General features: G+C 31.2%; 4 protein-coding genes and 7 long non-coding RNA genes across 25 annotated transcripts; 7 read left to right on the plus strand and 4 right to left on the minus strand.

The window, feature by feature from the left end:
* Positions 1-12,478: 12,478 nt before the first annotated feature.
* On the minus strand, positions 12,479-14,349 carry LOC121126589 (uncharacterized). Of its 3 annotated transcripts, XR_005866989.2 has the most exons (5): positions 14,211-14,349; positions 13,864-14,147; positions 13,097-13,746; positions 12,846-13,039; positions 12,479-12,797 (listed from the first exon to the last, which is right to left on the minus strand). It is a non-coding gene; the product is annotated as an uncharacterized lncRNA (long non-coding RNA). The 3 variants fall into 3 exon arrangements; XR_005866986.2 differs by having other exon boundaries at positions 12,479-13,039; XR_005866988.2 differs by having other exon boundaries at positions 12,479-13,039; positions 13,864-14,161.
* On the plus strand, positions 13,987-16,828 carry LOC121126587 (protein gustavus). 3 transcript variants are annotated; one of them, XM_040721877.2, is made up of 5 exons: positions 13,987-14,128; positions 15,033-15,380; positions 15,448-15,622; positions 15,682-16,193; positions 16,245-16,828. In XM_040721877.2, the coding sequence occupies exons 1-5, from the start codon at positions 14,119-14,121 to the stop codon at positions 16,466-16,468; spliced, it is 1,269 nt and encodes a 422-aa protein (XP_040577811.1). In that variant the 5' UTR covers positions 13,987-14,118; the 3' UTR covers positions 16,469-16,828. The 3 variants fall into 3 exon arrangements, with proteins under 3 accessions (XP_040577811.1, XP_040577809.1, XP_040577810.1); XM_040721875.2 differs by having other exon boundaries at positions 15,033-15,376; XM_040721876.2 differs by lacking the exon at positions 13,987-14,128 and adding an exon at positions 14,796-14,973 and having other exon boundaries at positions 15,033-15,376.
* A 485-nt stretch (positions 16,829-17,313) lies between these two features.
* Positions 17,314-36,772, minus strand: LOC121126873 (uncharacterized). Of its 6 annotated transcripts, XR_011782877.1 has the most exons (8): positions 31,758-36,772; positions 23,933-31,573; positions 23,669-23,746; positions 20,310-20,602; positions 19,517-20,215; positions 19,328-19,467; positions 17,574-19,264; positions 17,314-17,514 (listed from the first exon to the last, which is right to left on the minus strand). It is a non-coding gene; the product is annotated as an uncharacterized lncRNA (long non-coding RNA). The 6 variants fall into 6 exon arrangements; XR_011782873.1 differs by having other exon boundaries at positions 19,328-20,215; XR_011782876.1 differs by having other exon boundaries at positions 19,521-20,602.
* LOC121126872 (UPAR/Ly6 domain-containing protein crok) lies at positions 30,379-52,230 on the plus strand. Of its 2 annotated transcripts, XM_040722228.2 has the most exons (4): positions 30,379-30,513; positions 30,571-30,726; positions 31,025-31,069; positions 52,002-52,230. In XM_040722228.2, the coding sequence occupies exons 1-4, from the start codon at positions 30,456-30,458 to the stop codon at positions 52,199-52,201; spliced, it is 459 nt and encodes a 152-aa protein (XP_040578162.1). In that variant the 5' UTR covers positions 30,379-30,455; the 3' UTR covers positions 52,202-52,230. The 2 variants fall into 2 exon arrangements, with proteins under 2 accessions (XP_040578162.1, XP_040578164.1); XM_040722230.2 differs by lacking the exon at positions 31,025-31,069.
* LOC139906845 (uncharacterized) lies at positions 37,483-44,054 on the minus strand. The gene is made up of 3 exons (XR_011782881.1): positions 38,425-44,054; positions 38,233-38,372; positions 37,483-38,170 (listed from the first exon to the last, which is right to left on the minus strand). It is a non-coding gene; the product is annotated as an uncharacterized lncRNA (long non-coding RNA).
* Positions 48,879-51,553, plus strand: LOC139906846 (uncharacterized). Its single transcript, XR_011782882.1, has 2 exons — positions 48,879-49,016; positions 49,088-51,553. It is a non-coding gene; the product is annotated as an uncharacterized lncRNA (long non-coding RNA).
* Positions 52,231-52,616: 386 nt separating the features above from the next.
* Positions 52,617-66,158, plus strand: LOC121126871 (protein spaetzle 3). Its single transcript, XM_040722226.2, has 5 exons — positions 52,617-52,780; positions 53,120-53,256; positions 53,311-53,492; positions 53,590-53,689; positions 65,407-66,158. Exons 1-5 carry the CDS (start codon positions 52,745-52,747, stop codon positions 65,699-65,701), a joined length of 750 nt encoding a protein of 249 aa, XP_040578160.1. The 5' UTR covers positions 52,617-52,744; the 3' UTR covers positions 65,702-66,158.
* Positions 53,696-63,381, plus strand: LOC139906843 (uncharacterized). 2 transcript variants are annotated; one of them, XR_011782879.1, is made up of 3 exons: positions 53,696-60,593; positions 60,647-60,730; positions 60,810-63,381. It is a non-coding gene; the product is annotated as an uncharacterized lncRNA (long non-coding RNA). The 2 variants fall into 2 exon arrangements; XR_011782878.1 differs by having other exon boundaries at positions 60,647-63,381.
* CaMKII (Calcium/calmodulin-dependent protein kinase II) lies at positions 65,406-111,774 on the minus strand. Of its 4 annotated transcripts, none has more exons than XM_040722224.2 (14): positions 111,523-111,771; positions 110,849-111,003; positions 110,737-110,791; positions 98,314-98,761; positions 98,137-98,259; positions 97,949-98,075; positions 97,403-97,492; positions 97,297-97,353; positions 78,684-78,716; positions 78,458-78,538; positions 78,326-78,401; positions 78,063-78,157; positions 76,949-77,069; positions 65,406-66,607 (listed from the first exon to the last, which is right to left on the minus strand). In XM_040722224.2, the coding sequence occupies exons 1-14, from the start codon at positions 111,582-111,584 to the stop codon at positions 66,496-66,498; spliced, it is 1,635 nt and encodes a 544-aa protein (XP_040578158.1). In that variant the 5' UTR covers positions 111,585-111,771; the 3' UTR covers positions 65,406-66,495. The 4 variants fall into 4 exon arrangements, with proteins under 4 accessions (XP_040578158.1, XP_040578159.1, XP_071748405.1 ...); XM_040722225.2 differs by having other exon boundaries at positions 66,050-66,607; positions 98,314-98,734; positions 111,523-111,774; XM_071892304.1 differs by lacking the exon at positions 78,684-78,716 and having other exon boundaries at positions 66,050-66,607; positions 98,314-98,734; positions 111,523-111,774.
* Positions 78,536-86,871, plus strand: LOC139906844 (uncharacterized). Its single transcript, XR_011782880.1, has 2 exons — positions 78,536-86,118; positions 86,181-86,871. It is a non-coding gene; the product is annotated as an uncharacterized lncRNA (long non-coding RNA).
* Positions 111,775-112,145: 371 nt separating the features above from the next.
* Positions 112,146-114,786, plus strand: LOC121127293 (uncharacterized). Its single transcript, XR_005867738.2, has 2 exons — positions 112,146-112,296; positions 113,266-114,786. It is a non-coding gene; the product is annotated as an uncharacterized lncRNA (long non-coding RNA).
* The last annotated feature ends 14,547 nt before the right edge of the window (positions 114,787-129,333 follow it).

Consider the following 129,333-nt stretch of genomic DNA (forward strand, 5'->3'; position numbering starts at 1 on the left):
ATACCATGTATTTTCATAAGCTTGCATATCCAAAGGAGAGTTATTATGCTATTCAGTAAGAGATAGCTGATATGTTGAAAGGCAAGTAAATCTAGATAGTTATCTCTGCTACAACCCCAGAAGTATATTCTAGTATTTTTGATGTTGCTAAGAAGAACGGAGGCTAGGGAATTATAATTAACGTTAAAGTCTTGAATAAGTTTATTGTAATTAGAAAATTTAAAATGTCTACTCCGGCGTCTTAATGACCTTTGTTTTTCGAATAATATTGCATTTTATTTTCTATTTACTAAGAAAAAGCCAAATATTCATCTAGTTTGTCCAAAAAATTTACTTTTTATTTTCAATGATATTTCAAAGAAAATTAACATTTTGTACTTTGGATTCACGTCCAAGGTGGAAGTCTTAAAAAAGTTACTATAATAACTTATCTGAGTGGTGAATTTAAAATCGTTTGCAGTATATATCTGAATGATTTTAATATTCAAGCTCCAGATTCCGAACCTGCCCAGCTAAATATTTGTTCCGTGGTAGTTCTATGTTCATATCTAGGCCTCTGTATCGATTTAAAATTATTTTTTTACCTTCTAAACAAATTAAACATATGGTCTTTATATGGGATACCACTGGAGGTCAGGTCATTCTCACAATAGACTAACAATCTAAAGTCAGGAACAGTAGTAAGACATTAATTAAATCGCGTTTTCTTTCATTACGTGAAGTTTTAATGGTTATGGCCCTTTTTGAGAGTGTTTGCCTAACATTTTATTACTCTTCTCAATTATAGAGCTATTTAACGAAGTCGTTCCAATGATTGGAGGAATTAGTCTATTTTTAACTCTATTTCTCACTCTGTGGTATACTAATGTATATAATTTCCATGCTAATTTCCTACTATTCATATTTAATACTTTTTTTTTGTCCCCCATTGAGTGTATCGGAATATTTAGTGTTCTTTAATATGATTTGTTGCATATTTTTTTATGAGAAAGAAGAGACGCACGGAACATAAAATAAAAAGAGTAATTAGAAAGAGAAACCTCCCTCCACACCCTCAGTATTATTAATAAAAACTAAAAGGGATAACTTTAATATCCGTCCTTCCAACTTCGTCTCAGGAAGGAATATAACCTATCTAGTTCGGCAAGATGATGACATCCATTCAATAAATACCTCCAATATATGATTTATAATTAAATATCTCTTCAGATTTTAAATCTAGTTAAGTATCGAATGACTAGTCCAAACTTTTTTCACTTATCAACTTGGAAATTATTTTAACATTTAGTGGTCATCCACAATTTAAGTTTTTTGGATCACCTAACAGGAAACTAGACTTCCTAATTGAACTCCTACCAATCATTCAAGTATTTTACACCTAAGGATTTCTGTTCAATTCAATGTTTTCTTGAATAACAAATATACTTGTTTCAGGCTTATTTAAAAGACAAAATGTTCCATCTTCGACTTTTAGGACGATGGTTATTGACATACGATACAGTTCTAACTCTTTTCGATTATATCAACTTATTATAAAGCTTTTTCAGAAATGAATGCACAAATCTAGTAAATATTTTTTTGATTTATAAAATGTACTATAGTATATGTAATCCAATTTAGTCTTTATTTAAAAAATTCCGAAAAAAGCTTTATTCATACCTAATAAATACTTACAAATTGTAGAAAATTCTGAGGGATTTAGGTAATCTTTTTGTATTACAACATCAGAGGCTTCTTCAACAGTCAATTAATCAAAGGTAGATTGCTTACATGAAAACTCCTTCCTCACTATCAATATTGAGTGAAATGAAACTTTTTTGGAGTATGAATAAAATAAAGCAAAGTTGGATTTATTTCTTGTAAGCTTTTCTTCTACTTTATTCCTATTTAATTGGGTTTCGATCATTCTCTTTCTTTTTATAATAGAAAAGAATTACTGCTACAATTTCCATAGTTTTTGACACAGGAATCTTCTTCTAAACAGTTATATTGCTTGTTAGTAAATTGGAATATTATTCTGTCAAAACCCTGGTATATTTACATAAAAAAATAAATTACTAAATGAGTACCATACGAGTTTGCTATTATTTTTGTTTTTTCCCTTATTGATTCAATCGGTTTTATTTTATTTTAGTGCTATTTCGATACTGAGACTCTTGTCTGACGAGTAAAGAGCTAAAAAATTATATTGTACTCTATATTTATTATATTCAAGATAAATTACAAATTAATATCTTATTTTCAGTTTATGTTTTTCAAATGAGCATATCATATTTAGTGCATAATATCATCTTATTTTGCAATGTATTATTGATTTCTTCGCTATATTGATAGTTATATTTAATTGAAAATGTATATTCTGAACTATTTTCTATTTATTGAAAACCAATTTTAATCTATTTTTTGATTTTTGATTTTAGTACCGCAATCGTCGGAGGGTAAAAATTTACGTATTAGTGGTAATAATTTTATTTCATTACCTTATAATAATATGGTTCGAGCTTGTGAGTTAATTACACTGATTTGAACATTAAGCCGATGAAACCGTTGCAATTTCATTTTTTTTTATCTAATTTCCCTACTTGTTTCTTTTTTTTTCTTGAAAGAGAAAAAATCATAAGAAAATACATGAAATTATTGAAAAAGGAGAGCTTTTGTCAAAAGGTCCTCAAAAATAGAAGGAGCTATAGTAAAGGTAAACTGAAGCATAATAATAACAAAACAGGAGAAATTATGCTTTCTAAATGAGTGTGTAAACACTTCAGTGAACCTACCTCTAGAGAAATAAGTTTGATATTTAGATGTGCTTTTTAATTTGACAACTGCTAAAATTTTGAAATGCAAAACACAACATCATTTTGCTAATTATATTGTTCATATTGGATTTAAATATATCCAGCAAAAATCTCATAAATGAGGCTAATAGTAGCATAGACTCCGGTAAAAAAAAGGTAAAATTACCTTAATTAATGGTGCAAGATCCTGAAAAATTACTAATTTATCTTCTAAATTTTGATCTTTCATTTTGTTTCGATAAATTGAGGATTTACTCTAAAAAAATTGATTTACTCAGATCTTAAAATATAAATAGTAAGCTTTAAATTTTTAACGTCTGTAGTAATGATGATTATATTAATTATATTAGATTATTATACTATCTGTTGTATTAATGTCATTATGATAGTAATAAGTAATTAAGTTTTTTTTGAAGATGATTAAGACTAACAAAGCTTCAAAATTGCAAGTCTACAGAAGCTAAGAGGTCACTTATAATCTTTTATCACATAATCACTTAGGAATCAACAATTCACAAAATCTATTTATAGAGATAGCAGCAAAATATAATATGTAATGCAGACCAAAGTATCAAGAATAAAGGGTGCATATTCATTGAGAATCTAAGATTGACTTCTATTTTTTCCAAGGGATTTCTGCATTATGTACATCAAGGAAACTGAAGGATTCTTAACAATGAAATATTTTTGAAAGAATAAGAGACGGAAAAAAAGTCGACTTTGGAAGGAACAGGATTCAAGAGTTTCGACAAAGGAGCTGTGGATGAGAAATGAAACTCTTTATTCCTCACTGGGTAATTCATTAGGGAAGTATTTCTTATTGTGGAACTCTCCAGTTCTAGATAACTATTTATATGTAATATCATAATAGAATATGCATTGTAGATCAAAATTTCTAGAAAAGAGAAGCTCATTATCTTTACGAGTCTAGAATTATCTTGCACTTGTTTTACAATGACTAAAAGAGACTCAGTAGTAATAAGGAAATCAGGCGTGAGATTGAAGTGTACATGTTATATAATTATCTGTATATCACAAAGTTCAACTTACAAATGGAATTGATGTAAATATGATTGAGATGAGTAATTTATCTGTTAGATAAATCAAAAACACATTATCAATGAAATAGTTTTCTTAGAGTAAGGGGCGAAACAGAGTTAACCTTAAAGAATTTCAAAAAAAGGAGCTGTGGATGGAGGAAGTTAACTCTCTCTCTGTTCCTAACTGTGTCTTTCTGTCATTTTATGACACTCCTTAGTTCTTATATGTAGAAGTATACCATGATTCCGTAGAGGGTCTGGAGGAATTTATGTACACGGAAAATGATTAACGAGATCAAAAGTCACTATCACAGACCTTGACATGAAGAGGCAATTGCATAATCAACGATCATTCCATTAAAGGGTGTAAGATCCACTGAACGAGTGAAACACCTGTTCAAGGGATCTCGCATTAAGAGTTGAGATCCCTTGAAGAAAGAGAGTATTAGAAGACGTATCAATTGGATATTCCTAGGAACAGGAAGGATGGATGGATGCAGATCCATATATACGATTGTTCCAGAGGAGAGATCCATCCAAATGACTATGAATGAAATGTATTTCCATGCAGATCCAACTCCTCACTTCCCTCCTTCTGCTGTAAGTCCCCCTTTATATATTCTCAGGGCAAACTCATTTCACGGGGAATACGTCACTAGAACCCATAAATTCAGCTAGCATGCTAATGACGATGAGTTCAAACTAGTTGTTCTATTTGAATCTGCTGTCTCCATATGGTTCGAAAACAGACTATATGGAGACAGAAAAAATATAGATATAAAACTGTCTCCATATAGTCCGCTTTCTCCGTAAAGTCCGTAACCGTGTAAAACGAAAAAAAATAGTTTTGGGCCCGTATATATTCCAAAATTCCCTGGCCGCTTTTAAGGAATGTTTTCCTTTCAGGTAGTAAAAATGTAAAATTTGGCAAATTTCTTCCTTTGACACCTCCATACTTGTTGGAATCTACGTTTTTTGCATATGTGATTATGTTTAATTGTGTTTTCTTCCAAAAAGGAAGACGGATTTTTTCTATATTTTTAATTATATTATTCATTCGAAATATAGAACTTTGTACCGAAACACATCTGTAGTTATTGTCTAATATTTTATTATAGAGTAAGTAATCCAGTCCATTAATTTCATTTTCCTTGGTTATTGAGAGAGACCTAAATCCTCACAACACTCAACAGCCTATTATTCACGACTGCACCGTTCAATCGCAATACTGTCCAAAAAGCATTTGTAATATACACTCACATCTTTACAACATTTTATATGATTCGATGTGACCAATAATCAACAAGATATACTTAGTTTAAAAAAAGGGGCGGGAAATACGAAATTTCTCTGTGGCTGCTAGGACCATCAGGAGGGCCGTGAAGGGTGACTTGAGATTGTCTTTATAAACGACATAAATATATAGAGAGCTTATTATTTTATTAAGTCTAATAATACTTTTTAATAAAATTCAGTTTATGAGTTTTTTTGTGTTATTTATCTAAACTCAATTTTTCTAAAGAAACGTCTTTATAACTTTTTTTAATGGGCTTATGTTTTCTAAAATGGTGAACTTATGATATTTAGCAACTAGGTATGTATTTTTGTAATTAAAGCCATAAGGATTCGTTTAATGATTTTCTTACAAAAATAAGTGTCAAAATTTATTCAAAATGAGAGAAAGACATTAAGATCATGAATACGACAACAACAAAAAAGAAGATGAAGAAGATATTGAGATTGAAAGAGAAACTCTCTGTAGTATCCAGGGAGTACTGTAGTCTGCATTATACTTATACGTCCTAATATTCAAGAAGTTGTGTTACAATTCTTACAATTGTTAATTTATTGTTTGTCCATAAAAGTTTGAAATGAAGAGAATATTACATTCAACGAGAATCATTTTGAGCTACATCCTCTATAAGTGTTGGAACGAGTAAAGTGATTGAAGAGAAAACACAGATTAGTTACTAATGCTTCACAGACCCCCTGATAATTAAACAAAGAAATTAAGGATTTGAATACTTGATAATTAAAAGGTAAGAAAAAAAATGTTATTGCTTTACGAAGATTATATATATTTTTATCTCAATAGGTGAAGTATATTGGATGTTTATCGGAAGTGGATCTAAGGATATTATAGGAAAAATCTGCCTGTTATTATGGATACATATTTTAAAAATCTATCTTACTTTACTTATTTTATTTAAATATTATAATATAAAAAAAAACTTTAATATCTGTATCAAAAACTGTTATTTTATTTACATCAGGGAACCTAATTCATTAATTTCCTATATCTATAATTTTGTATGTTACAGCATATTTAATATCTAGTTGAGTCTAGGCAAAAAAAGTTATCGATATAGAAAGAGAGAGAGAGAAAAAACAGGAAGAACAGTTAGAAAGAGAAAGTGGTGATTGTAGATTTTAGTAAACGTGCCCAAAAAACTCAATACATAACATTTTTTGGTAGACTATAATAAGTTGTATTCATTCATAAACAATATTAAAAAATAATATAAATATACATCTGAGGAGTTTGAGCGGAATTTCCAGGCTGAGCTTCTTGACTTAAAGGCTAGGAAAAAATTAAAAAGGTGATGCCATCCCCTCAATCCATATTCCCTTTGCTTCTCCCAGTTCAGATTAACCTAAATCCTTCAGAGATATTCATAAGGAAACTCTCGAACGGAAAGAGCTTATGAAACAACTATTGGAAGACAGTAAGGTCCAGGAAACCAGTATAAACTCGGAAACAGGGACTAATAATGAAGGATTCATGGAAATTTGTGGTAGGATCACTGAGTCCAAGCAAGATCCTTTGAACAAGACGGAAAGCACTCAGATTCACGTTTACAAATTCAAAAAAAGGAGTCCAATGTGAAAAAGCAAACGGGCCCTTGTTTTGGGAGTGCAAATGCAAAAAATAATGTCAGGAAGAACTTTTTTTGACGAAAAGGGAATTGTGTCTGTACAAAACCAAGTGCAAGTTACAAAACTCAAAGAAGTTCAAACAAAATTTAATAAGGACCACCCTATAAAACAGGCACTCCAAAATCCAAGTAAGAAGAATTATAGATCCATTAGAGAATTTCAATCGAGGATAATCAAAGAGGATGTAGCCCCTCCACTCATCATATGAAGCATTAGTTCTCGAGCTTTTGAATATTTAAATTCCAAGAAATTTCTTCCATTACCCAGTCATCAGACTCAAAAAATCGTTCTACTAGATTTTAAGTGTGGAGGAAACCTCATTAGATTAAAAATGATGATATTCTATAAATATAAATACCATGGAATATACAATATTATTTAAACATATAAACATTAATTAATTTCCTTACAATTACACAACGAAGGCATTTCATGTCATCTCGTCTGAATATAAACAATTACAAACAACACTGCATGTCTAGGCGTGTGGTGGTTTGGAGAATCCTCTTCATCCCCACCCTCCATTACATGATCCCTTTAAGTATAGTAGAATGGGATGATCAAACTGATTGCTCCAGGTATAATCCTGAGTCAGGGTCGTAGAACTTTTTTTCCATTCTTACAGGAGTTGACCTCCGTACATTTGCATTTGGAAAACCCTCCTATCTCTTGTTGAACGTTCTGTCTCAGGGATTGATTTGGTCTGGGCATCATGTATCTGAGGGGTAGAAACGTCTTCTGAGACGTTGATATCTTCTATCTGAACATCTGTGGCATTGATACTCCAGAGGACGGGTCGGGGGAGTTCCTTGAAGTAAGGATTGCCTTCAAAAATGCATCTGTGTTTAGAATTTTATCCCTTCCTGTTTTATTTTGAAGAAATATCTTGATCGACTTGACTGCCACTTCAGCTCTGCTGTTTGATTGCGGGAAATATGAAGATGATGTCCTACGATGTATTCCCCATCTTTCAAGGAAGATTTTGATGTCTGAAGCTGCAAATTTAGGACTGTTGTCTGTGGCTATCTGTTCAGGTACGCCAATCGTGGCAAACCATTTTCTTAGGCGTCTAATAAGCCCTCGGCATTCAGTATCACAGTCTTTGCACATCCCATATACCTCCGTCCATCCAGACAACCTGTCTGCTACGAAATAGTATCTATTTCCCTTCACCTTACAATAATCAGCTACAATTGCCTCGAACAGTATAACATATTGAGTAGGGTGCATTCCAGCTTCTGACGGTGCAACCGAATTGAAAGTGACACACGACTCTCAGGTCTTCAATATGTCGACTATGATGTTGGGTAACAGTAACAGCGGCATGAGCCATCATGCTTGACGTGCTCTGATGTGCAGTGTGTAGGTTAGACAGAACTTTACTCCTCATAAGTTACAGGATTACGATTCTGTCATTGTATATTATCACGGTCTGCAATTCGTACAGGTATTGAATATATGCCCTAAATGTTCGTAGGTGCTGTGGGAGTTCACTTCTGACAGTAGGTTTGTTGTCTATGAGCGTCTTTTTATGCGGAAAATTCGCATATTTGGGACCTCTTCCAAGGTTTTGATCACCAAGAAGTTTTAAATGTGGTTTGTGATCCGTAGCTACGACTAAATCGTCGCAGCCAAAATGGGAAGTACCTTGTTTGCTCCTGCTAAACCGAGCATTTCAATCTCCGTGGGTACGAAACGGCTCTTTGCTTGTGATAAAAATATTGAACCAACGAGTGTAACCCTCAATCTTACCTCACAAAAATCCAGTAGTTGGAATGTACATTTACAATGTTTTTGACTGAGGTAGTACCCAATACAAATTTGGACAAATTGATACGCAGGTAAGTTCTTTTTACGCGGTCGAATATTTATTATGATGAGTTCCTTTGAATTTATAAACGCTGATTCTAACTCGTCGTCCCACTGAAATCCTTTTTTCGGACTGAGTATTGGTTTAAAAGTAGCCATTATGTCTCTCCGTTGGCCAAACAATGATCTTATGCCTGTTGCCGATTAGGGGCAGGAAATGTCACTATAGTCTCCAAGTATTTAGGCAAGGGTTACAATTTGCACGTTGATATTTTGACTCCAGCGAAATCTGTGACCCTCTCACAAAACCGACAATTCTCCTGATTCTGTATGAGCCCTGATTTGCCCATAATCTCCAAGAAGTATATGCCCCTCCACCAGTGCTCTTCCATTGATTTGTGGTAAATCAGAGTGTCATCGACGCACTGCATACGCCTTGGGGCAAAAGACATAATCTCGTCCAGTCGCCTTTTATAGCCGTCGCTGCTAGAACAGAATCCTTGAGGTGTCCTTGTGTATATAGGCCTTCCAAAAGGCGTGATAAAGGTTGTAAGTTGTCTGTCGTCTATGGCTATAGGTATCCCATGGTATCCGTTCCATACTTCCATGACTGTTTGTCGGTGTTCTGTGGGATAGATCACACCATTTGAAATGGGGTCCTTAGTGCGTGTGTCTGCCTCTGACAATATTTATTTAGAGGAAATAGGTCCACCATAGGTCTCCTAGATTCACTACTTTGTTTCCGAGTCACGACCATACAGTGACGCCATTCAGTTATTTCACCATTGGGAACAAGCTCAATTATTCCCATTTTCTCGTCATTGGGAAGATATCTCTCAACTTTTTATTTCCAATGGATTAGGACAAGTGATGGCGTCTGGGCTGCCTTCAGAGTAGCGTCTTGTTTGATAAAGATCCTAATCGGCTGTCCAGAGACGTTAGGAAGAATTTGGTATGGACATGTGTTAAAAGTTGATGTAGTAAATTTTTGAAACAGACATTCTTTCATGCTTTTAACATTTTGTTCGTTACAAAGCAAGGGTAATTTTTCCGGTCTAGAGGGAGGTTTGGAACTCCAGAGACAATCCCACTCGTCATTGTCTCTCTTTGTCTTAATTTCACAGTTGATGATGATGGGCTCAGGAAATGTTTGCCCAATAATTCCTATTATCTGAGAGAGTCCCTCATGAGATAAACATGGCTGACATATAATGGTGGCAAAAATGACATCCCGTCTTTTGACTTTGAGGGGCTTCATTCTGAGTAGAATAGTCCCATCTATCTTTATGGCTTCATCATTTGCTGCTTTTATTGTGCCATGCACTTGAAACAACTGCTTTAATTGTAGTTCACTTTTTAAGAATCCCGTCCGTCCACATAAATAGTGGTGTCTGCCACTGCTTGGATGGTTGTCAGTTACATTCTGGGGAACTTCGTATCAATGGATTTGTAATCACACTTTTTCTGTATATTCTATGTATAATTGAATGAGGGGCTATCCTTCCAGCTGAGATTTGTTCCACAATCCGTTTGAGTAACAGATAATTTGTCCTTGACGGAGATCTGACTTGTGAGATTTCATCCATCGATGTCACTTCAAATATTGGACATACCCGCATTGACTTGACCCACAAAACTAGGGGTGTGATGGTTTGGAGAATCCTCTTCAATGTGTGAACCTGGTTCATCATTAAAAAAAAGAGTATGTCAGAAGAATATTAAGAGCGTATGGTGGTTCTTTATTTCGAAGAAATGGAAGTTAGAAGGACGATTGAAATTTCCTCTAACCTTAAGAAAGTATTTGGATCTTGGAAAAAAATGCAGGTTGCAATGGTGAGAGCACTTTTTGATGCGTGGAATTTTAATCAAAGCCATTGCTTTTGATATAAGTAAAATATCATTAATCTCCTAGTTACAACTCTTTCTGTACAACGTTTCATTTGAAAAATATGAGGATATAAAACGCCAAATTTAAAAATTCCCTGATTGTTCTCATTTGCTCAAATTATTTTGAGATCATATATTAGATCATGGATACATTTTCAAAGATTATGATGGTAATTCTGCAAGTTTGACTAAAAATGACTTCCAAGACCTTCTTCAACAAGATTGTGGTGAGTTGAAGATAACCTTCAAAGTAACTAAAGAATCCCATCTTGAATGTATTGGAAATGTAAGACAACGAGCTTTCATCTAACAAAATATCCAAAGCATTTTTATTCATCTATGGGTAAAAGAAAGAATCTCAGTCTAAAATTTAAATAGTTAATGATTGGTTAGATTGTATAAATGCTAGTTGATCATACAGCAAAAAAAAAAAAAAAACTTTCTTTTGGGTTTGGTATACATTTGGAATGACAGATATAAGAACCAATTAAATTGGTCTCTAAAGTCAAAATGACCATCCTGAATTATCTATTAAATAAATATGGAAGTATAGCTTTGAGTCTGCAATCATCGATCAAGATTATTTGACGTAGCCCTTTACTCATTATTATGTGAAGGACTGTGTCAAAGCATCTGATCAGGATATCATAAGAATTGAGAAAAATAATCTATAACAAGGATCGGCTCCGGCATGGAAAATAGAACAGAAATAGAAATTGACTGCCTCTAGATTTGATGATATTTGTAAGTCATGTCATGGCTATAGTTGATAATATTGTGGGGGAGAAAGGCAAATGGTATCATTGTTTAAAATGCTGATGTGATTCTCACTGATAATCACATCAGTATTTATCAGTTGCCTGCTTTATTATTATTTTTGAGGGTATAACAAAAGTATTTATTAGCAAAATGTTTAATAAAGATATACTACGTATAATTGAATTACACGGTTTTTATCCGTTACAGTAGATTTGAAAACGTAACACTCCATCAAATTGTAATTAATTATGAACCATATTCTCACAATAATAACTAATAAAACGACAAAGTAAGAGTATTTCGAAATATATTTGAAGTTCCAAGTTTAAAATAGAAGGCTTAAATTAAATATAATCTACATACTAAAAAATAAAAATATAAATCATCATACATTACATTTAAATATACAAAATTAAACAATTAGAATCATATAACTAATAATAACAATAAATTATAAATACAGAATATTGAAATAAAAGATTGAGCTACTACCCCCGTTGTTGTGACCGTGTAAGCAGTTGTTTTTGCCCTTTTAATGAGTTGTGTATCATAATTTTTGATATGTTTAGCTAAAATAGAATCATATTTTATGGTTAGATTTATAATAACTTGAATACTTACTGTTAGATAGTACAAAATTCAGAGTTACATTTCGAAATTAATATATTTTATACTTTTTACTGATAACTAAGGGTGATAATTTTGGTAAGAATAGAAAAGCGTGCTAGGAGAAGAGAAGAAATACTTATGGTATCATTGATTAAATCAATCAAGAACGTTATCATTCCCACCTTTATTATTCAATATTAATATAATATTAGATGGTGATAGTCGATAGAGAACTGAATAAATTGCATAAAATAACGTCGCCTTCTGTCTGGATTTCTGAAAATGGAGTACCAGGAATTTGGAAAATACTTACCAGATGAGAAACAGATGGTTTGTCGGATTTGTCGATATAAATGTGCCTTTAGTCCCCTGTCTAGAATTACACGCCACTCATTATCCTCACTTCATATCAAGAGCATGGATATTCATCTAAAAAATCAAGTTAATGATGAATATATCAAGTCAGACTTTAACTCTGATCTCACAAAGATGCTTATTACATCTTATGATTTTTTGGTGATAAAAAAAAGCGGGATTTTTTTTTTTGTTAATTCTGAGAAAAACGCTTTATAAGTTTTTCTAATTCAATAAAAAAACCGAAGATGATTTTTTAGAGTCAAAGACAATATTAAACCAAAGAAAAACTGTCTAACAAGTTATTAAATTATTCATATTTGTTTAAATTTTTACATGAACATAATATATACAAATTCAGTCAATTTGATCCAGCAGTATTTGATCTTTAAATCAAATTTTGATATCATCAATATAATCAATTTCAGGTGGTGAGGTTTGTTCTTCACCAGCTAATCCCTTTCTTTTAACCGTTATTATTACGTTAATATTTATACAATCTTCTTTAGAAATAATTTTCACGTCAGGACGTCTCAGTATCTTTTTATGATAGTTTAACAAATAACCAATTTTTATCAGGTTAATTTATGCTTAAAATCCAGGGCTCCTAAGGAATTTATCACTTTTTTGAATTAATATCCATTATAGTACTCACAATAACAGATACGTTTATCATACTGTCGCAATATTGAGAAAAAGTATCCCAGCTTGCTTTTATGTTATCACCACACATACTAGGGTTTTTTTAAACGAACGAAGCACTCATAAATAATCAATTCCGGTAATTAAGTCTTACGGCGGTCGAGTTCTCCTTGAATGATTTTATAGGTCTTGGCCAGTCCATTGATCCTATAAGCATGTATTCTTTTATAAGTAATTTTTGTGGGATTAATTAGTGTAGCCTACGGAAGTTGATTTTTCCCCTCATAGTATTTGGAGTATTCACTTCAACATTTTGATTGGCAAATGAATCCTCCACCATAATCCTTCTATCTGCCCTGATTGCATTCCTGAAGCTGATCGTTTTTTCTTTAATAGTTCTGATAAATTTTGTTTAGGACTTTTGGAGGTACTTCTTATCGAACCGGAAATACAGAACTTTCAACTATTTTTCGATGAAGAGTTTTGATTTACTTATGTTGGTTTCAGAACTCACACTCTATTATACATAGTATATATATTCATTTATATTTCACATAATGTTTTATTTTTATTTATTTAGATACTATTCTTTAATGTATGTAATAACTGTTGAAAATTTGGTGATTATGTGATATACGATCCACTAAAGATATTGGTATATCCGTAATTAACAAGAATTCAGGTGTTGTTAAAGAAAAATAACTGTAATAATATTTACTCTGATAGTATTTGCTCCTTAAATTTTTTAGAACGTTATTTAAAAACTAATGTTATTTTTATCAATACCCCTTTTTTTCGAACTAAAAACCAGAAATATAGATTAAAAATGTCAAGTGCATGTCGTTTTAGCCACATTTTCAAATAATAGTTTTAAGATTATTTCGTGCAATTGATCCTCCTTGAAATAGTGAATGCTGCAACCAAAAATAAAAATTATATTCAAATTATTTGAAGAGTTAATTTTATCCAATTACATACATGTAAATTTATGTATGTCTTAGCATGTCACATTACAAATATTCACCAGTTACTTAATTTACGTCTCTATTTTAATCGATCAATACAGAGAAAGGGACATTTCCCCCCTCTTAAGACGCGCCCTTTCTTCCTTTGTATATGCGTGTAGTTTCAATAAGACTCAGTCTTTAGATGAGACATGATTGATGCAATTTTTTTTGTGTTGACATTTTCTGCTTAAAAAAAATAGATGTTGAGAAATAACGTGATACCGTTTTATCAATGATTTATTTTCCTCTGTAATGTAATGACGAAGGATTGGATTCTTGATGTTGAATGGTTCGTAATGTTATTTTTCCTAGAAGTGTGTTACTTTGATGTTTAAAGATAAAGCTTTTTTGAAATTAATGTCGATACTTACTCAGGATTTATTTTCAGGGATATGCTGACATATATCTGTTATTACTCCCCTTTCATTCAAAAAATAAATTAATGATCCTTTTATAAAGAATTGTTTTATATTGTTATAAGGCCCAGTCTTAAAAAATCACCTTTAGCATATTTTCTCGTCTTAACAGAATTGTCCTTCATTGTGAGACATATTAAAATTAATTTATAGTTGGTAAGATTTGATTTAGACTTTTAAAGAGTCTACGTCTGAACTAAGGTTTTGACGTTAACAACTCACAAGTTATCACGAGATAATGATTTGACAATTCCCAGCTAGGGGTGCCATTTGTTGTTTGTATCGTCTTATAATTTTGACCCCATGTCTAGTAAAATACCCTAAAAGAAATAGACTATTGGAATGAAGTCGTGAAACGCTTGGAAGCTTAGAGGAGGAGGGAATACTAGGTTGGGGCATTTCGAGAAACAAACATTGAATCAATAATCAAAGAAAATTTGTGAAGTAGGCGTTTGAGGAGGTGATATAATATTATATATATTAGCGCGGGTGGTGAGAAGGGCGTACTTATGCTCACCTGAGTAGAGCTTCGCCGTGGAAAGGAGAAGAGGAGGAAGGGAAGGAGGGAAGGAGGGAAGGAAAGGAAGAAAGAAAGAAAGAAAGAAGGAGAAAGAGCGAGATAGAGAGAGAAAAGGAAAGAAGGAGAAGGGAAGAAAAAGTGTGTGATCTTGATCCTTTCAGTAAGGAGTGTGTAAGCTATGGTTCGGATCGACTCCGAGTAGGATCTCCTCCCCTTTTAGGAATGGCTTTCTAATGTCTCCTTGTGAATTCATCTAGGTATAAAGGACGAATCATTTACAATACACGCTTCCAGGATCGTCTTTCATCTGGTGAAGTTGGGAGTGAGTCTTGGAGCCTCTCAACAGGCTCGGATACCTCCTTGGGAAACTGTTCAGGTAGGAGCGTCAGGAGGAGCATCAGGAGGAGGAGGAGGAGTGTTATCGTGGGTGGTGGTGGTGGGTGCCCCTCCTCTTGGCCTCTGCCGGCCCCCTCTCCCTCCTGCTTGGGCCCCCTCAAGGCTGTGCGTGAGGGACCTTACTTGTGTGGGGATCCTGAGGCTGGTGGCGTCAAGGCTTCCCTGTGGAGTGTGGGCGGAAGTAGAATGGGAGGAGCAGTGTCCCGTGAGTATGGCGTCTAGGCGTCGTGTGTAGGGAGGGGCGTAATGCAATCCACTTTGTTTGTTTTGCTCTAGGAGGAGTCAAAGGGGCGAGTAGCAGCAGTGGCAGTGGCAGCAGGAGCAGCAGCAGGAACAGCAACAGCGTGACCAAGATGGAGGTGCGGATCCCTGCAAGACTGGAAATGCTTTTGGACATGCCCTCCGCCCTTGGCGACATTCAACTGAAGCATGCATGGAACCAAGAGGATAGGTTTGTTGTCTTGATGCCCTCTCATCTTTATCCACTCGATTTCTCTTTTCCTCTACAAGGTCCTATAACATCTTCGTCAAGGAAGATGACAAACTTACATTTCATCGCCACCCAGTAGCTCAATCTACTGATTGTATCCGGAGTAAGATTGGTTATGAAAAAGGTCTCCACGTTTTTGAGATAACTTGGTCAACTCGACAAAGAGGTACACATGCTGTAGTTGGCGTAAGCACTGATTCAGCTCCCATTCATAGTGTTGGCTATCAGAGTCTGGTCGGTAATAATGAACATTCATGGGGATGGGATTTAGGAAGGAACAAGCTCTATCATGACTCCAAAAATAATCCTGGTTCGACCTATCCTTCATACCTTAAACATGATGAGACTTTCTTCGTGCCTGACAAATTCCAAGTTGTTCTTGATATGGATGAAGGTACACTAGGATTTGTTGTAGATGGAAATTACTTAGGACCTGCATTTCGTGGTCTTCGTGGCAAAAAACTATACCTCATGGTATCTGCTGTATGGGGCCATTGTGAAATCACGATGAAGTACATCGGTGGAATGGATCGTAAGTATTTAGTTTTTATAAGATAGTCTGCTACATTTGTATAACTTCTAGCGGAGCCCCTACCACTAATGGATCTGTGTCGAAGAATTATTAGACTTAATATTACGAAAGAAAGGATTGAACAAGGTCGCATTGCTGAGCTCAACTTACCGCAAACCATAAAAGACTATCTAACTTACAAACGAGAAGATAATATAGTGGATTCGTATTCATGTAGTGAAGTTAATGTTAATAATAACTCAGATTCGTCGTTAGGACAAATGAACTACTCTTGATATTATTCTAAAGAACAATGTAAATTTTGTTTGAGGCCTCGTGTTACGCCCCATATCAATTCCTTCTGTCTGAATATTGTATATATAAATATATATATATATATTATTTTTATATTTAACGTTTTTTATTTAAAATTGCATTTTTACATTTAAGAAAAATAAATAAACATCAATTTTTCCTTTGCCTTATGTCAATTTTTTTAGCTATAGTTTGAGGTATTTTTAGTAAGGCATATGTTAAGTTCTTGAGTAGTAAACATCAATACTTTGAAAGATAATGTTATCAATGTAATTCATGTACCTATTGTTTTATACATATATTTTATCAACAATAAATCCAAATTTTCATTATTATTTTAATTTATTATTATAGATTTTATTATTAATAATTACTGCAATATTATATGTTTACTATAATTCTTAATTACATTTTGGAGATGAAGTCATGAAAAATGTAATCTAAACCCGGAATTTCTATAATTAAGTGAGTTTACACATAGTTTGAAAGAGTACACAATGCAATGAATAAAATTTATCAACATCATTTTCAAGGAGAAGAACTTATTGTAAATTAAGCTGTATCTTTAGTAGGAGTAAAAGCGCTACGATAAATTAAATTTTACAAGGATTTTTTACATTTTCCCTATTACTAACAAGAAACATTTTAAAAGACAACCAGTTGCAAGATGTAAAATTTAATAATTTTCGATCTGTAAGAATCCCAAAAGCTGACTATAATTGAAAAACCCTCGCAATATGAAGAATGTTTGGGGGATAGCAGCTAAACAGTCAAACGTTTAATTTCAATTACAGCTGTAAAGAAACATGGCTTCAGACGAGTGCGATACTTTTTGTAGTTGCAACCTGAACAGTTTTATTTATTTTACCTAGTCATAATTCAAAATTCTTGAGGAGGGTATGTCTCTTAAGCTTAGGACTTTTTATAAGGGGGACTTACTTCTGAAACTTACTTTTAACAGTCTCGTGCATGTATGTTGGGACTAAATATGATGTTTTGGGTAATTGGGAGTAATGAATCATTGGACCTTTATAATAATTCGAGTAGTTAAAAGAGTATCATTAATACTACAGTATTTTTTATTACCCATCATACTTGTAAATCCGGTTTTTAGCTGGCTTGTTAATTTGTAATTGGTAGTATAAAGAACAAATTTTATTTTCCTTAACAGTTGTCATTATTACTTAATTCCTGAGTAGTGGCCATCCTTATCCATAGATATATTCAATTACATTCAAAACCTGATTGAACGTTCGTGTGTGCTCATTAAAGACGGAGTGTAACCCAGAGGATTTGTTGCAAAGTTATAACTGTAAGTCCTTGTTGGACTTAAAGTAGAATTGGTGATTAAAATCGGAGTAATTCTAGAAAATGTCCTATTTTATATTCTTTTTTCCTTCCTCTCTTGTCAAAGCTGATTGTAGCTGATCTAATGAAATGTCATGAGGATTATTCTTTCTCTCCTCCAAAACATTCTTCAAATTGTTAGGGTTACCATTATGATTTTCGGTTTCTTTTTTTTTAACATGCCAATTCCATACCGGATTAACACCTTTGGTAATCATTGAAAAAGTATTATATCATTCAACATATACTCCTATTATATATTTTGTAGCTATTTAATCATAAAATAAACAATAGCATAAAATATTCATACATTGTTCTTACTTACTAAATAGACATTTCTTACATGAACATAGAGGAAATAAAATTACATATTATAATTCAGACTGACCAAGCATGTTATTATTCAAAATTATTAACATTTAAGCGTTTTTCAACTGTCAATCTATTTCTCCTTTGTGGGATGACTAAAGTTGATAATATTGTAGAGAAACACGCGTGCAAGGAGAAGGGGAAAAAAAAGACATATGGTATCATTGTTTAAAATACTGATGTGATTATCATTTCACTGCTTTATTATGATTTTTGAGGGTATAACGAAAGTATTTATTAGCAAAATGTTTAATGAAGATATACTACGTATAATTGACTTCGACGTTTTTTATCCGTTACAGTAGATTTGAAAACGTCACACTCCATGAAATTGTAATTCATTATGAACCTTATTCTCAGAATAATAGCTAATGAAACAACAAAGTAGAGTATTTTGAAATACATTTGAAGTTCCAAGTTCAAAAAAGAAGGCTTTAATTAAGTATAATCCACATACTAAAAAATATACCATCATACATTTATGTTAAATATACAAAATTAAACAATTGGAATCATATAAGTAGCAACAATAAATTATATATACGGAATATTGAAATAATAGATTAATCCAGTTAAATATTTCATAACTTTAGGTTGCAAGACACAAGCAAGACGTGGAGTTTAATCAAAAAGGATAATCACCCCTCTTCTTCATGTGAAAGTTGCTATATACAATTGTGCACAGGATAGATATATCTCTACCGATGAGATCTAACTAATTATTAATAATAAAGTAAATGTCAAAATCATAAAATTAGACAATAAATATACTAATAAAAAAATGTTGGAAAAAAACCATCTTAAAGATTTAGAGCAAAAGCTAATTGTGTAGTAATGTCAGGCGATATCACTCCTTATTAAGAGCATCAAGAAAGATATTTTCCCCGTTATTTATGCTTATATAACAACATACTATTATCATGAAGGATATACACAATTGCTAATTATAATGCTACACCCAATGTAACTACCCCCGTTGTTGTGACCATTTAAGCAGTTGTTTTTGCCTTTTATGAGTTATCTGAACATCATTTCTTGGAGCCTATCAACCATAGCTAAGCCTTAAGTGATAATAGAAGTAATATTTAATGACTATGTAATATTGGAAAACCTAATTATCATACCCAAGTCTTTAAGTGAAGAAACTTGTCTCAGTCAAACTAGTTGCGAACCATCCAAAGCTACTACCCCCGTTGTTGTGACCATTTAAGCAGTTGGTTTTGCCATTTAATGAGTTGTGTATCATAATTCTTGATATGTTTAGCTAAAATAGAATCATATTTTATGGTTAGATTTAAAAAAAAGAAGAATACTTACTGTGAGATAGTACAACATTCAGAGTTCCATTTCGATATTAGTAAATACTTTTTACTGATAACTTGATCGTCATTTGGTGTGGATGACTCAAAACATTTTTATATGTATTTCTATAAATGACATCAGTACCAAGATCCTCTATTAATTTAATGATGGTTCCTCGGGAAGGGATAGGTTTACCCGTGTATTTCTCCATAAATTTTTTGAACGTAGATAATTAGCAATGGATAAGGTTATATTACATGCAATAAGCATCTTTGTGAGATCAGAGTTAAAGTTTGACTTGATGTATTCATCATTAACTTGATTTTTTAGATGAATATCCATGCTCTTGATATGAGGATAATGAGTGGCTTTTAATTCTAGACAGGGGACTAAAGGCACATTTATATCGACAAATCTGACAAGCCATCTGTTTCTCATGCGGTAAGTATTTTCCAAACTCCCGGGCCTCTATTTTCATAAATCGAGACAGAAGGCGACGTTATTTTAGGCATTGTATTCAGTTCTCTATCGACTATCACCATCTAATATTATATTAATTTTGAATAATAAAGGCGGGAATGATAACGTTCTTGATTGATAGAAGAAGATGTCTATTATTTAATCAATGATGCCATGCGTATTTATTCTTTTCTCCTCGCACGCTTTTCTATTCCTACCAAAATTATCACCCTTAGTGATGACCAAACAAGCTTTGGAAAAAATAATTTTTAGTTGGAACTCAGCTCTCTTGTATATATAAATATTTTTGACTCAATCTATGAAGAAAATTATATTTAAACTTACTCTTCCCCCACCAATGGCAGAGGCATCTGCAAGGATGTAGGCATTCCCTCAAGTGATTGTTTTGAATTACAAAAAAATATCGCTCAGGATTAAATTTTTGAATGAGAAATGAAAATTTAAATTTAAATTTAAAAATTGCTTGAAATTAATTGATTAATAATCAAATTACCCACAAAAAAGAAAATGGAAAAATTTAAAAAAAATCATTGCTATGGGGAAAAAAACTAGCTCCCTCCCCAAAAATCAATTTAAGGATTTGTTTTAAAAAAAAAAACACCATTCGTTGTGCCCCCCTAAAAAATAAAATAATAATACAAAGACGCGTCCGCAGGATTTATAAATCTATAAAATTTGCAAAAGAGGGCAATAGTAATTTAAACTTCATTTACAGGTGAAATGATTATGGGTAATTTGATTATTAAAGAATTCATAGCAAGCTATTTTGATCATTACGGATTTGTTTAAGATGAACAATTTTACTGTAAGCAATTTGATTATCTAGTGCAGGGATGTCCAACCTGTGGATCGCGGCCACTATGCGGTCTGCCAATGTTTAAGTTTGGCTACTTCTTATTCTCAGTCCAAGTAGTATTTTTTAGTAATACTGTTGCAACATCATGAAAACGCTTAGAACTCTCATAATACGTATAAACCTTGAAAAATATTTCCTGGTACCGCATGTTTACTGAGTCTTTAACAGGGTTGCTACATAAGCTTTTTTAAAGCAGTTTGGCCTTAAAAAGTAGATTTGGCTTTTTTTAAATATTTGGTTTAAAATTGAAATAAATTTGTATTTAATAGTTTTGTTTTGTATATGCATTTTTCATGAAATTTAACTTAATAAGTTCTATGGCCCATTCAAATATTTCGAGTGGAAATACGGCCAATTATATTAAAAGGTTAAACATCCCTATTCTAGTGCATTCCCATTGAAATTTATATTCCAAAATATATATTATATTTATAACTATATTAGGACAAGAAATTATTACAAGAGACTCCATTTTATTTTGCGAAATATAAATCGGCCAACAGGTTGTGCAAGTGGATATCTGGTCCCTAAGGTGGATCAAACCCTAATGCCTCCACTATCCTGAGTAGCAACTTCGAATATATTATAATACATTCCGGCTCACCGGTTACGAAAGTGAACCGCTTGTCCACAAGAGGGATCAAAATCTATCGCTGCGGCTATTCTGATTATTACATTTCCCTTATGATATCCTATGATATACCCAGCACACGGGTAGTGCAAATGAACCCCCTGGTCTAAAAGTTGATTATTATCCACCTCTACCGCTTTTCTGAGTTTCAAAGAGCCGTTTTAATATCCTGTAATACACCCTACCCACGGGTTGTATAAAAGAACCGCAGGTTCAAGATGTGGATCGTTACCTACCAGCACAACTTCTCTGAGCATCAATGACCCCTTTCAACCTCCACGGACGGTGCAAGTGAACAGCTAGTCGAAAAGGTGGGTCATCAGCCACTGCCTCCCTGAGCATAAAGGACCCCCTCTAATAGTCTATACTATAACTCGGCCAATGGGTTGTGTAAGTGAACTTGTACATGGAAATCCCCATCATTCATAATCTCAGGAATGATATGAGAGAGCAAATTGAGACTTTCAAGACATTTTTATGATGGGGCAACGTGACAACAAGACAAGTTATCTGACTGAGGGTCAGTGGTTTGTTCAGTATGCCAAGAATACCTGCTTTCACTCAGGTATTGGGCGAACTTTAAACAAAGCAATGTATTTTCATCCGATAAAGGTTGGACTTGAGGTCTTACATTTATCCAAAGAATGTAACCGGGGAAAAGGATCTATTAGAGATGTTCGAAAATATAAGCCAGGAAAGGCATAGATGAAATACCGTTGGATGACATGAAATGGGTATTCTGTAAACAAACAGTATCTGGAGAACATAATTGTTCCATCTCCAGCCTTAAATACCACGCTTCAGAACCTTGCAGCGTTGCCATGGAGGACAATTAAGATTTTTGGAAATATCTTTTGTACTCACACTGACAATCTTTTTAGGGCCGCAAAGTGTAAAAGGGAGGAGCTAATCACAAGCAAAAAGAAGCAACAAACAGGATAATGCAACTCCTCTCCCAGCAGTTTAAGGAGGCCGAGGCAAACAGTGCGCCAAAGTCCCAGTTTTAAGTATCTACCCTGGAAAAACAGATCCGCTTACCTCTTGGCTCTTGCGATCCATGGAGCAGAGAATGGATATTATAGATAAGGGATTAAAAAGATGTCTTAAAACAGTTCAATGTAAAAAATCAGTTGCAGCCTCGAAAGGAGTCATTCCTCAGTGTTGATGAAGTTCCCAGATATAAGGAAGTTACATTGGGACAGACCGCATCAATTCTGTTGGATAGAAATGAACAATGCTCTAAGGGTTACAATTGGACTCTAATCAAATAAGGTCATCTGCAATAAAAGGGACACTTCTGTATTAGCAAATGCCATAATAGGACAATATACTCCAAAAGTAGTTGATTTGGTTAATGTGTGTATGTTAAGGATATATTAAGTAAAAATATTAATATAAAAACTAGGTAATATTGGGTATGTTCAAAAAGATGATTTTTTGAAATTATTACATTTGATATTGAAAAATATATTTGTTTTTGTCTTTTTTGAAGAAAACTAATCCAATTTATATTAAATATATATTGAAACTGCGGCTCTTTTCCACTACCCGTGGGTGGGGTGTATTAGAGCATATGAAAAGGTATCCTTGATACTCAAGGAAGCGGTGGAGGTGGATAATGATCCACCTTTTAGACCATTGTTTCAATATACAACCCGTGGATCGGGATGTATCATAGGATATTAGAAGGGGTTATTGATTCTCAGAATAGTGACGGTGATATATTTTGATCTCTCTTGTGGACAAGCGGCTAAATTTTATAATCTGTGGGCTGGGGTGTATTATAATATATTAAGAGGGGTCCTTGATCCTCAACATAGTGGAGCCGACAGGTTTTGAACCCCTAAAGGAACAAGCTGTGCACCTGCATACCTGTTGGCTGAGGTATATTTTTGCAAAGTAGAATGGAGTCTCTTGTGACAATTTTTTATCATACAATAGTTTGATCACCTTAATATAATATACATTTCAATAAAAATACACTAGATTATTAAATTGCTTGCAATGAAATTATATCATATTCAAATTGCGTGGAATGAAATTGTATCTGAATTAAATCCTTAATCATCAAATTGCTTGCAATTAATTGTTTAATAATCAAATTAATGACTATCATTTTACCTGACAAAGTAAATTAACGTAAAATGATCACTGTATTGGAAATTTTATAGATTATCCGGGAATTTTGTTCCTTACCCGCTCTGATGGGGATTTTGCAGATTGCCCGCGCATTATATCTACATTCTTATTGAAAACTTCATTGGTTGAGCTTGCCTAATAAAAGAAGAAAATATATCAGCATTATATCGTATGATGTTTACTATATTTACATCATATTTTCGTTAAACACATTTGATATTAATTTATTAAAACAGATAATAGCTTGAAATTTTTTAAAACTTCTTTTGTTCATAGAAAATGAGACAGCTTTGAAAAAGCTGTATGTGGCCTCTTACGTACGATTAAAGATGCCTGGTCTGTTCATGTAGCGGTAGTAATAACAGAAGAAGGAAATGAATAAGATATTTCTTCTTTGTTATCCTCTTTATGCAAGTATCATTTAAGCTTTGAACTCCTCAAGACCAATATTTTTTTTTGTTTTCACGAAATTTTGATCTTTTATAACATGGATACAAAACTATCGATTTTGCAAGTAATTGACATTTTTCTTCTAAACAAGATAAATTTTGTCATCAAATTTTTAAAAAAGTTCACTACTCAGAAATTAAATAGTAATGATAAATACTGAAGAAAAGAAAATGGATTATTCAGATAATTAATTTAAAAAAGATCTGCTACAACCTTCAGGTTTTGAAAATATATCTTAAGCATTTTCAAGCTCTACAAATGAATCAATTAGTCACACATCTGTGTTTTTGAGTACCTGGAGTTGTTTTGTATCAGATTTGACCTTGATTTAGTCAATATCAATTAGTTGCTGGTCATTCGATGGTGTAATATCACACGTTCCGAAGTATAGATATTTTACTCAAAAATCGAGTTTCTGTTGGTTCGTAAAAAAACAGAAATTTTAAGTAGTTAGACTCAAATTGGGTATCATTTTCATGAAAAAGTATATCTGGGGCAACAATATAGATCTAGAGTGTACCACTGGCTCGAAATTGAACATACACAAGGCAAGAGATGTGCAAAGTAATAGTAGAGTTTCAAATGTTGACAATCGCGGTTACAAAGAAGATGAAGTAGATAAGAATTCTTTGTGGTAGCAGTGTTGAAGGAGCTCCAAAAATGATCAAATTTGTCTATGATATGCTTTATTGGCCTGCATTTAAACATTAACAATCTTATTATAATATAACATATTTTACAAGAGAAATAATTGTTTTATTTTTAATAATTTCAAGTAGGAATTTTCTACAAATGATGTTTCCCTAGCGATACTGTTATTAAAAGGTGTAACACGGAAGAGGTGCGTTACTTTAGGACTAATATAAATATTCCATACACTGATCCTATCTTATACTTTTAAATTGAAAGAAGAGAAGTAATAATTTGTTTTCCTAATTGTCTTACCAATCTCTTTCCCATTCATTTCGTTACTTCATTTGCCTATCCGAGATCCTAAGAGTTGTGACTTTGATTTTCATTTTAAAATAAGGCCAAGCTTTTCCACCTAACCCATCATAACGACTGATAATTTCTGTTTTCTCTTCATTCAACAATAGACCAGATAATTAAGAGAATGAAAATAAGACTCCAAATCTATTTTTGATTGATTTTATTGTCTTTTACGGACTCCCGCAAAATATAATTGTTACGTCGTCTGCATAACATAGACATTTTTTCCTATGACGTCAATCTATTATTTGTCTTACGTTTTCGACATTTTGTGCAAAAAATATTTTTCTAAGAACATGACCAAAACCCAAAAAGTATCTAAAGCCCATCGATATCCTCTGAGTTTAAATTAAAACCTGATCATACCTATGGCATGAAAGTAGAAGCCAATACATGCTTGAGAGGAGTATGATCAGTTGTTGGATCAAACAAAAGGATGCAGTCTATGATTAGCAACAGATAACAGGAGGAGCCTAACAACAATGCTAGATAAAGACTGCAAGGCCACCATCCCCTCCATAAATACATAACAAATAGAGATTCTGAGGATGCAAGTGGGATGTTACTTGATACCCTACAAACACCTAAGGGCATAAATGATTTCTGAGAGAATAAGCAGAACCAAAGACACAGAAAGGAAATATTGAATCTGAACACTCCCAGGGGCCAAGAAGATACTTTCATGGCCCTTATTAGACATCTATTAGATTGTGATCTCAGAGTCTGAGTGACCTAAAATGGTGGTCAAATTTAAAATACTGGTGCTCTTCGATATTTCGAGAATTCGATCCATATTTAAAAATTCATAGTAATTCTTCAACGTCCGGGTTTGGTATATCTTTTTGGGACGGAAGGTTGGATCAAGGGGATCAAATTACACATCCATATTCCCAAAACCATAAATTTTGCTCAAATTATGCTCGAATTTGGCTGTACTATTTTTGAAGAATACAATTGTATACCTACAGACATTAAAGCAAGATACCTGAAGACAATGCGTCAGCATTGCTATTGCAGGGTGAGTAGTTTCATTGCAGTTGCAATCATCCTTTATGTTATTAAGGCCCAATTCTTTCTATCTCCTCCTTAGATAAGAGAATTTTAACCTCTGTGTTTCTTTGGAGTGAGCACGCGCTCCCATTGTCCTGCTAATGTATTTTGATACAAACTATTCCCATTGAATTTGATTAGTGGTGTACATGAAGTTTCCCTTATAATCTACATATAAAGAATTTTTCCAGGAAAAATTGACCTTAAATGCACTGTTATATCAGGAACTCCCGATACTTAATGTGACCTTATAATGCTTTTATATAAATTCAAAATAGATACACTAAATAATGATGAACGATATATCTAATTTATTAAAAGCTAAAGGAACACAGCATTAACAGCAATCAACTTTAGAAATAAATTAAAATGCCAATTGTCGAGTTCTTGTTTTTATTTTATTTTTATCATTGGATACTGGTAAATTTTACATATTGTACATGGTAGGTGGATTGTTCATGAGACAATCCTCTACGATAGCAAGACATGTTTGAAGTGAGTATCTTCCCGTAAATAACTAAAAACTAAGGAACAAATAAAAGCAATGCTCCAAAGTAGTTGGAAAGAAGAAACACCTATTCAAGCCTAATTTATATCCTTTATTATGGAATATTATTATTTAATTCTGTAGATTCCTCTTGCCTATTGGAGGTCTTATCAATCTGTTTCGACTGTAGTCTGGGCCGCCCTTTGCACTTTTTTCCGTCTGAAAAAATGAGCATTCCCTTTATAGACCAGTATTGAGCTGTCCCAACTTCCGACTTAACCCTATCAATTTATCCACCTCCACGAGGAACCACAAAAAATTCTTGCTTGAAAGATTTAAAGATGAGATTTTAAAGTTTAAAGCCTAAGGAGAGGAGGTTTCTGCATCTATAAAACCCTGGGTCTCTTCTGATAAAGAAATTGTCAGTTCTTTGTCAATAATAGAATAGAAAGAACGCCTATCGCCCCATACTTCATTTTGGCCGTAGAAAAGACGAAAAACGACTCCCAAGGCAAAGGAGACCTCCTTCTTCAACTTCATTGTCTTAACTTCATTCATCCTACTCAAGGAGCTCTTGCTTAATTTCAGAATGAAACTCCTCTAAAACAAACACAAGTTACTGAGCTGTTAAAGCAGACCATTCTAGAAAAACTTTGATTCATTTATCTTATCATTGCACATAATTTTTCGCCCCAGTAACTCCACTCTAGCTATATATTTATTAATACACAAATATATTCTAGTTTCTAGCTACGATTATCATTTTCTTGAAGGTAAAAATAATAACAAAATACTACTTCTAGATGTCTTTAGTGATTTAAATTACACGATTAATACATTGCATCAAAAAAGCTTAAGTTATGTTTAAAGGCTAAGTCGAAAATGAAATAATGGATAAGATATTTTTTAACCTACATGCTGTATTTAGAATCAGATTAAAATCTGTAAAATGTAAATCAACTTTACTAAGCATTTGACACTCTGTCCCACAAGTATCTAATCCACAGTCTGTATAGAAAAGGTTTTGGTGATTATACTATTCGTATTGTGGGCGTTACCTTATTGAAAACTCGTACCTGGATTAATTATAAAAAGAGAAAGAGTTTTTTTTAACAGAACAGGTATTCACCGAGGTGATCCTTTGTCTGCAATACTTATCATACAATTTATTGACAGCTTAATACATGATATTCATAAAAATGAGAACCTTATAGGTTTTGAATCTTCTACTTCTATGTAAAATTAATGCCGATGATTTTACATTAATTGTTACCGTCAAATTGACCGGGGCGTGCAACCCAACACTCTCAAATTTAAATGATTTTTGGGACACAAGCTCAAGCTTATGAGTTGATTAAGTGTGCCAGATTTTAGTACAATATTCTTTGTCGTTCATAAGATATACTCGTCCCTGTCCCTTTTTGTACCAAAATTTTAATTTTCAATGTCTTATTTCTAGACGCTACTTATTATTGTATATTTATATATCCAAAGGAGCTTACCTCTTGAAATTTGGTACTTGAGTATATTGAAGTGTTAGAATTCCAAAAATGAAGTCAAAAGTAGAATACTTAAATGTGATATTACCTCAATTTTGATTTAAAAAAAAATTGAAATCCATTGGCAAGTACTTGATAAAAAATTAAAACAATCGCCCAGCTATAATGAAAATGAAACTTTGTCAAAATGTTTTACATATGTAAGAGTATGACTGTGGCAAAAATGGTGTAATGTAAAAATTGTAATGGTGTTATTACTGGAGTGACGTTGTTGGTCCCTTTTTTGGGATTTCAAGCTCCCCCCCCCAATCCTCATCTTGTATGAATAGTAACGAAGGTTTTTGTGAATGCAGTGCTGGATCAGCTACTCTGACCAGCCAACTTCTCGAGAAATTACCATGTTGGACTTCCCTGCGTGCTCATTGGCAATTTTCTGTATTCTAGCAACGAATTTTGGTGTCCAGACACAGTCCCTTGATCATTTGACCTCAACCGGCATTGCTGTTGCCTCAAAACCACATTTAGAGACATCATATTTCCTCCTAACTGTGCGAACGAAAGTATCACTGAGTCCCAGAGATCGAGCATTTGTTATATTGTCGTTTCCAGTGAATATTCCAAGGAGGGCTCCGTGCCTTTTCCAAATATTTGGGACAACGACATCGTCAATTGATTCCATTTTTTCCAACTGATTCAGGTTTAAACCAGTAATCTAACTAAATAAATAATTTGCCAAAATCTACCCATCTTTTCATAGTTTCATCAATTCCATCACAAGGTTTTTTATCCCGAATTATCGCAAAAATTAACGAGGACCATCCAACACCAAAGTTATCAAAATGGTGGCAATGGTTAAAAAAATGTTTACAGTTCTTATACTGACCTAATCCACCATCAGAAAAGTAATCTACTTACTATATGCGTTTCAAGGACAAAAAACAGGTTCTCTCGTCATTGCATACCTATATCATGTCCGTGGTTATTTGGAATGATGCACATTGAAAGACTTACAAGTTTTCATTCCTTCAGTTAGTACCTCAGTATTGTTTAAGAATTTTTTTCTAGTAAAGTTTCAAGATGAGTTATAAAAAATTTTGAAAATATTTTGTAGTGGTATATGACAGTAACAGAATGTATTTATCCACTGAATGTGAAAACTAAATGCTTGGACATTGCTGCTGATAGTCCAATATCCCAATTGTCCCCTCAATGTCCCAATGAAGATTTCAATAGTATCAGTGTTCTTATTTAGAAAATGCTAACAACGTCCAACTTTGGATACTTTTAAGGACTATCTAAAAGTGCGGAAAATTAAAAGGGATATTAGTGTGTGTATACATACTTTTAAGATTTTTTACAGAAATGTTTCATATATAGAAAAGTTACGGGAACTCTTGAAGTGGGAACCAAATTTTATAGAGATAAGAAAGGGGAATGTTTTTTAAGCGGAATATTAGAGACGGCAGTCAATTTTTTCTTGGAATTGTTCAATACTAAATTATTGTTATATGAAAGTTAAAATTTTACTGGAGAATACCTTTAAATGTAAACTCGATAAGGATGATTTTTAACCTTTTTTAATGACACGAGCATTGGGAGTATCAATCTTATTTAAGCGAACCCCACTATGTTTTGTACACGATGAGAATATAGAAGGAGATTGACACCAATTGATTAGTAAATATTGTAGAACATTATACTCGTGTTTAATTTAGTAATTAGCTGTATTTTATTTGAGATTATTTTATGAAATATTAGTGTACCGAATGTTGTCATGTTGTAACTTAGGAGCTATTGTTTTGTGTATCAATATCCCTGTCTAATGATTTTTTTATATAGTTATAGTTGTATTGTGTCATAATGCATTTATAAACTAAATGAATTCCAACAAATAAAGACAAAAAAAAGAAGTTATAATTCAACGTGCGTAGGTTCGATACTGAGTTGCTCCTAGAGATGAAAATACATATTATGTATATGGATTGGACTTAAAAAAAAAAATTCTAGGTCAGATGTAGTAATTGTATACTATAATAATTAGTTATACTTAATCTGTACAACTCCATCTGACCAATTAAAGGAACATAAATAAATAAAAAGATAATCTTAGATTTTACTTATGTTTTGGCTAATACATATAATTAATATATAAATTATTTCCCCAAAGAAAGGCAAAAAAATGTATTTGGCTTAAGTACAATATATTTATTGTCATGGCGTATACTTACTTTATTTTTGGCAGTGATAAATAGAAAGGCTGTAAAAAAAACACATTAGATACATATGTTCACATGATAAAATAATACAGCTTAAGCTTTTGAAAGTTAAATTTATATGGTTGATTGGTATTCAGGAGGAGTTCTACATAATGGAATATACTTATTTTCATTGTTGTATTTTAATTTTATTTATAAAAATAGAGATAGGTAAGTCTTATACAAATATTTATAACAATAAATTTCTTATTTTCTAATTAAACATAGGATTAGGACTTAAGTGTCATCAATGCTCATCTTACACGCTGAAACATTGTCATGACCCATTTTACCACGAAGATGGAAAGTTTAAAACAAATAATTTTCTTAATGAATGCCCATCTGATAAGAAATACAACTTATGTCGTAAGATTTATCAAATTGGTAAGAATCCCTATAATTGTAAAGAATCATTATCATTAATAGATGAAATATCATTTTTGGTATAAAAAAAGTTTTAAATGAAGATAAAGAGAGACTTTGAAACTTATTTAACATAATAATATTGGATCATACTAATGAGTATAACCAACGGCGGAGTAACACAATTTTAACTGGAGAGTACTTGGCTCAAAAAATTTTCAATTGTGAAAATTGAATTAATGATTATTAAATAAACAAAGTATTTCTGAAAGTTCAAGTTTGTAGAAAAAGTTTTATTCCATACTTATTCTTATATTAGCTCATTTTGGACCAATGACCATCGGCCTTTCTGAATGTAGTCCTGGTAAAATGAAATTATTTTTTTAGCTCTGAATATTATCTACATCCATGTAAATCCGGTGTGTTTTTTAGCTGGCCTGTTAATTTTTAATTGGTATTATAAAGAATGAATTTTATTTTCCTTATCAGTTGTTATTATTATTTAATTCCTGATTAGTGAACATCCTTTCCTAAATATATTAAATTATATTTAAAACCTGATTGAACGTTCGTGTGTGCTCATTAAAGACAGAGCGTAACCCAGAGGATTGGTTGCAGAGTTATAATTGTAAGTCCTTGTTGAGCTTAAAGTAGAATTGGGGACTAAAATCGGAGTAATTCTAGAAAATATCCCATAATATATTCTTTTTTCCTTCCTCTCTTGTCAAAGCTGATTGTAGCTGATCTAATGAAATGTCATGAGGATTATTCTTTCTCTCCTCCAAAACATTCTTCAAATTGTTAAGGTTACCATTATGATTTTCGGTTTCTTTGTTTATAACAAGCCCATTCCATACCGGATTAACACCTTTGGTAATCATTGAAAAAGTATTATATCAATCAACATATACTCCTATTATATATTTTGTAGCTATTTAATCATAAAATAAACAATAGCAGAAAAGATTCATACATTGTGACTTACTAACAAAATAGATATTTCTTACATGAACCAAGAGGAAATAAAATTACATATTATAATTTAGACTTACTGTCAATCTATTTATCCTTTATGTGATGACCAAACTTGTTGTGGAGATATAATTGTAAGTCCTATTTGGACTGAGAGTAGAATTGGGGATCGACGTCGAGTAATACTAGGAAATTTAATTGTTTATATGCTTTTTTCCTTCCTCTTTAGTCACAGCTGATTGTATTAATGGAACGTCATGAGTATTATTTTTTCTCTCCTCCATAACATTCTTCGAATAGTTAGGATTACCATATTCCTTTTCGGTTTTTTTTCTTTTCGCATGCACATTCCACACTGGATTTTTCCCTTTTGGTCATCTATAATATATGTAAGCTTGGGGAGGATATATTAGAATGTTAAATAAAGAACATGACCTATATCTCTTCCAACATAGAGGTGGGTTTAATGATGTACTTGGTCATTGATTTGTTTGAAAAAATCAATTACGGTTGATTTTGGAAAAAAAAACATTTGCATTGCACACTTCTTCCTTTTGTGTTATTATCTTTCTGTAGTAAATTGATCATTTTCTATGAAGTGAAGTGCAGTCATAATAACAAAAAGGGAGAAAATATGCCTGCCCACATAGCAAATCGAAACCTTAAAATGGTTATTTTCTTCATTTTTAAGGTCAATTTACATAGGTAGAGTTATTTCTTTCGATATTTTTCCATTATAATTTTATCATAAGTAATAGTTAAGGATATATCTCCCTTAATCCTTAATTAATTAATAAATGACTTATTTTGGATGAAGTTTTAATAATTACATTGCAATTACAATCGTATCTCTAAATTTCAAGATTACAGTTTACAGCTCCACTGTACAACAACTTCTGTGCTTAAGTTTGGATTATCAGGGTTATCATTTCCATTTTCCGAGTTGTTTTTTTTTCATAAAGAAAGAGTACACACTCACATTCCCTGAAACCAAAACTAAGAGTGATCACGAGCAAAAGAAAAGGAAATATATTCTTCAAGAAGAATATAGATCAAAGGTTGCTGATTTGTGAAGCCCTCTGAGCCACTCCTAAGTTATCTTACGTAAAAGTTGGAGATCCAGTCCAATCGCCTAGAGCCTTAGACTTGCAATTATGTAAGAATTTCCTCACTTTGCAGTCTAAATCCTCAGAACAAAAACAAAAACTCATGAATAAAGAATTACACTTCCACTCTCTATAAATACATAATCTCGTATTTGGCATAACTCCCTTCCTAAGAAATAAAAGTAGATACATAGATGATTTGAGGAATGTGGAATCAAGATGCACATTTCTTTTGACTTTGTTCTTCTACATTTTTATATACAGATTCAAGTAATACGAAAACAAAAATATAACTAAAACTCCATCAACAAACAAAAATAAATCAAGCGGGAAAAATCCAAAAATAAATTCAAAGAAAATGAAAAACATATGAAACAAGAAAATTATCACATTTTATACGCCCCAGCTTCCTAGATTATACTTGGGCTTTATATTGTGATTTTCAATATTAGAAATTTTTCTTATTTTGTGTATCACTTTGTGTAAAAGGAGTAAGGGACAAAATAATTGGAAGGTGTAAAATATATACTTCTTTGATTTGAGAGAATGAGATACGACTTTGACAATTTTTTCTTTATATTGTTATGAGTATTATATTTTTCCCCCACGGGAAAACTGGTCCAGCAGAATGAATTTTATCACTGAAAAATAATTCCGCCTGCAAAAAATTTCCTCTTAATTTCACTATGGTACTTAAATCCAACAGTATTCTAGGAAACACCTCTAGCCAGCCTTGACTTAATTATAAGATTTTGCCACATATTGCTTCTTTCAGAGTACGATGCTCTCTTTCTATTAACCCATTTCCTTGAAGATGATAAAGAGTAATTTTTATTTTTCTATATTTTAAGTTTACATGAATGTATGCCATATAAGAGAAATGAACTGTTCTTGATCCTTCAAACTAATTATTTTCGAAGTTATATTGTCTTATAAAGGGTCTGTATTAGTTTGCCATTCCTATAATCTTATTTATATCTTTGATTATTTTAGATTCCTTGAATTGTTTTAAATCTGATATCTTTTTGTCCTTCGAAATTTTGAAACCTAAGAAATCGTTCTCACTCTAACAAAATTGGCCTCTGTCAACATTATATCTCAGTCAATTTTGTCTCAATGTTGCAGATACTTTAGACATTTGCTCATGATGCTCCTTTTTTGTTTTAGTGTAGATTAAAATATCAAATATAATAGCAAAACAATCATCAATGTTACCGGTTAATGTTATCATTCTTTGGAACGTACTTGTCGAATTTTAAAGCTCAAATGACATTGTGAGATATTGGAAAAATCGTAAGGAGTTGAAAAGGCATTTTTTGTTTGTCACAAGTATTTATTAGAATTTGGTGACATAAAATTTACTCAAATACTGTCACATATTTGTTTTCATTAATTGATACGTGTATGGGTTTGCTGTACCACTACATGTCTTCAGTCTCCTACAAATTCCCATACACCGTTTTATTTCTTAAACTTATGAATGAAAGATAACAAATTGATAAAAGTATTTGATCAAGAAAAAAAAATTCCCCAACTCTTATCAAGATGAATCGTTGGAAACATATTTTACATGTATAGAGGTATCACCTTCTCAAAAATCCGTTTAGCTTTTTATCGTACCCTTCAGGGTGGGATCTCAAAGTCTCTGTAAATTTGGTCAATTTGACGTACATGTTTGTATCATAGACTTACAAAGAAACCTGAACTAAATTAATTCATAATATTTATTAGAAATTGACAAAATTCAAAAAAAAATATGAGTAGGTTTTAATATATTTAATATAAATTATGGACATAATTTTAACATAGTTTGTTTATTCTTTTTTTAGACTTGGAACTGTTGTCTTGTTGGTACTATTTTCACCAGAGTGAAGAATAATGCTATCCACTGATATTCTAAAAAAAGAGTAACCGATAATTAACGTTGTACCCCTGACAATTAATGAAAGTTTTGGAGCTGCCAGGACGTATACTAGATTACCTGTGAACAGCTCTGAGAGGGTAGGAAAGAAAGTAAACACGAACCCAACTCTGTATGTAGTAAGAACATTCCCAAGAATTACTTTGGAGTTAGTCCTAAACTCTAGTCTTAGTCCAACAAGAACTTTTTATCATAACCATAATTATAAATTCCCACCCAACGTTGTATAGTTAAGAATGGTTACAATTTTAATCTATTATATCACTCAGTTTTTATCAAGGTAAATGGCTTACCTTATGTTCAAATTGGAAGGAATTTATATAATCATATATCATTTGTGGCCTAAAATGGTAAAACTCTCAATTAAGGTATGAGAATAGTAGACAATATGGATCCTTGATATTACAATATTAAACTGGCATATCCTCTAAATATTAAAACCATATTAGTTTCTTAATTACATAATTATAATTGATAACAAGCACAAAAAAAAAAAAAATCTGGAAAATTTAGACTATTAGAAGAAAGTATGAATAGATTGTGCTCCAATGAAAAGAAGATATCCTTCTGAAATTCTTGAAATCAATAAATTTTTCTGAGATTGTCTGCCGTTTGGACAATGAAATACGAAAAAATGATGGATAGTATTTTATAAATTCAAAATATACAATTTTCCTCAAACGGTATTTTAAAAGATTCAATGCACCCATAAATGGGTGAAACAATATTGGGCAGAAAATTTTTAAAGATGAAGAAGAAAATATTTTTAGAATCGTTGTAACCCTTTGGGTACAATATACAAGATTTTAGCTTTATATATTCCATCTGGAGAGAAAAAAAATTTAAGACAAATTAAGTAAAGTTTAAGTTTAATCCTAAGAAAGATAGGGTCATAATAGCCGGTGACTTCAATGAGGGAGAAAAATCAAAGCAAGACTTTACATCGGAATCTGGATTCCGAATATTTCAGAATAAAAGATCTGGAAAAAAAAGAAAACAATTTAATGATTCTTGCAGATGTAACAAAAATTATAGATCTACCTTTGTCAGAGACTATCGGAGAAAAACATCAAAAAGTAGGATAGATCTCATCTACGTATCTGATGTCAGATCAATTTATTCTAACCAAAACAATTATTAGAAGAAAAAAAAGACTGTATATTATGTGAAGAATTAGAAACGTTTATCAATAATAAAATGGAAATTAGAACCCGTACTTTAAATGAAAATATAAATTTCAAAAATTTAAATCTATTACGGAACATATAAAAAACTAATTGAGTTGATATAATCAGTGTCATTGAGACTGAAAATACAAAACAAAAACAAAAAAAAATGCACCAGAGATCAGAAATATTATCAACGCCTATATACTACCAGGAAAGAGATTAGGACGGAGAGAAAAATCGTGAAGAAAATGGTCTGTCTAAAAAAGAGCAAAAGAATCTAACTGAATAAAACATCTATGGAGCGTTTTCTTTCCTTTTAGAGGCAAGGACAGGCCTAATTTTCAACAACAATTAATTAGTGGACTGTAATACGGGTTTCATTAAAGGCGTCTACATACAATCTTCACCAGTGATGGGCAAGTTAGCTTATCTTTTTAACTAGTTAAGTTAAAATTAATTATTATTTCATTTTTTTATTACTAGTTGAAATAAAGTTAACTTCGATTTCTATGAAAATTAACTAGTTTAGTGAAAGTTAATTAACTTTACAATAATTTAAATTAAATTAACTCAACCAACCTTGTTTAAGTTAAAATTAATTTCGATATTAAGAAATAACTATTTAAGTTAAATTAATTTCGATATTAAGAAATAACTATTTAAGTTAAATTAATTTCGATATTAAGAAATAACTATTTAAGTTAGTCAATTGAGAGATTTATCAAACCTTTATATTATAGATTATTCTGTCAGTCTCTCTGCCTAAAATTGTATCCTCTTCCAATTGAACGACCAATAAAAAAATACAAATTCAAGTTACTACTAAAATGGAAGTCTAAGACAGCTAAAATTTTATACTTTTGAATTTCTATCTAATTTTAAACTATATCGAAAAAAAATAAAAATAGAAGATAATATAAAAACGACATTTTCTACCACACAGAGAAAATATTCATTTTATCAATTTGATGTGGAATGACCCATTTGAAAAGTTTAATAAAACAAATAGTGTCGATGCAGTGTTTAACTAAATCATTCGAGAACTAATGATTACTTGAAGACAGTTTTTTGGTATTTCAACTTAGAATAACAAAATAAATTTAACTTTAAACTAATTAACTTAATCAAGTTATGTTAAAAATAAGTTAATACAGTTTAAAAAAATTACAAGTTAAGTTCACATTTAATTTTGATAAATTAAAAATGAACTAGTTAAGTTGAAGTTTAAATAACGCTGTTTAAATCATTAACATCACACGACGAGAAATTTACTTATATTTCCGGGACAAGAAAAAGATAATAATAATATTACACATACATAAAGTTGATAATATTGTAGAGAAAAACGCGTGCAAGGAGAAGGGGGAAAAAAAAGACATATGGTATCATTGTTTAAAATACTGATGTGATTATCATCTGCCTGCTTTATTATGATTTTTGAGGGTATAACAAATGTATTTATTAGCAGAATGTTTAATAAAGATATACTACGTATAATTGACTTCGACGTTTTTTATCCGTTACAGTAGATTTGAAAACGTCACACTCCATGAAATTGTAATACATTGTGAACCTTATTCTGAGAATAATAGCTAATGAAACGAAAAAGTAGAGTATTTCGAAATATATTTGAAGTTCAAAGTTTAAAAAAGAAGTCTTAAATTAAATATAATCTACATACTAAAAAATAAACCATCTTACATTTATGTTAAATATACAAAATTAAACAATTGGAATCATATAACCAATAACAATAAATTATATATACAGAATATTGAAATAATAGATTGACCTAAATATTTTCTTGTTCTGACATCGGAATCCAGTTAAATATGGCATAACTTTAGGTTGCAAGACACAAGCGAGACGTGGAGTTTAATCAAAAAGATAATCACCCCTCTTCTTCATGTGGAAGTTGCTATATACAATTGTGCAAAGGATAGATATATCTCTACCGATGAGATCTGCATAATTATTAATAAGAAAGTAAATGTCAAAATCATAAAATTAGACAATAAATATACTAATAAAAAAATGTTAGAAATAAATCCATCTTAAAGATTTAAAGCAAAAGCTAATTATGTTGTAATGTCCTGCGATATTACTCCTTATTAAGAGCATCAAAAAATATATTTTCCCCGTCATTTATGATTGTATAACAACATACTAATTATTGCTAATTATAATGATACACCCAATCTAACTACCCCCGTTGTTGTTACCATTTAAGTAGTTGTTTTTGCCTTTTATGAGTTTTCTGAACACCATTTCTTGGAGCCTATCAACCATAGCTAAGCCTTAAGGGATAAAAAAGTAATATTTATTGACCATGTAATATTGGAAAACATAATGATCATACCCAAGTATTTAAGTGAAGAAATTAGTCTCAGACAAACTAGATGCGAACCATCCAAAGCTACTACCCCCGTTGTTGTGACCATTTAAGTAGATGTTTTTGCCATTTAATGAGTGGTGTATCATAATCCTTGATATGTTTAGCTAAAATAGAATCATATTTTATGGTTAGATTTAAAAAAAATTGAATACTTACTGTGAGATTGTACAAAATTCAGAGTTCCATTTCGATATTAGTAAATACTTTTTACTGATAACTTGATCGTCATTTGGTGTGGATGATAAAAATTTTTTTTATATGTATTTCTATAAATGACATCAGTACCAAGATCCTCCGTTAATTTAATGATGGTTCCTCGGGAAGGGATAGGTTTACCCGTATATTTCTCCATAAATTTTTTGAACGTAGGATGATTAGTAATGGATAAGGTATACTACATGCAATAAGCATATTTGTGAGATCAAAGTGAAAGTCTAACTTGATGTATTCGTTATTAACTTGATTTTTTAGATGAATATCCATGCTCTTGATATGAGATGAGGGTAATGAGGGGCGTGTAATTCTAGATAGGGGACTAAAGGCACATTTATATCGACAAATCCGACAAACTATCTGTTTCTGATCCGGTAAGTATTTCCCAAATTCCTGGGCCTCCATTTTCATTAATCCAGACAGAAGGCGACGTTGTTTTAGGCATTCTATTCAGTTCTCTATCGACTATCACTATCTAATATTATATTAATATTGAATAATAAAGGCGGGAATGATAACGTTCTTCATTGATAGAAGAAGATGTATATTATTTAATCAATGATGCCATAAGTATTTCTTCTCTTCTCCTCGCACGCTTTTCTATTCATACCAAAATTACACCCTTGCACATACATTACGATAAATATAACTAACTAACAGAACATAAACAACAATAATAACACGCAACATATTTAGAATGAAACAAGATAATAAGATCAAATTCGCAATTCCGAACACTGCCCACCATGACAAACCATTATGTTTTCAGACGATTTTTGCAACTTTCATAACCTTAGGCATGCGTACTTTCACACTCTTTTACAAGGTTATCTTTTCCTGGAAAAAATTCAACAATTCCCCCAATAGTCCATTCTTGATCTTGACCTTCATCTAAAACCACTACAATATCATCAACGGTGAGATTTTCCTTTTCTGTCCTGTATTTGCTTCTCTTCTGTAGATCTAAAAAATATTCTTTCTTCCAACGTTCTCTTACTTGTTTTAATAAAGTGATTGAATTTCTCCATAGAGATTCATGACTCAGACTACCTTCGACTATCTTATTCGGAATATCTATCACATTGAATTCGGTTAAAAGCATTGAAGGAGTCAAAACAATATCTTCTACTTCAGTAGACAATCTAGTTAGCGGTCTACTGTTTATAACAGTTTTAATTCAAATTAAAGCTGTATTGAGTTGCTCGGGGCTCAAGCGTACTAATCGAAACTGTCGATTAAATAACTTTTTTGTCAACTTAACCATATACTCCCAAGCTCTACCCTAGTTAAGTACTCCAGGGGGAATAAATTTCCATTCAAAATCCTGTTGCATTGCCCATTTAGAAAAAAAAAAATACTTCTATTTGTGTAAAAACTTCGATATAACTCTCGAAGCACCAACAAAATTCTTCCCATTGTCACTCCATATAACTCTAAGAACTCCTCTTCTTCACATAAATCTCCTTAACGCAATGAGAAATTCAACAGTTTGTAAAGACTGTGTCATCTCAAGGTGTACTTGTCTAGTTGATAAATCAGAAAATATAGTTATATCAGCTTTAGTGGGAACTTTTGATCTTCTTGAATTATAAACTATAATTATACCAGTTTAGGGAACTGAAGTTTGTAAAAACAGTGCAACAAGATTTGCTCTCGCAATCTCAAATTTGCAGGATCTATAATTAGTATAGCTACCACTGATTGGGATTGTATACCTATAGGATGCTTGGTACCTTTAAATAGATAATTAATATTTCCAAGTTTTCCTCCCACACGTAATAGGGTATCAACACCATCCCAGTATAGGCTTAAAGATATTAAAGGATCTTTTGATGAAAACATATTTTTCTTACTGAGATCTATACATATACTGTCTTTGTTGATGTCGTAAAATAAACTTTTCGGGGTTTTTAACGTCCATTGGAGTCAATTCTCGATTTATTGAATTGGGTTTCCCCTATTCTACACCACTGAACAAATTTCAGCATCCAACCTATGACTTTCTTCAATTCAGACCATGATGAACATCTTTATACTAACAGATCAATATGGCCATCCAAAACTTCAACACATGTTGTCAAAGTAACCTTTATTACTTAAACAGAAATATACTTATAATCTTCTCTAAACGAACAAGAATTATTTGGTCATAATTCAAGCTTTTCACTCAACCGATTAGGCCCATGAAGCCATAACTTGGAGGAACCTAATTCTTTCGCATTAATGCCCCTACTTGCAGGGTCTACTGGATTATCTGCACTACGAACATATCTCTAAGATGATGGTCTTAATATTCCTTGTATAAATTCAACACGATTTACAAAAAAAAGCTTCCATTTACTTGAGTTAGAGCTAATCCAATGGCACAGGATTATCGAGTCTGTCCAAGCGTACAAATTGTTAATGTGAATAGGCGTGAAATCCAAAAAGTGGTCAATCATTCTAGCAGCTAATAAAGCACCTTCTAACTCCATTCTTGGGATACTAATTTCCTTTAGAGGTTTTACTCGAGTACGAGAAGCCAAAAACTCAACTTAATTTTATATTTAGTTTGAACTCTTCAATGTATTACGGGTGCCCATCCCTTGCACGATGTATCACAAAATATAAAGATATCTGAAACAGTGCCATTTCCTAATCCATTCACGACACATCTTTGACTAGGTATTTCTCTCAAAATGTTTATTATTCTCTCCAAATTTTCCATCTTCTAAACAATTGATTAGATAAATAATCCTCCCAAACTATCTTCAACTTTCATGTATCTTGAAGAATTATTTTAACAACAAAAAAATCTTTGGCGAGGAAGAAACATCACTTTGACAAATAGTGAATTTGACCAGGACAATTTACACACGAGATGTTTTTTACATAAACTTGATGTTCATCATTCCTTTTTTAAAAAAAATCATGTAACACTTTTATTTCCGTTACCCTCGATTAAGCTATTCTGGTGGACAACAAACTATGTTTCAAAAATCCCTCTAAAGTAATATCTTCTACTTATGAATTGTTCGTATACCTCTCACAATTATCTCTTAAAGATACAGAAACTTCATCCTCCAAAATCAATAAAACAAATCTTCTTACAATAGGTTGTCCCAAATATATATAATTCGCTTTTAGAGCACGTTGAGTCGTAATTATTTCATTGTGGAAATAATCAAGATAATTTGCAATATTTTTTTGCTTGAGTTAGACCCACGAATCTATGGATCAGCTTGGATATCATACTCCGACTACAGCCAAAATTCTATTTCAAGATTTTGATAGCTTCGTCATAACTTTCCTTGGTCACATGAAGAAATGAAATTTTCCTAAGAGCTGCACCCTGGAGTGCAGATCTAAAAAAAACAACAACTTTGTTATAGTATTGATATTATAATTATCCACATTGGCTATAAAATTCTCCATCCATGACGCATAAATCGTCAATTCTCCATTGAAATTCGATAATTCCAATTGGGGGAAACGTAACATTACGATTTTAGACTCATTAACAGGTGAAGAACAACCCTTTTTAATAACCAGAAGCTTTTTCTCATATCTTATTTCCGGTTTCAAGTGATTGATATTCAATTCTCTTGCAAAATTTCAGGAAGCCTTCATTGTCTTTCCGTGCTTTTTTTTGCAACTCCCGAATTTGTCAGAGTTGTTTACTATAAGATCTAGATCACCATTGGTCTCAAACTCGGCGTAGAATTTAATTAATTGTTCCATTTCCAAACAAACACGTTCATCAACTCTTGGAGTCTCTATAAGTAAGGTGATACATCTTTCACTTCATCAGTCAGCTCTTGAAAATACTCTTCGAAACATCCCCTATCCTCACAAAGCAGTGCAATACCTAGTATAAATGGTGCCATCTTATATTTAAACAACTTATATTGAATATTAATATATTTAACAACACTTTTTATTACACTAACGACTTCAGATGATATTACCCTATGCTATTGGCAACCACAAATTCATCCAATTCCTTAGGATCCGGGTCGACGGACTATGTTACAACCTCCCTCGAACGTTTTCTTTCCTTTTAGAGGCAAAGATGGGCCTAATTCTTAATAACAATTAATTAGTGGACTGTACTACTGAATTTATAAAAGGCGACCACATGCCTACTTCATCAAACACAATGATAAATTGACTTATATATCCGGAACAAGAAAAAGATAAAAATAATATAAACCCAGGTGACCTGCATTCCATATGTATTAGACGCCCTTATAGACACCTATTTATTTCGGTCAGAAGGATATTGTGTAGCGAACAACTCCCAAAAATCGAACTCTCATACTCCATTAAATTAAAAGATAAACAAGGAGAAACATTTGTAGCACTGGTCGAATCAAGCAAGTTGACGAAAGCCAAAAAATTTCCCATAACGAAGGTGCCTATTCAGAAGGATCAATAGAGTAGATAATAGTGGCCATAGTTTTCCTGTATCTTTTAATCCCGAGCAAGATCCAGTAATGGAGCATGAAAAAACGGGTATGGGTGAGGGAAGTAACGAGGTAATAAAACCAGAAGATAAAGACACAACTGTGAGCAAACAAAATAATGTAATGGCATCTCTGGAAAATACAAAAGAAATAAGTACACCAAATCAGGCAATCATACAAGGAGAAAACTATACTGGAACTAACTTTGATGTTAACACACCTTCCGAGTAGGGAGAGAGAAAACCAAACGAAAAATTTATTATAGAATCAGTGTATGAGCGCCAAAATAACGAATCAGAATTAAACTCCAACGAAGAGGACCCTCAGGATAGATCAGGAAAAAAAAAGGGAACTAAATATCTCCCTGGAACAAATTATGAAACTTCCACCAGTGTCCAAGAAAAACAAGAATTGCCCCTCGTCTCCACATTCAGTTTAATGAACGATTAGTAGTGCCTTTTTTCAACATAAACATCAACTAAATAATGGAAAAAATTCAAATCAATAATATTTTTTCACAAAGAAAAATAGCTGTAATAGCTCAGATGAACATCTAACCCAAGATCTACTCAAACGCATAATATCAAATGGAGTTATGCAAAAATCATAGCGGACTGAGGATACTACAGGCAAATATAAACGGGCTTTCGTCAAATAAAAATTTAATAAAACTATTTAAATACTTGAATGCCATCGACCTACCAGAGGTAGTGTGTTTTAAATGACACGAGAATACGCAACATATGTGAGTGGTCTTTCAGGCAATCAAAATATAATAATTACTCTTCAATTACAATAATTACTCTTCCAGTGCAATAACAACTGGATCCAACTACCCTACAAGAAGGGGCATAATCCTTGTCAGAAATGATGTGCCATCAAAGTCAGTGATCGTGGATGAAAATAGGAACTATATATCAGCTGTGGTGTGGTTTCAGAAATCGCATTATAAAATATTAGTATTATATATACCTTTTGGAGATAATATTTATGCAGAACTAAACTAGCACAATTTGGATATGACCCCATGAGTGAAAAAGTAATTATAGCTGTAGATTTAATACTGCAGAAAAACCAGTTAGAGACTTCACATCTCCCTTTGGGTTTTCAAATTCCAAGGAGTTTGTTTCGTGGAGAGACACTAATGACGTATATGACTTGGTAGATATAAATGGAAACTAAAAGCCCACATTTATCAAACAAAATGCAAACGGAAAATCAAAGAGCAGAATTGATCACATTCTTCTTTCCAATTAAATATTGCATAACAATTTTAAGCTTAATAGATTGACTCAAATGGGCTGTCCCATCACTTCTTCCTAAAAACAGTAATAGTGGGGCATATAATCCATTGGATACCTACTCGGTGGAAACTGAATGCCAAACTTTGAATCGGCATAATAACTTTAAAAATTTGAATCGGCATAATAACTTTAAAAATTTGAATCGGCATAATAACTCTAAAAATTTAAACCTCCTAAGGCATATTGAGAAAACGAATGTTAATATTATTACAAATGAGATACAAATAGAGAATATGGACAGTGTAACAACAAAACAGAAAACGGAATACATGCGGAAATTTTATCAAAACCTTTTAACATCCAGAGTAAAACCAAAAAAAGATACTTTATCCAACAAAAAAAATTCTAACGAAGAATTTTTGAGTCTCCAACGTGATTTTACACCATCTGAAATTTGGCGATACATTGACAAAAAACTTAAGTCGGACAAATCACCAGGTCTTTCTGGATTTACTGCTGAATTTTAATTCCCGGAACTAGTTAAATATCTAGCTATACTTTTTAATAGGGCATTATTTGGGGAAGGTCATACAAGAGAGCAAAAACGTGGACTCATAATATTATTTTCTAAGGTTGGAAAGAATAAAACAAAAGTAAATAATTGGAGGCCAATAACGTTGTTAGAAACGGAATATGAAATTTATTCTGGATGTTTAAAAGAAAGAATAAAATCCGAATTAGGAAAATAAGTCTCCCCGAGACTCAGTTTGGGTATCAGGCCGGACGTCAAATGGAGGATGTGAGCATATCCTTTCAATCTATAGTTGGTCAGGTGAAAAGAAATAAGAAATAAGGATTCGATCTAGCATAAGTTCATCATTGAAGAATTTGCTATGAGGAACTTTCCTGCTGTGTGCTGATCCACTGCAAACTATTAAAATATACTGATTCAATTATTGATATCGAAAACACACGTAGAATAAAATTAGAAAGTGGAGTAAGACAAGGAAATCCACTATGTTCTCTCTTGTTTCTTACTTATGTTGCACAGCTCCAGAATATAATGGATACGTGTCTTGAAGAGATGGAAATTGGAAGAAAAAAGGTGACTAATATTTTTTTTGCAGATGATTGCCCTGTCATCCTAAGTGAGAAAAAAAACATAACTGAGAAAGCTTCAAAGCTTTACAATATACTTGGCAAGTTTCAAAAGAAGTTCGGCCTGAAAATAAATATATCTAAATCTCAATTGATTACAAATGTGTCCACACTACCTCATACCTTAAAATTGTTCAAACTAGTAGAGCCAGACATCGTGGTGGGAAATCCAATCTCTTTTAGAGACACGGTTGCAGAAAATATTGAAAGAGTTAATAAAAATATATATGGCTCAATTCAAGAAATAGGAAAATATAGACTCACCATTTTAGACCGAATTAAATGTTGGAACATGGTAGTTATTCCAAGAGTGAACCATATTCTAAGATACACTGCCTATAACTAACCACAGAGTTAAATATTGAGGCAGAAAGGGAGGGAACTTATTCATTTACCAAAAACGGTAGGATCAGGTCCCGTGTAGACTTAAATCTTTCATCACTGATGCCACCTCGTATTGTCTCAAAGCAAGATAAGATCTTCGAAAAAAATTCCCACAATTAATTCACATAGCATGCATTCCTCATAGATTACATAGTATTGCAGATATGGTTCAACAAAAGTTTCCTTGAACGAACGTACTTATTTTCAATGTATAGAAGATGTTTAAGATTTTGTGCCAAAATGGTCACAAAGAAGTCATGGATACACTCCCTCTAATGATGGGTTTGATATTTTCTTAATTAACTGAAAATATATTTTGTCTTGCATTAATTTACAGAATATAATGTACATTTATATATATACCGAAGTTATTTAATAATAATATACAACAATCTCTCTTCCTTAAAGTATAAATAAATAAATAATTTAAGTTAAAGTTACATTCTAAACAGTACTCTTTTAATTGTGTTGGAATCAATATTTACTTAGAACTCTTGATCCAGCGACAGATACCGTTGTAATACTATCACATGTAGCTATTATATTTTGAAGTAATTGACAATGACATTCAATACATCGATGGGTAATATATTCAGTTCAAATTTTTGAATAGAGTGGATGATCGAAATAGTATTCTTTCAGACACCAGCACACTCTTGCATAGTGGCCTCTCTTACCACATCTTGTGCATTCGATGCTTTTTGCAGGGCAAACTTTCCCATTCTTTATGAGGAAACTGTCTACACAATCTTTCTTGGCTCTTGTTCCACGATCTCATACGTCTTTGATTTCTTCTTTTTCTATATATATAGACTCCACTTGACTTTGAAGTTGTGTTTACATCATTTGATTCGAAATCATTTAGTCTATTTTGATTATTATTTGCCATTTTTAATGTTCTCCATTAATAAATCCTTCACTTATTTTATTTGTGGCATCAAATAATCTTAATTGTGTTTCTCTAGACTTCAATCAATTTCATCTCCTTATTAGACGTCATCCTTGAATGTTCTTTCAAATAGAAGCTATACTTGTATCTTAGATCTAAAACAATGATTATATATGATTTTATAGCACTATCGACCGCCTCATATAATGATGGGTTTGATGTTCTCTAATTAAATGACAATATATTTTGTCTTACATAATTTAACAGAATATAATATACATCTATATATATTGTCATTTATACGAAAATTATATTAATAGTATACAACACTTTCTTCAGGATGATCTTTATTTTAGGGGCTCACACATTGCCTCATTGCATTATATGAAATTCAACTTCTTCCTCGCGAAGCATAAGTATTTCGAATATTAAGGGAATACCAAATTTAATAACTATTTCTCCTTGACACTTAGATTGTCGTAACAGATTCGTCTTTATCTAAAGGGGTTTGTGTCCCCATGCAAGGAATGAACATCTACAGCCTCATGGATAAATTATTATAGTTTGCATATAATTTACTAACATGCTATTTACGATTTCTTTTATCCTTTTGTATTTTGATATTCGTAACTTAGTTTTTATGTTATGGCAATTAATACTATTTGTATCATACAGTAAATTTTACCTAACATTAATACATTTTCTTGAAAATATTATTTTGATTGAATAGTACTAAATTCATTGAGATATCTTATAAGTATGTTTGAAATTACTCATCGGCCATGAATTATGAATAAAGGTTTGTTTATGTCCGAAAGAAAACAGAGGAACCAGATAGTTGAAGTTGTATTTGCGGGGGCACTTTTGCAAAACATAATTCCCAAAACCTTACTTATATCTTAGATGATTTAAAAAAAAATGGTTTTACAACTTTAAATGTTGATTAGTTTTTAATAAACAGAAAATTGCATATCAATGTAACTCCATTCGTGTTAGAGGTAAGGTCGAACTGACCAAATCTGAATTAACACAGTTGCGAAAAGTCCTACACCTTGATGTGGATCAACCAACATTTGCCGCTCTGTAAGCTATTAACTTCACCCTAAAAGTAGCTTCCGCAGGAAAAGTGCGCTTTCAGGACCCTCGGAATGTGCCCGTAACTCAAGAAAGTGAGGAAACTGTGGAAAAGGTGATACACCAAGATGAAAATTGTAAACCCTGTTTTGTAAGTCTAATCAGCACAAAACAACTACAATTGTTCATGACTGTGCAAGTAGTTCCACGGAGGAAATTTTAAATCTCTGTTTTGATGCTGGCACTCATAAAAATAATTGTAAAGATACTCCAAAGGCCAAGGAAACTGGCAGTGTCAGAGAAACTGCTACTTCGATACAATTGAGCATTCCTTCATTATTGATGAATTATGTATGATGAGTTTCTCTAATGTCTTTTGTGCGGTCGTAAAAAACATGGGGGAAGAATCAGAAATAATCATTGATATTAAGAAGAGTCCGACAGTAAGACTATAGTGGGGTGTGAGACAAGGGGATCCTGTGAGTCCAATGCTTGCTTTTTTTTTTTTCCCGTCGGTCGCCTACAAAAATGTTAGATGCCAAGATTAAAGGTGGAAAGTGACGAACCGTTTTTTTTTTTTTTTTTGTAGATAATGGAACTGTCATTCTTAGTAGTTGTAACATTCACTTCCAAGCGTCTAGGCAGGAGAAGTCTTGGAAACATGCGGAAAAAGATCTGGATTAAGTATGAAGGTATCTAAATCAGAGATGCTTCTATGTTGCTTCAGTCTAGTGGAAGAAGCTACAATCCTGGGAAATACCATCCACATCAAAAACGATAATGTAAAAAACCTAAGGAAATAAATAGTACTATTACCAAATCCATTGACGAAATTTTAAAACATAGACTCACCCTTATTTAGAGAATAAAATGCTGGAATTAAGGGGTAACTCCATGAGTAAACCACATCCTGAGATTTACGCCCAATGATAATAAAGGTAGAAGGCTGAAGGTAAAAAGAATGCAGAATTACAGGGGTCGCCGATAAGAGAAATGAATAGTGTTACGATTAAATCACGAAGAGCATACTGGCTAGCTATAGACTTAGGGGCCTTAATCGAAGGAAATGAACAGATTACCATATATCTACCTGAAACTTAAAAAATAATTTAGGGTTAGTCACAGCGGATGTTTTGTTCAATGCAAGAAGGGTTCATCCTCTATAATTCCAGGAATACTTCTTTAATAAAAAAAGGAACAAAGGCCCCTTCAAAGTTGCCACATCAACTATCAAAGACAATATCTCTTGGGAAGACCAAACAGACACATTTGAAGAGGCTTTGAGGTAAACAAAAATAGACGTGTATCTCCAACGTACGTACTGAAAAGTCAGAAAAACGTGTACGTATCTGAATAATATACTTCTATCAAGATTAGTATGTATTTTAATTTTTTTATAAAATATTATGTAGGACGTCAAAGAACAATTCCATCGCCATCATTAAGACCCAAAAAAAGACAACTCAAATTGTGTAAATGTATAATTATGATGAATATTGCCAAAGTTTGATTAAAAAATGATATTCAATTAAGAAATTAAATCTTATGTAAATTTTGTAGCTTGTCTGTCTTAATGTAAGATAAAATTTATACACATTTCCATTTGTAGAAAATATAACGCTTATAATATAGTTAGGTTAATTATATGAAGTGTATTTATTCTAAGATTCATTGGATCTACAATTCTAATATTATTTAATGTTCTTATGAAGAGTTATAACATGTTTTAAATATAATATTATGCATATAACAAGAAAAAATAAATATAACAATTATATTTATTTTTTAACATTAAAAAACATTAATTATCTTTGTATAATTGTTATACATAATTTAAATTCATTTTTTGCCGATAAAGAAGGAAAAAAAGTACAGATTTATGGGTAAGCTTCAAGATTTTTGTCATGTGGCCTTTGTGGTTTTAGGATCCAAGACCTCAGAAAATTTGCATTTCGATACGATAAGAAAAACTGTATTGATGATAATAATTTGAAGCTTTATTCAAAGTATATGATTGAATCAAGTTCTGATGCTTCTAATTTTATGTCAGATATGAACAAAATGTATGTCTCCTGTAATGACTCATTCCATATTGATAACCATCCAAATCTTGTAAAATTAATAAAACTTTATACTGGCAATGCCATTCCTTCTCGCTATACCATCACCAATTAATTGTGTTCCCTAAGTGCCGGAAGTTATAATCTTCTTGTCTTGGACGAAACTATGATCAATGACTGCAGTATTGATTGGTTCCATGTATGGTCATTGTTGGTTGCTCTTATTTACTGAATTTGGAAGATGTTAAGAAGACTGACAATAGAACAATTGAAATCAAAAGTCTTAACATTTTTGGCTCAGATTTCTGTGGCGAGAGACTAAAGGTTTATCGATAGCACAGCTTATTGTATAAAATCAGTCACAAATCTTAAGCAAAATTTCTAAATGATATTGAATGTCATTTTTCTTGGTCATGGTATGAACAGAATAGCAACCCTCTCTCCAAATTACTTTGAAAATACCAACTAAAGTAAATGTTTTGCTTCTTAATTCTGGTGATTAAAAACGATTGATTACTACGCCGAGCACTTCAATTCAGTCTTAATGGTATGGAGGGAAACAGTGATGCAATCAAGAATATTATCCATTCATAGCATATAAGACCTTTTTTTATAGTGAAACTTGTAGGTACAATGTACTGATGAATGTGGACTTTACAATTTTCGTTGAGTTTATCCTCAATAAAACCTACATAGTATATTATATTATATATTGATTATAATCAATATAAGAAACCAAATATATTTTTAATATTATACTCTTATCTGCCTATATATATGTAATTTTCATTAATTATGTAATTATATTTAGATCCTCTTCATATTCCATAAATAATTATTCATTCTAAATACAGTCAAAAACTGTATCGGTCATGGAGTAAATACTATATTTAAATAAAGGAAAATGGTAAAGATCCATTAGATCCAATATTCAGAGCTGTATTTCGGTCCACCTTTTCCATATTCAGTCAAAGTTCGAGTCGTCATACTCCTGGTATAAGGGAAAATAATTAATGCCCAAATCTAGTGGTAGTCTTGTCGAAGGTTAACTTAAATGTGTACTGATGAATGAGGTCGATACAATTATCGTCGAGGTTATCATCAATAAAACCTATTTAGTACAATAAATATAAGAAACCAAATATCAAGATATAATACTATACTAGTATCTCCCTATATTCCTAATTCTCATTAGTTATTTTGTATCTTCATTATAGACTCCCCTTCATATTCCATAAATATTTATTAATTACTCATTCTAAATAGTAAATACTAAACATAATTTAAAAAAGAGTAAATATCATTCAATAGTTTTATCGACAGATTATAATATAAATTATAACGAAAATGCAGACGATAATAAAGTCTTGAAATGAAATTACTCACAATCATATTGCTTACAGTGATGTTGTTTCATGATGATATTACCCACAACGATTTTACCAGGCAACCTTTTTACCATAATCCTTTAACAGAGAACCCTTTCTGAGTTCTAACGCCTCTTATCTATTTCTTTCTTTCCTACCCTCTTATTTTGCTTCTTTTCTTTATATGACCTTAAAATAATGTAATAAATTGATTCTATAAAATCAATTCAAAAAGAAGCTGTATCCTTGAAATATTGTGATGACCTTAAAAGGATATAGAACGTTTTTGAATTGGGGCCTCCTTTTATTAGTTATAGTTTATATTTTAAGCTATCAAATGATATATTATTACAGATTTTGGATGTATTCTAGCTTGAGCTATGAGTTTCTGAAAAAAAAACAATCGTTTTCAACTTTAAACAAAGATAACTCGTGTTTGAAACATGAAAAACACATCTTAAAAATTGTTTTTGAATTTTTTAATATTATACTTTGATGTATATTACTATAAGTTATCCACATTTTCAACACCGAGTGCTTACAAACGCATAAAATACCAAGAAAATTATTCACTTTTTTAAAGCCCTGAGGGCGATAGAAAAAACTAAGGCCATATTTAGAATCAAAAGATCAAATTCAACTATTTTGATAACGTGATATTTTGGCTATTCAATAGTGTTAGTAAATACTGCCTATATAAATACGGCCTATATAAATACTATTTACAATTGTTTTTCTTTATTTCAATTATATGAACTGGGTCCAAGGTGGTTGTTCCATCTTGTGACATTTTTATTTATTTGTTTGCTCACATCTTATTTCATGTAATAGAACTCTTATATAAATATAATTAATTTAAAAATTTAAGAAAAAATAAATATAATTATTATTATTTGTAGTTCGTGGAGATGAGCGAGTTATTCGTTCATGTGGATATGAAGAATATAAAAATGAATGCTATAAAACAGTTCTAGAAGAATATACCACCAAGGTTTGTACTTGTAAGGAAGATGGTTGTAATATTGGAACCTGTATTGATAAATCAATTTTACTATTACTATGTTCAGTAACTACACATGTTATCTTCCTGCATAAATAAGAAGAAAATAAAGAATTTAATTTACTAAACTTTTTTTTATTAAAAAAATCTAAATGTATCTTAAATATTGAAAAAAGAAGAATTGGAGTAAATATTTCAAATATATCATACCAAATTGTATTAAAAATACCAAAAATTATTTTATATCTTGATATGAGTGTAGTCACTTCCTCGTTTAAAAATATCTACTACGTTAAATATTAAATATTATTAAAAACGATGACAAGAGCAAGAAAAAATTTTATATAATCAAAATATGGTTAATAAGATACATAAATTTAAAATTAAATACAGCTTATAAAGTAATTGTCACTTTGAAATTAAGGGAAATAGCGTATTATTCTAAAAATGGATAAATAAACGATCGCTCATCCATCGCACACGTCCTTTAGGCAAGCTATTTTAATATAAATATAAGTGGGTAATAAGTAGTTAAGTCATATCTGGTTACTTGATATCATTAATACTGTGATAGATTATCTGGTGCAGTGGTCAAATTTACCTTATTACTAGATACTAATTAGGCAATTTTCCAGGCCCATTATGCGAACATATATTTCATTTGGAGCTTTGTCAAGGGTAAGAAAAATATGAAATAGAAAAAAAAACTTTTCCCCCTTAATTTTAATAATATATACTTTCTCATGGTCGTAGATAATGACACACCCACAAATCATTCTTTTTATTAATAATTATAACAACTTTAGTCCAATGGAAGGGTGTGGTTGATTATAAACTATAATATAAATTGAAATATAAAATGTTAGTAACTAATATAAATAATATAATAGACAATAATCAAGTAGAATTATATATTATATTTTATAACTATTTTTAATATTGAGAAATCATTGTTTTATTTATTTTATAAAAGAAAATAGACAAATATCTCGAATCTAAAAATTAATATATTTTTAGATTGTATTGATCATTTCTAACATTACTTTGATTCAAAGTTTGTCTAACGAAGGAACGACGTCAATAAATAATGAAATGCCCTGTGTTAAAAGATTAAATCAACTATATTGTAATGGTGCTGGTTCAGCATACCCTCTGTAAGAAAATAAATAGTATATTGAATTATTCATTTATTCTTTGTTCCAAATTAGAGGTAGAATTTCAACCTTCATTGATGAACACAAAGCTCTTATTAAAAGAATGTTTGGTGACATGCAGGAAACAGAACCAAAACTAACCAAACAAACTTCTCTTAAAACACCAGCTTCAACTATATATTTCCGCAGCTCTACAAGCTTCAAATCAACACGTTTTAGTCGATCCATACTTGAAGGTGATTTAAAGTTAGATTAAATTAACTCGTTGTTTCAGAATAATTTATTTGAAAAAAGATTAATGAAGGAACTTATTAATACATAAGTATTTAACAGGCTTTATCGAAGATTTTGATGTCCTTAAAAAAACCAATAAAACTAGAACTAGAAGAGAAACTAGTTTTCCTGGGATAACGTTGAAGGATGACCCTAATAAGTATATACATATATTAATAAATATTTAAGCATAAATGGTATACAATATAAATGAAACAATGTATTAAGTTTCATAGGAGGTTCAAATACCTCAGCTAGTATTTTATACTTCAATGTCAAAAAAAAATTTTAAAACAATATATATCAAAAAATATTTCTAACGGTAGATTTATACCTTGCTTCATCGCAGTTTTTTGCCATTTATTTCCTTTTTTGACGATTTCTTTAAAATTGGACAAGGGCCCATTAACACAACTTTAATAAAGTTTTGTATTTTTCATTAATAGAAAACTCCATAAAAGAAGGTAAAAAAATCGAAACAGAATTACTTGATATTATTTCAAAGTTGATTTATTCCATAGATAATATAATTAAAAGGGTAATTCTTATGTAATGATCTATCTAATGATTATCTACATCTAAAAAGAGATAAAATATGAAGTAAACATATCAGAATCTTCTGTCATTATTCCATTCTTTGCTGCTAATCGAAAAAAGTGATGCTCCTACTAAAAAAATATTTAGGGAGAAAATATACTGAAAAGACGCAAAAACTGTGTGATCCATGCAGAGATACCTGACTATCAAAACTGGATACTTTTATTATTTTGTACATCAAAAATAAATCTTTATCATGGTTTATTTTTTATATATGTGTATCAAGTACAATAGTTTCAATAATAAAAGTAACTAGTTTTATTATCCTAAATTATTTTTTTATAGGAGCATTTTGCATCAATGAATGAGTCAACTCTGTTGATGCATCCTGATGAATAGCGTATTTGAAAAAAAATCATAGAATTAAGATTCCAAAGAATAATGAGCTTGTTTATCTGGGTTATGATCATCCTTAATCTAGACAATCATTCGTAATTACTTGATTTCATAGATACATACACTCATGTATCATTATTAAATCTCCTTAGACACAAGATCACTCGTAGCAGACCCTTAATGAGACAGAGATTTCAAAAGACGGAGATTTAAGAGAATCCTTTGTGCAGATCCTCACAAAATAAAATCCTACTGACCAGGGACAGTTCAGCAGGAATTTTGTTGTCAGGGATTTCTTCCCACACTTACATACGGCAGGATAGAAACATCTTTTTAATTTTTTTCTTCACACTTTTCCTTCCCTTTTTGACAGTCGAGGTTGAAAGGGATAAAAAAAGCTCGGAGTGAATTAGAAGCGTGGGATTCCATAAAAGAAAGGAAGGAAGAGCAAAATAAATAAATAAATATATTTGATGTCATAAAAAACAAGCTATGCATACTACATAGATCATAAAACTTTTTTTCGAAATTGGGATATTTTGAACTTTTTTCGTTAAATAAGATAATTAATAAGGTTGATAACGATTTTTGACAGAAATATAATCATAAATAACTGAAAAGAACTGGGAAAATAACATTAACAGAATTACTTATTTTTCATGTACTACTCTTACTAAAAAGTATTTATATACATTCAACCGTTCAATTTTGATATTTTTATTTGCTCAGTAGAACGATTTCTCTTAAATCAAAGTTTTTTCACTTATTAGTTATTACTATGAAAAAATTATCCCTCTTATCTGTAACAAAATGTCCAATAAATACAAAAAATATTTTCCGAAAGATGATGTTTCTTTGTTATGGAAATAATGACCAAATTTGCATTGTTTAATATTATTTATTAAAGCTTCCACCTCAATTCGTTGAGTAGTGGCAGCAGTAAATAAAGATTTTTTGCTCTCTTAATTTAATTTATGTAGTGGATCGTTTATCCCAATTTCTTCATAAAAATGGTTAACAAAATAACTACTATATAAAAAAATTCTGATGATGCAGATAGGCCACCTTTACTACAAATTTGAATGAATTCAGCATTCCTATCAATTTTAAAACCGGAATTTTTTTACTCTGATTTGCCATTATTCTACTTCTGAAGAATATATTTTAACAAAAAAAAATCACAGGAGGAAATAATGGAATATCTAATCGAGAATGTCATTCCTTTGATCCATTGTTAGGTAAAAAAAAGCTTATCTTAAAGTCTATAAAAAAGGAATTTAACTTATCCGACCCAGAATTAGAATATTCCTACTTCTGAAATGAACAATTTTGTGTTTCCGTCTACTTTTTACTAATCATTTTGTGTTTTTCATGTGATGGACGTAATTTCCAAATTAAATTTTTGAAAAAAGAGACAAAAAATATGGATATTGCAAAAACCGTATTAAAAAAAAGTTACAAAAAATTATGCAAGAAATTTATTTTTTACAAAATGCAAATTATAATCTACATAAAAATTAGAAAATTATTCTTGTTTGAGGTTTTTTGTTGTCTACCTCTTGCATTCGCAATAATTGGTTATGGATGAGAACCCATTATATAAGTATATGTTTATATTTTATAATTGATTCTAGTTGTTAATAACCCAAATATTGATTTTTTTTTTTATTATTAAATTTGTGAGTAATTTTGTTTTAATGTTAATATTTCATCTATATTGAGAAGTAATTCCATAACTTTATTGTGTATTTTAGTCTTGATCAATTTAATTTTATACATAAAAAGCTAGGAAAATTTGAAATAACGATCCTTACGTAGTACATTGAATTCCATAATATCTAATTTTGTAAATCAAAACCAAACTTGACTATTATTTACTGTAAATAGAGACAAACAACTTTACCAGCTAATAGATGATAATAAAAAAATTATCTTTATCAAGCAAACAGCTATATCAATTTAATAAGGAATATAGAAGTGTATAATAAGAAATATCGTGTTATTTGAACTGAAAGTTTATCTTAACCTATAAGATTGATAACTTTTTTATTTCAAATTACAAGACTATACAGGTTTCGGAAGGAAAACGTGGAATGAATGACTGATTTTAGAAAAATGTCAATAATTTTGAATTGGCAATTTGAAGACTTTTTTCTCTTTTCCTTATATTTCTTTTGCATTATTATTCCTTGAAATCATGAACCTGATTTCTACAGGATTAAAATTAAAAATGCTGTCAACGTTACATTTCAAAAACATCAGAAGTCCAATTAGTTTCAAATCAAAAGCTCTTTATCGAAAAAGTAAACGTGGTTGCTCCTGTGAGATCAATCCAAAATCCAGCATTAGAATCAGCAAACACTATTGTACTTAACTAAAAAGAGATCCTCGCAAAATTCATGAACTTTTATCTGAAAAAGTAAGAATAATAAAATTGCCTTTTGGTCAAGTCTATGAACTACTTCAGATTTGTGCAGTCAATGACTGCTCCAAGGTGTCTATGAGGAAATACTTGATAACTCAATAAATTCGTACCAGAAAGCTGTATTTCAAATTGAAGAAGGTCAAATCTAGGGACAAAGACTGAAAACTTCTCATAACGTCAGATAAATAAATCGGCAATTTTAGTTTATAATAAGGTAGAGGCAAAAAACAAAATCAAAAGACTGAAGCAGGAAAGCTCTATGGAAACAAATGATGAAAGAAATAGAAAAACACCGTCATTCTTGTGCAGCACTTGAAACAGCTAAGAAACGGACAAAAAAAGTCCTGAGAGAGAAGGGAAATATCAAAGCGTTTGAGAGAAAGAAATGGTTAGGCCAGCTCTGAATTTGAAAGACCTACAAGGGAATAGAGTTGATGTAAATGAAGAGATAGAAAAAAATATCAAATTTCAAAATTTAGTACGAGTAATAAGGATAAATTCTAGGGTGATAAAAATAAATATAAAACGTCTCTCTTCTACTCAAGCCATGGAATCTATCATTCAAAGCTCTAGAAAAATTGCAGAATAAACAAAAATATTTTATTCTAACCTCTATAAGTGCAGAGACTGTAAAAAAAACTCAGAACTTGCTGTTTCTGCCTTAAATAGAGAAGCAAAAAAATACAGATGGTTGACATAGTGGAAGAGGGGGAGGGGGGAAAGGTGTGTGATAAGAAGACACTTGCAAATGTCGAAACATTAAAGCCCTTTCATACTTAAAGCAATAGTTATATAATATTTTAATTTAATAATGTATAGTTTTAAGGTCAGATAAATAGATCAGATATCACAGAATATGTCAACTTCCTATAAATGTTAATTTTAGCATGTATACTAGGGTGTTCCATTTTTTGGGTTACCAGTTATTTCGCTTTTCTGTTGTATTTTGATGAAAAAGTTATGTTTGTAAAGTTTTAGTCTTCAAAGAGCGTTTTTTTTTACCTCTATAGCCATAAGAAAATGATTTTTTATGGACTTTATCTATTTGTAAAGGGATTCAGAAGTTGCAATTTTATATTTCAAAGAGGTTAATAGGTGGTCAAAAATAAAGCCGATCAATTCCCATATGACTTCCCCAAGAGGTATACTAGTGTAGCCTTACACTTGTTTGTACAGGACAATAAACCCATGTCCTCATTTGCATGCATGAAAAGGCTCTTTAGTGTGGGTTCAGATATTTTGCGACCAAAAACATTTTCACTAATCTTCCACAATTTTGAAAATCTAGTCTTTATGAGGGGAAACCTGGACTTGCTTTTGAAAAAAGAGGAGTTGTAGATTGTTTCTGTTTATATTCATCATTATAATATATCCATTGAAAGTTACATTTTATTCATATTTTGTTTATTATTATTAATAATAAATCATATATTATTATCAATTTATAATAATATTTATGAGAAGATAATTCAAGAAATTATATTCTTTTTATTATTATTATAATTGTTATTTAAGGTTCTTCTGAATATTTATTACTAAAATATCTTTGATTTGATAATTTGATACCGTATGTAAATACGGATACACGTGGTACAGAGCTATAATATGAAAAAAAAAATTACAGAGGTATGGATACAGAACCAAAAATTTGGGTACGCTGCCAAGCTCTGGTAAATTCGATTTGAAAAACTCTTCTTCTGATTCTCTTATATACAGTCTTATGATAAAGGTCCAAGTAATCAGATAATGTCTTATATTGCTGCAACTTTAAAAGGCCTGTAGCTAAATTCAAAAAACTCAGCTCTAGAAGTTAATGATAACAAAACTGTTTTTCTTACCTCTATCGAAAGCATGTTGGAAAGGTATTTTCTGTACTTTAAATATGATAAAAACTCTATACTCCTTGGACTTATGACCTCATTTTAATACTCAAACTGTGGCATCGCCAATAAAAAAATAATAAAATCTTAGATTCCGTTGTAAAGACTGTTATACATGGTGAGGACTCAAAATAAGATTCCTCTTTGAGACCGTTTAGCCCCACTTCTAAAAGTCTGACAATTTAGCACTTGTCGTCATTCGAACGAATTGACAAAAAGCTACAATTTGATGTTTGTTTTGTTTTTGTGCAATCAAAAATGTTGAAGCAACAAGCAAAACGGCAGAGGGTGTGCAATCTTCTCCGCAAAATAGTCGATCTCCGATAAGAAGATATTTGCAGTGGACGCTGTTCAGAACATGAGAAATGAATCATAGTTTGATCAAGAATTCAGATCAAGGCACCCTTCAAGACCAAATATCCTTCTCAGGTCATGGTCACAGGTCTCGTGGCGTCCTACGATAGCAAGATACCTCCTTCTTCAAGGCCAACAAAAAGTTAACTCTTCTGGCTGGTAGACTTCTGGCATTTGTCCTCACCCGACGTGAACACCCTGGACTTCGGAATTTGGTGCGTCTGGGAGGGTAAGACGAATAATACTCCCCCTATGAAGGCCATGATCACGGAGAAGTGAAACAACTTTTCTTCCGACTTCATCAAGGTCAGTTGTGATTATGTTGGTCCCCGTACTTAGGCCATCATTTAGAATGAAGGGGACAGCTTAGTTCTGTTGGTCAACTGCATAGCGAGACAGTGAAGACTTGATGCAAGACATTGATAGAACTTAACAGAATTAATTAGATAATATGTAGCTTTAATCCTTACTTCCTTGGTTCTAAAATTCCCTTTTATATTGCATTAGAGATAGTGCCGCTGAAAAAAGTTTTTAGTCCATCAGTGGCCTTATAAAGGAAACTCCATCAAACTTGGTCAAGAGGAGGTTCCAACGTCATGGATGCTTTGCTAAAAAAATGTGGTAGGGGGATAAAGCTAACTCTTGGGAAACCCCTTCACATGTTAAAAGGAGAAATGGTTCCACCAAAGGATGGCAATATATTCAATTATAAATCTATGACAGAGAAAGAGATGAAAAGTTGGTCTTTCTGTACTCGGAGGTGGAAAACTCTTTTAATTTACACTATGATGGTCCGAAAGTATCATCCCCTTTCTATAAGAACTTCAACAAAATCGAACTAAAAATTACAATAGTTCAACTTGTCATCTACTCCACACGTACAAATAAATTGGCCATGAAATAACTAAATCTTTAGGAGAAGTTTAGGGGAAACTGAGATTTTGTTTTATTAACAGATAGACTCAATGATCAACCTATTGCTTAGTCGTCGCCCCTGCTTAGGGTCAATGATCTTTCAACTATGATGCAATTGATGACGTAAGGTAAAATGCTCTATAACATGCAAAAAAACATTTTCTCTTCTTCTTATCCTTTTCTTGTGTAATCCGTAGTGTAATGCATGTGTCTAAAGAAGGTGCATCGGAAACCATAAGGGCCAATGCCCCTTTTTTGAATAAATGATGTTTCGAGATTTAAGTGACTTACATAACAAAACTACATTTATTATTAATACCTTGCTCCTACCAATTTATCCTTTTTGAAAATTTAGTGTCACCCCAATTTCTCATCTCTTGCCATGATGTGGGTTCAGGCATATCTTTTTTTATTATTATTAGAAAATATAAATGAATCTAATAATTATTTCTAAAGAATAATAACCAAAAGGAAGAAGATTTGTAATGGATATGGGTACTTAAGCACATAAGTGAACCCACTTTAAGTATATATCTTGCCTTCTCCTCACAAACAAGGTAACCATTCTAGTCCAATTTTATTAATTTGATATATTTATACAAGTTTCAAGTATGGTCAATGGGGACCTATTTAAGAGTGGCCACTCGAAGGAAGGATTGAAGATATTAAATTTTACTCTTTGCTTAGACCGGAAGTAAGATATTTCTTCGTGGAGGGGAATGATAAAACAATATAAAACTCCCGATTATAATAATATATTTATTCACTTTTAGTTCCATATAACAGGAAAATTGGACGATGTGAGACACGCAATTTTCTCATAAAGGGTATTTCCCCTTGTCTCTTAGACTTCCTTTGCTCCTAGTGACGCGTAGCCTCAAGCATTTTATTCTGAGTTATAAATGATTCTCTTAATAAGGAAGTACTAGTTTTTGGACTCATAGTCCGATCAAATAGGGCTCGAATCGGTTTGAGAAGCATATACATTCAGACAAGACTTTAGCTTAAACGCAATTATGTAAGAAATTGCTTCTAATTCAAATATCATTTTGCAACCATTTAGTTTCGTTCATGATTTTAATGAGTTTATCAACAAATCAACCAGAAGGCATGTCTTCCTGCAATCAATGATCGTGTGCCACTTTCCTCAAAGTAATAATACCCAACTCGCTGGACAGCCAGAATACGTGCAATTAAATCTCTTTTAGATCATTATGAAACCGTGTATGATGAAATTATTGGAATTGCTGTGAAATAACAAAGCCTCCAAAAAAGCCCACGAACAACGAGCTCTAATGAAAAAAATTAGAAAGGTCTTCGGACTAAAAGTTTCGTTCACTCTCTTTTCATCACCTGAAGAAGTGGTTCATGACTTACTCAAAAGAAATATGATCCAACACCATTGATTCAGCAGTGAACATACCTAAAACTAGATATTCGAATTTGAGATTATTATTTGTTAGGGAAACAAATTTACTTTTCTTTTTAAAGAAATTTATAATCTTCTAGTTTTTAAAAAGAATTTCCCTTTTTAAGTGAATATATATTTTTAATTTTCTATGATGGCTTATTTAATAGGCATATTTCATTCAATAACTTCTTTAAAAAAGGTAAATTATTTTTGATTATTATGAGGGCCATTTTTAAATATCTAGATAAGACCTTTTAAGAAAAGTAATTTCCGTTCAAATTTTCTTAAATTTCATCATTCTTTCCTAAATTTGTTGCCCTTTTCCACATTCATCACACTTTAAAATATCCATTGCAAGTGGCAAAGTGGCCTTCTGTCATTTCGCCACTGGTATTAGGAGTAAATCATATTTTGAACCTTAAGTAACCACTAAGCAATTACAAAATACATGAGAAGGTTAGAAGGGGGGCATCTCTCCTGACTTTCGTAATATTAAAATGGTCCTCTGAGATTTTACATAGTGACGCCTTAGTTTAAAAATTATGATTGTACTACTGCAATAATATAACGTCAAAGGGTACCTGACACAACGAGTTATATTTATAAAGATAATCCATTACATAGTTGACGGAATTAATCTCTTAGTTGAAAGGGAGATTCTTTATATACAAAATCTACAGGGAACGGGGATCAAATTTTTCCCTACCTTGATAAGTTGAAGACGACATTATCAAATAAAAAACCGGTTACCAAATAGGAAAGCTATTTTTGTCAGCTGACAATAAGTAGTTCAGTTAGCATCATGCCGTCATCATATGAGGAGATAAAGAGCTATAAGTGGAACGGGGAGCTTTCGAGGTCCGCCGTAGTCATGGTATTGGTTAATAATGGAAGTGAAATCTCCAATTTAACGATTGCTTCAACCTTAGGAGTGAATTTATGGACTGTTCAGCGTATCAGTAAGAAGCTAGAGGACACCTGGGATGTTGATGCCACCATAAAGAGGGCACCCAAGGACGAGGGCGCCGAAAGGAAGGTCAAAGACACCGACTTTGTCGACAAGGTGAAGAAGATGGTTGAGAATGACCCTACCAGGTCCATGAAGGCCATAGTGAGGGATCTGGGCTGCCATGAGAAAACAATTTGGGACTGTGTATCTGAGGATTTAAGGTGCAGGAGATACAAGATGCAGGTGGGCCAGATCTGGACCCAGAAGGCAAAGGACAACAGGCTGATGAAGTCAACAAAATTGCTCAACAAGCTCAAGCACACAAAGCAGCCCGGGATGCTGTGGTTTTTCTCTGATGAAAAGAATGTCTGTAAAGATCAGAAGGTCAACAAGCAGAACAACAGGTGGATAGCCACCTGCACCAGCCATGTGAGGAAGGTAATGAAGACCAAGTTCACTGCAATGGTCATCGTGTTCGGGGTGGTCAGCAGTGAAAGTCATGTTATGCCTCCCCACATGTTTGAAACGGGTCTAAAGGTCAATACAGAGGTCTACCTGGATATTATGGAGAAGGTGGTTCTGCCCTGGATCCAAGGGGTGGCTGGAGACAGGCCCTGGGTGTGGCAATAGGACTCAGCACCCTGCCATGTGTCCAAAATCTCCATCCACAGAACCGAGAACTGTTATGACGTCGTAACCAAGGATTTGTGATCTCCTAACTCTCCCGGCTTTAATCGTTTGGACTATTTTGTCTGGGGCTATGTCGAAAGACATACCAACGGACATCCCCAAAGCACCAAGGCCAGCCTGATGGACTCCATCAAGGAGGTATTCGGCAACATGGACAATGAGATGGTCAGAAGAACTTGCGGCCGATTCAGAGGCCGTTATTGACTCCCAACGGAGATTATATCGAATGAATGGCTACTCTATACCTATATGCTTGTCATAGTTTTGATTTTTAATAAAAAAGTTAAAAAATGTATATTTTGTGTTGTTTTTTGTAGAAAAATATTTTGGCGACAATTTGATCCCCGCTCCCTGTACATGTATATTGTTGCTGTCCTGCTGCAAGTAATTGGAGGCAAGGTTTATCTTCATTATTCTAAAGTTGATAGTTCAACATTTATTTGGTTCAAACTTAAAAACTCAACGTGTGCCAATATTTAGAGGGTTCTGCAGGTGAGGAGTGGGACTGTAATTCTTCCGATTCGCGCGTTTGCAGAAGCCCTGTTTTGTTAAAATTTTCTAATTTGAAGAACACTTTGCTTTGAGCAAAGATAGTAAACAAGGTCTGAAAAGTCCTGGGCTAAAGAAAGAAAACATGCTGTTTTCCCCGTTTAAGGTTTGTTTTTAAAAAATTCTTTAATTAATTTTTTTTTTTTAATGATAATAATTGTTTTAATAATTGCAAATTTAAAACTATGTAGGTTTGCATCTCGGTCATTCATAAAAAAGGGAATATACACAATGTATATTTTTTCCCCTATAACTTCGGTTCAATGGCATATTTCAAACTATATATATGAAAATCAAAAATAATAACAATTTATAAAAACATTTCAGCATTCCATGGATAATATATTTATAAAGTTATATTGAAGACAGTACCTACAAAATGTGTCGTATAACACACAATCCCAGTTAAATTATTGGTATCATTTGGAAGATAATAATTTTTTCAATTACTTTATATTATAGCTAAAATATAGGTGTAATAAACTTTATTACACCTTAAAAAGTTTTGACGTCAAAAAAAGTACGATTTTGATTGATTTCTTTAAGGTTTTGTGAAGATGTACCATTATTTGTATAATTGTAATAAATAATTAATATTTTAGAGAAATAATTAGATTAAACCCGATCTTAGTATGTTTAGTATCAAAGTTATTTGATTAGTATTTATTGATAAGATGTAAGTCATCTATTCGATTTATTTATATTGAAATTCAGAACTTTTTATGCAACCTTTTTTATTGCTTATTTATTCAATATTATATAAGAAAGTTGAAAACTAAAAAAAAAAAATCAATCCAAATCCAACTATTTTGACAGTAAATCTTTTGAAATTGTAAGATAAGGTTTATGCTTTGGTTTTGGCTATAATATAAAACAATTGAAAAAAATATACACTTAGATTAGCTTCTAAATAAGAACATTTACTTTACATTTGTGTGATTATACACATTTTTTAGAAATTGTATTCAAAGTAACATAATTGATATTTTATTTCTCCAATGCTACATGTCTTATATCAATTGTTATTACCTTTGTTTTGATCTATATTTGGTTATCTTATATGGTTCAGAATCGAAAATATACTCTAAACACAGGATTTAAAAAAATGGCTTAAAAGGCAAAGTTTGAAAATTTTAATAGTCATTTTCATGTTCCACTGGTAAAAAAATATCAAATGTGGTTTTAGGCGGCGGGCGTTCTAAGACCTAAATTTGGTTGCAAAGTGTTATCTAACCCTAAAATGTATAAGCTAGACTATGGGAAGTATAAACCAGCTATAAGATTTTAGCCTCCATATGTAGTTTAATTATTTTTTCATCAAGAATAATTTATAAGAAATAAAACACTACTATTTTTAATTCACACTATATCAACATTATTAAAGGTACGATCAATAAAAAAAATATTTATTATCGGTTGATGACTTAATTGTAAATACACTTCCAGAGAAATAAATTTGATTTAAAAAAAGAAATGTTTTAATGGAATTAAAGTAAAAAATAAGTAGAAATTTCAAAAAATTAGAAGCAATTAATTAAAAATAATACTAAAAGATATTAAAATAACACCTATGTCCGATACTCATAAGTTAAACAATTATGAAAGTTTTGTTCATATTATCAACATTTCAGAAATGGGTTTTATTACTGATCATACCTTTAATAGAGGATTTTTAATGAAGAGAATAAATAGATTCCAAAGTTTTTGTGTTTAATTTCTTATTTAATATAAAAGAATATACTAATAGATTTTCCTTTTACTTTCATTTAAGAGTTGATTCATGTGAGTCCAGTATAGAAATAAGCCAACCATATTGGGCAGAAAACAGTAACAATCAAATCAGAGCAATTGTTAACACCAAACAGTTCAACCAAGCCATTCATCAAGAAATTTGTAGCAAGTCACGTACAGTTAGATGCGCAGGAGACTGCTCATGTGAACAAAAGTATAAATGGCATCGTCTTCTATCCTATGATCCTAACAATGATTGTTCTGGTATATTCATGGATTGGTTTTTATTTCCTTCTTGTTGTAGTTGTCGCTGTCTTAAAAATCCCACGTTTTAACGAATTAAATACCGTATTCATAAAACAAAACAAAAAAAATAATCATGGTTCTTTTACACGTAACTATATAGATAAATAAACATATTAATTAGTCAGTTTTGGGAAATAAAAATTAAATTTTAAGGAAGTATACATTATTTTTACACAAGATAGACAAGATAAATGATTGTGTAAGTATTTCCTATTAATACAATTTTACATCAAATAAAATGAAAGTAAATAAAAAGAAATGTTTATTTATATTTTCACAGTTAAATAAAAAAAATTGATAGTATCAATATGATAAATAATATTAAATGCAAGAAAGTAATTTTGTATAAAAAATTAAGTGAAGTAATAGTCCATAAGAAACTTAAAATTAAATTTTATTTTAAAACAGAGATCTAAAAATGCATAAAATGTATATAGAACAATATAATTTAAGGGCTTGAAATAAAAATAAGTTATTTCGCTACAACTATTTTCATTATTTCTTTTACACAATTACAAATAAACAACGAGTCGAATAAATTCTGTATGAATAAAAAGCCACCCTTTAATAAAAAGCAAAAGCAAAAAAAAAAAAATATATATATAAAAGCGGGAAGAATTAAAATTACATAGGAGAAATGAACTCCTTCAATGACTAGTACAATAAAATAAAAAATTAGACTAGGTGTGAGTAATCTGAATATTACTGAGGATGGTAAATCAAATTTCTAACAAATAAATAATTTATATATATATATATATATAGAAAGAGAGGAGTAAATGATAAGCACGGGATGGAGGGAGATGAGGATCTAGTGGTAACATTAAGAAGATGTTTTATTAATGGAACGATGGACATGAACATTAAGCCAGCGAGTTTCACGCCGATACCAAATACGTGTTTCTTCACATTGATTTGTATGTAGCTTTCCTAACCTAAAGAAAATATTTCTGTTAACCAATAAATTTAATCAAATAATTTAAAAAAACATTAAATATTATCTATTTTTATTATAATTAGGGATGGGAATATTGTCTCAATTGCAATAAGCGTTAAAACCACGCCTGAGAGAATGTCATAAAAATAAAGTAATTTTGAGAGAAGAGGAACATAAACTAGTACTTTTTGATTGTTGATACGTAATACAGTAACGTCCGCATTTATATTATATTATTTTTTCAGGGGGGCTTGGTTTTTGGAATAATTTTGAAAAAAACCCAAATATTTTGAAAAAGATTTCAAAAATCCAATAGCCATTCATAAATAATTCAATCTCATATAATAAATTTTTTGTTCTGCAACATAATTGAGATAACTTTTGCAGTTGTTACCTGAATCAGGGAGAGTGCTCCCTGAATATTTGGGGAAAAAGCAATGGGTATCCTGTAAGGGTTGTCCGCACGTCATACTTTCTATTTCTAAATTGGAGAAAGTGACTGAGGATATTTGAAATTCAATTATCGCAACCTTTTAATAATAAGGAAATAACTTTGGTACTTCAAGTGAAGGAACGTGAAGTAAAGATAACAATATATTGATGGATTAAGAGAAGAAGGATCTCAACTTTTTCGAGTTATTCGGATAATTAGTACTTCTAAGGGTCACGAAATTCTATTATGGAAAGTCTCATTGTGTTGAAGGAGTTGTAAATTTGCCTCTTATACAGTATTTGGAGAAGGGAAGGGGATAAGTTCTCTTGGAGTCCATCCGTTGACTGAGGGATAAGGCCGGAGGAGATCATTCCTAATTATGTAAGGCATTACGACTTTTTCTTATATATCTAACATGAATCATAACAGTAGAGTTACTTTCAGGAACACTTTGAACGGGAGTCGTAGTGTGCAAATTTGTACTGGCGTATTTCTTATTAGATATCGATGAACTCGGATAAGAGCGAATTATTAGCCTAATTAGACTATTTTACCCTGGGTTTGCAGTCTATAATCATGGTTCTTATTCAAACTTAATTATTTGTTGCCTAATAATAAGTCTTAATATTATATTACAATAATTATTATTTGATTTTGTAATGATTGTATCGATCATAATTGTTGGAATAAGTTTACAGGTAGGATTATATAATCATAAGAGCTTTTACTTTATATTTCTATACTTAACAACTATAAATAACTAAAAAATAAACACGTCTATTATTAAGAATGTAATGTAAATGAAGTATCTTATTTAAAAGATATGAAAAAATCAAATTTTATCATATTGACGCTTAGTTTACAGTCTAAAATTATGCCCCCTGTTCAAACTTAATTAATTGTTTGTTATCTTGAAGGTGTGTTATAATTTTATCTATCACAATTGTGCAAATAATTTTTTACGTTTTAACGGGAACAACTGATTTCTGACGATTGGACAGTATATTGCAACCTTGGGAGTAAGTTAGATATGGTACACTTAACAGTTGTGCATAAGTATAACTTTATGGATCCAATAGTCTTTTTAGAGTCATTTCAAGGGTATGCTCAGACGGTTAGGAGTAATGAATACCTCTAGGGAGCGATTTCAGGCATATCTCAATGAGTATATGTGGAGGAAGTGTCTCAAGGATATTAGTCCTTTTTGTAGAATTCTTGAGGACATTATGAACCAATATCCGATATGAGGTTCTTTCATATTTTTCTTAAATTTTTTTAAAGTTCATAAATTAGAATAATAAAAAATATATTCTTCATGATAAACTTAAAATTTTGGGAAAAAATATTTCCTCTATATATTTCTAAATATTGAAGACCGTATTGTTAGAGAGAAAAAAAAAAGAAAGATTCACGGGTCAAATTTAAGATCATAGGCTAAAAACGAGATAATATAAAAATAAATTTGAAATAAAACTTTTTTTTTCATATTTTACTTTTGAAAAATACTTTCTTTGCTAAAATTAAGCTACAACTTTAGAAGAGAAGACTATTTATATTTTGAAGGTTCCCCTATTTTTTGCTAAAGAGCTAGACTATAGTTCTAGAGTCAACCATCCGATTTTTATTAAAAAAAAATTTGCATTCTTCAGGTAAAAATCTGTATGTATTCTATATTTATTCAAATTATTGAAACTTTACAGGCAGTAAGAATCGAAGCTATACGCTTATCAGGGCCCTTGCAATATTGTACCCAGAAAACCATGGCGTCCCCATTTTTTGAAAATTATCAATTATCATGTATCAGTAAAAAATTTAATTTCTTTTCCTTACAGTTATTTGCCTCCCCACATTCATAAACTACCAACTCCACCTTAGGAAGGAATAAACCGTGGATGACATATTGAAGGAGTCATAGGAATGGGTATACCATCATGACACCGGATGCAATCCATTCCATTGCAAGCTGGAGTTGGTAGTTGGTTTCTCTTCCTCATTACTTTGCTATTTTTTCCTTCTCCCATTGTTTTTGCGTCCTCTCTCAGTTACCTTACTTTGATTTTTTCATAGTGATTAAGGTTTGCCACTAAGGCTATCTCTGTGTTGTTGGTCTCAAAATTCTTATTCATGCAATAATATGAGTTTTCCAGTTTCAATTTCTTCTTCTACATTGTTTTTGTCTTCAGTCTTTTCATTTATTATTTCTTGCTGGGTGATATTTTCTATGAATGGTCAATTTTCATTAGTTTTACGCCTTTTTGAAATCTATCTCGCGTAATCTTTGTAACCTGTCAGAAAAGTAAATTGAAAATTGCCTTAAGGTATTTGCAAATTCCATTAGAAAGATCCTACCATTGATGGGAAGGAATGTAGGAAGGATTTTTGGTGATTCCTTAACTAAGACGCTTAATGAAGAGCTCAGTTGTTTTTGGAGATGGGAAAATTGTTTCAAAATTGAGAAACTTCTGAGCTCCATTACTTGGTTAGGCTTATGCTGACCCACTGTTATTCCTTCAACTTAAAAAAAAAAAAGCTATATGATCAGGTAAGAGACCGTGTACCAACGTTCTTCAATATGAATTGAAGTTTCAGTTTCTTTGCATCATGTCAGTAAAATCTCGACACTCTATTTTTGCATTGAATGGATTGCCTTCTTTGTCTTTTAATTCTAATTTCACTCAGAAGACTAAGGGATTGAGGTTTCATTATAATTATTTGAGGTTTATAGCGGATTGCACAAGAGACGGATCTAACATCCATTAGATTGAGACCTAAAGTATCCCTAGTAATGAGAGCAACTTTTTCCAAATTCATCTGTTGGAAGGTTATTGTTCTACAGCTGTTTGAAACACTTACAAATATTGATAACTTAAACCAATCACTCTCAGAGTTTTTGATTATGTCCACTCCATTACACTTAAATGCTTGAGAGGCAGGAATATAGGAGGAGTCGTTTGTTACTATTGAAGTTTTTTTCTCTACCACCCATATCAGAGTAAGAACATAAATAGCACACCTTCTGTTTAGATGGCCAGGACTTCTTTGTAAAATACAAGATTTTACTAGACTTCATCTCAACCATTCTTGACGTGTATCAGTGAATTTATTCCTCAAAATGATGTTTGGACCCGCATAATCCATACTACAACCAAGACCAAGAGGGTGGGGTCTTCTCTTGACTACCAATAGCAATATTGGAAACTTGCTGAGTCATCTCGTTTGGAATGATTTCTAAAGCAATGCAAGCCAGTATCGGAAGTCTGAAATATTTACTTTTGAAATCTCGTCCTGAGAACATCCACCGTATTCTATGGGATAGAATGAAGTTATTCCGCTCAAGGCTCCCATTCGATCATATTGACTTGTAGCGTTAATCCTTTTATTTTTGAAGGACTCCCCCCAACTTTTAGGTAGATGATAATAATTTAGTGGTTCTTTTGAACCTAGTAAAGGGAGGATATTATCGATCTCCAAACTGAGTCAATTTTACTCCGATGATGACCTGATCTGTTCACCTCTTCAAAAAATTCCAGATGGGCCCATACGGAACTGTTCAGAAAATAGAAAAGCAATCTGTTGTTAGATTTTTTTATTTTATTTGAATAGCCCAAAAATCCCCAGAACTTCTGAGTCGTTTTAACTACGAAGAGGTAACTTTCCTCCTACATACTTTCTATGTGCAGAGAACCAATACCCTAGCAAGTTGATGGAGCATTAATCCTTGACCTTTAAACGCAATAAAAAGAGGCTAACATTGTAAGTGTTACCATCTTCTTTAATTATGGATAAAACGACTTTGTATTATTATTATTTTTTTTTTAAATAATTGTTCAACACATGAGTGGTCTCTATTGTTCCGGAATTCAATTTATTCTGTAGTTTATTTGATTATATTGATTTATTTTATTTGCATTTTATTCATAAAGGCTTCCGTTAGAGTTTTTGTTGGAACCATTTAAATGTACCAGAGGATTTTTGATGTTGTTTTCGGTAGAAAGGTCCTCAAAATAAATATATAAATATACATACATATATGTCTTCCAAAAAATATGATTTACATCTATACGTAATTAATTTGTTTGTCTTTTTGAATAATCGACATTCGTTTATTTTTGATGGAGAAAATAGAATATGAGTCATTAAGGGTCAATGTACTTAACATTGTTGGAATACAAAACATGACTCGTCTTTATTATTCAAAATAAGAATAAGTTTCAGTCAAGGCTAGTTTTATATGGTAAATAATAAAATAAAATAAAGATTTTGTAAAATAGCTTGGCATAGGGTCGATAGCAAGTGCCCCGAGGCCCTTTCTATAATCGATAAAAACTACAATCTCTCTTTTTTTGATACAAAAACTAAATTATTAGATGGAGAGTCCATCCTTCAACTAAGAGTAGAAAAATATACTTCATGGAGAAGAAATCTTATAAATTTATACCAAAATTGAAGGGTTGGCATACCTCTTTAAGGTAAAGGAAAAAATTAATAAAATAACATAATAGTGAAGAATAGGGGATAGTGGTCGACATAACGAGGAGCAACCTTTAAGGGATATCTCTGATGTAGCATTATAGTTGTGAAAAATATGACTGGTCTGTATTTGAAAAATAGGAACCGAAAGTTAATATGGTCACCCTGACCATTTGAAAAATAATTGGGAGCAGATGACCTTTACCTATCATGATATTTTATTAGATAAGCCACATTGAACCATGAGATAAAAGAAATAAACACAAATCCCAATCCAATATCTAACAAGGATATTGCCGAAATTACTACGCTGTAGATCCTAATTTATGCTCCGAGTCCAACAAGAACTTAAATTTATAAATTCCCAAACCAATCATCCGTGTTACGATCCTTTTTATGCATGAACTCACGCACTTTAGACTTAGATTTTCCATCCTCAGGAATGAGATAATAATGATAACAGTTTTGGGAATTAAAAAAACCCGTGCTAGAACCTCTATACTTCCCAATTATTTGAGGATGTTTGGTTTTCTGATATTTTAGCCTTCTGGACACTTGTTTAAAGCATAACTATAAATTCTTGTATAAAATACAATAAAATTGTCTACCTTTTCCCTTGTCCCATTTATAATACTATGCTCATTCTATTTCCAAATTTGCACACCCAGCCCGATGGGTCTTCGTCTTAGTGAAGAAATCTCTATGTCCCAAAGTAATTTAGTCCGATACCGAAATTAATTTTGTTACATTAGACGTAACCATGTCCTACAAAACCGTAAGAGTAAACACAATCTAAGATCCAAACAAGAGTGTAAATAATATACTCCAAGACATTATCTCAGAGTAGAGGGACATAACATATAAAATATTCATCAAATTTCTATGAGATTTGAATATCACACATAATTCTGGTAAAGATTAAATTAATTTTAAAAATTCTCAGAATTAAAAAAAAAAAGGGATCAGAAAAGAAAATACAACTAAGCTCAGCCTCAAAGACGTTGAACTTAGTAGAATGTCAAGGAAATTGAATGCCTTAAGTGCAGAAATAATGAACAAAATCATTTGAATATCGGGAAAATAGGATTAAAAATTACTCTAGAGGTTCGAAAGTGGGCAATACATACTGAAGTTATGGAGGGTTTACAAGGGATAATAAGCACTCGTACAAGGCAGCGGTTGGAATGTCAAGAAGGAAGGAGTATGAGAAGTCTGAAGGATACGATATGTGCATTAGAAGGGGTTCAGTATGAATACATAATGTGGAATTGCTTAGGGATACTGGTTGTAATGGTGTAGTTGTAAACAAATATTTTGTTGATCAAGTTGAATATACAGGGAAATTTGGGCAAGTTTTATGAAAGCATTTGACGTCAAGAGGTATTTAAAATCGAGAAAGAAGAGTTGGTGAGATTACAAAAAAGTGACAAGTCATTGGATAAATTGAGGAGAGCGGATTGTAAGGATGGAAAGGAAAGAAGGATAACCTTTGAATTTATTAAAGGAATAATATATATAATATTTAAATACATTGGAGAAAGTAAATATCAATTAATTGTACCATCAATATTAAGAAGAGGGGTGGATTCTATAGCACATGACTCTATTATGGGAGGACATTTAGGTATTACAAAAACTGAAGATAAAATTCAAGCAGGATTTACTGACTTCAAATCCATCATAACGTTGTCCGGTATGTTAAATCGTGTGATACTTGCCAAATAACGATCTCAAAATAAAAATTCCATTGATTAAAATGCCGATCATATATACTCCGTTCAAAAGAGTAGCCATCGATCTAATAGGCCCTATAAGTCCTCCGTCTAATAAAAGACATAGATATATAATAATGATGGTGGACTATGTAACCAGATGCACTAAGGCAATTGTCTTAAAGAATGTAACAATGGAAGCAGTTGTAGAATTTCTTGTTGGAGTCTCTAGTCTTATCAGACGTTGGGACTTAATTTTTCTATGAATATATTAGGAAGATATCTCGATTTTTATCATTGAAGAAATAATCACTACCCCATATCATACTATGTGAAATGGCTTAGTTGAGAGATTTAATGGTACATTGAAAGCCATCTTGACAGTGCCATGTTGGGAAAGACCAAAATTGTGGAATCGATTTATTAATCCATTATTATTGGCTTACAGAGAGGCGCCTAAGGATAGCAATAGGTTTGCTCCGTTCAAACCTCTAGACGGTGGAACATTTTGAGGAAAGATGCAAATACTGGAGGAATTATAGATTGTTGAATTATAACATGTTGGAGGCGCAATAAAAAATCTTTATTTATTTATTTGAATTGAGAGATGCACTAGAGGAAACTCTCGAAATTACGAAGAGGGAGTTGGAAAAATCACAAGGCAAGTATAACATTATTATGATAAACGAACCAAAAACAGGAAATTTTAGAATTGGGGAGCGGATTTGATTTTACTTCGAAGTGAAAGTAACAAATTGTTTATGCAATGGAAAGGTCCGTATGTAATAACTTGAGTTATCGAGGAGAACAACTACAAAGTAGTAGTTGGGGGAAAAGTATTTCGTATTTTTTGCTTTACTTCAATGCTTTATAAGAAGTGTTACAATAATTCGATTTAGGCCAAATATGCCCCGTTCTGTTCGATAACGTGTTGCAAACGAGAATCCAACTTCATAATGATCTTCTCGTAGAACCCCTTTTCCCTATTGATAAAAAAAACTCTGGACACCAATTTTCACAGACCTCTCTTGAAGCCAAATTTTTACACCCAAGGACATTGACCATAGACCAGAACAGGTGGTAGTCATTTAGTGCCAGGTCTACACTGTAGGTTGGATACATAAGAACTACCCATCCGAGCATTTGGAGCACATCATAAAAGATGGTTGCAGCCTGGCATTGTCTTATTGAAATTCAATTTATTTCTTCCCCTGACGCATGGCACGTCATTCACCTCCAATACACCCGAACAAAATCGCTCAAACCACTCTTGTGGAAATAAATACAGTTCTGCTACGACGTTTCCATGAAACCAAGAATGAATATCAGAGAAAGGAATATGCGATTCTTTGAAATCATCTTCTCTGATACTGTTAAAAGAATCATAATTGAAGATTATTTCAATAGATTCTCCTCCTTCGAGTCTTCTCAAGTACAATACTTATTCATGAGCATCAATTAATATTTTTTGCAATTTTGATTTAATGTCCATATTCCGCACTAAGGTTTTTAAGTTAATCTCAAAAAAATATAATTACGTGACAGAAAAAATGACTCCTTATGGAACATAAGCAAACGTAATTATCTAAAATGTAATTTTTTTGTCGTATACAAACAAGCATTGTAATTAATATATTAAGTAATTTTCAATTAAATTTTTTGACTCAAATTTTAATATTTAAAATATTATTTTATAGCAAAATATATAAAAAAATTTACCGAAAGCATTATCTACATAGGAACTATGAATAACTAGATTAACATATGATCAGATATTTTTAAACCAGTTTTTGGATACGATTAACAGAAACAAATTAAAAAATATTACTTTTCATACATTGCTCGTACGGATAAATGAATTTACAATGTATAAAGTTTTGTAGTTTGTAAGTAAAAAATGATGCGAATAGACGGCAGGAGCGAGACATATGGTCCCCCTGAATTTAGACCCTTGTTAATATCAGCTGCCTGCTATATGATTGTGAGAAGAAAAAATGAATTACTGCTATAAAGAGAACCTCCTACTTTCAAAATAGCATTACTTGAAGGAAACTATTATTATTATATTTAAATTCATAAATTTTTTTATTATGCACTTTTAGAACAATTTACACAAAAGATGGACGATAATTATTCGGTCATAGGGGTATGCTAACACCATTATGACCGAATAAATCATGAACAAAAAAGAAGGAAGAACACCCACAACAACTTATTTTATTTTCTAATATGTCAGAATGATATTCATTCATTTTCTTTAAAATTTTAACCATTTAAAAAGAACTAATATGGATATTATATATATTAGCTAGGTTTTTTTGACATGATTTTCAAAAATATTGATCTTCTAATTTGATATAATTCAGAAGAAAGTTAGTTGAGTAAGTATGCAATGTACACAAATAAATTAAATACACCCACGATAAAAGCTTTAATATTATTTAATTCTGAAGAGTTATAAAGGAATACGTAATTGATTACTTTGCATATTTAAGGTACTAATCTAGTAGTTAAACATAGTTTTAGAAAAGAAAACTAGTCAAAGGACTCCTTGAATGAGATATACACAAACTAAACGATCTTTATATAGTATTAACTTACTGGATAATGCCACATTTAAACCTATACTTTTGGCACTCATAAATTTATTTTATTCCTCTAGTTAAATTTGATACTTAGATTAATAATTTTGTACATTAAAGTGAAGAGTCTAGGGCAAACGTCCCAATGTCCCTAAAAACGGAAGAGTAGATATCTACCTATTTTTTTTCTTAATTACTTTATGTCAGAATTCCCCCTACATCTAACTATATAATAATTGAAAAAAATACAATATGTTCCTTGAATTGGTCAAATAGAGTTGCATTAATAAAGTATAATTAAACATGAGAGTATTATGACTCGATTTGACCTAGTAATTGTCTTTGAAATCCATATACATGGAGTATATTTCCTTCTTTAGGAACGACTGAGCGACGAAGCTTTGCATATTAAGTTCAAGAGAATCATTTTTCCCAAGTCCATTATCCATTGAGCTACGTCACTCCATTATCAATTATTTATTTGGGGAGAGAGATTACCGCAAATATTTAATGTTCTTTATATAAAAAAAGACAATTTTACATTCTTGATCCGACCCCATTAGACCTCTCTCCAAAATAATAAATAAATCAGTATATTTTATAATTATTATAATTTGTGCATGCGTTTAATTTATTCATTCCCATATAAATAATTCAGACCTATATAAGAACCATTGCCTTAGTTGAAGATAATTTATAATATTTAGGTAATGTTCCTTAAAGGAAATATTTTATATCTTAACATATTGATTTAAAAATGTCATCCCTCATGTAATTTTTTTTATTCTTAACAATTTAGCTTTTTTTACTTTCCAGATTTTTTAATCCCTAAAAAGTAATTCTAAAATTTATTTTCAAAATATAATAATAATATTTTTACAACTAATTTTGAATTTCGAAAAAAAACATATTGCTAGAACTTTAGTTATTCAAAAAAAATAGGAATGAATAATTTTGGATTAAATATATTTAGAGAAAAATATATCAATTTTTCAGAGAAAATTGTCCAAATCACAAGTACTTAGTTATTTTATTAAGTTCTTAATAAATTGTTGTCAATAGCTCATTCATTGCTTTTATTAAACATTTCACACTTTTGGCATGGTATTAAAAAATATTTATTAGTTCTTAAAAATACTAACTTATCAACACATTGAGTCAAACGAATGTACGCAATGGCGGCAGAATCCTCTCCAAGGAGATGTACCAAAGGATTAATAATATTTATATTTGTGGTTCGAAAATCTTCATTTTTGCCTAAAACTTGAAAAAAAAAGGAAAATATCTAGTATAAGTACATAAAAACTTTATTGAAAAGGTCAAGCAAATCTATATAATTGACCATTGCAAACATTCAGTTACATTGTCATATTTTTCCACAACTTTTGAAATTTAGCTTTCTTTTAGGAATGTGGCAAATTGCTTCAACACTTTAAAATCTTTCTAAACTTTTCACCTTCTCCAATAATAGACCTGAGTATTCATATTATAAAAAAACGGAGAAAATAGAAATTGCAGTCGTGTTTATTTACATCAACAAAAGTAGCAACCCTACATATCTCTATTATTTATCACAATCTTTATTAACAATTTATAGCGCCTATAATTAGAGTTGTATAGAATATGAGCTAAGGGTGTGCGTTATTTTTTTCTAGTTGCCAATCTGAAGAGTTTTTTTTTATTTTTCAAAGCTGATATTCATCATTCTTTTGTCCTTATTCAATAATTATTGAATACAGAATATCTTAGTATAAGTAATCACGACTGTGTGTTGTTATGAATGAATATAGCACGAAGGATTAGTTGGGGATTGATAATTATAAGTCCTTGTTGGAAGAGTAGAATTGATAATCAACATCAGATCCTCAAGGTTGATAACAGCTTTAGAAAATAAAAACATTTTCACATTACTAACACAAAAAAAAAAGTCACACGAGTGCAAGTCATATTTTATACAACTCTAAAATAATATAAGACAGAAAAAATAGCTTTGTTGAGCGTAAAATAATCAAAAATAATTTTATTTGGCTTTTCTAAATGAAAGTGATTGTTTTCTTTTCCTTATTAGCTTTTTCTGTCATGCCATTGACCAACATACAACCAATAATAAAAATATTAGTTGAAGTTGAAAAATACTATTATATTCATGGCAAAACTAAATATTTTAACATACCATTAAATTATGGAAAAATAATGTGTAACAAGTGCACAAACCGGCAATGTATATATATATATAGGTCAAAATAAATAACTTACTGTTATCAAAATAAAATTTATGATATTCTAATCCTTCCACCAAGTTGCCAAGGGCTTCTGGATCAAATGAAGTCAAAGATGAATCACATAGTCGTCTGAAATTATAAATATATATTTTATCGGTATTAACTATAAATTGCATTTATGTAGCTATATATATTTGAATAATTAGAGTTGTTTCCTATATTTATAATACAAATAGAATGAGATAAAAATAAATTAAACATTACAAACTACCATATAATAATAAAAATATGACATACGTGAAAGACTCGAAATCACCGCTACCTATAGCCTCTAAAAGAAGTTCTGTGCATCGAATAATTTCATTTTTCCTAGCTGAAAAAAAAAAATATGCGTGAAAATATTGGGAAGGTGTGAAATCGTTAATTTACCAGATATATTTGGATCTCCTTGACTGTTAGAATTTCTAATTTGCAGAGAACTACTATTCTTAACATGGCTTAACTTCATATCTGAAAAAACCAAAAAAACAAACAAAAAACTAAACTAAACGATATAACGTGCAAAACTTATTTTTATACAAAGACTTTGAGTATCTACTCCAATCTATTATTGCTTTCTAAACTAGTCTGCAGTTGCAGTTATTTTAAAACGTACCAGATGTAATCCTTAGACCTCCGATTATTTCGTCTTTAGGCAATATAAAGAATATATATATATTTTTTTAATATTTATGATGTCGCTGTTTTATACTATAAAAATAGTTAATTGTGAAAATTTCTAATTTTTTTGTATAAAAGTTAATCTATTTAGTTAAAGAAACAAAGGTAAAAGAAGAATGATAGGGATACATTAAAACACCCCGTAGCCACTTGAAAGGGAGGAGGAAGGCTCAAGACCACATATATCCCCGTCAAAAATTATTCTTAGTTCATAATTTGTAATAAAATTTTGTGACCCTGGCTAGAATCAAACTATTTGAATCATGTGATTCAAAAACCATTCGATTCAGTAAGCGAAAACACTCGACAATGCCCAATTTATGAATTAATCAGATTAGTATTGAAAGAATCAATGGATGATAATATTTATCAATAATTAGCTATTGGAATTAAACTTACAACATAATACTCTTGTACAAATACGAACTGAAGGATAGATTCTATAGCTTTAATAATTAATTTAATGTACTTTATACAAAACTGACAGTCCTAAAACTGATTAAAAAAAGAAGAAATTAATTTGAGAGACGTCATCAAGCTTTTATGACTAAACCAGGCCACTAGACTGATACTGTACTGGACAGTACTACTCTTTGCAACCCTAAATAAGGACTGTCACAACAGTTGTTCCCTATCATCATTATGATCAAGTGTTTTTCTCTCCTTTGTCACTATTTATAACTCCTATTATTTTTAATTATAGAGACATTTTTTACTGAAGAAATAAAATTAGAAGGCACTAATGTCATCCACAGTGGTAAAGCTGAATTTATTTCTAAGATATCTTATTTTGACGACATTATTGAAAAAAATATTGTACTATAAAACAACTTTAAGAAGCACTTTAAAAACTGTTAAAGGAAATTAAAGATGGTAATAATTTATTTGTGTGGAGATACAATTTTCTCAGGAAATTAATATTCCAAATTAGTCACACGCAATTTAGTAATTAAGTAGAAAATTCCCAATTAACTAAGTTTTGAAATTGCAATGATATTAAGTTCTTTGATGAAATTTTATTGAATTTAAAAAATCCCTTATATTTTCAATCTAATTCAAATGAACTATATTATATGAATATAACAGCCGAATAAACTAGTGATTATCAATAATAGAAGTTCCCGTTATCTTGAGAGTCCAAGATTGTCTTACACTTTTTCAATGATAATGTATTACATACTAGAGTCCATACAGCACGCAGGGCTGCAGAGTCGGAAAATAAAGTGCCTAACTCTGACTCCAGTATTTGGAATGTCATCGACTCCAACAGACAATTTTTTAATAATATATTTAATAGCCTATATAAGTATTTGATATGTAATTAATTGCAGCGATTAGGTTCTTGCACTTAGGAATCATTATTCACTTCTTTACCTATTGAGTTACTTCTTTTATTCTATTATATACAAGATAGTATATTCGAAATGACTTTGCATAAAATGTAACGCAACTTAAAAAACATAAATAAACACGCAACTCTTCATCACCTCCTAAGATTTTAAGGGAATATACATAAGGTTTTAAATGACATTAAATCTTTAAAAAAAAAAAAAAAAGCATATATATATACACAATTAAAAATCAATATTAAATTTAACAGTTTTCTTTCTATTCCGATCACTCTTCCTCAATATTCTATATTCCATGTTTTCTTTTCCAGATTTGAGATTCTCAAATAATATCCCGGATTTGTTTAGCCTTAGGAACTTCCCATTTCGAATCAATTCACGCTTGTTCTTAATCAATATATATGTTTTCCCATGATCTCAGATGTCTTTGATCACGGCTTCAGAGTCCCAAGTTTGGGAAATAGGTTTTTGTCCCAATACATTGTTCCCAATCTTGAACTCTGAGAGAGAGCACCGTTTGAATTCTAGGTAGTTATTGTTTTCTTTCATTTTTTATAAACATCGTTTGATTCAATTTTTTCATAAGCATTAGGTAGTGCTAGTAATTAACCACGGGGTCTTCTGCCGAACATCATTTGCGCCGGACTAAATCCATCTGCCGTGGGTGTATTTCTCTAAGCAAATAATTCTGCTTCTATATTGGTCTTGTCAGTTTTCTTGATGATTTACTTAACTGACTTGACTGCTTGCTTGATTTTATCCATATCTTTATTTAAGCATTGAACTTTGTTCACTAAAACATTTGGAAACCCTTCCGTGATGACTGATAATCTTTTCAAATCATCTATACCTATGAGAAACTCTATTTTCATAGACAATGTAATTATAACATCAACCATAATACTTTTTCCACTTGAATGTTTAACTTCAAGTTGAACAATTCCCTCACATTTTATAGGATAATTACTTGCATTGAACAACCGTTGATTTGTGGTAGTGTAAGGAAATCCATTTTCTCTTATATAAGTATAGGAAATTATACTCTTGCTTGAACCTGTGTCCGGCAATGCCATACTCTCAAAATGTTTCAAGCATCCTTTGAGACTAGATTCAACTTTCAATTCCATCCTTTTCAAAGACATCGATCCTTTGATATGATTAATATAAATTTTTGATGATGAATAACGTTCTGGACTGTTCACTCTTGAGGTATATCGACTATTGGATTTTGTATGAAATTTTGAATTTGGATTTGTCTTAGTAAGACAAAAGGAAGACAAATGTCCTGGTTTTCCACATTTGCAACATGTAATTGATTCTCTACGAGGGCAATCTTTGATATGACTAGTACTTCCACATCGCTTACATATCTTTCTTACATTTTATCCTTTTTGAAGAAGTTACTTTTCATCTTATTTGATGTATGAGATATAGGATTAATTGACATTTGAGATGATGTAATTGCCTCGTATACACGACCTGTGCGCTTGACTTCTTCTCTGGTGGGATTTCCTTAACTTAGCAATTTTTTTCTTAGTTCATTGTCTGTAGTTCCATTAACGTAACGAAACGTGGAGATCATCAACATTAATCTCATATAGATTAGCCCGTGCTCCTTCTTGTTCCAAGTTTGCAACAAAATCGGCCCATGATTGTCCAGATCCTTTGGAATATTGAAAAAAATCTAATCTTCTTTGGAATGGAGGGTACAGATAAAGAAATTCATCCTCTAAAGCTTTTACACATCCATCTTCAACTTCAGAAAAAACAGGAGTAGCGCCTTGTATATTAAGACTTATTCTCGCTCTCAGACTAGCATCAATTCTCTTGTTGAACATGCAGGGGGAAATTTATCAATTGAATTTTGAGTATAGTAATTCTTGAAACTTTTTACCCATTCAGCTTATTCATGAGAATTATGATCCTTTGTTAGATTGAAAGGTAGTGAAGAGTTGTCAATATGGATAATGCCACTAGAAGGTTCGGGTGGTTTATTTAAAGTTCGTTCATCTGGTTGCTCATTCAAAGACATAGTATCTAAAAGCTTATCCAGCGTCTCTTGATATTTTGTATTATATTCCTCCGATTGGCTATTGTATTCATTTGTTTGATCTGGATCTATGTCCATCAATTCCATATAATGATCCTCCAATGATTCATAGGCTTTTTGAAAGACGAATCCTTGCTTAATCTAGGAATAATTTACCTTCAGATGTTTTCCGAGCTAATAGGGACTTACACAAACTGTTTATGCTATTAACAGCTCTGGTTACTTGAGCCTTATTACTAGGTGATCGCTTCCTTAAGTCATCACCTCGTCCAACCATTTTCACTTATCAATTTTTATAACTTAAAATACACTTAGTATTTTTTTTTAATTAAAGTTTTTAAAGATTCTTAACTGTAATTATTAGTAATTACCCACTGTGCCATAATATGTAATTAATTGCAATGATTATGTTCTTGCACTTAGGAATTATTATTCTCTTCTTACCCTTATGAGTTACTTCTTTTATTCTATTATATACAAGATAATATATAAAAAATGACTTTGCATAAAAGGTAACGCAACTTAATATACATAAATAAACACTCAACTCCTAAGTACTTGTCATTTGAATCTAGAGACTTTAAATACAGATCTAATTTATAGCCCGTGTGAAAATATGAGAGGTGTGAGATTTGGAACGAAGGATAAAAAAGTCGAATTTTACGCAGCTGATATGATAACAATGTACTCTGGTACAGTTGAGGAAATTAAATAATCTATAATAAGTACACAATAAATTATTGAAGAATTCACCCTGGGCTCAGATTTGACAGTTTACTTTCAGAAGTCAAAAATTGTGTCAAGCTGTGGTATTAAGAACTTTGAAGTGGTTCCATTCCTTAAAATATTGGGTATTATGATGACCTTGAACAAAAGTGTGACAATTGAGAACCAAAGAGTAATCCAACATAGAAAAAGGAATGCAATATCGAGATATGCAACTCTAATTGGAAGAAATATCCCCACTAGAATCTATATATGGAACACGCTTACTTTAACAAAAGTCAGCCATCTTTTGAGGTTCACTCCCTTCTCAAATAAGTTTTCTATGAGAATGGAACAAGTTTGTAGTAGTTTTTCCATTCCTTCTGGACCATCCAGGATAATTAAATGGAAGCGGACAATAGCTCCCAAAAAGTACAGTGGATCAGAATTGATCGCCTTCAAATAGTTTTGGAAGGTCATGCCATTTTATTGGTTCAAGAGATTAATGGAAAGGGAGTAGGTGTGGGGTAGGATTTTCAAGAACAATTGAACAGGATAATAGGTCATACAATTAAAGAGATTGAAGGGGAAGGCCCAAACTGAGAGGTAAACCGAGGAATAACAATGAAAACCCTACCAATAATGGAATGGCAAGAACCAGTAAAAGCTAATGAAAGGCTTACGTGCCTAACTGACTCGTCAATTAGGAACAAAATAGATTTTGTGGGATAAGGTCTTTAATGACATATCAAATTATAATTTTAGGGAAAAATTCGAGAGCGCAAGTTTTAGTGGAGCAAAACAAAAAAAAGAATAAAGAAGAGAATATGGAACTAGAAACAGTTAATTTTTTTAATTAGAGGATTGTAGATCAGGTAAAAAGAAAAATTGCACCAGAGGACATGAAAATCAAGGCTACACTGCTATTAAGTTCTCTGGGGTGTGGTTGGGTGGATTTCTCTCTATACTGGTTAAAGTATAGGGTAATTACCAGCACACTTTCTTTTGTTAATATTCACGGCAAGACTCATGAGGAGTCATTTTTTTTTTTGGAAGGGAACTAGAGACCACGAGACATTTTTAATATGAATGCAGTGAGGACCATTTGGCCTTAGTGATATATGGGAACCATAAAATATTTTTGGAGTAAACAGTTTATGCTATATTTATAATGGCCCCAAAACCGAATTAATTAATTTTATTAAAACCAATAACAAACGGTGTACGAAAACCCCCTCCTCGTGAATTAATTTAATTTTAACAGTTAAGATTATGATAAATGTGTTGTGAGATTGTGATAATAATATGAATAAAGTATAATAAAAGGTGGTTGTACACGCAAAAAATAGCAAATGAAATGTATCTCTTGCTTACACATTCATAAGTTTCTGAACATAATTTATCGACTCGTAACTGAGGAACAACAATACATACAACCTCTCACTGCAAAGTTACTCTTTACTCCGATGACATTGACTACTCACAAAATTAAGTAATGAACTAGCAGGGGTAGTAGCGATGAGTTTAGACTTTCGAAATGTTCGGGAATTGTGATTATATAGACTATAAAGTACGTTGGAAATTTGTGAACTAAACTTATATATGAGCTAACTTTAAAGTTTCATAAATTAATAGTACTAAATAACTATAATTTATAACCATTTAGAAAAAAACTTTACGAACACTCAAGGTAATACTTATTAATAGGTATTGTTTACATAACTTATAATAACTTTTGTAGCCAGAGTCAGAGTTTGTATATATTTTCCTACTCCTTACTCAAACTCCACAGCTTTGAACCATGAAATAAGTCTTATCAATTGAATGAATATCAGTGGGTTATAAATCAGAGATTTGTTCGTTTTTGACGTCAAAGACACTGAAGGACTAAAATCCATATAATAATTTTCTTGGAGAAGGAAATGAAGTGGAGTTGAGTTGACTTCAGTAGGAAATGACTCGAGAGTTTCAATGGAGGAGCTGTTTATTGAGGATGAAAACACCATAACGAGGTTTTTTATTCGTAATTTCTGTCTCTTTATGGCACTCCTCAGTTCTGGCTCCTCACAGTAATATTTGGAGTATATGATAACTCCAGACAAGATCCAGAACAACTTCTGTAATCTTGAGCCTATGGACGATCATGATTTACAAGCTGGAAGTCCTGAACATAGAGCTTGATGTTAAGGGGCATCTGTACAATGAGCAATTCCTCCATAAAAGTAAATAATATCCATCTAGTGAGACATGAGAACCTCGCCCAAAGCGACCAGATTCCTAAAGAGAAATATCAAAGTAGGAGGCGGGAGGAAAGATATCTAAATGAAATTATATTAATTCATAGGTGTTGGCCATGACATCACACATTACGGAGGGTCACAATTACATATCAGTTATATCTAAGGTTGATAATTTTGTTAAGAATACAAAAGCGTTCGAGGTGAAAAGAAGAAAAACTTATGGCATCATTGATTAAATAATATATATCTTCTTCTATCAAGAACGTTATCATTCCTACCTATGTTATTCAATATTAATATAATATTAAATACTGATAGTCGATAGAGAACTGAATAAAATGCCTAAAGTAACGTCACCTTCTCTCTGTATTTCTGAAAATGGAGGTCCAGGAATTTGAAAAATACTTACCGGATGAGAAACAGATGGCTTGTCGGATTTATCGATATAAATGTGCCTTTAATCCAATGTCTAGAATTACACGCAACTCATTATCCTCATCTCATAACAAGAGTATGGATATTCATCTATAAAATCCAGTTAACGATGAATACATCAAGTCAGATTTTCACTTTGATCTCACAAAGATGCTTATTGCATGTAACATAACCGTATCCATTCCTAATCATCTTACGTTCAAAAAATTTATGGAGAAATACACGGGTAAGTTCTTCTGTTCCCGAAGAACCATCATAAAATTAATAGAGGATGTTGGTAATGATGTCATTTATAGAAATACCCCCATTGTAAATTGTGAAGTTAAGATAATTTTCAGCATGATTAGAGTCATCCATACCAAATAACGAAATGGAACTCTGAATTTTGTACCATACAACAGTAAGTATTCAATTTTTTTAAATCAAATAATAAAATATGATTCTATTTTAGGTAAAATTATCAAGAACTATGATACACAGCTCTTAAAATGGCAAAAAAAAAAGTGCTTAAAGTCACAAAAACGGAAGTAGTAGCTTTGGATGGGTCGCAAATAGTTTGTCCGACATTAGTTTCTCCCCTTAAAGACTTGGGTATGATCATTAGGTTTTTCAATATTACATAGTCAATAAATATTACTTTTTTATCACTTAAGGATTAGCTATGGTTGATAAGCTCCAAGAAAGAGTGTTCAGAAAACTCATAAAAGGCAAAAACAACTGCTTAAATGGTCACAACAACGGGGGTAGTTACATTGGGTGTAGCATTATAATTAGCAATAATTAGTATGTTGTTATACAATCATAAATGACGGTGAAAATATCTTTTTTGATGCTCTTAATAAGGAGTAATATCGCAGGACATTACAACATAATTAGCTTTTGCTTTAAATCTTTAAGATGGATTTATTTCTAACATTTTTTTATTAGTATATTTATTGTCTAATTTTATGATTTGACATTTACTTTATCATTAATAATTATTTAGATCTCATCCGTTGAGATATATTTACCATGTGCACAATTGTATATAGCAGCTTCCACATTAGGAAAAAAGGGCGAGGATCTTTTTGATTAAACTCCACATCTGGCTTGTGTTTAGCAACTTAAAGTTATGACAAATTTAACTGAATTCATGTCAGAACAAGAAAATATTATTTGGATCAATCTATTATTTCAATATTCTGTAAATATAATTTATTGTTATAATTAGTTATATGATTACAATTGTTTAATCTTGTATATTTAACATAAATGTATGATGGTTTATTATTTAGTATACAGATTATATTTAATTTAAGCCTACTTTTTAAACTTGGAGCTTCAAATATATTTCAAAATACTCTACTTTGTCGTTTCATTAGTTATTATTCTGAGAGTATGGTTCAAAATGAAATACAATTTCATGAAGTGTCACGTTTTCAAATCTACTGTAACGGATAAAAACCGTCTAAGTAGTATATCTTTATTTAACATTTTTCTAATAAATACTTTCGTTATACCCTCAAAAATATTAATAAAGTAGGCAGCTGATAATCACATGAGTATTTTAAATAATGATACCAAAAGTCTTTCTCCCCCCTTCTCCTTGCACGCTTTTTCCTCCTCATCTTTCTTTTTGCATGCACCCAATTCTTATTTTTGGACTCCAAAGGAAAGGAGGAAAGGGATAAACCTCCTTCCTTAACTTGATTATCTAAACTCTATACATCCTGCTAAGAATGGAACTCCTCCAAAACAAATTTGAAGAAAGAAATGTTGAACAAGGTATCCAACATTGGGCAGCTCAGCCCTCAAGTGTTCACAGGGGAACTGACTAGCAGATTCTCAAGAACTTCCCTTCTCTCTAAAATGAGTCTGGGGAGATGAAAAGTTGCAGAGCTTAATTAATACATAAATGTATTCTAGTTTCTAGAAAGTAGCTACGCTTGCTGTTCTCTTAATTCAAGGTAGAAATAATAGCGAATACAGCCTCTAGTGGACAAAAAAAGTAAATTTTTCTAAATGCAATTTAGTGTTAATTTAACATAAAAACATTGAAAATCATTGTTTTTCCTTAGTTTTACACTGGTTATACCATCAAATTCAAGCTCCTCACACCGAATAATTATAATTTGATTCCAAAATCATTTTTCAATCATAATTATGACCTCTATAATAAATTATTAAAGTTTTTAAATATGTGAGCACTACCTACGGGTTAAGATTTTAAATAGGCCCATATCTTACTCACTGTTTCGCCGATTTTTTTTTTTTTTTTTTTTTTTTTTTTTTCAAGCTAAAGTTTAACTGCATACATGTTATTTTTAAATATTTTTTCATAAAAACCTTTTTTATTATTTATTTATTTAATATTCCACAAGAAAGTTAAAATGAAAAATAAATCAGAATCGACTTTTTTTTTACGGAAAATCTTATTAAGTTGTTTATTCTTTAGTTTAGCTATAATATAAAGCAATTAATTTTTTTTTTTTTTTGAGGAGAAAAGCTCCAAGGTATTCTGGGTCACTTACATGGCTTGTATACTCTTGTTGCTGTGGCAGCACTCACACTATTAGTTGCATATTTATCAATGTACCTCTGAGAGTTGACGTTTTCGAGCATGACTGATATCCAAATCAAATCACAAAACCGGCTGATTGACCTTGAATCTAATTTACCCGGAGCCATTTCAAAAGTGGAAACGAACTGCAAAAGTTTCATTTACGTAAATCTGTCTTGTATAGCATTTTTTGTATTTTTTTTACGGACAAAATAAATTGATAAAAACATAAGGAATCTTTTCATTGTACTTTATTTCCATGTGATAACTGTTAGTAAAAAATATGAAAGATTTAACTAGGGTAATATAAGACGACTTTTTAAAATCACCTATATTTTTTAAAATCTATTATAGGCATTTAGGTAGACATTTCACGGTAGATGTACCTTCATGTTGTGTATTAAGCATTCTTAACACTTATCTATAACACATAAACATATTTGAAGTTAGAGCCCATTTTTGAACGTATGAAAAAAGCCCATATGACTAGGTAAAAGTGTATAATACTATTAGATTTTTAATCCAATATCAACCTCGACTGTCAAAAGGGAAAGCAAAAATAGTTATAAAATCATTATATATATTGAATTTATAACACTGGGAACACAAATTTTGTAAAAATGAATTGAAGTTAATTATAAAATTAATCTAAAACTGTTTTCAGTTTTTCTTTCAGTCGTTTGAATTCTTAAATATCTGGAATTATATTAATTTGGGACTATTATCGTTTAAACTCATTTTTTACCCTAAAAGCAATCATAAAATTAAAAGTCGGATTTACAAAAATGATATAAAAGTGTTTTTATTGATTTTGTATCTTGTTCTGAACTCGACATTTTTGCATTTTAAGGTTGAAAAAAGATGAAAAACGACACTCATTTATATCCTAATAAAAACTTATTTATCATCCATATTCATAAGAAATATAATAGTTTATATTATAGCAAAGTATTTAATTTTTAAAAAGACACATTTAAAAAATTGGTATGTTCAAGGATTTTTGTTCCAATTTGTATGTTTTTCGTAATCCCATTTTTATAGTTGTGTTATTGCAAATAAGCAACATTATCGTAATATTGTGTAAGAATGTCCATTTCATGCCGTCATACTCCGTAATAATTAATCTCACAATATCGCTCTTTGTACAAATTCAAAATTAATATTTATTAATTATATTTGAAATATTAAATTCCCTACACTGCATAAATGGATCTTTTCATTGCTTTTATGTTGGAATCTCCTTCCCAAGGAAGGAGTCCACACTACTTCCTTATGAAGCCTGGTAGTTTTTCTTGGATGAATTTGCATCCTGTTGTCCCTAGTGGAATACTGAATCCGGACAAATCTTTCAATGGGTGATCAAGTTAGAAGTATTTTCCTTCGATTCTCCTTATCTTCATAGGTCATAACTCTTGGAGAATGTATAAGTCCACTTTTTTCGGTATTTAACACTTTTTAATACAATTTGCGAGGATGTATAAATAAATTTTATCGATGGAATTTTGTATCATAAGAGGACGCAATTCTTAAGATAGCTTGGATCTTTTCCCTTTTTGGAAATTAAAACAATTGTGCATTCTGAAGCGAAGTCGGTAATAAATCCTAGAGCCATTACTTTTTCATAAAACAGTAGTAAAATTTCAGCCAAATAAAATGAAAACTATTTATAAAATTCAAATGTAAGCTCAGATTGATTTTAGCATCTTTGACAGCTGACGTTATTTCGTAAATGAATATATGAGCTTCGATTTGGTTGTTTTCCTCATAACTGATCACACGCTCGTTGCCCAATTTACATCTCAATTTCTCGCAAAAAATCAGTATTGGATTTTTTACATCTTATGCAGTGTCAAATTTTCACAATCAATACATCTGTAATGTTACGAATAATACGATAACATTCTACTGGATCATCAGATGTCACATCAGATTTCGTCTTTAAGGACAAATCATTGTTTGAGTTTATTTTAATCTCTTATTTTTAATAATGCAACATGGAGTTGGATAGATCTTCTATATCAAGTAACACAAACAAATTCAACCACTTTTCTTTTCAACAACGATAATTGGGTGATCCCATTCTGTAGGTTTTGTAATTTTCTAAATAATTTCATTCTTCTCATCCAACTTTCTTTTTAACATCTCTTTCAAAGCTTAAACTATTGCTAGAACTTCAAAATGGTTCTGCATTACCGTTGAGAACTATTTTTACAAGGTCATTCTTCTTTGATTGGAGCTTCTTACCTTAATCAAACACATATTCAAACTCCTTAAATAAATCTTGAACATAGGTAGACCTCTTCAAATTTTACTCTTTTCATCAAACATATACATACTGATATTTTTCCTATTCTCCAATCTCGAAAATAAGAAAATATACAAATAACTTTGATTTAGCAGAGGTGCAACGTATTGATTATGGCTGCCACAAGACCCATTATATTTTTTGTTGACATTTCTCATAAATGCTGAAAAATTCAAGATATTTTACTTTTGTTTTCATTTTATTTACCCAGAAGTTGGTGATACTGCATTAAAAATGGTACAAAATGAAAGCTAATAAAATGTTATTGAACATGAATGGGTAAATATTTGTGAAATTTTCGACTATTTTTAATGCACAAACATACAAATGAATTAATAAAAAATAAACAAAAATTAGCTTGTCAGATAGGTTGATACTAATATATCCACTATCACTTGTTCACTACGACTTTCTTGTCGTACTCTACAATTTTACTAAGCATCTTCTCTCCTCTGGCTCAGTTGTGATTGGAGTCGCAATGTCACTCATCAGTTTTACAACTTTCTTCATTTCCGTCATTGGTTACTTTTACTGACCTGACAAACTTCTGGTTTCCTGTAGCTGTCATAATAATACAAGGTATCAGCAAGAGTAGTAAGCCGGACACATTTCCCTCCAAGAATCTGTGGGAACCGCAGATGACAGGAAATACTGCTTCGATGTAACTCTCAGGTCTCTTTATTTCTGATAGCTTAACTTCTTGCTTCTCCTTTGCAGACTTGTTCATGTTGTATGGGAACTAAACAAGATGAATTGCACATGTTTTTTGGTCAGATACTAGCAGTGGTTTTTCATTTTCTTGGGAATAGATATTGCCAGTTCATAGTCATGCTACTTGTATTGTAGTATGTTCTTCATATGCTGGAGGTTATGGATAGGTGCATCAGCAGCAGTTGTAGTGCTCACCAAATGGCTTGTATATATTAAACCTAGGAACTTGTGTTAAATTGTGTTCTTGGGCATCTACTATCTGGTTAAATGGCACCTTTTCTTGGTCCAATGGATATTTGTAAGATTTCCCTCACCATGCAGGATCATACATAGCTTCCCACTTATTAGTGATATACCCATGAACTTACTTCCTCCAGAAAATTGCTAACGTTATAATTGTGGTCGTCATCTTCGGTCTTACGTATTTTTCAACTTAGCCGAGAACTTTTGGTGGTCCTAATACAATTTTCCTCGCATTTCGTTCAAATTGTTGAACATTGGAACGTCAGGACTATTAACTTTGCCCAAAACAGCCTGCCATGCACCCCCAATTATTGTCTTTAATATGTTATGACGACAGTTGAAGTAGAACATATTTCTCTATATTTTTCCTCATTTAGCTTCACAGGATCCATATTGATGATTTTCTTGATCGATGTGGTATCAAGTACTATGAATGTAATGTTGACTGTGAGAGCCTACGTTTCTATCAGTTCTAATACAGCATTGAACTATAATATTACTCAAGTGGAAATTTCTATGAAGGGTACACCAATATTTTTCCTTCTTCATATTATGGACCACCAAAAAGAAGTGCCATAATACTTTCTACTAGATATTTTCGGGATAAGTTTTCCATCCTAGTGTAGTGTGAAGTAATCTGTCATATTTTAATGAAACAATCTTCCTACAACTATCTATGTCTTTGACTCCTGAAGAGTTTGACGAACAGCCATACAAGAAATACCCGGAAAAAATTTCATTAGTATCTATTGGTCTTCTCAACCTTTCACATTGTGTATATATTATTCAAATATAAATTGACTTATAAAAATTTCGTTGACAAACTATCGCAATAAGATTGGCGGGTTGACAATATTATAATGATTTCGTGCTATGTGCCATGTGATATATTCTGTATTAGTTTATTTACAGAGACAGATATGTTTTTCCCTCACCATGATCTTTAACAAATTAATGCAAGAAGGTTTTGTACATTTTGATTGGAAATGCACCAATGTTATTCATTTACATAAAAAAATCCTTTGGTTGTTAACAATTGCAGAGCAATATCCATTATGTGCCAAGTTCCTGATTAATGGAAAAGTTAGTAATAGAGATGAAGAAATTATTTGATGACAACAATCTAATACCTCCTAAGCAATATGGATTTCAAACTGAGAATTTATGTGCGTTTTAGCATACTGGGATTAGATAGTAAGAAGTAAAGGCCCCTCTCTGGACACTTATATTAGTTACATTGACTTTTGTAAGAGATATGAAAAAGTATCGTATAAGGGCCTGGAACATAAGTTGCTATGTACAGGATAATATCTTAAGCTTTTTCATTGTATATCGCTTTATTGAAAAACTCTTGAACAAAAAGTATTGATTAATGAAACTGGATTGTATTCTAAAATGGTCTATCTTATGTTCCTCAGGGGAGCGTCTTAAGGTAGGTTGCCACATCTGGCTATGCAATTCATTAATAATAACTTTGCATATTATACTCTTCAATTAAAAAACAAAATTCCCTTTCAGAAGAAAGAGGTTCAGTGTTTTAAAATGTTCAGTTTGTATTTTTCATTCTACAAAAATGACATCTATCATTGCATTTGCACTCCTACATACATGACACATTTCAAAAGACATAACCTCTTTGTTTTGAAAGGTATAATAGTTAAGGTTTGAAGATGATATTATACAAAGTTATAAGAAACCAGTTGAATATTTGTCAGTAACAAAAATTTATATTTATGGATATAGTGTAAACACATGATATATGTTATAATCTATCTTAATATCCAACTTTATTTTTAGGTTACATAAATGATATGTGTAGAAATCTGAGGTCCAGTATTTAGTAATAGGGACATAAATTAAACTCCCTTCTAATGAATGTGAAAGAATAATACAAATTTGAGTTACCAATCTGCATTACTCCCTCACTCAAAGAGTTTGAATAATTAAAGCTACCAGTATGTATATATAAAATAAAGAAGCGTAAAAAAAATCATAACTAAGCTACTTGGTCATTCAAAAAAGGATGCTAAACATGATTTTTTGGGATTTATGAAGTTGGGGTAACGAATAAATTATCTCCGTAAATCTGGAGAGTACTTTAATGGTATTTCATAGCAGGATAATTATTTTGAAGGATGTAAGGAATGAGAAAATATTTAATAATCTCGGAGTACTGACTTCTTCTAACTTGTGATTCAGTATGCATATAAATAATATTATGGAAAGAGCAAATAGAGCTATTGATTTCATAAAGAGAAGTTTCAACACAATAAATTTACAACTAATGAAGAAACTATATGGAGTATATGTTGTTGCTATGAAATAAAATATGCTTAATAGTTGTAAAATCTGGTTTATAATAAAGAAAAAAAATTACACTGAACAATATTTAGAGGCAGTTTATTAGAATGATCAGCAAAAACATTAGTTATGAGTAGGGATTGGATTTTTGTAGAATACGAGGAGAAATCAGGCACAAAACTTATGGTATTACTAAATTAAGACTCTATTGACCATCAATTTCTTATTACATATTTTTGGGGGGAGAAGTTGAACTACTCCTATAAAAAGAAAAATCTTCTACATTTAAAATAGCGTTAGTGTAGAAAAATATTATAGAATGTTTATTTATTATATATATATTATTTTATTATGCAAAGATAAGCGGGAATTCTACTCTTAACACCAAGACAATCTATTAAAGAATTTTCAAAAAAAGAAAAAGATTGCAAGTACCAACTTTTTTTCCTTTTCTAATTACAATCCAGAAATTCATTCATATTACTCCAATTTTAAAAGGTAAACTGTTTAACTGTTTGCCCCAAATTGAATGATAAATTGTTCATTAACAAATAATTGATTCATTTCAATTACACGATGCATTAACAGTTGGATCAGAACCACTATTAGAACTTTTGTAACAAAAATTATGACAATCACATAATAAATCATAGTGCAAGTTAACACATCTTGATAATTATCATTTTTGAGACGATGATTAATCATAGCAATCCGTGGCAAATATTTAAACATTTTATCTCTTAAATTTGAGGAATCGTGAATGATAATTATAATTACGTAGTATTGCAGCATGAATCATCATCAAATATATTTATTAATTTTCTCGATAATGTGTCTGTTCGGTAAAAATGTTTTCGGGAAAGTGTCCAAGATCCAAAGTTTCTTATCGTCCCTCCATTTGGCTTTATAATTTTATCTATTGTAAATCCATTTTTTCATATTTAACTTTATTGCTTTTTATTTAAATAAACAAATAAAAATCGAATATTTTACAAGAATCAATCTAAATTATAAAATGAATATCACTAGAAAAAGGTATTTCAATATAATCAATTATTATAAATTAGTAAGTTAAGTTGAAATACATTATATACCTTAAGTAATTGAGGCTTTCTAATAGACTCGTTCAATTTTTACAAAAGTTTTTTATCTTTAACGATACTTCGTATGTTTGATATTTTATATAGATTTATAATGTTTTTGGGCTTATGTGAAATATTAAATCAACCCTCTCGGATCTTCTGCATTACAAAAAAATAAAAATAAATAAAAGTAACACCTCATGTTAAGTTATGGCTAAAAAGATGACCATGGTACCAATTTCTTTTTTATAATATTAGAATTCAGAACTGCTTATTTTCAGTCGAAAAATTCAATATTCCACATGCTAAGACAACCAAAAAATTAAATTTTTTACATATACAATTCCTTAATGACAATCTTCGAGTACCTTCCCAGTGATATTGCTACTTGAATCTATTTTGCCTAAGTTCATCAACAACTTCATACTATTCATGTTTGCTGCTTTGGGTGATATTACTACTGCAGTAATCAATAATTATTCCCAGTACCCTCTCTGTTGCACTACTATATGGCAGTGAGTCTTGGCTATCTTCGTATTCATGTCCTTGTAATCTTTTCTGTTCTTCCAAAATTTAGGGTCCACTATTAGAAAATTATTTTCTCTTGTGAACAAATTAAAAAAACGTTCATGAATCAGGTTCTACCAAATAATGCAAATTTGTTGATTAAAATATCAGTTGCATTTGTTTAATACAGCTTCTAACAAGAAGAAATATGTTCGTACTTCTTGAAAGACATAATCATCAAGGCTTTGTCATTGTGGCTCACTTGTTCTGAAAACATTGAAAATATGAGAAGCATCGCTGAAAAATATCAGAAATGACGTTGAAGTTTTGACTTAAACACTCAATGAACAACTCTGAAAATGTGGACAATATTATCTTGGTTTTTCTGGAGTGAACACATTTCTTTGTAAAACATAAGATCCTTAATAGACTAGTCAACACCAGAAGTACGTTGTTTAAGATAGCAAAGGCAATGAAAGACGACCACTCTCAATTTTTATGCTGTAAATAAATTTAGCAATCCATCTATAATTATCGTGTTCATCTGTAGCCTAGAAGGCAAATTAAACATTAAAAGGTATTTCCCATCAAGAAATATTATAGCCAGTTAATATATTTCCCAATATTCTTAACGAAAATTGCAGTTGTCAATGTTAATGAGTAACTTTTTACAAAAATCAAGAACTGCATTCACAGGCTCAACAATTTATCATGATGTTCCATTAAATAGTGTATTATCAATTTTGTTTAAATTTGGCTAATAAAAAACAAACATTTTAAAGAACTTTTCTAACGCTTAAAAAGTTTTTACTTAAATCAAATGACAGGTAGAGCTACTAATCAATTTGTAGGAAGCAAAGCATTAGTAAGCACCACTCTTTAGGGCACCGCTCCGAGCGCCCCTCAAAATTCTTGAGCGAGAGTGCGCACATTGTTTTGAATAACGAGTGAGAGCGGGGGCGCCCGCCATTTTAAAAGAGTGAAAAAATATCTCCAATTTTCGCTATATCTAAATTTGTATTACTTTTTCAGTTTTTCGCATCTTAGGAGATAACATCGAAAAATTTGAGAGTTAAAGAATAATTTTAAAGATTACTAGAAACGACGGATAAAGTTATGTCTCGAGTAAAACTAGAATATTTTTTCAATTGCAGGTATTTAAAAATATCATCTTTTGCACAGTACTATATTCTGTAATTCATGGAAAATTTCATTAAATTCTTTTGATGTTTAAGAAAGTTGTGCTACTTTATTGAAATATCATATTTTATTATATCACAGATTTTGGTGTAGGTTATAACATAAACAGATTTAACACTACGAAAAAATGGGGTGAAATTCTTGTGATAAATTGGCCATAACATCCTTAAATTGAAGCTAGATACATGATTTTAGTATAAAATGTCTTGTTTACCATTATCTGTTAGATAAAACAGGTTTAAAAGGGGAAAAAATTGAATTGATTTTTTTTGTAACATGTTGTCATGTTTAAATACGAGAGAAAAAATGCACGCCGCTCATTTTTCTTTGAGAGGGAGCAGAAGCACGCTCATTGCTTTACAAAATGAGCGGGAGCGCGCTCAGGATTTCTTGAGCGGACTAACGCTCTGGTAGGCAGGGATGTCTACAAGCACGCTATAAATCTTGACGTTAAGTGAACATAATTTATAATTTGAATTTCACAGGCTCGTCTCAGACCCATTCATGGACCTTAAAATTATTCATACATCAGAGATTAAAAATCCCGCTATATATCCAAAAACAAAATAATATTATCAATTTTATAGAGTTGTTATCGTCAGACATACTGAAATGTTAGAATTATTTTACGTAAGAGATAAAAATAAGGGTTGATTTACATTTTCTCCTAAATAGGCCCAATAAATTATTATATATTTATATACACTAAAACATAACTACTATTCATCAAAAGGAACAATACTTTCGTTTTTGTAAAAAAATAATGAATTTCCAAGAAAATGGAACATTTTAATATACATTAAGACAAATAATAATATTTATCACACCTAACCACCTTTAAATTATAAACATTTTAAGATACAAAATATATATTCGCTTACCTTCAGCAGTATCTCTTGCAATAACTGTGGATGATCGATCCACTATTTTCTTTTCATCTAAAATAGATATAAATACAAATTGAAGAAATATTTTAACATTGCTTACCTTTTTCATCATCTTCAAGAGTAGTAGAACTATCAGTAGACTCTTTAACCTGCGATCCATCTGATTTTCCTTTCGATGCCATAGACCTTGCTACATTATACAGTATCAATATAAGTAATTAAATTATAAGATATTTTTTTAATATATATTCTAATTTCTTTAAAAATTGTTGATCAATTATTTTACCAGAAGACACATTTATGTTTCCATAATTTCCTAATGATGCTAAATATAGACAATAAAATCATCACATGCAGAAAAAAAGATATACATGCAGGGTATATATATATATATATATATAAATACTCCCGTTTAATCTGGGATCTGCTAAAATACTGTCTTTCATTTCAAACCCTTTAACAAAATCTACCATTTACATGCGAAAAACATTATTAGTTAGTATCACTAATACAGGTATTCTGTTCCAAACAGTCAGGATTCAAACCTACTGTTATATCTGCAAAACCAATTACCCGGACTGTTCGGGATATTGATATATATATATATATATCTTTTACATATTGGATCAACAGAAATACAACGTACTAGAGAAATTTCTTGATACAAGCATTGTAGTAAGTATAGCTCCCTTTAATTTACGTCTTGCATTGAACTTTTTCAAGCAGTCCACAGTTTCTTGACGGTGTACCACAGATGCTACACGCTCACGTTGCTACAAATATTAAAAAATAAACAGGCATATTTAATTTTTCCTTAATCCTCTTATCACATACACAAATCCATGGATGCTTGAGAGCCTCATCGGACCTAATACGTTTTGCTGGATTTACAGTTAGCATTTGGTTGATAAGATTTTTGGCTTCTGGAGTTACGGTGTCCCATTCAGGAGAAGGATACTAAAAATACTATCAGTAATCATTTAAATATTGAAGAGATCCCTCAACACCTACATCATAGGCTCCTGCTTTTATTTGTGCATATAGTCTATGCTGATCTTCATCCCAAAAAGGAGGATATCCAACAAGAAGTATATACAATATAACTCCACATGCCCATATATCGACGGCTTTTCCATATGGTTCTTTTTTAAGAACTTCCGGAGATAAATAACCTGGTGTTCCAGCAAAACCAAACCACGCATGCTGATCACCTTGAACCTCAATTGCAAGTCCAAAATCTGCCAACTTAACCGCTGCTCCTTTTTGTTTACTAGCTAAAAGGAGATTTTCTGGCTTTAAATCTCTATGCACAACTCCATTGGAATGACAATGGTTTACACTTTCAAGAATTTGTTGTATACAATGAGATGCATCAGCTTCAGAATAAAATTCACGCGCAACTATATCCTCGAATAGCTCTCCTCCTGTTACACTGTAAGAAACAAACAAAACAAAAAGACTACAAATTATAAACTATATTTAAAAAATGAATAAGAAAGTAACCATTTCAAAATATATGTATATTATTTCTAGCACAAAGTTGAAAAATGTTAATTTATATTTTTAACATAAAAAAACTATAAAAGACTAAATATCTTAAACTTTTATATAAAAATTCATGAAAAATCTAAGACAGAAATACCGTATGAACCTTACTTCAGACGAAAATAAAAAAATCGTTTTATCCAAACATCCGTTCAAGGGTCTTATTTATTAGGAAGAGATCCTTCAACTCAAATGTAGACTTTAACATAACTTTTTTATCATAAAATAATATGACTCCAGCACTTACGTGGACCTATTAGTATTGTATTATGAATCACTTTTTGAGTTTCATAAGTAGGCCGAATGCTGACTGTTTCCATATTTCCTTATTTTACAGCCTTGGAGTATTTTTTTCAATTTCTTTTGAAACTCAAGTATTAACTTAAATTTGTAAACTCTTTACATTTTATAAAGATGCAACTATTTTGTGAATAATTAAAGAGTTAATGAATTAAGTAATCGAATAGATATTAGTGTTTTAAGTCAAAAAGTAGTAAGTTGAATAATACAAGTTGGGGAAAAAAAGAACAAACAACAAAAAAACTGAAATGATACATACAATAATACAAAGATGACTGGAATGAAAAATTTAAAAATCCCACAACCTTAATTACCAATTTATTTTATTATGTTATATTTAATTATTATTTTTTATATTTAATAATTATGTTAATAAGTATATTAGATTATTTGAAATGTATATTTTTGGTAAAATGAATATTTTATTTCAATTACACCGATAAGTATATTTATTTTTCTAAAATTATTTACCAATGATTACTACTGAGCCAAATTGCTAAGAAAATTACGAATATTCAAACTAATATTACAACTAAAGTAATATTAAATATGATATGAAATTGATTCAAAAAGTTACGAATTATTTGAGCTTAGCAACAAAAACTCAGATCTAAATTTCCTTTTAATAAGCTGAGTAATATGCCAAAAAACAAGAATAACCCAACAGGATTAGGAATATGATTTTTGTAGAAAAATAAACAAACACAGTTTACATAATAAAATAGGGAAATTATTTTTCTTCATTCTTTAGTAGATCATTGGATTGTTAACATACTTTTTGAAAGAAGAATTTTCACTCTCATCTACTATATTTTTAAGAAAATGTATTATAAAATAATTTATATATTTGTGTGTAATTATAAAAATTTCCCTGCACTAATACTTACTAAAATTTGGAGGTTTCTTTTTTTATATATCAGTAATTCATTTTCCACCCTTCCCCCAGAAAATCCTATAAGATGCAACTGATGCTAACAAGGGTCTTAATTCAGTAATACCAAAAGCTTCACCCCGTGGTCTACCAAAAATCATGTCCCAATACAATACTAATAGTACCAAAAATGATTGCATTTATATAATACAATATTGATTGTATTAAGGATTTATAATACAATATTACGTAGATCCGCTTCGGACCTATCTAAAAAATAAAATTCTTATATATATTACTTTCAATTAATAAATAGTCATTAAAGAGTATTCTTGCAAGTTATAAAAATAACAATTCAACTACAGGTCCTGTGAAAGTCCAATATTTTTCGTGGAAAAAAATAATAATGATCATTGTTTGTAAAAATATTAATAAAAAGTTACGTTTATTAGTGATTGATAAAATATGTATGCTGAATTGGTTAATGTCAAGTCATACATGGTCGTCGAGACTCAACAATTATAATTGAATAAGATAAAAAACTTGATATGACATATTTAATTATAATTAAGTAAAATATTAGGTGTTATCCCAACATGAATATTATACATTAGCTACAATTATAGAATTTAAATATATTAAAAATAACATACAAAAATATTTGAGTAAATGGAGGGACAAATTATAAATATAAAACTATTTTTCATTTGCTTAGATTGATCTTCATTAGTTACAGACAAAAGTTTTATTTATGAATTATGACAAAAGAAGAGACCCAAGATACTTTATCCTCAACAAGAGATGCTCGAATTCCAATATCTACGGAAGCGTATCGGAATGAAAACTTAGCCGAATAGAAAATCGAACAAAACTAAGCTTCATAGAGTCGACACGTTCCTTTAGTGGGATTCTCTCCATCCATATAGAACAATGAATATATTCAACGGTTGAAACTATGACGGGATATATTTACTTTCTAATTCAGATAAAATGCTCTAGATGTGAAATATATTATTAATAATTTGTTAATTAGGTACTACAACAATGATAAGTTATATCCATAAAATTAATATATACTACAATTTGAAATTGAAATGCAAATTTCTTTGACAATTTTTAAAGCCTAACATTCATAAAGACCTGAATAAGTGGACTTTTTTGTTCTCCAAGAATTAGGACCAAAGGATGATACTTTTCACTTGATCTTCCATCTCAAGAGATGCTCTTAGTCTTATTCAGAACTCCGTATTTTACGAGGGACGACGTGATGAATATTCATCTGAGAAAAACTACAAGGCTTCATAAAAGAGTAAAGTGGACTCCTTTATTCGGAAATGGTATTCCAGGATAGAAACAATGAAGAGACCCATTTATGATGAGTCGATAATTTAAATATTCAAAATATACCTAATAGTAATTAATAATTATTTTATTTGAATTCGAGCGAAGCGCAGTATTAATTATATTTATGTTATGATTTTATTTATCACGGGGGATGACGTCATTATGAGGACATTGGAATCGTACACAATATAAGATAATGTTACATATTTACTTGTTCACCCCCCCTAAAAAATGGGATAACTCAAAAAATCGAAATTAAGTCCTTGGAGATCCTTATTTTTTTTAAATAGGTATTTTTTTAAATAAAAGATAAAATATTTTTCTATAGTATGAGCTATGTTACTCCTTATCACTATGAATGATGAATAAGTTATAACGGTCTCAAGATGAGTGTCGTTTTTCATCATTTTTCAACCTAAAAATAGAAATATGTCTAGTTCAGAAGAGAATACAAAATATAAAAAAACACTTTTATGATCATAAAATACCTTTTTACATCAGTTTTATTCATCGTACTTCAATTTTGTGAATGTCTTAATGATGAAAAATGTCTCTGAACGATAATAGTTTCGAATTACTATAGTTTCAAATATTTCTGAAACCTGACAACCCAGAGAAAAACTGAGATCAGTTTTGGATTTTGCGCTCAAAGATAAATTATAGTCTTGGTTTAATTTCATTGGTGGTAACTTTGACCCACTAATTGTTCCCCTATGTAATTGATGATCCAACCCCTCCAACAAACGAGAATATTCTATTGGTCGTTTCTGAGCCCACAAAGAACTATGAGCATTGGTGTTCATACCTATTATTATGGGTACTTTACCTTCCTTACATTTAGTTAAAAGTTTTTCTACCATAGGGAAGCTGCATAGAAATTTTAAATCTGCACAATATAATACCATTATTACTTGTTTTTGTTGAATTCTCATGGTAATTATAATCGTATCTTGACTTCCATATTGCAAAAGCTCTATAGCATCCTGATCCATGATTATAACCATGATTAATTTGTTGGAAATTATCATTTTTCATAGGAGGTTCTGTTATCAATGTAATTTTAATATTTTCTTCATTTAGTAGCTTGAACATATCCTGCCAAACTTCTTTTCCCTAGATTTATTTGCACACAGTTAGCAGATGCCACTTTATATTAAAATTTGCTAAGAAATTACTAGCTAGCATTAACAATTGTTTACCTTTCTTGACTTTTGATACCGAAATAAAATTAGTAGAGATAAATAGATTTTAAACTCATCAAATTCAATTATACCTTGTGAGGAGATTCCTCTTGTTGGTGCAGTTATTGATTTCCCGTGTTCTTTTCTTAGATTCCTCTTTTGGGCTCTCTAAAGTTATTTACTTTTTTTTTTTTTTTTTTTGGATTGTTTTTTTTTTCTTCATTCTTATTTTCCACCGGCCTTCTCTTCAATACTTGTTTCCAATTCTCTCTCAAAGGAAGTTCATTTTCATTTAATTTGTTCTCATTTTGGGGTCTTCGATTATCACTGTAACTTGATCGTCTTCTTTTGCATCTGTGTTTTGACTCAAAATACGATTATCCATATTTTGTTGGTCATCTAAATTGCAACTCTCTTCTTCTACTTCTTCTTGGCGCATATGTCTGTCTGACATCAGTCTCTCTTTCACTCCTCCAATTCTCAGCGGTTGACCCAATTCTGTCCTAAAATATTTTTCAAAATCCGTATAAGTAGTTCCAGTAGTTGTACTTTGATTTGATATGCCCTGGCTTAAGACACCTAAAGCGTTGCACTAGCTGCATATCAGATATTAGTACGACTTTTTTTCCTCTAATAGGTTGAAAGGTTGGCAATCTTCTTATAAACTTGAACTTTATTTGCAGTTTACCCGAGATTATTTTACTAAAAACTCTTGAACATTCAATATCGTCATCCCTTATAGGTGTCACATTTTATGGCAAATCCTTTTACAATATCCCATTATTTCGCCAAATTCCGCCATTATCTCTTTAAGTCCAGGCAAGTCAACCTCTGAATCGTTTTTAACAATAATTTCTATTGTGTTTTAGACTTTCCATAGATTTTCCATTCCACTAATATTAAGGAATACTCCATCGTGTTAGTTTAATCTATCCACTACATCTGAAAATATGGTGAGGATTTTTATTGGTTTTTTAAACGTGAATACTAAATACCCCGCTCTACTTTTACAGTCATTGACTCTTTGCAAGTCATCTTCACAAAGTGACAGTTCCCCAAATATTTTTTAGTTGTTTTAATTCTGGATGGAATCCTTCTGAGCTTTCATTTTCAGAATCTTACCAATCTAAATAAATTTTTCCGCAGATAAGATCAGTACCAATTGTACGACTACTTGAAATACCTCTTTTTATTCTATTAGAATCTTCATTATTCTTATTATAATATACAGCCCGCTTTTCAATGACCAATTTACCTTCATTTAAAGTTTTTTCCTTTCCTTCATGAACCTTCTTCACACACACACCTTCATCGGCACATCTTCAATTTTATTCATTATTTACTTAATCATTGTTGAGATAAACGATTAAAGAATACAGTTTCCCACTTACTTTAATACAATATTGAATATATATATATAAATCTTAATTTTCCTTAAATTTAATTGGTCAGATGGAGACGGACTGATAAAGTACCTATAATTAAACATTATAATCTCACATTTGCATTATCTTTACTAGAAATTGTTGCGGAAATACATATGCACTAAGTATATTTCCTTACGTACAAACATTGAATTCAAGAGATTATTTTCTCCCGTGCACGGTGTCCTTTGAGCTACTTTGTTCCATCAAACTTGAATATAATTAATGTCAAATGCGTTAAAAAGTTCTTCCTACGCCTGGGTTGTAATTAATAAGATCTGTATCGATCCATTGTTCCTAGGAGTTCATATATTTCCATTTGAATATCCTAGCTACAAGTCTTCTGATCCTCCCTTCAACTTCACGCTATGTTCAAGGGATCTCACCTCTTTCTACCTAACTCGGTGAAACAAAGGCCTTCATAAGGATATTTACATTATATTTGGACCAAAGGACCGCGGTTTCTTTATGGGAAGATATTTTGGGCTTTATTAAGAAAGAAACTCCCTATCATTAGGCTTCAAATTTCAAAACTCCACCTTGGAATCATTAAGGCATGAATTTGTTGGGTCTCTCCGGAGGTAGATAAATTGATGGAAATTCCTGAGGTTAAATCGGAATACAGCTCAATAATAGTCTGCAGAGGGAAAACTCGTTTTTTTTAGACGGAAAATAAGGCAAATGCCGGTCCCAGACTACAGGAGACAGATATTGATGGGACCTCCAAGAGACTAAAGGAGGCTACAGCTATTGATATCGGAATTTATTAAGTTCATATAGAGAATATTGGAGAATATATATATTTCCATACTAATTTAGAAGAAATAAAGTATATAAATTATACTTGAACTGGTGTGTTTTTTTTTTTTTTTTTTTTTTTTTTAGAAAGTACTCGCTTCACACATGTGTCGCTATCGGAGAGAATTGTCTCATGAAGAATCCACCTACTATGTACAAGATGTAAAACTCATCATTCTCCAATGATATAAAAAAATAAACAATTTGCAATTTTTAATTTATTTCTAAAGTTGTTTACTCTTAATACTGTGTTCCTTTAGTTTTTATTAAATTGGATATATCGTTCATCGTTATTTACTGTATCTATTTATAATTTTATATTAAAACATTATACGGTCACATTATGTGTCACGAATTCCTGATATAAAAGCGCATTTCAGGTCATTTTTTCCAGCAACATTATTTATATGTAGCCTATAAGGGAAGCTTCATGTACACCACTAAACAAATTCCATTGGAAAAATTGGTACCGAAAACGGAGATAAACAAGATAAATTGGCGGGACAACGGGAACAAGTGTTCACTTCCAGGAAACACAGACGTCAAAATTCACTTATCTAAGGAGATAAAAAGGAATTGGGACCTAAATAAAATAAATAATGTTTTGAACTACAATGAGACTACTCACCCTGCAATAGCAATGCTGAAGCGTTGCCCTCAGCTATCCTGATTTAATCTCTGCAGGTGTACAATTATATTCTTCAAAAATAGTACAGTCAAATTTGCAAATAATTTCAGCAAAATTTATGATTTTGGGAATATAGATGTGTAATTTTATTTTTTAATATGTTTGTGGGGCATCAAGTAACTTCCCACTTGCGTCCAAATAATCTATTTTGGAAGTGAAAGCGGCCTTCCATGCCTCGTCTATCTTTGTTGTCATGGCTCTTAATGATCATGGTTCCTAAACATAGACAGCATCCTTCTCTTTGATGTAACATTATTCCATACTCCTCGTAAGCATGTTTTCCCCTCTATTTACATACCATAGCTATGATGTGGTTAGGATTTAAACTCAGACAATATGGTTGGAACAGCATCAGGCTTTAGATACTTTTTTGTCTTGTTCTTGGAAAAAACATTTCTTCTACAATATGTTGTGCTCGTAAGATCAACAAGAGAGTGACGTCATAGAAACAACAACATCTCGCGAAAAAATATTGAGCATGCTATTTGCTCAAGCTAACAGTTGCATTTTGCTACTTTGTTACAAGTAAAAAAGGGATCCGTGTATAGAAAAAACTAAATATAAGTGATTAGAAAAAGAAAAACGATTGATGCGTGTACTCTTTCTTCTTTTATATTCATTATTTCAGAAATCGTTGGTCTGTTAAGATCTCCCTCTAAAAGAAGAATTATTGCATATCATGGGTGTAAACTTATTTAAAAATGCATAATAAAATAAATTTAGGTATTAATTTAAATATAATTGTTTTATTTTCGCTGTGCTAATGCTACTTTAAATGTAGGAAACTCTCCTTTTTATAGCAATAATTCATTTTCTCCCAAAAAATTATACACCAAGAAGCTGATATTAACAATGGTCTTAATTCAGTAATACCATATGTTTTGCTCTTGGGTTATCCTCGCACTCTTACAAAAATCCCATCTCTACCTATAAATACTTATATGGTTACTATAACTTGTCTGGTTATCTATTGGATGTAAGAATTCACAATCCTAGATATACAAATTTGATGATTTGAGTAACTACGTGATGCAACCTGTTTTGTTCTATTTGGACAAGAAAAGAGGTTCATGAAGAGAAGAGGATCATATTTCTATTGCAACTCCACATTGATCCAACTATACCGAACTTAAAAGTTATCTTCTTTCATTTAGTTGTACTCTTCTATTACTGGATTTCTATTATTAATCCCTGATCCTCTCAGTGGTTTCTCACAGCTGACCGCCTCTTCTTCTGTCACATCTTGAATAATAACGACATAACGGTTCTTGACTGATTATGCTAATGCTTTTTCGTCAATCTATGAATCTTGTGCAATATAAATAACACAGGGCAACAATTAGGGGGGGGAGGGAATTTGTACAATTAATTAGAGATAATATTATTATTTATCTATTAGCGCGAAATCCAAAATTGATCTCAGTTTTTCTCTCAGTCACCTGAATTTTGAAATATCTGGGATTATAGTAAATATTATCCTTCAGTCATTTTTTACCCTTAAAACAATCCCCAAATTAAAGTAGGATTAATAAAACTTATATAAAAGTTTTTTTTATGATAAAAAAGTGTTTTATTGATTCTTTAGTTTGTTGTAAACTCAATATATTTCCCTTTTTAGGGTGAAAAATGATGAAAAAACGAATCCTCTTTAGACCTTTATAACAATTCATAATACATAGTGATGAAGAATATTATAGCTTATATTATAAAAAAATATTCAATGTATAATTTTTAAACAAAATGTTTAAAAATATTCATCTTCAAGGATTTTTGTTCTATTTTGTACTTATACTATTTTTTATTGGAGTATAATAGCAAATAGTTAACATTGTCATCATATTTTATCCTATTTCAAAGCCAATTTCATGACGATATGCCTAGTAGGCAATCGAAGGAAAACACTTTTAACTTGATCACCCATCTCTAGAAATTTGCGAACACTGATTCTGAATTCCACGAGGGACAACGGGAGGAGACCCAATAAGGGAGTAGAGTGGAGTCCTTCCACGGGAATGACATACCAGGATCGAAATAATAAAGCAATACATTCCTGATGAGTAGATAATTTTATTATTTCAAAATGGGATCACTTAAAAAATACAAAATTGAACAAATATTCTTGGAAATGGATGTTTTTTAAATTATACGTTTAATATTATTCTATAATATAAGGTATGATATTCCTCATCACTATGTATTATAATAAGTTATAAAGGTCTAAAAAAGAGTAGTTTTTCATAATTTTTTTTAGCCTAAAAATGAAAATAAAAAGGGATTTAATTTTTTCTGCAACAATAAAATAAAAAGCTCTAATTATAAGGATTTATTAGATACGTTCTATGCAATAACAATACAAAACAAGTCTTAAATAGAAGATTTAAATATTAATAATGATATTGCATATTATTGAATATTGAAATTATTTGCTTAAATACAGTAACAGCTCTTGGGTGAATTGCAGAACTCTAGTAACCCCTAATAATTTGATTGAAAAATAAGACATAAATAATAAATTAATGAATGGCATTTCGTAAACATAAAATATGTATTTTTAATATTTTATGCTCACAATTTCAAAACTACATGCGTACATATTTTGTGAATGGTCCCTAATGTATAAACTATCGAGGGAAAAAGGGAGTCAGTTCAACAGCTCAGAAAGGATATAGAATTAAATACTTAAACTAAGTTTTAGTATTATATGGCTATATTAAGCACACATGAGTAGCGGAATTTATTGAATATCTGAAGCGTGAGTGTAAAATCGATCTATTGGAACTGTGAATATTTGCAGTTCCAATTTTTTAATCAAAACTGTCACACATTTATTTGTTGTAAGTAGAATCACTTGGAAGCGTGTGTTGTATTTCAGAATTGAAGGATTCATATTCCTTAGTTGGAACTACAAATCTCACAGTTCCTTCGAAAATTTTAACAATCAATGAGTTATTAACGCACACATATACTATTTTAGGTTGTTAATTCGAACAGGGTAGTATAATGATTAATGATCGTGAAAGGAATATTTTTAATCATTATCCCCAAATTATAAAGTAATGTATAACCAGTTCGAATGTACGTTCATTTTTTTTGTAACTTATGAGCTAATATGATTTTGAGTCTTGAGAATATAAAAACATATAATTATACTTATATATCTAATTGCATTAAAGATGGATTACAACCAGTTTAGTTATGATTTTAAATTTATTCAATTATATATTTAAATGAAATTATATATTTTACATGGTTGAAGATTTGGCCCCAGTTTAACTGCCAAAACTGTTAAAAAAATATTAAGGGTAGAAATAAGCATTGAGAATTGTTTAATAATTCTTTTCTAGGGTAAAAATGTATGTTAGATTTTTAAGTTTCAATACTATATTTTGTCTTTTTTAGGCAATAAATTTCAATTTGTGACCAATTTTCCCAAAAAATGATAGTTTTTATGTGACAAAATTTTTGAAACCCCAATTTTGTAGACCTATATAATCTACAATATGCATTTAAAAAAACCTTATTTATGTTCAAATGATAGAAAGTGGTCAGAACTTTAAAATAAAACTGTTAGTTTAGTTGTTTCTTCCATAACTTTTGTGCAATGGGCAAAGTGACAAACAGAATTGAAAATTCACACTTTTAGATAAATTCCCGGCTCCAGGTAGCCGTATCTACTGATAAAAAATTACTACATACACTTGATTTACATATCATCTTATTGGAAATTTAACAACTTTAATTTATACTTAACTTATACTATTTCTTGTGCAGGAACATTTAATAAAAAGATTAAGCCTACTCCCAAATTTTATTAACGTGTGAAAAAAAATAACGTCGGTCATTAAAATGAATAGTGCATAAAAACTTTTGGAGCTAGATACTTGAAAATTTGATCGTTTGTACCTGAAATTATATATTTTAGGCTGATGTATTTATTTTTCTCCTACCACCTGTGATTTTTTTTGTCTGATTTACGCATTTCAAATATAATGCCAAATTTGCATTACATGAGGCCTTTAAAAAAATACGGAATAAAAATACGGAATGAAAATATTCCTGAAAATATAATTGATTATACCCAGGATATTTTTCTTTATGAAAATCATCCCCAATTTGAGTAAAACTACTTGATACTTCTGGACTTTTTTTTTTTTACGAAGCAACAGAAAACTGTACTTTTCAACAAAAATATCCATAATTCGGAACGCGTGATATTAAGAAATCATATGACCAGCAGCTACTTGATATTGACTAAATCAAGGTTCAATTTGTCACATAAGGACTACAGCTTTTGAAAACCACAGGTATTTGACTAATTGATTCATTCGTAGAACCTGAAAATGCTGAAGAGATATTGTTATTTCAGGCAGATGGGACATCCTTTACAAAAATGGGTATATCGAATAAAAACATTGCATATTTTGCATTTTTGACTTCTGATTTGAAGTTTACATAAAATTTGGAATTGGAAAACATGTAATAATTATAAGAATTCGAAACTTGATATTTCCCAATTTTGGCAGTGAAACCGGGTCGAATTTCAAACCATGTCATATATGTCTTAGTGATAAAAAACTATTAAGCTTGACACCAAAAAAAAAATCAAAGGTAATTATTTATAACGCAATCTTCATTCATGCATACAAACAAATACATCAAAATTTAGTATAATTTATGGAAAAAGTAATAATGGAAAAGTAATTATATTTGAGAATATAAAATGCATTTTATAATGACTATTTTGAGATGAAGGGAATAGAGGAAGATGAGGTCACTATCACAACCAGTTTGTATTCAACTTCAACTCGAGCCATTAAAACATTTCTTGCAAAATTTGAATAATAATATTATGAACTATAACACATTTAAATAATTATTGATAGTTAACAGTACAAAATTAACAATTAATTTTACATACCTACATTTTGAAGTATTTAATAAAATAATCAGTTAGACTAATTTATCATATAAATTAGAAAGAAAGTTTGCAGATAATGTTTTTTTATTAAAGGCAAGATTTAAAAGAGAAAAATAAAAAGTTAATTTAAAGTTCCATTAAAACAACTCTATAAATAAATTTCACATTTGTATTAAGTTTTTTATTAAGCATTTATTTTAAAGATACAAAAACGGATTAAAACAGGATAACTGTGTTTTTTTAATAATAAGTAATTGATATTTCATTGACATGACAGAGAAATGTTGTTATATTGGCTTCAATCAATTATAAACATAATTTTTTTTGAAGTTTCTGAGAGTTGCAATAAATAAATAAATACTTACAGATCAAAAACAAGGTAGTGATAATTTTCCTCTTGTATGCTATCATGTAAACGTACTGGAAAAAGTGAAATATTTTATTTTTGATAAAATAATTACATAAACATGAGCTTACCAATATTAGGATGTTGAAGCTTACGACAAATCCTTGCCTCTCGCTCTAACTTCTGGAAATCTCTAGCGGATAATTTCTTGGTGTTGATTATTTTAGAAGCAAAATCAAGTCCAGTAGATTTTTGAACACATCTTCGAACAACAGAAAAGGCACCCCTAATAATTAAACATTGGGTTTAAATAGTATGACAATGTATGTCTTACATAAATTTAAAATATTTATTTTTATTTTATTAATCATACTGCCCAAAAAATATGTTTTGGATCTATGCTTATAATTGGAGTAGAACCTGAAGAAACTGCAAATGAATAGTAAATTTAGTAATATATTTTAGAATTTGCGCAGATACTTTTCCCTAACTATCGATAAAATATCATTAAAAATAAAATACTTAATCTCAAATTACAAAAAAATGATGGACCTAACGTTAACATCTAACAAACTGTATGGAACTAAATTAATTAAATAATTGGCTTGATATATATATATATCAAACATAAATAACATCAATCAAATCGATCGATATAAAATCTTTCCATGCAGAAAGAGAGCAAAATAAAGCAAGGGAAAGCTCATAAACTTTCCAACGAAATACTATGTATAACTATAAAAAATGAAAAAATAAACTTTTGATACATCGACATAACAGTAAGTTTATTAATACATGTTCTTACTTTCCAAGCTCTTCTTTCAACTCATAATTATCGGTGAATTTTGTTGTTGGGTTTTGAGCCATACTCTGATTATTAAAATATTTACTAATTTGTTATTTAATTATGTAGTAATTTTTTTAAAGAATTAAATATATTTTCAATATCCACAATCAAAAATATTAACAGTACATTTTAAGAAATGTAATAATTAACATGAAAATGAAACAGTATAAAATACAGCCAGACAACCCACAAACCGATGAGAAACTGACGAGAATAAAAGAAAGAAATGAAGAAAAAAAAATGAGAAAGAGAAAGGCAGGCCGGATTTTCTTTTCTTTTATGCAGTTGTTCACGTTAATAGAAACTGAAAGGAAAGACAACAAAAAATTTCCACGCCTATTTTTCATGATATTCTTTTGCGATAAATATGAAAGAGCACCAATACTCATGAAAATTGGAGACAATCATTACTATTGCTCACTACAGTATATGAAATTACGTACCTACATATTGCAAAAATCATTTATATTTTATATATCCTACTTATCAGTTATTAAATTTTGCTTAAATTTACTGTTCGTCATGTCTACACATTGGAATACTATAAAATGAAGATCTATAGAAAGTTTTTAAAACAATTAGATAAATATTATTGTATAAACGCAGTTGCTTTCTATATTTTTTCTCTTCTGTTAATATTTAAACATTAAAAAATGCTTCATAGTTCTCCTCCTTCAAAGTTTCAGATGATCTTATTCTATCAGTAGAGATTTGAAAAAATAGTCCTTCCCGGTAAGAGTCAATTATTCCAAATTCATAATAAATGGCAAGCGGTATTATAGGTAGGGATGACAAAAACGTAGAGAAAATTAACACTTAAGATTAGAAAAAGAAAATCGCTTGATAATTTGGTTATTTTTTGAAATTATCTTCTTCCTTTGTTAGACCCTATAGGGGGAAACCATACCCTTCCAAAATAAGAATTTTAAAGTTCCTGCTTGTTTTGCTTTTTTGAAATTTTGTTAAAAGTACTTAAAAAATTATGATTATAAACATCCTAATAATAATGTTATTCCTGTAATCGTGTTATTTTAAATATAGAAGGTTCTATCTTAATAGCAGTAATTAATTATACATTTCGTATGACCATTTAGTAGACAGGTAATATTACAAAAGTACTAATTCAAAAACATTAAACTCTGCTAGGCAATGAAATTTAGTTGGTCAGGAGTCGGGCTCATAGGGCAGTATCGATGTCGTGTGAGGAAAAAATAATTATTTTTTATTTATTTCTTTTAATTTCTTGGGCCGGAATACCACTGTTCAATGATTACAGTAGGCTTTCTACACAGAAAGCACAGCTGCAGTTTTCAGTTTTATAATGGTTAATGTATATGTAGTAGATTTAGTTTTATGAATAATCCGTACACATTTATGAACGAGAGTCAATCGGAAAAAAATACGTAAGGCGAATTGTCTTTTTAAATATTATTATAAGTATGTAATCTCCCTCCATGCCTCCATATCTAATTGCATAGTATGAGTTTGACTTATTAACTTTAATCTAAGTATCTACGTATGCCAAAGTGTAGTAAGCGTAGAGAACTAAATGTCTGCTATGGTTGTTCATTATATAAGTTATTAATTTAGAAATTAGAATGAAGGATGTATAGCTACAAATAATTAGTTAATTAATTTGGTTAGATACAGTTTTCCCCGACCTAAAATATGAATTATTTATTCTTATCCCCTCTACTCTAGGTCATACATACAAAATATGTGAAAAGTTATCATATATTAGCCGACAACGTCCCTAAGAAGCAGATTTGTCAGAGAGCTAAAAGTGATATTGTTCTTGCAACAACGAGTGGTGAATTGCTTCAAGGTATCTATACCAAGCTTGATATCAAGATGCATATTCTAGAGGCTACCAACTTATTAAGGAATTGCTTATTAGTGTAAGTGGAATTCGTAGTAACAAGAGGAATGTAAAAATATGTAGATTAAGAGGAAATCTGCGACCTTTAACTGGTATTTAAAAAAGTAAGGAGATTATCCCTCGATTGTTCTGTCTACCTCCTATCATTTTTGACCAGGCAATAACCTCTTGGATGTGAGTAATGCCTTACTCATGAGATTCATAAAAAGGGACCGAGTTGCCAGGTCACAAGAAACATTTATTTTGATAGGTGAGGCACTGAGGCCCAAACTTTGTCAACTCAAATGGGAAACAACCATGTTCCAGTGACTTGGCAATTGCAGTCTCAAATGTTGGAGAAGTCTTGCAAAATTTTTATGATGTATCTTTAAGGTTAGAAAGCTCTATGAACTCTCCATCTTATGAAGAGCACTTGTTAGTCACTCTTACGTGTACATATGTAATTTGGTGAGAGTAAACGGGAAGATATAATCGAAAAATATACATTATATCAATTAAGACCAAAATCCCACTCAACAGAAGCAGTATAGGGGGTAGGTGTGCTTACTGATATTGAAGGGGGAGGGTGTGTATGTAGTAAACAGAGGAAGAATATCGAAAAGAGTGATAGATATAGTTGATAATATTGTAGAGAAAAACGCGTGCAAGGAGGAGGGGTGAAAAAAGACATATGGTATCATTGTTTAAAATACTGATGTGATTATCATCTGCCTGCTTTATTATGATTTTTTGAGGGTATAACGAATGTATTTATTAGCAAAATGTTTAATGAAGATATACTACGTATAATTGACTTCGACGTTTTTTATCCGTAAAAGTAGATTTGAAAACGTCACACTCCCTGAAATTGTAATTCATTATGAACCTTATTCTCAGAATAATAGCTAATGAAACGACATAGTAGAGTATTTGAAATATATTTGAAGCTCAAAGTTTAAAAAAGAAGGCTTTAATTATATATAATATACATACTAAAAATAAACCATTAAACATTTAAGTTAAATATACAAAATTAAACAATTAAAATCATATAACTATTAATAATAATAAATTATAAATACAGAATATTGAAATAATAGATTGATCCAGATAATTTTTTCTTGTTTTAACATCGGAATTCAGTTAAATATGTCATAACTTTAGGTTGCAATACACAAGTGAGACGTGGAGTTTAATCAAAAAGATAATCACCCCTCTTCTTCATGTGGAAGTTGCTATATACAATTGTGCACAGGATAGATATATCTCTACCGATGAGATCTAACTAATTATTAATAATAAAGTAAATGTCAAAATCATAAAATTAGACAATAAATATACTAATAAAAAATGTTATGAATAAATTCATCGTAAAGATTTAGAGCAAAAACTAAATATGTAGTAATGTCCGGCGATATTACTCCCTATTAAGAGCATCAAAAAAGATTTTTCCCCGTTATTTAGGTATGCTTATATAACAACATACTATTATCATGATGGATATACACAATTGTTAATTATAATGCAACACCCAATGTAACTACCCTCGTTGTTGTGACCATTTAAACAGTTGTTTTTGCCTTTTATGAGTTTTCTGAACACCATTTCTTGGAGCCTATCAAATATAGCTAAGCCTTTAGTGATAAAAAAGTAATATTTATTGACTATGTAATATTGGAAAACCTAATTATTAATATTAAGAAAATTGAACATTTGTTTTACATTAGCAATAAGTTCAAACTATATAAAAAAAATTTACTTGTTTAAAAAAAAAATCGATTTCATGCCATAACGACCGTTTTGTTCATTTAGGGTGTCATAACTGACGCAATGGTCCCATAGGATCTTTTTTTTAAGCATTTCACCAACCATTCGGCCAACATATCTTTCTATATATCTCAGAATATAATAATTCCCAAGGTTAATATAAATAAAAGGTTATAACATAATGCATATCCGACTGATGTTTCACTTCCACCACGCTTTTAATATTGATGTCATAGTAGATGAGTGGTTGTGTCTTTTTTCAAAATCTGTTTTTCTTGTTCTGCAGTCGGTACGATATATTAAATTGAAAATTCTAGCAATAAGGAAGACATAGACTATGAGTGGTTGTGTGTTTTGTCAAAATCTGCATGTCTTGTCTAGCAGTAGATACAATACATCAGATTGAAAATTCTAGCAAGCCCGATTACATGATGGTATAACCTTGTCATTATATTGTACCTTCTATTAAACTTGTTAATTCCTAGACTTCTCCCAACTTTTCAGAGATATAGTTATCTTCATCGAGATGTTACGTTTCTTGCTGAGATCAAAGAATCCGAGAATATTTTTGCCCACCTCCTTGTACAAACATTCCATAGAGAAATTCGATTACATCTATAAAAACCGAGCTTCTTTATGAATCTGGTACACTGAGATATTTTGGAAGGAATTGCGCTCTTGATGCATTTCATGATATATTTTCAAATACATGGTTTGTACTATTGGTCAACATATATTGACAATGTCTGGATTTTTTATTATTATGCTCGACTTCTCTTCATCAACAAGTAGGCCTGACATTGTGCCAAAGAATGATAAAGTTCTATTGAGCTTTATGAGTGATGTCATAGTCAACGTAGTGTTTCCATTGATTATAATAGATGTATCGTCTGCAATAGTATATACTGAAAGACCATTTAGTTATTTTTTCTTATCGTAAGCTTCTTCATTTAACTTATCTTTTTTTAATTATCTAAGTCTCCAACACAATTTTGAAAAGTTCCCTTTCAACCTTATGAAGAGTATCAAAAATAACAATATTGGTAAACCAAATTAATCAAAAATAATTACCTAATCTTTGATATTTTCTCTGATGAGGATTCATATATGAATTTATGAGATCTCAAGATCCAACCGTAGACAACCTTGTAAATGTAGCCACTGCATGGGAGTCATATGTTTTTCAAGATACATTGTATCGCAGGAAGTCTTGCATCAATGCCTTGTCAACCTAAAAGTAAAAATCCAAATACAATAAAAATGCATTTCCTAGAAAAATGCCATACTTACATGGTAGATGTTTCAGTTACAGAGGAGACAATCACCGTCATTTTGAGTGCGAATTCAGTAACAGCAGCTACACAATATTTTGAAGAACAGAAAATATTTCTTTGGTTAATGTAGATGGCTGGAATTGTCATTCAAGATCAAAATCTCGATCTAGTGCATGAGGAACAACTAATTTTTACTTTATAAAACCGTTTATTAATGGTTTACTCCCCCTCTTATGATACAAGCCAATCCTAGAGTAGGTCAACCATTCTTTATGAGAGCACTACCAGATACAGGTTCGGCGAAACGTTGATTTATAAGGACCTTGTTGATATGTATGGTATCAAGTAAAGTAAATATCCAAACAGCATATCAGCCTGGACTTGTCTGCATTTACTGTACTGATTTAAAAATTTACTTAAAATACAGATTGAAGTAAAATATATCAATTACTGTATTCGTCACTAAAGACTTACAAGACGAATGATTACTTTTGTGGAATTACTTACCGTCACATTATGTTATTACAAAAGATTTTCCAACAACAATTACATTACCAAGACTCTTTTAAGGACCCCTAAATATATGTTTGTTGACAACGAAATGTATGTAGAGCTCATTCTTAAAGAGTTTCCCGAAGCTTTTGAGAGAAACATCGTCCAATGAAAATCTAAGTAAAAGAATGGAAGGAAGATACGTCACTGGTTGTGTTTGTTGATCTTTTTTTGTTGGTGCTAATTTATTAATTAATTAAGACGACATAGAGGACATATACTAATCTTCATCAATCAACCTTAGGGATATTTTAACTTCCCCGATGGAGGATTCACCTCGTGATCGGGACCCTTTTCCCCCGCCTCCGAGTGAAGAACCTGAACTGCAGTTTGGGGAGAATGAGGATGAACCCTGAAGTGGACCCAAAAATAATTGGTCCTTTATTCGATTAAAAATATAATAATTGGACGGCTCCTTCCCAGAGCCCGATAATATTCTCGATTATGATTTGGCAGAAATAGCCATAAACAAATTTGGTCTTCCATCATACAATATTTATGAAATAAGTACGGAGATTGGACAAGATAGGTCTTGTGTCCCCTATTAATCCCGTTTCTTAACTCAAAAACATCAAGCTGTCATTAACATAACAACAAATTTCAACCAAGGAAGAGATTCTTGTCAACATACTGGGAATGAAAAGTATTTTAGAAAGAAATCAAATCAAACTTTTCAGGATCTTAGCCCTAAGATGCCTTGGAAAGGCCTCCTCTGAAGAAATACGCAACTCACTTGAGCTCTTTGTCCATAAGGTCAAATAACTAGGTTCAGTTTGCTCTAAAATCAATAAAAAAAGTCTTTGACAGCATCCAGCTTTCATGAATAAAGAAATAGGAGACAGTAATCTCCTCTTTGAGGCCTATGGCATTTAAAAAATCTACACACCTTCCTATCTATTAGGAATATAATTATTAAATTAGAATTCGAAGGACCAAGGAAACAATATTCCCGATAATTTAAATTTGGTCAAATCCTCTCTAAGTGTGGCAATGAAAGAACATCAATAAAAAAATTAACTGAATTTATATGCAACGTTAAAGTCCCTATTGGTTTTTTCAGTGTAAAAGAAAACGAAAAGGTGACATCTAAAGAAATTTATTCCCTGAAACCTGAAGCATCCGCTTTATTTGATAATAATAAAAAAAATGCCAATGAAAGACTACGGAATCTTCATTTCTAACTTTATCCAGAGAAACTATAAAAAATTTATCCACACAAACAAATGTACATGTGAAGAGTACCGTATTTGAAAAAGAAGTGAGCATCAACAACGAAAAGGATAACCTATTGTTGACTAAAAAACATGATCGAATGGCATCCAACAAAATGAAAGTTTTGAAGAGCCCAATCACACGGCAAAGGAAGCTAGCCTGTTAAATAAGAAAAATATATGTAACAATTAAAAAGAATTTTGCTCACCCCAAACGAAATTCAGGAGGTTCATCGAAATGACTCAACCAAAAGTGGGAGTAATAGGACTGGAAGTCCTCTTCTAATAGAGATGAAATCAAAAAAGAAAACAAAGGGCACTATAAACGGAAGATCCCAGTCATCTTCCTCACCATTAGAAAGAAACTGGGATATCTCCACAAGTTAGCGGTGATAATACATGTAATCCAAATAGAGAAGAAATATCAAGAGACTCAACAAAATATAGTAAATCCTTAAAGTTAAACCAGATAAGAGATATCTCCGAAAAGGAGAACTGCAAAAAGAAAAATGGCTTTATACCAAGTGGAATGCCCTATGACGACACTTAATAGAATAAATCATAATGTACAAGCCCCTCCAGATCCTTTGGGGGCTAACGCTCCGAATGCTCGAGACATACGGATGTCTTCTTCAAAAAAGTCAAGCCTGAACTCGATGAAAGGAAATGCCAAGAGACTTTTAAAAAATCACCACAGATTCGTAAGACCTTCATATATTGATAAATATATTTATATTTACATTAAAAAAAATGGCAAGTATAATGTCTTATAACGTTAACTCTATAGCCAACCAGTCCCGTGCTAAGAATATATTCTATTACTTGAATATATTACATCTCCCTGACGTATTATCTCTAGTTGATACTAACTTGGACAAGGTCCCACCTAATGTATTGCCAAAAGCTCACAAATCATTTATGTCCAACGCTCAATATAAAACCTCTCATCTTTTCCAGAGAAGTTGTGTTGTTGGCTAAGGAATGGTTATATCCAATTCTAGTATACGCAGACCCCTTCCTTATTCTTATTAGTGGCCAATAGCCTACACAAGGAATTAATGAGTAATGACCAGATTAAAGGTCTCAGATATGTAAACAAAACTTACAAATTATTTTGGGACGCAGACGACCTCAGACTGATCTTTTAATACAAATTTATTACCACAAATTGTTCAATTAATTTTGTATTCAAAAATGCACAAGTTGTTAACAATGCAGCAATAGTTATAACAAAAATATTTCTATTTCCATACTACTAAAAAAGGAATTAGATATATATATATGTTAAGATTTCTTTGGAGCAATTCTGATAAAAATCCTCCTGAAATGTATCGGTTTACCAGACTTCCATTTGGATGTGTATGTAGTTCATATATGGGCTGTTAATGTGTCCCAGCTACTGCAAAACGATGGATAAAAGAATATCAAAAAGCAATAAATATTATCTCGATAAAAACTTATAGGGATGATATTTTGATTGGTGCTGATACTGAAAAAAACCAATTTAATTAGTAAAAGAAATCCTTATTATTCTTGAAAGTGGTGGATTTTAAGGTCACAAAATTATGGAAAATAGTCCAATCATATTAAACGCCTTTGATAGAAATAAAACAGATTCCTCAGAAATAATATCTTAAATTAGATCCAAAATCAAACGAATATAGATTTGATCTCAATTAAAAAATTAAACAATTTGACTCAAATCCAACTCGTACAGATATAGTATCACTTGCAAGTCAAGTATTTGACACACAAGGGTATGTATCACCGTTAGCAATGAAATTTAAACAAATCCTACCTAGATGAGAACCTATTTACCAAAACAATAAAAGATGATAGTGGTAAACTTATCCCCGATCCTATCGCTCAAGATGCTGTACAAATCTTTAAAGATTGTATCATTGAAATTCCCAAATTAAAAGAACTCTCGTTTCCAAGATGGACTGGATGTCTCAATGAATTCCTGGCTATCTTTAAAGACACGAGTAAAAAAAAATGGGAGTTGCATCTTATATAGTGTTAAAAGCAGGACAGAATAAGCTCATATCACAACTAGCATTATCAAAAACCTCAATAATGCTAAAAAATCTACTTAAAGGGGCGCATATTGAGGATGCATTAACGATTGCAAGAATAGAACTAGTTGCCCTACTTATGGCAATCAGAGTTGGACTCTATTCCCAAACAACTTTTAAGGGAATTCAAATAAGTAAAGATAAAGTATACTTTAAAGACGCCCTACTCAATCTTCAGAGAGATAAAGGACAATGTGAAATCTGGGAAGAACGACGAATAGTAAAAATACTTGACAATGTTCAAAATTCATCTATCAGATTTTGTTCAGGTATCCTGAATCCTGTAGATTTATCAAGTGGAGGTCTCACATTAAAATAATTGAAAATAAAAGAAGGTATGTGGTAGTTTGGTCCCATGTTTCTTCTTAAACCACAAAAATTACTGCAGAAAATATACAATCAATAGGAGATACAAAAATACCTGCATATATTTAAGATAAATGCAGAATCTCAAAAGAGGAACAAGACGTCCTTGAGTTTATAGATAAATTAGTATCAAACCAAAGTAAGTGGTATAAAATTTGAAGGATCTTAATTCAAATAAAAAGAATGGTCAAAAAATAAGAAATGAAAGGTCCAAATCATTTAGGTCAATATTGACTAATGAAGTAATTCAATAGGTAAAACTTATTCTTATAAAAAGGGCTCAAGAAAAGTACTTAAAATCTGAAATCAAAATACTTAAGAAAGGCGAGATTAACAATAGAAACAAGTTTCCAAATAAATCATGTCCAAAACACTGACCTGTTATATGGGATATAGATCAAGAAGTCACAAGACTGTAAAGTCGTATTTATTAGGCAACATCCTTATCACATGAATTAAAAAAAAAACTATGATATTATCTAAAAGTATGGTAGTAGAAAGGAAAATAATAAATTTTCATCGATCGAGACTGCAAATCAGTTAAAACAAAATTATTGATCTGTCATATGTCAACGCAATAGTGAAATCATGTAAAATATCTAGATGTAGGTACATAAAGTTTTAATCACGAAAAATGTCACTACTTCCAACTATGAGAATTGATCATCCAATTCCATGGTCTAATGTTGGAATAAACTACTTGGGACCTTTATCATGCAAAAGTGATTGTGAAGTGCATAAAAATTTAGATTACACTCTCTACATGTTTTCACAATAGAACTATAAATATACAAGTCTACTGCTCAACATTAGTTTTCCTGGATGCATTTCGACGATTTGTCGGAAATTGTGGCAGACCATCCAATTTTTTTACAGACAACGCAACAAATTTTCAAAAAGCAAACAATAATTTAAATGAGTTTTTTTATAAAGTCAAGTTTGATAAGATTCAAGCAGAAACCTTTCATGGGGATATCCCAATAGATAGGGAATTCTATGGACCAGAGGGACTCTGGACAAATAGGGTTACAGAAAGAGTGTTTGGCATATTTAAAAGACAATTCAGAATTGAAGTCCAACGAAATTGACCAACAATTCGAGAAATAGAAACATTAATTATAGAACTAACAAGAATCATAAATGATCGACTAGTGAGAGTTTCCGATCAGGGTCTCCTATCACCTTCAGATATTATTCCAAATCTCCTGATTCATGGTCGTCCAAAGGGTATAATAAACACTCTGAATGAATCAATCTTGTCCACATTATCCTACGGTAACATTTGGTTGTCAAGGAACTAAATCCTGAAATGTTTTTTGGACAAGATGAAGACAAGAATATTTAAATGAATTAAAAACCAAAACAACGTTGTCACTTCAGCAACACTAAACATAACAAATGGCAGGAAAATTTGACGCTCAATAAGACAAATTGCTCTATTAGAGTCAAACATTGCTGAAAAAGGAATGGTGGAATCTAAATTGACCAATCAATGTGGACATGCTGGAAATCAAGAGTAGACGTTCATAGTCCCTGAGTTGGGTGTACACTCGACTCTGGAGTGACAATCTCCTTTTCGAGATTGACCCCTCCACAAAGAGGAAGTTATAAAGGATGACTTCATTCCTGGAGAAACAGCTAACATATATGTAGAACTAAAGCCTTACAATTCGAAAGAGACATCAGAGAGAGATGTTGCTGATGTGCATCCACGGAAATTGAAAAAAGAAAAGACGACGAAAAGGAAGTTCCACAATATTATTAAAAGGTGACCATTAAACATCTCAAGCCATGCATGGAATGATAAAGTAAAACAATTATTTAATATAAATCTAAAAAATAACAATATATTCTATTCCAAACCCGAGTTACGAGTCAGGAGAAACATAGGGCATTTTTTTTTTGCCAAAGACTCTAATAATGTTGTGAAAAAAAGTAACTTGGACAACCCACAATGTATAAAGTTGCCTGGGGCATAGTTTGGCAATACAAGGAAGATGTTGCGAACATTAACGTATTGTTTCTCTAAAGCTACACCTCGCTCAATTAGTGAGACTTCCTGGAAAGATCTACAGTATTGTAAACTGGGGGTCTATCTATTCCAGTCACAATTTAGTATGATATACAAAGACACAGAGACATCAAATGTCGTATTCTGACGTAAGTTATGCAATCCACTATTATCTATTCACCTTTTGGTATTGTGAGAAATTCCTTATTTACTAATACTTTACAGAAGCAAAATCAGAAAACCAATAAACAAAGAGGATTGAAGTTTTAATGAACTAATAAAAAATAAAATAAAAAAAGGTCTGGTTTGCAGTTTAACCAGAAAGTGATATTTATTCTCCTTCAGGATCCCTTTCAAGGCCAAAAATAGCTGATTTCTTTATCAAAAAGAGTGTAGATATTTTAAGAATTAAGTGGGCATATGAAGGAGTTATGTATACAAAATGGATTGATCTTAACGTTTTTATTAATTGTTTGATTCACAAATTGAAGAAATTTAGCTTAGTTGTTTCTACAATAACTTTTGTCCAATGGTCGTTTAAAAAATATATCTCATGTGACAAACGGGAATAAAAAATTCAAACTTTTCGATAAATGCCTGTCTTTAGATAGCCATATCTACTAATAAGAAAAGACTACAGGCTTGATTTGCCTATCATTTAATTGTTAATTTAATAAGCTTTAAATCGACAACTAAGTTATACTATTTCTTGCACATGAACTTTAAAAAAAAAAGAATATTGCCCCTATTCCCTAATTTTATTGACGTGTGAAAAAAAATACCCTCCGTCATTTAAATGGATACTTCATACAAACGTTAGGAGCTATATACTTGTAAAAGTATACGTTTTAACCTCAAATAGTATATTTTAAGCTATTGTGTTTAATTTTATCTTAGCATGTGTAATATTTCCATTTTTTTTTTTTTACGCATTTAAAATTTTATGCTTTAAATTACTCTTGCTTCTTGTAATTAAAAATTTCATTTTTATAGTATTGTGATCAGCAAGGCAATCAAACAGGCCCAATCCGAATCATTTTGGTCCCTATGCAAGATATTAGCCAATAATATATATATTCGATATTATATTCTCACACAAAGTTAATATATTATTTGCCTTAAACATTAAATATATTCTGAGAAACAATAAAGACCTCTAATAATATAGTAAATAACTAAAATAGATTTGCTTTCGTTGCCTGGGTCATTAAGAAATTAGAATTAATTAAGAACTATTCTGCTGAATATATAACAAATATAAAGACCGTCAAGTTTTAAGAATTATTCTTATGTTGGTTTTTTAAAGTATGAGTATACTAATGTGAAGGCATTATATAGGCACTTTTTTTTTCAAACGATGATGTAGTATTTGCTTTATTCTGGGTCAGACGCCGATCTCACAGTCTCGCAGCCACTTCCCTGAGCATCAATGAAACGTCCTAAATCCCCATATATATCCTGGCTCTCAGATAGTACAGATGAAGTATTATTCCTCAAGACAGTTTAAACTGCACTGCTGCCACATTTCTGAGCCCCAAGAACCCTATTCAATATGTTAGAATACACCCCTTGCCTACAAGTTGTCTATATGAGAGGATGGTTCCTGAGCAGGTTAAATTCTTCCCTGCCACTTCCCTGAGCATCAAAGAATCCCCCTAATAACCAAAATATACTCCAGCCCTCAGGTTTTTTAGACAATGTGCCGGTGCTATAATACTGTTTAAAATCTACTGCCACCGTGCTTCTAAGCACCAATGACCTTTCTCATATTATTTAATTTACCCTATTCACGGATTGTGTAGGGGGAACTTCTGCGTCTGGGTAATTTCTCTGCCGCCCTATCCTCAGCATCAAGGAACCCTCCTAATATCCCAAAATACTCCCCGGCGCTCAGGTTGTGCATTTAAATCAATGGGCATGAAGGGAGTTTTAACTGCATCGCCGCTAAATTTCTAAGCACCAAGAACCCCTTTGAATATACTAGAATACACCCCTGTCTACGGGTTGTTGGCTGCTTATCGCTGAGGTAGGCTAAATTATTCCACTACCGTTTCCTGAAGCATTTAAGAATCCTTTTTATATCCAAAACCCGCCCTGGCCCTCGAGTTGTACAGTTAAGTGCTAAATATTACACATTTAAAGACTGCCATGGCCTTGAAGCCCAAAAAATTGTTACCCAAACTGTTTCTGGAGCATTAAAAACCTACATAAAAAATTTCTTCAAAATCCATAAATTAGTTTGTCTGTAATTGAAGGACAAACATACGCATACATTTAATATATAGATTAAAAAATGTAACATCAATATCCGATGCAAAATATAAAGTTGACTATCTACAAAACGAAAACTTTAGAAAAGTGTTACAAAATCTATTATAAATAATACAACTACAAAATTTATGTATACTGTTGATATGCACGTATTGTTTTCATACTAAGAAATACAAGTTGGGGTAGTGCATTCTGGTCGGGTTGTAGTCGAATATATATACAAGTCATTTCGTACAAATTTTGTCCTCTCCGATGGCAATCCTCCACTCCAAAGTCGTTCATTAATGTTCTAATAATAAAAAATAAAAATAAACGAAACCCGAAAAACAGAACCCTCCTCTCTCGAGAGGTTAACAATATAAACAAATTAAGCTCAGTGTGTGTATATAAGAGATGACCTCACAAGAGGAATTTATAGCGTTTTGAATAAATTAGCAAGCCATTAAAAAACAATAAGATACCTTTCCAAAAAAATCAGCCAGAAAATAAAAAAAATGAAATCTGATTTTAGACAGTTTCTACTCTCAATTTCAGAATATTTTTGGAGTCCAACAAAGCTATTTTTCCAGAAAAAGAAAATCCTATGACATGATTTCTGTTTTTACTTCACAAAATATTATGTAAAAAAATATTTTTGAAAGTAATAAAGCAACAGGACCCGATAGTTTAGGGGGTTAATTTTTACCATCCTACCCAATGTTTTTTTCCCGTTTATCTTAAAGTTGGGAATTTTGATGGAACAGTTTGTAAAATTTACTCCTTCTATTAACCCTGGTAGAATTGTACTCATCCCTAAGAAAGGAGACGGTACTCAAAATGATTATTGGAGGCCAATAACAGCTTTGAACGAAACATCTGGAATTCTAACGGATATATCAAGAAATATATAAGCATGTGTTGATTTTTTGAAGGAGAAAAACAAATTGGGGCGGTGGATTTCCACAAGGTATTTGATTCTATTAAAAACAGCCCTATACTTTGGGCTATGAAAAAGCTAACACCGAATCGTTTTTTTAATCCTATAAGAACCTTTCTGAGTAATGGAACATTTACAATTGAGGTCGATGGTTGTGTAAGTGAGCTCATTCTTCTCAAAATGAGCTTCAGGGAAGGATGTCCAGCAGCTACTTTGTTAATTATTTTTGGAATTGAAGAATTTTGTATATCTCTGCAAAGGATATATAGGGGCTTTGGAATTTCCTTAGGGAATTCTAAGCATTTACTTGATACTTATGCAGATGATGTTATATTATTTGTCGAAACCAACACAGTATTTTGAAAAATATTTCCACATGTCCGGCTTGATTATTAATAAAAGTAAAACTGCTGTTCCCCATGCAGGGATTTGGAAGCCAGACTCTTCGACTAACCTATTAGATATTATTATCAAAAGTAATGTTAAATTTTTTTGGCATTGAATGGCAAAGACATGTTGAAAATTACCCAAATTGGAAAAAAATGTGTAATTTGGTATATAAAAATGTAAGCGAATTAAGGAAATACAATCTCCTGACAAGTGTTTAATTTTAAGGTGCTAAAATAGTTCCCTGGGTTTTATATTAAGTGCATTCTCTTCCTCTTTTAGCTGAAAAGGCAATTAATGAGGAAAATTCGTAGCTGAAGACCCTTTTTTATTCAAAATATGGTCAAAAGGATAAAAAAAATTATAAAAAGTTGGCTAACTTTACTATCTTCTATTACCCCAAGATATACCAGAAAGATTTTTATTGACATAACGAAAAATCCACTCTTGGAATAGAGAGTTATTGTATCAGGCACTCCTCTATAAATGCTTCTGATGATGGGTACTATTTTATCAAACGGATTAGTAGAGAAAATCTCATTCTCATGAGGTGCCGCTCATCGTGTTTTATGGTATGGAACGCCAACTTACGAGTCGAACACTACCATAGATATAATTAAGGGTGATAATTTTGGTAAGAATAGAAAAGCGTGCGAGGAGAAGAGAAGAAATACTTATGGCATCATTGAATAAATAATATACATCTTCTTCTATCAATCATGAACGTTATCATTCCTGCCTTTATTATTCAATATTAATTATTAGATGGGGATAGTCGATAGAGAACTGAATAAAATGCCTAAAATAACGTCGCCTTCTGCCTGGATTTCTGAAAATGGAGGCCTAGGAATTTGGAAAATACTTACCGGATGAGAAACAGATGGTTTGTCGGATTTGTCGATATAAATGTGCCTTTAGTCCCCTGTCTAGAATTACACGCCACTCATTATCCTCATCTCATAACTAGAGTATGGATATTCATCTATAAAATCAATTTAACGATGAATACATCAAGTCAGACTTTAACTTTGATCTCACAACGATGCTTATTGCATGTAATATAACCTTATCCATTGCTAATCATCTACGTTCAAAAAATTTATGGAGAAATACAAGGGTAAACATATCCCTTCCCGAGGAACCATCATTAAATTAATGGAGGATGTTGTTACTGATGTCATTTATAGAAATACATATAAAAATGTTTTGAGTCATCCACACCAAATGACGATCAAGTTATCAGTTAAAAGTATTTACTAATATCGAAATGGAACTTTGAATTTTGTACTATCTCACAGTAAGTACTATTTTAGCTAAACATATCAAGAGTTATGATACACAACTCATTAAATGGCAAAAACAACTGCTTAAATGGTCACAACAACGGGGATAGTAGCTTTGGATGGTTTGCAACTAGTTTGTCTGAGACTGCTTATTGTGCTTTAAGACTTGGGTATGATAATTAGTTTTTCCAATATTACATAGTCAATAAATATTACTTTTTTTATCACTTAAGGCTTAGCTATGGTTGATGGGCTCCAAGAAATGGTGTTCAGAAAACTCATAAAAGGCAAAAACAACTGCTTAAATGGTCACAACAACGGGGGTAGTTACATTGGGTGTAGCATTATAATTAGCAATAATTAGTATGTTGTTATACAATCATAAATGACGGGGAAAAATCTTTTTTTGATGCTCTTAATAGGGAGTAATATCGCCGGACATTACTACACAATTACCTTTTGCTCTAAATCTTTACGATGAATTTATTTCTAACATTTTTTTATTAATATATTTATTGTCTAATTTTATGATTTTGACATTTACTTTATTAATAATAATTAGTTAGATCTCATCGGTAGAGATATATCTATCCTGTGCACAATTGTATATAGCAACTTCCACATGAAGAAGAGGGGTGATTATCTTTTTGATTAAACTCCACGTCTCGCTTGTGTATTGCAACCTAAAGTTATGACATATTTAAGTGAATTCCGATGTTAACACAAGAAAAAATTATCTGGATCAATCTATTATTTCAATATTCTGTATTTATAATTTATTATTTCAATATTCTATATTTATAATTTATTATTATTAATAGTTATACGATTCTAATGTTTAATTTTGTATATCTAACATAAATATATGATGTTTTATTTTTTAGTATGCAGATTATATTTAATTAAAGCCTTCTTTTTTAAACTTTGAGCTTCAAATACTCTACTTTGTCGTTTCATTAGCTATTATTCTGAGAATAAGGTTCATAATGAATTACAATTTCATGGAGTGTGACGTTTTCAAATCTACTGTAACGGATAAAAAACGTCGAAGTCAATTATACGTAGTATATCTTCATTAAACATTTTGCTAATAAATACATTCGTTATACCCTCAAAAATCCTAATAAAGCAGGCAGATGATAATCACATCAGTATTTTAAACAATGATACCATACGTATTCCCCCCCCCCCTTCTCCTTGCACGCGTTTTTCTTTACAATATTATCAACTATAGATATATTTCATCGAAACGTAGCAAAGACACATTTCTTTAACAATACAAATAATCCGAGCTGCTTATAATATAACTATATACATAAATCTATTCTACTGTTCATGACCTTCCAAAATACCCTGATTTGGTATTTGCAAAGGGTAAATTTTGTTTTTCGCTTTTTAGGACTGCTAAAAACCACATTCCTCCAAAACCATGGCATTGGAAAATGTAGAATTTGAGAGACTTTAGGAGTAATTTTATAATGATATATAAAAACTGTATGGAAAATTTAGATATCCCGAAATCTTGGGATAGAAAATATAGAGATCTTTACTATATATTTATGACAACAAAAAATTTAATGGACAGTTTCAAATCTCGGCTGGCCTTATTTTTTTAAATGACCATGTGTGGACAAACTTTTCACTCCTCGATCCACACTTTCGTAGATTGTCGCAGTGCTTGAATTCTAAAAGTGTTTATTTCTTTAAATCTTATGGGACTAGATGACCAAGAATCAAAATTAACAAAAGTACTAGTTTTATACTGATATTACAAAGCTTTTTAAAAAAAAAAGTATTT

The sequence above is a fragment of the Lepeophtheirus salmonis genome, chromosome 12 (assembly GCF_016086655.4).
Source record: "Lepeophtheirus salmonis chromosome 12, UVic_Lsal_1.4, whole genome shotgun sequence".
NCBI lineage: Eukaryota > Metazoa > Arthropoda > Copepoda > Siphonostomatoida > Caligidae > Lepeophtheirus > Lepeophtheirus salmonis.

What these genes read in the sequence shown, in the direction of transcription:
- CaMKII (XM_040722224.2), bottom strand. Translation starts at nt 111,584, where the DNA reads ATGGCTCAAAACCCAACAACAAAATTCACCGATAATTATGAGTTGAAA. An exon ending in CACTACCTTGTTTTTGATCT is followed by an intron (nt 98,762 to 110,736) that starts GTAAGTATTTAT and finishes TATAATTTGTAG; the next exon opens with TCTTTTTGTTTTGTTTGTTT. An exon ending in AGGTCTAAGGATTACATCTG is followed by an intron (nt 78,539 to 78,683) that starts GTACGTTTTAAA and finishes TGGTTTTTTCAG; the next exon opens with ATATGAAGTTAAGCCATGTT.
- LOC121126872 (XM_040722228.2), top strand. Translation starts at nt 30,456, where the DNA reads ATGGAATATACTTATTTTCATTGTTGTATTTTAATTTTATTTATAAAA. An exon ending in TCGTAAGATTTATCAAATTG is followed by an intron (nt 30,727 to 31,024) that starts GTAAGAATCCCT and finishes TTCTTATATTAG; the next exon opens with CTCATTTTGGACCAATGACC. An exon ending in CCTTTCTGAATGTAGTCCTG is followed by an intron (nt 31,070 to 52,001) that starts GTAAAATGAAAT and finishes TATTATTTGTAG; the next exon opens with TTCGTGGAGATGAGCGAGTT.
- LOC121126587 (XM_040721875.2), top strand. Translation starts at nt 14,097, where the DNA reads ATGACGAAGGATTGGATTCTTGATGTTGAATG. An exon ending in GCATGGAACCAAGAGGATAG is followed by an intron (nt 15,623 to 15,681) that starts GTTTGTTGTCTT and finishes TTCCTCTACAAG; the next exon opens with GTCCTATAACATCTTCGTCA. An exon ending in GTACATCGGTGGAATGGATC is followed by an intron (nt 16,194 to 16,244) that starts GTAAGTATTTAG and finishes TATAACTTCTAG; the next exon opens with CGGAGCCCCTACCACTAATG.
- LOC121126871 (XM_040722226.2), top strand. Translation starts at nt 52,745, where the DNA reads ATGCGAACATATATTTCATTTGGAGCTTTGTCAAGG. An exon ending in TAGTCGATCCATACTTGAAG is followed by an intron (nt 53,493 to 53,589) that starts GTGATTTAAAGT and finishes AGTATTTAACAG; the next exon opens with GCTTTATCGAAGATTTTGAT. An exon ending in TTGAAGGATGACCCTAATAA is followed by an intron (nt 53,690 to 65,406) that starts GTATATACATAT and finishes CTTTCATTTAAG; the next exon opens with AGTTGATTCATGTGAGTCCA.